The sequence below is a fragment of the Carya illinoinensis genome, chromosome 5 (assembly GCF_018687715.1).
Source record: "Carya illinoinensis cultivar Pawnee chromosome 5, C.illinoinensisPawnee_v1, whole genome shotgun sequence".
NCBI classification, from domain to species: Eukaryota; Viridiplantae; Streptophyta; class Magnoliopsida; order Fagales; family Juglandaceae; genus Carya; species Carya illinoinensis.
In genome coordinates this window covers 46,600,059-46,708,629 of record NC_056756.1, presented here as the reverse complement: position 1 = coordinate 46,708,629, position 108,571 = coordinate 46,600,059, and the positions used below count along the sequence as shown (strand labels likewise).

Below are 108,571 nucleotides of genomic sequence, written 5' to 3'. Positions count from 1 at the left end.
TGTCTTTGATTGATATGCATGTTGTATTTTTTTTTATATTATTATTATTTGCCTTTTTTTCGTTATTAATGTTATAGTTATTACTATTTCTAAAGAAAATATAAGGTTTATACAAGTTAATTACAAAATAAAAATAATGACCATTTTTGTAAGAACAAAAAAATCATAAACTTTATATTTACACTTGTTTGACTAAATATTTTTACGTATAACAATAAATTAAAATTTGTTGTGCAATAGTGGATTAACAATAAATTAAAGTTTTTTTTCCATTATAAAATTTTTCCATGTTAATTCAATGTTATAAGTTTTTTGCGTATTATCGATCACATTTTTATTGAGATTAAATAAAAATAATAGATCATGTTCACTGAGATTAAAGAAACTAATTAATAAGGTGGCTCTTGACATGTTGGAACAAGAGAATCATATAAACAAATAAAATTGATAAAACTAATTATGACTTGAAATTTTATGATTTGTAAATTTGTGTGCATGAGTCGAATATTTAGTCTTATTCTTTTCAAAACTTCTATCAAAATTTTGAAAAAATTTATAAAAAAATCTTGATTAATATAAACATTATAATGGAAAGTAAAAAAAAATTAAAGTCATACTTTTTATATTCTTTATTTTTGTCAATTGTTTTACAATCTTTTATTTATAAAAATGATAAGAAAGTTGTCTGAATTCTTATAATTAACTTTTTGTTTGGAATTAAATAGTAAAACATTATTTTACTTACTAATCACTTCAAAGTTATAGTTATTGAGTTTTTATACATAAATATAGTACTCGGTCTCTTTATCTTTTTTATTTATATTATTTGGCTATATATGCTATGCATATTGCCCTTAACATATGTGATGACCCACTTTTGAGTGTATTTTCGCTGAAATAATTGTTTTTATTTTAATTAATATATCAGTTATTTATTTTAATTTATTTGCGTTTTAAAATTAGTTTTTAATTTAATTTAATTTATTTGAGGTTGTGTTTTATTTCTTTTAGTTGTTTTGTGGTTTTAATCTTTTTCGGCGGTTTGTTTCGTTTTCCCAGAGTGAGGACTGGATCTCATTTCTTTTCACATCTTTTTCCTTTTTCTCTTTTTCCTTTTTTCTTTTTCCCTTCTCTTCTTTTTCATTTCTTTTTCTTTTTCTTCTTTTTCTTTTTTCTTTTCTTTCTTCCTCGCGTCCGAACCCCCCCGAGCTCTCTCTCTCTCCTCCCTCTCCCTCACGCCGGCGTCCCTTCAACAGCCCAGACCGCCGCCATCCGGCCACCGTTTGAACCCCCACCGGTCCCATTCTCTTCCCCTCCCTCCGGTGCACCACCCCTCCAAAGCCCACCCCCAACCAGCCGGCCGTTTGGCCGGAAAAGCTCCAAGAAGGGCGCACGGATTTTGCTCCGATCCGCCGCCGTCGCTCCACCTCCGGCTACCACTTCTTCACCACTTCATCACCGACCCCTTGCCGTCCTAACCCACCCATTTCCGGCCCCCAACGTCCACCGGAACAGCTCCTACGAGCTAGCTTTCCGTTTTGGGTAATCCGGCCATTTCCGGCGATTCCGCCGCCACCCACGGCCAACCACCACTTCCAATAGCTTCACAACCATCCCTAGACCATTCCCTATCAATCTCGTGTCCTAGTTTGTCCCCGTTCAAAAGTGGGTTTTTCAAACCCACGGCCACAGTGAATTTTCACTGTGACGTTGCTTTTCCGGCGCCGTTTGCGACGCCACTTGTTTTCTAAAATTGCCATATAGCGCTGTAAGTATTTTCCAAACCCTATTTTCAGATTTTAATATATATTGCTCATTCAATTATTTACTGTTGTTGGTTGTTGATTCCGGACTGAGTCCGAGGAGTTTCGGGGGTCGGATGGATGGAGGACGGAGTTGCCTGTTTATTTGATTTATGATTGTTGGATTATTTTATTATGCATTGTTATGGCATTGCATGGTGCATGCACGTGTGTTTGTGGATTTATGTGAAAAGCCTGTATATTGGCATAAGTGTATTGCGGGTGCGTGTGTATCACGAGCCCAAGCCGGGATGAGTTATTATCTTGGTGGAGCTCCTCTGGTCACTCGGGAGCGGAATAAACTGAGTGATGTCCCCTGAGTTGTCGAGAGCGATGACGGGAGCGGGGCTAGGGGATGGTTGGCTACGAACGCGCCGGGCGCGGAACCGGGCATCGCCCTACTCACTGACTCCGTGGCCCTCCGCTGGCCAGGGCTAGAGGATGCTTGGCTACGCACGCGCGGGGCACGGAACTGGGCATCGCTTGTTAGGTGTCACATGCGTGGTGGTACTCTACGGTGTGACACTGGAGCCAGGGTGTGCGGATGACCCCTAGGGGAGGTCATGGTGCATACGGTTAAAATTGGATAATGGCTTGAGAGGCCAAATGGGACTTTTGGCGTGGTATTGGGTCAGATGGACTTCTGGCGAGATATTGGGCCGGATGGACTTCTGGCGAGATATTGGGCCAAATGGACTTTTGGCGGCCAAATGTGACTTTTGGCTTGTTTTTCAGAAAGGATATGTTTTTGGGCCAAATGGGTTTTTGGCGTGTGTGGAAAACTGGTGTTTTACGGGCTTTGTGCATTGGACATATTTCATGCATCTTGTTTGAGTTTTATGTGTTTTTATCTGGTAGTGTTTGGGTTTTACTTACCTGCGGTACCATTTGTGGTTCCGTAGCTTTTGGTGCAGAGTTAGAGGACGAAGAGGAGGAGGCTGAGCCCGAGGATGCGGCTCCGCCGGGTTGCTGATGCTATCTTTTATATTTGTTAAAACTGTATTTGTGTTTTGTAATATTTTATCTATGTACGTTTTAAATAGCTTGTATTACGTTAAGAAAAATTCTGGTACTTAGTTATGACTTTCGTTATCCGATGCGTGTTTCTCTGTACACATCTGTTGCCTTGCACACACTCGGCACCCGTCGATGGGATGGTGACCCGGGTTGTCACCATCCGGACGTCTCAATTTCTCCGTGTTCGGGCGTGGGGATTTGGGGGCGTCACAGGTGGTATCAGAGCGGTTTGGCTATGGGTAAAACCACATGTCCCGTAGGTAGTACCAGAATGTTTTTAAAGTTGTGTTTTGAAAATTATGTTAAGTATAGTTGTTTTATTTGTTTTATTTGTTTGGGCTTGTTTGCTTGTTTTTATTTTATTTAGTTATGTTTTGGCATGCTGGTTTCTTTTGTTTCTTGCTGTGTAGTGCTGTTTTTTGTTTTTGTTGGTTTTATGATGGTTTTATTTGTTTTCTTAAAGGAGGGTCAAAAGTGGTGTTGTGACAAGAGTATGGGGAGACCAGGAAAAAATACTCAGGAACCACAGGACAATACCTCCAGGGATGACTCCATAGCCGAAGCAATTCGGCAGATGACGGAGTTTATGCAACAGAGTGCGAGGTCTCAACAGGCAGGGCCTTGGCCACCACAAGGACCTTGGCCACCACAAGGGGGTCCTTGGCCACCATCAGGAGGGTCTTGTCCACCATTAGGAGGGCCTTATCCACCGTCAGGAGAGCCTTGTCCGTAACAAGGAGGGTATTGGCCACAACCAGGAGGTCCCTGGCCATATCAGGGAGGGCCTTGGATGTATCCAGAGGGTCCAGTAGCATGGTGCAAGCCGGATGCACCTATGAGCGCTTCCTAGCGCATCGGACTCCACACTTCACTGGAAATGAGGATCCACTTCAGGCTGGAAAATGGATCAAAGATCTGGAGAAGACTTTTGAGGTGTGTGGGTGCACTGAGGCACAGCAAGTACTTTACGCCAGCTATCTCTTGCAAGGTACCGCTTCTGATTGGTGGGATACCAAGAGGGTGCTGTTGGAATCTGACCTGGGATCTTTCGCTGCGGTGACCTGGCAGCGTTTTAAGAAGGAGTTCAATGACCGCTTCTTTCCCGCATCGGTAAGGAAGCAAAAGGCAAGAGAGTTCTCCAATCTGGTCCAAGGGGGCGCGACAGTGGAGCTGTACGCCCGGAGGTTCATAGAACTTGAGCGGTTTGCTCCTCACCTTGTCGCCACTGAGGAGATGCGAGCAGATCGTTTCCAGGAGGGGCTGCGTCATGACATACGCCGTATGGTGGTCAGCCATCGGATATCCACTTTTCAGGAGTTAGTGGATGTGGCTACCCTTATAGAGCAGGAAAATAATCTGAGTATGGGCTCCCCTCCAGGGCAAAAGAGGCGGAGTTTTTCTGGTGAAGGAAGCAGCTCGGGTTCGCCTCAGAAGTTTGTTCAGCGGACCGGAACTCAACCTCAAGCATCCTCAAGTGTTCGCATGGGAGGACGTATGCCTGTTTGTGGAGCTTGTAATAGAGCTCATGAGGGCGAGTGTCGGGCGAGTAGCGGACCCCAGTGTTATCGGTGCGGCCAAGTGGGACATATTGCTCGGGATTGCCCCGTCAGAGTTCAAGGAAGCCGTGGAGGTAGACACGGTGGAAGAACCAACCCAAGACAAGCAGTGCAAGCCCGGGTTTATGCTGTCACACCCGGAGAGGTGGATGATGAGGCACCAGCGACCCATGATGCTGGAGTAATCACAGGTATGGATTAATTTAATTTTTTAAGTTGGATTTAATTTTTGGTGCATTTGGTTTCTTCGTTGTTTTTTTTTTTTTTTTGATTTCATGGGTTGTGTGTTTGGTTTAGGAAGAGTCCGTTTGTATGAGTTTTATGCTTGTACTTTGTTTGATTCCGGTGCTTCACGATCGTTTGTGTCTTCCACGTTTGCTCGGGTGTGTAACTTGGTCACGGAACCGTTGCCGAAGGCTATGGTAGTGGCTCTACCCGATGGGGAGATGGTGTGGTGTTCCAAGGTTGCTTTGGGGTGCCCGTTAAATTTTGAGGGAAGATTCTTGGATGCTGATTTGGTGGTGTTCAAGCTGTTGGGTTTTGATATCATCCTCGGGATGGATTGGCTATACCGATATTCTGCGAGTATTAATTGCAGAAGTCGGATAATTAGCTTTCAGCTTCCAAATGGTGATTGTCTGGAATTTGTGGGGAGTAGATTAAAGGAGAAACCGATAATTATATCGGCGATTCAGGCAAGACGAGAGATTGCATGGGGAGCGGATGCATTTTTGGTGCAGATGGTGTCCACGCCGTCTGAGAAGAAGTCTTTGGCAGACATTCCAGTTGTGGAAGAGTTCCCCGATGTATTTGTGGATGACTTGCCTGGACTACCCCCTGTTCGGGAGATGGAGTTTGTTATAGACTTGGAACCTGGAGCGGCTCCTGTGCATAAAGCTCCTTATCGCATGGCACCGGCTGAATTGAAAGAGTTGAAGACTCAGTTGCAAGAACTGGTAGAGAAGGGATTTATTCAGCCTAGTACGTCGCCGTGGGGTGCACCAGTTTTATTTGTTAAGAAGAAAGATGGAACCCCCCGTATGTGCATTGACTGTCGGGAATTGAACAAGGTGACCATCAAAAATAAATACCCTCTCCCGCGGATTGATGATTTGTTTGACCAACTTCAAGGAGCAGCCGTGTTCTCTAAGATTGATCTGAGGTCGGGATATTACCAGCTGAGAATCAGAGACCAGGATGTGCCTAAAACTGCTTTCAGGTCGAGGTATGGGCATTATGAATTTAAGGTGATGCCGTTTGGGTTAGCTAATGCCCCTGCAGCGTTCATGGATTTAATGAATAGGGTGTTTCAGCCTTACCTGGATTCCTTTGTGGTAGTATTTATTGATGATATACTGATTTATTCCCGAGATGTTGAAGAGCATGTGTATCATCTTAGTCTGGTACTTGAGAGATTGAGAGAACATCAGCTATATGCCAAGCTCAACAAGTGTGAGTTCTGGTTGGAAGAAGTTAAATTTCTTGGGCATGTAATTTCCCGGGGCGGAGTGGCAGTTGATCCTAGTAAGGTAGAAGCCATTTTGTCATGGCCACGCCCGACTACAGTGCTCGAGATCCGGAGTTTCTTGGGGCTCGCCAGATACTACCGAAGGTTTGTAGAGGGTTTTGCTCGCCTATCCGGACCTCTCACAGTTTTGACTCGGAAGAATACAGAATTTGTTTGGTCAGAGAAGTGTGAGAGAAGCTTCCAGGAATTGAAGAACAGGTTGACAACGGCACCAGTGTTAGCACTCCCAGAACCGCATAAGCCTTTCGTAGTCTTCAGCGATGCGTCTAAGTTTGGCGTGGGTTGTGTCCTTATGCAGGAAGGACGGGTTGTAGCCTATGCATCTCGTCAGCTAAAGGACCATGAAAAGAATTATCCGACGCATGACCTAGAATTGACTGCGATTGTTTTTGCCCTTAAGATCTGGCGGCACTTCTTGTATGGGGAAGCTTGTGAGGTATTTACTGATCATAAGAGCTTGAAGCATTTGTTTTCCCAGAAAAATCTGAATATGAGGCAGAGGCGTTGGCTGGAGCTAATCAGTGACTATCAGTGTGAGATCAAGTACCACCCGGGGAAGGCTAATATAGTTGCTGATGCTTTGAGCCGGAAGTCTCATTTGGAAGATGAAGCCGAGCCGTCAGAATTGGAATCGTTGCTTTGTGGGATGAGAAGGCTTCTTATAGAGAGTTCGCAACAAGTAGAGATTTTGTCTTCAGTTCTTGATATTCGGGTAACTGATTTTGAAGAATTGAAAGCTCTCCAAAGAAAGGATCTGAAGCTGCTGAACATCAGGAAAAGAGTCCGAAAATCTCGAGGGTCGTTGCACTATAGCATGGATAGTGACGGGATACTTCGGTTTCGAGATCGCAGAGTGGTCCCAAAGGACTCAGATTTCAAAGAACGGATCATGGCGGAAGCTCATGCGGCCCCGTATTCAGTTCATCCCGGCAGTACAAAGATGTATCGAGACTTGAAGAAAAATTACTGGTGGGATGGAATGAAGAAGGACGTTGCCTTATATGTGGAGAAATGCCACACGTGCCGTCAGGTAAAGGCCGAGCATCAGAGACCTGCAGGTATGCTCCAACCCCTCCCTATTCCTGAGTGGAAATGGGATGATATCACGATGGACTTCGTGGTGGGTTTGCCGAGAACGCCTAGTGGGAAGAATTCTGTTTGGGTGATTGTGGACCGGTTAACGAAGAGTGCTCATTTTCTGCCTGTTAACAACAACACCGACTCTTTGGGTAAGTTGACCCGTTTGTATGTCAAAGAGATAGTGCGACTACACGGCGTACCAAAGAGTATAGTGTCGGATCGAGACCCGAGGTTTACGTCGCAGTTCTGGAAGAGTTTGCAGGCAGCTTTGGGTACTAAGTTGAAGTTCAGTACTGCTTATCACCCGCAGACAGACGACCAGTCAGAGCGTACCATTCAGACCCTGGAAGACATGTTGCGAGCATGTGTCCTAGAATTCTAAGGGAGTTGGGAAAATCATTTGCCGCTCATTGAGTTTGCCTACAATAACAGCTACCATGCGACCATTCAGATGGCTCCCTATGAAGCCCTTTATGGGAGAAAGTGTAGGTCGCCCTTGTGTTGGGATGAAGTTGGGGAGAGTAGGGTAATTGGACCTAAAATAATTCAAGAAATGCAAAGCCAAGTCCGGATCATTAGAGAAAATGGCGGCAGCTCAGAGTCGCCAGAAAAGCTACGCTGATACCAGGAGGAGAGAATTGTCATTTAAAGTTGGTGATTGGGTTTATCTTAATGTCTCTCCCATGAGAGGTGTTAAGCGTTTTGGTAAGAAAATGAAACTAGATCCGAGGTACGTCGGCCCTTTTCAGATTCTGGAGAGAGTAGGGTCCGTCGCCTATCGAGTTGCTTTGCCAGATTATTTTGGAGATGTTCATGATGTCTTACACGTATCATCCCTGAAGAAGAGCTTTGGACAGCAAGAGCCTCGCTTCGTCGACCCAGCAGGTATTCAGTTGCAACCGGATCTCACTTACGAAGTTGTTCCGTCGCAGATTTTGGATTGGAAGGAGCAACAGTTGAGGTCCAAGACGATACCTTTAGTTAAAGTGGCTTGGGGAGATCCGTTAGCTCAAGACTTCTCTTGGGAGCGAGCAGCGGACATGAGAGAGCAGTACCCGTATTTGTTCGAATGATGAAGGTATGTATTTTAATCTTGATCTCAGTTGGTTTATGAGCGTTTATGTGGCATACTTTAAGTTGGTGGTTGATTTGCAATTTCGAGGACGAAATTGTTTTTAAGGAGGGGAGGATGTGATGACCCGCTTTTGAGTGTATTTTCGCTGAAATAATTGTTTTTATTTTAATTAATATATCAGTTATTTATTTTAATTTATTTGCGTTTTAAAATTGGTTTTTAATTTAATTTAATTTATTTGAGGTTGTGTTTTATTTTTTTTAGTTGTTTTGTGGTTTTAATCTTTTTCGGCGGTTTGTTTCGTTTTCCCGGAGTGAGGACTGGACCTCATTTCTTTTCACATCTTTTTCCTTTTTCTCTTTTTTCTTTTTTCTTTTTCCCTTCTCTTCTTTTTCCTTTCTTTTTCTTTTTCTTCTTTTTCTTTTTTCTTTTCTTTCTTCCTCGCGTCCAAACCCCCCCGAGCTCTCTCTCTCTCTCTCTCTCTCTCTCTCTCTCTCTCTCTCTCTCTCTCTCTCTCTCTCTCTCTCCTCCCTCTCCCTCACGCCGGCGTCCCTTCAACAGCCCAGACCGCCGCCGTCCGGCCACCGTTTGACCCCCCACCGGTCCCATTCTCTTCTCCTCCCTCCGGTGCACCACCCCTCCAAAGCCCACCCCCAACCGGCCGGCCGTTTGGCCGGAAAAGCTCCAAGAAGGGCGCACGGATTTTGCTCCGATCCGCCGCCGTCGCTCCACCTCCGGCCACCACTTCTTCACCACTTCATCACCGACCCCTTGCCGTCCTAACCCACCCATTTCCGGCCCCCAACGTCCACCGGAACAGCTCCTACGAGCTAGCTTTCTGTTTTGGGTAATCCGGCCATTTCCGGCGATTCCGCCGCCACCCACGGCCAACCACCACTTCCAATAGCTTCACAACCATCCCTAGACCATTCCCTATCAATCTCGTGTCCTAGTTTGTCCCCGTTCAAAAGTGGGTTTTTCAAACCCACGGCCACAGTGAATTTTCACTGTGACGTTGCTTTTCCGGCGCCGTTTGCGACGCCGCTTGTTTTCTAAAATTGCCATATAGCACTGTAAGTATTTTCCAAACCCTATTTTCAGATTTTAATATATATTGCTGATTCAATTATTTACTGTTGTTGGTTGTTGATTCCGGACTGAGTCCGAGGAGTTTCGGGGGTCGGATGGATGGAGGACGGAGTTGCCTGTTTATTTGATTTATGATTGTTGGATTATTTTATTATGCATTGTTATGGCATTGCATGGTGCATGCACGTGTGTTTGTGGATTTATGTGAAAAGCCTGTGTATTGGCGTAAGTGTATTGCGGGTGCGTGTGTATCACGAGCCCAAGCCGGGATGGGTTATTATCTCGGTGGAGCTCCTCTGGTCACTCGGGAGCGGAATAAACTGAGTGATGTCCCCTGAGTTGTCGAGAGCAATGACGGGAGCGGGGCTAGGGGATGCTTGGCTACGAACACGCCGGGTGCGGAACCGGGCATCGCCCTACTCACCGACTCCGTGGCCCTTCGCTGGCCAGGGCTAGAGGATGCTTGGCTACGCACGCGCGGGGCGCGGAACTGGGCATCGCTTGTTAGGTGTCACATGCGTGGTGGTACTCTACGGTGTGACATTGGAGCCAGGGTGTGCGGATGACCCCTAGGGGAGGTCATGGTGCATACGGTTAAAATTGGATAATGGCTTGAGAGGCCAAATGGGACTTTTGGCGTGGTATTGGGTCAGATGGACTTCTGGCGAGATATTGGGCCGGATGGACTTCTGGCGAGATATTGGGCCAAATGGACTTTTGGCGGCCAAATGTGACTTTTGGCGTGTTTTTCGGAAAGGATATGTTTTTGGGCCAAATGGGTTTTTGGCGTGTGTGGAAAACTGGTGTTTTACGGGCTTTGTGCATTGGGCATGTTTCATGCATCTTGTTTGAGTTTTATGTGTTTTTATCTGGTAGTGTTTGGGTTTTACTTACCTACGGTACCATTTGTGGTTCCGTAGCTTTTGGTGCAGAGTTAGAGGACGAAGAGGAGGAGGCTGAGCCCGAGGATGCGGCTCCGCCGGGTTGCTGATGCTATCTTTTATATTTGTTAAAACTGTATTTGTGTTTTGTAATATTTTATCTATGTACATTTTAAACAGCTTGTATTACGTTAAGAAAAATTCTGGTACTTAGTTATGACTTTCGTTATCCGCTGCGTGTTTCTCTGTACACATCTGTTGCCTTGCACACACTCGGCACCCGTCGATGGGATGGTGACCCGGGTTGTCACCATCCGGACGTCTCAATTTCCCCGTGTTCGGGCGTGGGGATTTGGGGGCGTCACAACATATATAGATAGATAAATAGAAAATAAATTAAAACCAGGTGAAAAAAATTTAAATTTTTAATTTTATTAAATTAATAATATAAATATTATTATCTTAGCTGGTGTTAGTTGTTGATAATATCTAGACAATTGTAGGTGTGGTTAGCCACTTTTAGTTATAGTTTATCAACTTTTAAATAAGTTTGGATTTTATTTTATCTATATTAATTTTTGCATCAACATTCAAAGAAGAGATTTTTGGATATATTATTTGATTGAAGCTTAATTGCTTGTACAAATAACAATATTATGATTAATTTGCTTGAGGTAATTTGGGTACGTTTTGATCGTTTTGGAGATTGCTGGTCTACTATTTGTATGAATTAGTATAATTCATGAAGTTATTTCTGCTGAAATACATTTGATTCTCAATTTCTAGATTTTCAATACTGACTTCTTAAAAGATTTCATCTATGCTTTTATTTATTTTATCGAAAATATCAGATTTGACATTTATGTTTTTTTGGTCCAACAAAACATCTTAGATTTCTTTTTATTAATATTTATTTTATAAACATAATGTTAAAGGTTATACAATTTTTTATTTTGATCATTTTCTTTTATTAACAACCAAACTTATACTCCAGCATTAGGCAAACGTTCTAATTTTATTTTGTCAAAGCTTATAACAGCATGAAGATTTATTTTGCAGTCTGAATTTTGCCCCGCACTAGGCAAATGTCCAAAGGACGTTGCATTTACTAGTTTGATTATAAAACAGCAATGCAATAATTGTTTTGCTGTTTTATTACTATATTATTTTATAATAAATTTCATGATGAATTATTATTATGTTTATAGTGTTGATTTTCGTGTTCGAGAATGAGAGGTTTGCTGGACTAGTGATGATGTTGTTGCTTGTTGTAATTAAGATAATCTAACTTGATGATGTGGATCTTTTTCATCATCATTATCTGAGACTTGTGACATTACCGGTCAAGATGAATAATATTAACTTATAAATTTAATTTTATAAAAAAATTTCATGATTATAACACTTTTCTTCCATAATTTCATCCCATTATATTATATGTAATATATTTATTTTCATTAAATGATTATTTATTGGATGATTATTTATCATCTAATAATCTTAAAAATGTCATATCTTATATAGTGAGATGAAAATAAAATAGTAATATGGTGTATAGCATTACTATACTTGCAAACAAGTTTTTCTTTTTTCTTTTTAGAATAATCATTGCATTCACAATAATAGTAGGAATATCATTCATTTACATTGAGCAATTATAAAGAAGCAACTAATAGAACTTGAGCATGAAGAAATTCCGAACATTTATTCCACTATAGAACTGTATTATCCACCAAACCAGTATTCCTTGTAAGTAAGTGAGTGGCTTCATTTTCTTTTCTACTCGCATAAAAATTATTATCCATCAAAAAATAAGAGAGTAACTTTTGTATTTCAAAAATCATATTCGTTTGCTTTGAGAAATTTGGGTCTTTAGAGTTGACAGCTTCAATGATAATCAAATAATCCATTTCCAATAACAAGCTAGTATACCCTAGATGCAAAATCATCTGAAGTCCCCTCAAAGAAATCAAAGCCTCAATATCATCAACATCATACAACCCCACTTCTCGCCTACTCATCGCAAATAACACAGACCCCTTTTCGCCCCTTATAATAACTCCAACATCTTCACAAGCTTCAAAATGGAATAAAGCCCCCATCAAAATTAAGTTTAATTGTACCTTGGTTAGGAGGTTTCCAAAATAGAACCTTCTCTTTACATACAATCAACTACTATTTTTTTTTATAGTAATATACATATCAACAAATATTGAACAATTATCCGTAATGTCTATTAACACACAATCAAAATTCTGAAATAACTTTAAATTTCTATACTTCCATACAACCCATGAAAAAGTAAAAAATTTAGAAAGCAAGTCTACATCAACTTTCATCATATTCAACACCACATCAATAAAATAATTACCCAATTGCAACCTTGACCTCCTTTGGGGGGCTTTGGATGGAAGAATTTTGAATTTTGAATTTTGAATTTTAATCACCCAAATGAAGCCATAAAGCTTTTGACTGTTGCTTCCACTTTATCTCATTTCTTTCTAATAGAAAATTTATATCATGTCTAAGTAAAACCAAATCAACCTTTGAAACTAATAATGGATCAGCACCTACTAACTGGTTCAGTTACAGTTGTTTAGATCTCAATTGAGATTGAATAGTTCCAAATTCTCTACCATGCATTTGCTTTAATTGAGAACTACACACTGACATAGCATTTCTCATACAATCATCCAGATCAAAATGTGCCAAAGAAGACCAGAAAGACGATATTATGTCCTCACACCTAGCTGCCCCTACCCACATGGCCTCAAACCAAAATGGTTTACAACCTTTCTACTGAGATTCAAACGCACCCACATTATTGAGAATTAAACAATTATGATTAAAGTATGAAGTAATGACATTTTTTATATGAGAACCTGAATATATAGACAACCAGTCAATATTAGAAAAGAATCTGTCTAGTCTTTCCTGAATATGATATCTCCCACCCCTCATATTAGACCATGTATACGAAGACCCATCAGTTTTCCAAACTCTGAAAGGCACAATAATCAACCATTTTCTTTGAAAAGCATGCAACTACCATTCAGGACGATTACGACCTCCCTATTTTTTTTATTGCACTAAAATCTTGTTAAAATCCCTAAAACAAAACCAAGGGCCCTGAATAAATGCAGAAATTTGCTTCAACAAGTTCCACACTTCATACCTCTTAGTTATTTCAAGATGCCCATAAACTGCAGTGATTCTCCATTTAATCCTAGAAACCGCATCATTCACCCAAGCATCAAAATGATGCTTGGAATATGATACAAGCTCTAAATCAATATCACAGATCCAAAACAGTCCCAATCCCTCACTATGCCCTTCACAATTCACTGACAAACAACTATAAAATCCAAATCCATATTTCAATTGCTCTAATTTATAAGTTAATAATTTAGTTTCCATGACAAAAACTAAATTGGGAACTTCCCTATGTATTAAATCCCTAAGGACTCGAACTCCCCCTGCGTTCGCAAGCCCACGAGAGTTCCAACTGAGGATTCTCATGGTTGTTGGCAGGGCTGAATCTCAGTCTCCATCGATATCACTTCCTCATCAAATAAAAAATCATCATCAATAGATTTTGTTTTTTTCGGTTCCCCCGATGTACAGATACTTGAGGAACCATAATTCTCAAAAAGACGTTTAAAAGGGTGTATAAGAATGCTTACTTGAATTATTATAAACTGAACTACCTACTTGTCTTCTTCGTCGTCTTCGCAAAGGATGGAGGGTCTGACTTGGAGCCCTAGCAAACGTCGTACCATTCTTACCCTTAACAGATTACATATTTTCTTCAATAGATCCTACATTTTGGCCCTTAGAACTCAGCCTAATCTCAGCTGCCTTCTTTCCCTCAGCTGATAGCATATTTCCTTTGAAAAATCCCTCATTGTGGCCCTTAGTACTTAGACCAAGATCAATTGAGCCTCTAGTAGAAAAGTGAACATGGCTTCTCATCACCGAATTTAGTCTAGACCCAAAACCAATTCCTTTTACCAAAACGTCATCGTTTATAGTCCCCAACCACCAACGACTCTTCCACAGGAACCTTAGCCAAAGACACCATAGCCACCAACTTGCAATTCCCTCTTGCAGTAGCAGTCTTACCCACCATGACACTCTCAGAGGCCCGATTTTCATTCATTTCCCCATTAACTGCTCCTTTACAATTAAAGGAACTACTTATTGATACCCTCAGCCAAGCACCGTACGGAAATCCATTCCTTTCATAAAATAGTTCGATTTTCCACCCATAGAATACAATCTCGAACACCTGCCTAATTGATCACAACAATAGCAAAAATTAGGCTATCTTTCATATTTAAATCGAACCCATGCAGCAACGGCATCTTATAAGACAACACGTTTCACCCTTGGTTGCAGTTTACAAACATCCATACAAATATGGATTCTTGAAAACAAACCCCATCCAGGAGAGTTTTTTGGCAAATCTATATCTTCAACAACACCCAATGATTCACCAATCTACTTAACAATGTCTACTGACTTACCCTTCAATGGTAAATCATGAATTCTAACCCAAAAAGATGCAAAATTCATTTCAATATCATAAGGTTTGAAGACCACCATCGTAATTATGAAGAAGTACAAGACTCCCATCAAATGACCATGGACTATTTTGAATAACCTTTTCCAAACAATGCTCGAAATAGGCTTTTGAAATATTCAAACCAGCATCTTGCACCACAACATCAGTAGTCTCAATTTCAGACATCAAAAATATTCTCCTTTAATCAGTGATATGATCCAAGCCAAGTAATAAATAATCCAAAAATCTTGTAAAAATGCAAGAAGTGAGACCCTCAAGTGGCAACCATATCAATAGCAAACTGAGAGAACACAAAACCAGATAGAGTAACCGCTGGGCTTAACTGCTACTTGTAATTGCTGGAATACCACCAAAATTTTGTTGTTGCAAACATGTTAAGGCAACTTGGGTAGAGCCTTTTTAGCCCACGTTGTGGTATAGTGGCCATTAACGATGAAACTTTTTTTTCTAAAACAAAATAGAAAAAAATCTAAAAGATGTAAATCATATATAAAGATATAATCCCAACAACTACTCGGACAACCTAACGAGACTTAAAATGAGAAATGATATTGATGCTGGATAAAAAAGAGATTATTCTGCAAATTAGTTTCAACAGATAATTTATAGGGAATGAAGACAAGAGAATCGTTCCAAACATAAAGAAAATGACTTTGATGTTCAATTCAAAATTATCAAAATCCAATAATGTTGAAATCAACCCATAAGCTAGGTTGTAATAATTGAAAATTAACAATATCAAAATTTTACCAAAAATAGAAAAATTTCAATAATCACACCAAAAGGAAATATGTAATTAAAGAAATAATCAGCCAAAAACCTGGTCCAAATTGGGTTCAAAATCACTTTATAAACGATAAATGAAATATTATCATAGAAAGCAAAAATGAACTAAAAATAAGGATTCAGGAGGGGAAACAGTGGATTTTTGGCTCACAAAAAAAATGCACATCGAGCATAGCTGGGTGACCATGACTTGTGTGCCAAAAAGAGCTTTTCGAATTCGGGTCATATGCATGATTCTGATATTTGTAGTCAAAGTTATGGTTAAAATATTGAAACGTGTCCAAAACTGCCCTAATCAGAATAAGATTACGATTTCCTGCCATCTTTATGTTGATCTGTCACTTTAAGGTATTTCAACGCCATCAACATACAATTTGGCAATTCAACATCGTTTGACTCAGATCTTTTTATATCAAATATTTACAATTTTAAATTTTTTAAATTCTTTTTAAAAAGTGGATAAATTTTGAATCTGCATTAAAAAAAACTGTTGTTTTAATGATAGACTCTATTTTTTTCAAATAAAATGCGCAGAACTTATCCACCCTAAAGCTGTATTTAACATTATTCTATATATTCATTGGAGTGATTCATGTACACAAATTCCATATCTCTAATACTGCCTATATACAAAATAAGAGAGGTCAATTACAACCATGTCCATGAAACAAGCTTTAGAATAGAGATTTACGGTTGAATATCTGAAAGAGACATTGTGCCAAATCACAAAGTAAGAGCATCCACATTGGCTTCATCAAAGCCATCTTCAAAATTTGATGAAAAGTACAAGTTTTTCATAAATTTAAAACCTTCATATCCATAATCTCATATTAGATTAGCCATTGAATTCATCAAAATAATAATATAATATTATTTTTTAATAATAATATAATTGTTTTTTATATTTTGCAATTAAACTAACTATATGCACATTAATAATTTAATTTGATACTTAAATTATTGATTTCCAACTAATTTTTTCCTCAACTTAATTACCAACAAACACATTTTGCCAACCATTCTTCTACCTAACAATCATATATATAATAATTTAAGGAACCAACAAACACATATACAATTTGTTCATTCAACAATTATATTATGTCAATATTTCTTCTAACCAATATTCATATCTACAATTCTTGAAACTAACAAACATTTCCACAAACCACCATTCTTCTCTACCTAAACTTTACATCTACAATTCTATCATCGGTCAAACACATTCATTTCACCATGCACAATACCCAACATTCATATCCATAATTTTTCAAACCAACTTATAGATGTAGCTAACTGTCATTCTTTTGCCAAGATTTTTAAATGTAGTTAATAGTTTTGGATTAAGACTTATAAATATATCCATCCTTTAACTACTTCCCCCTTTATTTTTTCTTTCAATTCTTCGCATTTTTTTTCTCTTAGTTCCCTATGGATCCCTTTCTAAATACTCTTTATATGTTCGATGAAGATTATTTTGATCATGAGGATCTTATGATGGAAGCAATGGCCTACATAGACAATGACATGCAGCCGAGGAAGCATTTTTTTCACGTCGTCCTAATTCTCAACCTCGTATGTTCATCCGACGCAATCCATTGGAAGGTCATGAACGCCTTTGGAATGATTACTTTGCTCAACTGCCAATATATTTGCTAAACGTTTTTAGGAGGCGATTTCAAATGAATCGTGATTTTTTATTTTTACGCATACATTCTGCAGTTGAGACTCATGATGATTATTTTGTCCAAAAGAGAGATTCGAGTGGTAGGCTTGGATTGTCTTCCCTTTAAAAGATGACCGCGGCAATTAGGATGCTTGCATATGGGTAACAGAAGATCTTATGGATGAGTATGTAAGAATTGGAGAAAGCACTGCATGGTTGAATATGAAGAAATTTGTAAAGGCAATCGTGTCAATCTTTGGGAGTGAGTACTTGAGGTCTCCAATCATCAATGATATAGCGAGGTTACTAGAAGTTGGACAAAGGTGTGGGTTTCTAGGAATGTTGGGTAGCATTGATTGTATGCACTGGAAATGGAAGAATTGTTCTAGTGCTTGTAAAGGTATGTACTCTAGTCACGTAAATGAACCAACTATTATTTTGGAAGTTATTTCCTCTTACTATCTTTGGATATGTCATGCTTTTTTTGGTTCGCCTGGATCTCATAATGACATCAACGTACTCGATCGATCTTCTGTTTTTGCTACATTGGCCGAAGGTCATGCTCCTCCGTGCAACTATTGTAACAGCCCGCTAGAAATTCAATTGTGAAAATTCTATTGATTTTAGGAACCTCGTGAAAACTCTATAAGCTTTCACGAATCCATTAATCATATAGGTTTTTGTCTAACTACATAGTTAGTGTTATTATTTACTATGGTATCAGAAGTGTGTTTTTGATTATTGAAAATAGTTAGAAGTGTCAAAATGCATTATGGTTTGTGCCATTAGACTCGGAGGGTTATTTAAGGTCTTATGGCGCAATAACACTTTTTCATAATTTCGGGCGAAACGTCTGTTCAAAACTGTAGATATTATTGGATAAAAATATATTAAGCTAATTTTGTGTATATTATTAGATAAAAATATTTTAAACTAATTTCGTGGATATTATTGGGTAAAAAACATCTTGAGTTGATTTTTGTAGATATTATTAGGTAAGAGAGTCCTACACTCCACTCTCACTCCGGATAAGAGAGTCCTACACTTAACTCTCACTCTAGTCTCATCTCTTCCATATCTCATCTATAAGTATCTCCAGCCACCCATCTCCACGAAATTATCTTCATTTACACTTTTCATTAAAAGAATATCAAACACTCTCTCTCGGACAGCTTTTAGGAGTTCTTTTGCATGCCTATTTCGAAACTTTTGTAAGTGTTTTATCATAAAGTCTCCTTCATATAAGTTGTTTCATTTTGAGTCTAGTTTACGTGGATATCTTATTTGTTCCATTTGAAGATCATTTGGTCAGTCAAATATTATGTAAACTATAAAAATATCATTCTGGGAGATAAATTGGAGAATATGTTATAGTTTGGAGTTTTTGACCAAGCTAATGGATAGATATGGGTCTGAAATTTTTATAGAGTATTTTTAACATGTGTATATGATTATTGGTTGAAGATTTTTGCATGATTAAAGATTTTGATGAAAGATTTTCTTAGATTTAGAAACTTAGAAACTGGAAGAGGAAAAACAGTTTCTGTTTTGAGAAAGTTTAACTCTTTGGTGGTCTAAACCTATTCCAATGACTTTGATAATTTTATTGGAGGATCCTAAGCATCTTATATACATGTTTTATTATTATTTTGAAGATATTTGATGTTAGTTTCAAAGATATGAAATTTTATGCAAATAGATATTCAAATAAGCCAAAGTGTGGATGTTCTTGGCTAAATTTATGTTTTGGTTAATTTTTAACCATGTGATCTTGAATTAGAAGCTTATATATGTTTTAGAACATCTTTTTAAGCCATGTGATGGTTTGGTTTGAAGATCACATATTTATAAGTCATAGATCAAAAGGTTGATCAAAACAAGTTGGAAACAAAAATCAATGGAAATAGCATATGGGGATTTCGGCCCTATGGAGTTTTAATAGTTGTGATTAGTTTTAAATTTTTATAAATTGATATTTGAGTTGAGGATAAAATTTACATGAGGCATGTAAATTTTGGTGACTTTTGGAGTTAGTATGCAAAATCCTTAAGTTATGGGTAAAACGGTCATTTTCCTACATGTAGAGAGTAAAATGGAAATTTTATTCTTTAAGTTAGTTTTTTCCATATTTCAAGTTATTAGTGATTTAGTGCTAACTTTTAGAATCACTAATTACAGTTTCTCGTGATCGCGCTTGAGGTTTTATAAGAAACGCGGAGATCGAGATAAGTTAGCTTTTAACTTACTAGCAGTCTACTGTGTATGTGTGCTGAGTAAAGGAACTACAGTATATGTATATGTGTTATAATATATGTCATGCCATGTCAGGTCATCACGTAATTGTTTGTTATACAGAATTTATTCTGTCATCAATTTTTATCTGTTACATAATATATTATGTCATGTATTGCTGTACATTACAAGTACATCATGCTAAGTATGCCATCTATTACATGTATGTCAAGTCATATAATATTCACTGTTGCAAGTATGTCATGTTAAATATGTTGTCTATTATATGTTATGCCATGTTACGAAATATTTCTATATCAAGTTGGTCATGTATTTTAAGTTATGTTCAAGTCACATTATGTTACGTCAGGGTTTCAGTCCTTTCGTATTCCAGTCACGTTTCATCTTGATTACTTATGTATGGGGTCATAGCAATTGTGACGCATACACTACGTGAGACACAGCAATTGTAACACGTAGAATACATGGGGCCACAACAACTGTGAAGTATGTATTTAAGCAGTTAAAGAATAAGTTTCCGTAGAATACATGGGGCCACAACAATTGTGGAGTATGTATTTACACGTAGAATACATGGGGCCACTGTGGAGTATGTATTTTTCATATTAAGTCAAGTTTGTGTAGAATACATGGGGCCACAACAATTGTGGAGTATATATTTTTCATGTTAAGTCAAGTTTCAGAACAACTTCATGATAAGTCAAGTTTCATATCACGTTCATGTTAAGTCAAGTTTCAGAACAAGTTCATGATAAGTTAAGTTTCATATCATGTTCATGTTAATTCAAGTTTCAGAGCAAGTTCATGCTAAGTCAAGTTTCAGATCAAGTTCATGTTAAGTCAAGTTCAGTTCATGTTTCAATTTAAGTTATCTCAATTATGTTATGTTGTAGAATTTGATTATGCATTTATGCTTTTACTGTCATCCATGCATCATTAGCTTGTGTGAAAGTTTTTATGTTAACTTACTGAGATTTGTAATCAAATCTCACTTTGGTAGTCCCAACTACCATTCCCCCTGAATGGTAGATCTTGTTACTGGACCTGAAGGAGAATCAGGAGCGGATCAACTAGACACAGTTGACTAAGCGACGGTATGACATCAATGTTAATATAGTAATTAACGTAAATTACTACTTGTACGATTGAGTTGCATCTCTAGTACTTTTTGGATCATAACCATTTTGGACTAGTGTTGTGATCTTAGTTATTCAATGGGTTTTTATGTATGAAGTATGTTTTAAGTATTTGGGATATTTCCAATTTGGTGCATAGTATATGGAGTATTGTTAGATGCATGTTAGGAACATTGCATCTTATATGTCATGAACAGGGGCAGGTAACCTTGTGTTGCATGTCTCGACGCTTCAAATGTCCGTCCGATCCCAAACAGAATTTGGGGGCATCACAGGATGGTATCAGAGCAATACGTCTCTGGGCAGTAAATCCATATGTCCTTAAGAAATGCACCAAACATTAGGTTTGAAATTTTAATCGTCAGTAGGCTTGAATTTCTTAAGATATGAAAGGTAGTATGTGGTTTTAATACATATACTCGTGTGTTTCAAGAAGGGACACATGACTCGTGATAGAATACTTCGGAATCCTAAGGGAGATAACAATCAAGAGGATCAGAATTTCCCGATGGATGAAGGATTAGTTGAGGTGGTAAGATTGCTGACCAACGTGTTTAGACATCCACAACTACGGCAAGTGCACATACCCATTAGAGTATATGCTGTCACTCAGAGAGACGTAGATGCTGGCACCCCAGGAACTGCAGGAGCTGGTATCGTCACTGGTATTTTACTAGGACCTATATGTGGTTAAACATAGTTAACGTTGATCTGATTGCAATTGATGATAGTATTGCATTATTGTTATTTTGGAGTAGGTCAAGTCATTGGGGTTGGTAAATTGTACATTGTTTGATTCAAACGAGTCATTGTTTCTATTAATTGTGGTAGTGCTTGAGAATTCAGCTTGGAAGCTGAATTGTTACCCTAGTGGTAAGAGTAACAATTTTCATTAGAAGTATTATTGTTCATACCAATGTAGATATAGAATACCTTTTAGTAATATGAGAAATGATATTTATGATTGATAAATGGTATTCCACATATTTGGAGAATTGTTTTGATTCTAAAAATACGATAGAAATTGTGTTTGGAAGAGTAATTTGATTAGGAGAAGCTTTAGCCTTAGTAAGATTCATTTATGATAATAGTATTACCAAGCCGTCAGTAAATGATTTCTAGCAAAGCACTATCTTTATGGATATATAGATCGATCTTCTTTTGAAGACTATTATATAGGGAGTAAAATTTTGATCTTGAGGATTTATGTGAACATTAGGAACAAATCATTTAGAGTTAGAATAATTGATAACTCATGATAGATAGAAGAGTTATGACAATCATAAGAGAGAAAGTCTCAAGTTTAAGTTATTAACTGGTCAGTTATCGAAGTACCACCTAGGAAGAGGACTGATTGTTGCGATTATAAAGAAGTAAGTTAGTCCTAGACCAGTAGAACTCCTTGAGATTTTTATTAACTTGAAGATTATTGAGAGTTTGGATATGTATGATTAAATGCATATTTATATGAGTCATTGGATCATGTCATATATACGAAAATCCCTAAAAGAAATAAAATGGAGCACATAAAATATCTACCAGAAGATAGAAATACAAATATGAATATTTGTGAAGTATTATTTTATTATCATAAAACAAAATTACAGAAATTTGAGGCTTTTTGCCTCAGTCTTTAAACGCTCTTGCTCTTTAAAAATCTGCATGCCTTTCCTATCTAAAGGAGTAGCCACTCGAAAAGAAGAGTTAAGCAAAGATTTTAAATACACCATACACACACACACTCATTTATATATACATATATATATTTATCTGACATCTTGTGAGCAATGATGCTTGACTTATTTGACATCTACACACACACTCATTTATATATACATATATATATATTTATTTATATTAAGCTCATTGCTCTAGAATTTGATCTCAAATACTTGATTTGTGAATAACCTAGACAAATGCAAGCTCCTGTATGACAATGCAAGGATGTACACATCATAATTAATCCAAGCTCCTGGAAGTTGGAATGGAGAAACAACCAAAATAAATCCAAAAATTTAGCCTTAATAAATCCAGCATCTGGAGTTAATGAATGAATAACAAATCCAGCATCTGGAGTTAATAAATTCAACCTCAAGTCATAAATTCAGTGAATAACAAATCCATAAATTCAGCCTTAATAAATGATACAAAATGTTGCTTCTATTCAGATTTTCCTTTTCACAAACAAATCCAAAATACAAGCAGCATAAATAGCCCACAAACACTTCCAAAATATAAGCTACTTCACAAATTTTCTAACCACAAATACTTCCAAAATACAAGCTACCATTCAGATTTTCCAACCACAAATACTTCCAAAGAGTTCCATTCAATAATAAAAAAAATTTCCATGCTTTATAAAGAAGTCTTGTGGCTAGGCAGCCACTAGAAGCTAGAAATTTGAATTCATTCAGATGTACCATCTGAATTACTTATGGACTCATAAAAAATTTTCCTCTGAACTTTATGGAAGTAGGCTTTCTGCATGACATTCATACAAGAAAGATCATTGCTCATCATTTCAGTCTCAAACTTTCTCTTATCAATTTCCAGTTGTGTACCTTTATCGCGATCTACCTTCATCTGCCATTCTCTTCTCTCTGCCATGAACAATTGTCTATCATCGGTCATTGCTCTTAATGCCATGTTGAATTAAGCATAAGATGATTCTTGGGCCTTCCGCTTCCTCAAGTTTTCATATTCAGCTTTTTTGCCAACACGCTTTTCAACATTCTCCTCCTCAACATCATTCAAAACTTCACTTGACTGCTTATTGGAATGGCGTTTATTGTGTGACTTTCTCCTCGTATTCAGTGTAGTCGTGTGTTGATGTCATTTGGGTTGGTGTCTCGATTCCAAGAATGCTCCAATGTGAAGTTCCCTCGCTCCAACTCTTTGTACAATATTTTTGCATTTTCAATCTGAAAAAAGTTTAAGGAATATTGTCAAAAAATAAATCTTACATAAATCGTCCACATTATTAAAGGAAAATGGTACATACCTTATCTTGTTCGGTCGCACCACTCAGGTGCAATGACTCTACTTGCGCTAGATATGCACAAAACTTATTTGTGCATTTCTGGGTCATGGACCAACGATTGATCAATAACCCTACCAAACGGTTCACAGTATGTGGTTTTTTATATTCGTGATAAAAATCAGAAATCCTCTCCCACATTTGAGTGAATTTCTGATTAGCTCCTTGGATGGCATCAATACTAATATTGAGTTAATCAGAGACAAGTACATTATCCTCCTCTATAGTGAAAGAAGCACATCTTTAAACTTTTTTTGCTGGATGCCTCTTTTCACCGTGAAAGGAGGTTGCTGCGACCACAACAATAGAATGTTGTGTGAATGTTGGATTGGTAATAGGACCTTCTCCTTTACTTTGTAAAAGAGTGGTGAATAATGAGTTTTCCTCCAACATATTGTCCATCCTTTAAGAATTGTAATTAATAAATTGTCAGACAAAGCAGCACATACAACGCAACATAATAAATAAGGCAATACAATTCAACTTTTAACATCAGCAAATATAGCATGTTGTGTATGATTTTATTTATAAACTCAATTCACAAAATTTTTTCATGTAGAAAGAAGAAAGTTGCTGCCACAGATACTTTAAAAAATTCTTCCTACAGTTCTGACTCAACTCAGGATAAATAGATGATTGCAATTGAAAAAAAAAAGAACAAAGACACAAAAATAGTATAAAAAAATAGAACAAAGATACATAAATAGTATAAAAAACGGAACACAAATTGTATGTAAGGCCTATCAACTAAGGATAAATAGATGACTGTAACTGAAAAAAAATAAAAATAAAGACACAAAAACAATATAAAAAAATAGAACACAAATACCTTTAAGGCCTATCATTAAAAGGAAAAAAGGGCCAAAATCCAAGCTACTGCTTACTTGCTTAGGCTGGTGCTTCATTAACTGGACAAAAAACCTTATTAAGGTCGTGTTAAACTTGCTTAGATAAGGCACTATCCATGATGACTTTGCAAGGGAAAAAATGAAATATCATATGTTGTGTTTCTGCTATGTAGGGGCTCCACTAAATTCTTTGGGAGCTATTGCATTGGGTGTACCTGTTGGTACTCAGTATGTGATTAAGGGCCAAGTAGACTTTTTTTTTTTTTTTTTTTATCAGAATGCTTTTGAGAATTTAAGTTACTTTTCCATAAAAGAAATCTTGAAAATAGAAGTTTCATCCTAGGTTGGATGGAATGGTTTCACACACTTCTGTTCCTTTCTGAAACAACACTTTTCTTTCCCAAAATCATCACCATCTGGTAAAATCTACCCTTCTCTTTTTTGGAATATTTTTTTTTTCTATTCCAAACTTCTAATGAAAACACAATGAAAGCCAATTGTATTGGATATTCAGTTGGAATTATTCTGAAATTCAAATACAAGTTGTGACTGTTCAACCCCAACTGTGAGTTACGTTTTCAGTACTTTGAAGATTGAATATATCTAAATGATCTTTCTATCAAACCTATTTCAAATTTGATAATCTATGGACTCTTCTTCTTCAGTTGGTTGTTATTGATATTTAGTTATATTGCATGATATGTGTTGATTTTGTACCACTCTTGTTGGACACAGATATTTTTTAACGACCATTAACTGGTCTCTGATGATGTCAGTGTTCACTGTAAGTATGAAATATGCTTCCCTGCTGTTTAAAGTTCAAAATTGTCCATTATGGACAGGACAGATTCCAGCCATGTTTTGGGCCATCATTTTTTCACATTATAATCATAATATTGGTGTAAACCAGATTTTCATGAGTTTTCTTTCAGTTCCCTATAATCGTGATATGTAGACCCACAAACTCCAAGTCATTGGCACTAACTTGGCACTTGTTAACATGTACCAATGCATGTGAGGGGGCTTGTGCATTTTCTTGTGTAACCCAGTCCATATAGCTCATTTGTGGAACACTCATTTTCTTGTGCATTTCCTATAATCCCACTTTGCTCTAATCTCTTATCAAGTAGTCTTGGATTGGGAGGACAAGTTACGTATCATGCAATGCCAAATTTTTTTTTTTTTTTTTTTTTTTTTTTTTTCCGTAGGAGGAAGAAACTTTTATGTATCATGCTTAAAAGATTTTTTTTTTTTTTTGATAGGTTCATGCTTAAACAATAACAGTTATGTAACCTTATTGTGATATTTTTATGGAAGGATTGCGAGGACAAGTGGTCACTACATTCAATCCTAACACTTCTCCATGAACATAGAGTCACAGACTATGAAAACCAAAAAATGATGATACTAACCAATAGATGCAAAATAGCATGATACCAACCAATAGACAATAGATCACAAACGAATTAAGATGAAACACATATATTCAGAGGAATTCCAACCACAACCATGAACACTGGGATTGCTTGGAACACAAATAGATGCAAAATAGCAATATACCAACCAAAGAAACGAGTCCATATAACAGTCAGCATATAAATTATCTCACATACAGCCATTAAAATTTACAAATATGCCAACAATACATTACGGATTCAAAAAATACAATACCAGAATCAGTATGGTTGCTTGATCCGAAGGCAAGACCGAGTACACCTTATAAAATAAGCAAAAAAATCACAAAATAAATAAAACCAAAGTCAGTCCTATGCAAAACTCATTCCATAAATTTTTCCTAGCCAAAAATCGAGAGCAAAAACCCCAATCGGGGCTGACCATAAATCCAAAACTGAAATGAAACTAGGGTTGCAGGAGAAAAACAAAATCAAACGAACCTGAAATTTGACCCAACACGCGAATCTAATCTGAACCAACCTAGACAAAAGCCAAGAATGATTCTGTGTGAAAAATACGGGGTGCAAAGCTTGAAAACGAGAGAAAGGGAGAAAGGGGGAGAGAAAACATACGAGGTGCCTTTGGAGAAGAAGCTCGCGCGAAAATCTGATTCTAGACACTAGTGTTTTTTAATGAAATGAGTTTTTGCGTGAAGAATCCGAGAGTATTGTTTCGGTGGATTGCGAAAAATGAAAAAGAGAGAAAAGAGGAGAGAAAACGAGGGAAGGAAAAATGAGAGAGGGAAAAGTAAAATTAAAGCCGTTGGCAATTAAAATGTAATAAAGTAACTGGTTGATGAGTGTATGGTAGTCTTTCAAATTTGAAGGAAAACTAAGAAACACTGTAGCTTAAAACTCTCCATTGATACGTTTGACTAATCCAATGTAGCTCTAATTTATGTATATTTATCATTTTATACATTTGGCTTGGTTTTTGATGAAGTCAATGCCAATACTCTAAGTGTATAATCATTTGCCATCAAAACAACCAAATTCATCGCTTGTGTGCTGTTTCTTCAACCATCTTGGGTTGGGTTTATCCATTACTCAAGTAAAAGTTAGATGCCAGAAGTCACCATCCAGTATCCGATACGTACTTTTGGGTTCCCATTAGAGCTTAACTCGCTACTTATGTTTATAACTTGAGTCATCCTAATCTACTTACAGTTTTATTTATATTTTTATTTGTAATGTTTATTTTGTTAATATTTTTTTAAATTCAAATTATAGGATTTAAAATCTCATAATTTTCAGCATATTAATAACTAATATGTGGATAAATAAATTTTTATGAGTTTTTTAAAATACATTTAGTATTTTTTTTTATAACTTCATCATGTACATATGCAAACACTATGGGTGTATTCGGGTTGCTTCAGTGTGGAAGGTTATGGATCTAATATTTCAGTCCATCATTTTTATTGGATTAGATTGTTAGCTATTGGTTCAGTTGATTAATTCGGTCTATAAATATTTTTTTTACATAACAAATTAATATAAAAAATTAATTAAATTAATAAAATTAAAATTAAGTGATAGTATAATTCGGTCGATCTCGATCCTACCCGATTAAAAAAAGAGAAATATTTTTTGCAGTCGGCAGATGCAGTCGGTTGTAAAAAAGTGAATTAATATGTGACTTATATGAAAAAAAATTATTTTTTTAATTTTTTTTATTCATTTCGTATAGCTGACTGTACATCGACTGTATTTATCAATTATATGTAGCAAAGCCCTTAGAAAACAAATACACTTTAAGACCAGCTAATAAGATTATCAGTTCGGTACCAACTGAACCCAATCGGTCCACTCAATTTTTCCAACTCCGACAGATAGTCTCCCTAGTAATGCCACGTACTCCACGTCCAATATCTTCTTGTTATTTTTGCACTTTGCTAACGCATCTACCAGCGTAAAAAGACGGCTTAACAAAACATTCAACTTGAACAAAACTCGTACATTCGTACATGTGTGGCATTTTCCTCCAGCCACTCTCGAACTCAACATCAATGATGTCTTCTATGTTGCCATATAAGTAACATAGTATCTACAATACCTTTTAAGCATTTATGCTGCTCAAGAAATTTACTGGGTGTCATAAATATTTTGAGATCTATTTTACATATATATTTTTCTTTTACGTATAACTAAAATCATTCTACTAATACGGAAAAAAATACAAAAAGATTTACTACTTTTTATATTTTTTACTGTTCACCTTTCATTTCTTAATTTTGGGATCATGCTACAGGGATCGATAATCATTTAAAAAAAAATCTAGTTACAAGCACAACTGCGTACTAATATATATACCAATATAATATAATTAGTCAAAAAGTAAATTTTATTAAAAATAATATTAATTTAAATTTTAAATATGAAAGAATCAGTATTAATATGTAGATTAGGATACGATTTTATTTGTACGAAATAAAATTTGTATCTAAAATACTTTGACTAGATTTTCAATTTCGGGTATTCTCTCCTTTAAAAGTCGTGTTTAAATTTAATAAATATATAAAAGTATAAAATACCGTTGATATTAAAATAAGCATTTGGGTGTACGTGTAAAAGAAGGTAATTTAATTAGTATTGTATATAGTCACCTTATTTAATTAAGAACTTGTCAACTTGCTGTACGTTTCAATCCCTAATACGAAGGGCTTAGACTTTTTGTTGCTTGCAAGATATATATTTGTCACAATTATAATGAACATAAATTATATATATATATATCTATATCTATAAGTTTAGGATAACGATGGCTTGCTCGTACGTTGTCGTGTTATGGACCTACGGTGAAGCATGCGCAGGAATTATGATCAGCTAGCTGGTTTCAGTAACGGAGACTTTGAGAGGACAGTATGGGGGAGTTGGTTTGGTTATAAAAAATTATTTAATTTTATATAATTATTATAATTTTTTGAATTATAATAATTCTCGTGATCAAACTCATGCTATCGTAATGCATGCTCAAACTGCACGTGAATGTTTATATAAAATAAAAGTAAAATAAATTATCTTGCTTCGATCCAACCCAAGAAACGTAGATTTCATGTGATCTTAGCTTCGATATCTTAAACTAATTACTTCAATTTCAAAAAAAAAAAAAAAATACTCAAAACAAAAAAGTATAAAACATTATTAAAAGATAAAATAAAATGAAGTGAATAACCTTTAATATCAACTCTAATTAAATCCTGAGTTTAAGAGTATAAAAAAATTTAATTATAAGCGATTCTATACACCAACACATATAACCCGTCATAGCATTATTTTCACATCATTTAATACTTTGACGCCAAAACATATAACGTTATCATTTATAACGTCCACTAGTGATCTGACTATTGCACAACACGCCTAAAAGCAACAACTTTAGTGTGCAATAATATATTAATAAAATAATGGTAGTATTGCATGGGGCATATTCTTAGCCTATGTTTGTTTTAAATTAAATTTTGAGATTTTTTTCAATGAAAAGACTTTTAGACTCAAGAAAGAATCATTTCTAAAATGTTTTTTAATTAATTACTTTCCAAACATAAATAAATAAAAATCTCATAACTTTTTCAATCCAATCATATTTTATATATCTAAAAAAATATTAATAATTGCATATATATATATATATATAAATATATTTATTTTTTGTTTTAGAAAAAAAGATCTTTGATACGAACAAGGAAGCAAATAAGTGCGTAGGTCCACTTTTCCTGTTTTTTTTTTTATTTAAGGGTGTCTGTAGCTCTGCCACTGAAAGTCAACGGCCTCCCTCGCCCACTACTTTCTGTCTAACATCTGGCTTTTTCCTTAAAAAATTTCTCTTCGCTATCTGATTGACTACGTCACCCTCTCCGTGCGCAATGCTATCATGCGCCCACCTACCCTTTCTATCCTTTCCTTATCACGCTCGCTCTGTCTCTCTCTCTCTCATGTTCGATCATGATTCTATAAAAAGCTCAGGAAATGAAGAAATGGAGAGAGCTCATGATAACAAGCCGAGGACGCTATGAGCCTATCCCTCCTCACCAGCCAATTTAATATTTGATAGGTACTAAATAAACTAAACCCTGGGTGGAACGGTGCGCACGATAACAGTCGCAAAATTCTCGAACCCCACTCCGCCCTCTGAGTCAGCCTTTTTGTCAAATAGTCAGAATCAGCTTCACTATTTCCCCACAACACTACAGGCCCACTTTTTCTTGTTGAATTTCTTCGAGTCATAAGCGTACTCTCTCTCTCTCTCTCTCTCTCTCTCTGTGTGAAAGCTCCAAAGCAAAAATGGAGGGTCTTCCTCCTGGTTACCGTCCCAACGTTGGCATTTGCCTCATCAACTCTGACAACCAAGTAACTTCTGTCCCTTCTTCAGTTTTTCCTTTTTTTGTTAAGGGCGTAGATGGTAAGCTGTTTCTGTAATAAGAAGAGATATTAAAGATCGGTAGTGGATCTTCTTGTAGAAAAAGTAGAATTGAGTGTTGAATATATTTCTCTGAGGTTTTCTCAATTTCCTGGTAATGGTTTTTGTCTTTGTTGGACTTACCCTGTATAATTCTTTTCTTGTGGCTTTCTTGAAATCAGGACTCAAATCAAGTTATGATCTTTTCTTATATATATATATATATTTTTAAAATATAGAATATTTTAGTCTGGACTCATCTGCAAGACTGCAATTAGAAATTCCGGCCAAATTCTGGCGGAATTATTGATGTTGGGTATTTAGGTTGGTTGCGTTTTTTCAGCAGAATTAAACACTACGCTAGAATGATATTTACCTACATGGATTAAATGTTGGAGTGGAACAAGTAAAGCTGCAATAAAAACTCAAGATTCATTTCGGAGGTCTGCCTGCATAAGCAAATGGACAAAACATGTCAACTTTTTGAGATTTTCTTGCAGGTATTTGTGGCTTCAAGATTGAATGTTCCAGGTGCATGGCAGATGCCTCAGGTGATACAGCATAGATGCTGTTTTTCTTTTATGATACCTCTTAAACAAGCTCATGTTTTTATTTATTTAAGCAATTAGATGCACACATCATATAGATTCATAGCCAAATTTTTTTAAGGGCACTGATTTGATTCCTTAGGATTTGACCGCATGACTTACGGTATATAGTAGATGATACTGTGTAGAGTAAATGCATTCCTTATCATTGCGCTCTATTAACAGAATTCTGTTACCTCATGAATTAACTGTGGCCGCTAAGGTAGTGGGGCCAAAGGGTTTGACCTAATTATTCATATCACCACCTCTCCATTTGCTAGTGTCATCCTACGAGACATTTCCACATGGTAAAAGACTCTTTACCAATATTTTCCCTACTGATTTGTTGAATGGACCATCATTACCTGCTGTCTCTAGGCAGAAAAGTTTGTCATGTTGGGTTCTAAGTCTATTTTGGCCTCAGACAAATCTTGGGTTTACTTGGAGTCAGTAACATCCTTCCTCAAGGCCATACTTAAAGTGAAAGGATCCATTTGATGGATTTTGGTTGGTTGTCTCAACCAACCACTATAGTTTGAACTTTCTTTTGTATCGTGTCACAATGTTTTTTTAGATTCCCAATTTTTACCCTAGATTTTTCCATAGTGGCAATGTATTGCCGCTGACTTTAATTGGCTATGGGATCTTTAATCTCAGGGAGGCATCGAAGATGGCGAAGAGCCCAAATCTGCAGCCATCAGAGAACTGCAAGAAGAAACTGGAATAGTATCTGCTGAAATTATTGCCGAGGTTTGTAGGGGAAAAATGAAGCGCGCTTCTACTGTTTCATTTTGCTGTTTGTTTAGTTCTATACCAGTACAATTATGCCCACGAATTCACTGGACCACCAAAATGTCAAAATTTATGTCTCCTCATGTTTCAAAAATAATGCAATAATGACTAAGAAAACATAAGATAGAACATGCCAAACTTTATTTCTGTACCATCACGATTCTTTGAACATTTTTTGGAATCACTTCGATGAAGGTGCTAGAGTTCTATAATTTCACCGCAGGATGAAGCTATCTCAGAATGCTTGAAGCTTATAAGATGTGCTGGTATAATATGTTGCCACTCAAAAGTCTATTTTGTAGGGTGGAGTAAAGTAAGGATAGCTTCTTTGTTAATTATGATTCAGAATATGTGCTAACAGGTTCCAAATTGGTTGACGTATGACTTCCCTCCTGCTGTGAAGGCCAAAGTGAATCGTCTTTGGGGAGGTGAATGGCATGGGCAGGCACAGAAGTGGTGCGTTTTTCTTTCTTCGGACACTCAAATACATCATGAAAGAAAAACCATGTCTGGTTTTTAAATATCCATTTGATTTTTGTCCCTCTTCAATTAGCCTATGTTTTGTTTTGGTATCTAAATACCATATTGTTTTGAACTCTGCAACTAGTAATGAGATGCATCTTGAGCTTGATGAATCAATCTCAAGGCCTGGTTTCTCTGACATTCTTCTAATTCTCATTTTCCACATTATCTTCTGTTACACACAATTCTATTAGTGTTCTTTTTCTTTCATTGGCCTTTGTTTGAATCTCAGAAACAACTGAGGTTAAGGAAAATCAAATTGCTTGAAGTAGCAGCTTCACTTCTTAAGCACTTAAGCAACTTTCTTTCCTCAGTCTTCTTCAGATCCAAACATAGGTTATGCTTTTCCAGGGAAATATATTAATTTTACCAGTTATATATGTGCGACCAGTATGCATTTCTTATATGAGAGGAGAAGTGCCTGTTTGAACATCCAGTTAAAGGAACTGTTTATTTATTTATAGTCATTAAACTATGTTTGGAACCCCTTTTCCAAAAAAACTATAAATGGAAGATAATGCCCCAAGTCTGCAATAGACTATTGGCCTTCTTATATGTCCTAAAAATCTAACAGCTTTGCAATAACAGAGATTATATGTATTAGATATTAAGAGCTTTACAATAACAGATGAAGAAGTTTAAGGTCATGGTTTAAACTTGTTTACCAAAAGCTACCTTCCCCAAGGATGTCTAGAGTGTAAACATCAGCTTCTTGATTAATTTAGTGGAAAGCGCCTCTCAGTTGCTTTAATGATAAATTAAGTCTCATATGGATTTTTTGTTCCTCAATTGGCTAAGATGTTTTCAAGTCTGATATATATGCTTTTTGCATGCACAGAAAACAAGTGACACCATGCATGCAAGACATGGAATACTTTTGTTTGGTTGCAGTGAAAAATACATTTGGGTTTGTCTAATTTACTGGTACTCGTCACCCATCAGGCTCCCATCTTAGTGAATTATGCGCACCCACAAATGAAACATTGAACAAATGTATTTTTTTGTCTTTGCCACTTGTATATGAAACATTGAACCCCTCCATCAATCTCTTACAAGTGTTGTAATGAGCAATTAAGAACACAGGATCATGTACTACCTTTTACGCTTTAGTGGCTTCAAATTAAAAAAAGAAAAAAGAAATTTATTCTATATAACTTTTGGGCAATTAAAATTCTATTCATTTCCCGTCATGCAATTTTATAACTGTACTATGTCCCGATAGATTTATATGGGTATTTTACCCCAATACTTTGTGCTGCCTGATGATGAATTTGGACACATGACAGGTTCCTTATGAGATCAACAAAAGATGACAGTGAGATCAACCTAGCTAATGGTGAGGCAGAACCCGAATTTGCAGAGTGGAAATGGGCAAGCCCGGAAGAAGTTATTGAGCAGGTGTGCTACAGAAACTCTTTTGAGATAATCTTTCTATGTGTTTGGACTTGGTAACATAAGGGATAAAACTGATGGCAGGCGGTGGACTACAAAAGGCCAACGTATGAGGAAGTTATGAACACCTTCAAGCCATACCTTAGTGGAAGTACAATATCCACAAAATGTAAATCGTCTAAATGGTGAATGTTGTGGGCGTGGATCTTGTGGTTTTGTAGTTCTGTCCTTGATCTACACAATTTACCTGTAAAATGTGGATTCGGTAGAACTTTGCTCTTTGTAAATGGAAATGCCAGTTCAGTACTTAAAATTAAATGGGTGTTTTTGTTTTGTGATAATAAAAGCTGTGTCCAATTATTTAGTTCTTCCAGTGGCTCTTCTTCAAAGGGTGCTTTCAAAATGTTTATAAAAAAAACTTGAGGTCATGGCACTTTCAGACTTGGAGCAATCTTCCACGAAACTGGGTAAAAGTTTGTTTTGATCTTTCAGTAAAAGTTTCGAATTTTTCACCTTGGTTTGGGTATTTTTAGGGTGTGCTTGAAAATATAACTCATCTCCGATACTTTCAGCCTAGTTTACTCCTATTCATAAATTATTTATTATTATTTTTATTATTATTTACAAATTATCTGAAGTATTTCTATTATCCAAACGGATTCTTAATATCTATAATACGAGGTATAAGTATAACCATTCTATTTTTCCTCCCTAAGTTGTAAGAATGTTTTTTTAGTGTGTTCTGGCCCTCCTTTTTTAAAAATAAAAAAATGAGAAACGCTTCTTACCGGTCGGGCTGTAAATGAGTTAAAAACAGCCCTCCATTCATGAGTCGCCACGTAGGATAAAGCAATGTAAAGGAAAATGGACTCGGGCACAAAGAAACCTTTCTCCCCTTCGATCTGCCTATGCCTTTCTCCCATTCCAGTAAGGCCTTCTCCTATTCATCAGCAGCACGATGAACTGACCTGGAAGCTAAGCCCGACGGCGACCCAGACCCAGAAATCAAATTGTGAGCACGACGAACTGACCGGCAAGCTTAGCCCGACGGCGACCCAGAAATCTGACTATGAAGCCGAAGCCGACGCCGACGTAGGTCAAAATTGCCCCCTTCTCAGTCTGAAGCCGACGCCGACGTTGCTGCCCCTCTCTTTGGACTCGATTGCACCGCCCTTCGCTGCCGCTGTTCTCACCCCTTCATTTCTCATGGCTGACAGTCAGGTATCATATGTTAGTAGTAATTTTGAACTTCATATTTTAGATGTAATGGAAGTCTGAATATTGGGAAACAGGGGATTTTAGTGGTCGTTTAAATATGGAAATTGACGGATCTGCAGGTAATGGGTTTGGATTTTAGTGTCCTGAGCTGGTTGTTACACAATTTTGAAATGAAACTCGTGTAAACCAATGCCAATGCCGCCTCTTATATTTATGCATTTTTTATAGCTTTATACTTGCTTGATTTATGCCGATTCCTGACCTTCGGATAGTGCAAGTTTGATAATTAATCCAAATGTCAAGCTTAGATAAAATAATCATTGACCACTAGATCCAGACTCATTTTGTTCATCAAAGAAACTATCCAGGCTTCTGACCTTCTAGACTTGTGCAACTAGTCAGCATGTTTGTCCAATATTCACGAATCACAACCAGAGGTAACCCCATCAAACTATAAAAAATTGCCTTAACTTTTGTTTTATATGGCCAAACTAACCCATGTGACTACATAAATTATTGACAACAATTACTACTGTACTATTAAACCTTTTTTTATAAGTGGCAATTATTATAATTCACAAACGGCAGTGACTAATATCATGCCATTTGTTGTATATCTAGGTCTATTTTTATGGTAATATGGTTGAAAGCAATAAACTTTGCCGAGATTGGTGGAAATTTCTCTTATTTTTGTGTCAGTGTTTGTTGGTGGAACAAATTGTTCTCTTCTTACTGCTTCTGATAGTAATTTATGTTCTATTTTTATTGGTTTATGCTTGCTTCTTGGTTTTTATTTGTTCAACTCGTAAGATAAATAAGCAATGCTGTGTAAATATTTGTTTGGTTCAAGTATGGTGTCTCCAATGTTAGATAGATTTATAATTTCGTGGTTTTTTTTTAAAGGAAACAATTTATTGGGTTGATAGTGATGAAGTCGAGGCTGAGAGTGTAGATGGACAATGTGATGTTAATGTTGAAGATTATGTGAATGTCGATGATTGTAGCAATATTGAATATGGGATGAGTGTTGAGGATGGAGTCAATCTTGAAGAACAAGTGCATGTGGACGATTCGAGTAGTGGTCGTTTGGAGCCATTCATTGGCATGATATTTGACGATGCAGAAGATGCATAAGCATTTTACAAGGCATATGCAAGACGGATAGGTTTTGCAATTAGGACAAATCATACTCGGTTGTCGAAAGATGACAAAAAACTTTGTGCAGTAGACTATATTTGCACAAGGGAAGGATTTCGGCGGGTAAGTAGGAAAGGAAAAGAACGAACAGTTCCTGAACTTCCTGAGACAAAGATTGGATGTAAAGCAATTATGGGAATAAAAAAAGATGGTGAAAAGTGGGTGGTCAACAAGTTTGTGGTTGGACATAACCACATTCTACTTACACCGAGGAGTGCTAGTTTACTCCGTGGAAATCGAAAAGTTACTAAAGTCCAAAAAAAACTTATCATGACTTTGAATGAGTCCGGTGTACCGATAAGGAAGATTATGTCAGTGTTGAGTAAAGAATTAGGCGGTGACTTCAATGTTGGCTATATTGGCAAGGATATTGAAAATTATTTGGGAAATAAAAGGAGAAAAGTATTTGAAGAGGGAGATGCACAAAGATTATATTCTTACTTTCTTGAGCGACAACTCACAGAACCTGGGTTTGTGTACTCCATGTAAGTTGATAAGGATGGGTGTATGAGAAGTTGTTTTTGGGCTGATTCGCGATCAAAAGCTGCATATCAGTACTTTGGAGATGTTGTTACATTTGATGCGACATACCTGACCAATATTTATAAGATGTCATTTGTGCCATTTTCTGGAGTTAACCATCATCATCAGACCATAATGTTTGGTTGTGCATTGTTAGTTAATGAAACAGCTGAATCATATACATGGTTATTGAGAACATGGCAAGAGGCAATGCTTGGTAAATCTCCTTCAACGATAATTACTGATGATGACAAGGCAATGGCGAAGGCCATTGCAGAGGTACTCCTGAATACAACTCATAGGTTGTGCTTGTGGCATATTTTACAAAAGTTTCCTGAACACTTGGCCCATGTTTATAACAAATTTCCTGACTTTGGTAAAGATTTTCGTCATTGCATCCATGACACAATTACAATTGATGAGTTCGAGCAAGAATGGGGCGGTATATTAGCCAAATATGAACTAATAGGAAATAATTGGTTGCAAAGTCTTTACACTCGACGGGATAAGTGGGTTCCCGCTTATTTGCGTTCAACATTCTGTGCCGGTATGTCAACAACTCAAATGAGTGAAAGCATGAATAAATTTTTCAAAGATTATGTCCGTTCAAGTACTATGGTTAGTGACTTTGTGTATCAGTATGAAAAAGCTTTAGCTGCCCGTTACTTTAAAGAAAAAGAGAAGGATGTGCGGACAAATTCTTTGCGGGCGATATTGAAGACACCTCTTAAAATTGAAGAAGAGGCAGCATTGGTTTACACAAGAAAGTCGTTCCTGATCTTCCAAGATGAATTGTTCAATAGTTTACGGTACAAAGCAACAAAATTATCCAAAGATGGTGAAAGAAAGACATATGGAGTGGTAGTTTGTGGTAAAGAGAAACCACTTTACCATGTGACATTGGAGAATGGTGACGAATATGCAACATGTACATGCAGAATGTGGGAGTTTATGGGGTTTCTTTGTAGGCATATTTTATGTGTTTTTGGTAAGAAATCCAAGTTAGATAAATTGTCACAACATTGGGTGAAAGAAAGATGGACTATTAATGCTAAGACTCAACTCATAACTGACATACCATTAATTGAAGGGCAAGTGAGGGAAGGACAGGATGATCCTATGATGAGAAAAAGTAAGTTGATGATTAAACTTTATGACATTGTTGAACTGGGGTCGCAGTCAGCTGAAAAACATAATCACCTATGTCTTGCATTGGATAAGGTTCATAAAGAGTTACTTGCAATGGAAGATCATGTAGAATGTTCACAACGAGGAGGGGAGTCAACCAACATTCAAATGGAAAGAAGTCAAGTTGTATCCAATTTTTTACAAACGGTTCAGGATCCTCCACGAGGGCCAACAAAAGGACGATCAAAATCTTTAAGATCGAAAAACCCAAAAGAAACACAAACAACCAAAAAAAAGACGCTGTAGCATTTGCAAGAATGAGGGACACTCAAAAAACAATTGTCTTTCAGTGAGGTATGGTAGTTTTGTACTTACTTGTATTTTATGAACTAATAATTGAAGAAGTTAATTAATCTAAGTGTTTTGTTGTTGCTTATGTAGGGATTTCGTTCAAACAACTGACAACTTATCGATACATGACACAACATAGTCGAATTGGTGGAAATTACTTGTAAGTGATTTCATATGTGTTTTGTTACCGATAATTCAGCTTCTCTTTATATAATAATTTAATCCATCTTTTTCTTACTTGTAACAGGAAATGATGTAGAAAATGGCTTTGCAATGGTCCGTTCATCACAAGTTTGCTCAGATTTCAGGACATAGGTTCTGCTTGGCCCCAAGAAATTTTTATCTCAAACATAAAATTCTCATCTTATCATTACAACTTTTTCAAATCCTCATACAAAATATAATAAACAATTTAACTTTTTCTTAAATTTTTCAAATCCCAATACAATAATAATATTAAAATATAATATTTTAATATTTAATCTTAAAACTCAAAATTCTCATCTGAGAATTCTCAGTGGCTAAGCAGAACCATAATCTTTGTAGCAATAACTATAGTCATAATCATGATATTTTGTTATTTGGAGCATGGACTATAATACTTTCTAAAGCTTTGATATTTTTTTTTTGATTAGTTCAGTTCAATTCCATTTGTGATGTAGCAACTCTTTAATCCATCTTTTTATGTGAATGCTGATTTCATTCGACTGTTAAGATTAGCATCAAGAAAAGTATCAGGTCCTTCACAATGAAATTGGAAATTACTCTGAATAAAATCTCAAAATAAAACAACAAAATTTCATTTCCATTCAACTCATAGGATGTTCTCATTACATATGAGACATTAACTACATTTATTGATCAAAGTGGTCACAAAAGTACAATAAGTTACATGAGTGGTAGCTGTGGCCAAGATACATAATTTGTTGGATACATAAAAATTACACTACAAACCATTATTAAAAAAAACCATGTCAACATTAACGCTTTTAAAACAGCCCTGTACTTCTTTTCCAATACTTTAAATTTGGATTCTTCGATGCGGAGCCGCTCATGAAGTACCTGTTGTGCCTCCGTTCAGCTAACTCCAATGTCATCTTACAGCAATTGTTTTGCTCACATTGAAGATCAATCCACTCAAAAAAGCCACATTGTTTATTCATTTTATAGTTTGGACAATTAAAAAATCTTCTCCCAAAAGAATTTACTTTTCCAGAAATCCGTAGCTTCGCTTGGCAGCCACAATAGCAAAGTGGTCTCTCCAAACTTGTGCAAGAATGCGAAGCAGAACTCATTTGCTATCATGAAATTGAAGTCAAAAGGATATTTCAAGATCAGTAAAGCAATTAGACAACATCTGCACATTTGGTTTTAACAAGGTAAGCAAATTCCAAATACATAAGAACCAACAAGAATCTGCACATTTGGATTCATTAAACGCTACCAACATATGTTAAAAACTACCACAGGCCTAAATTATGATTGAAAAATCAGAATCAGATTTAGGATTGGTCAAGGACTGATTTAATGAACTGAGAATAATATATGTTGAATAAGATAACTCAAAACAATTTTGAATCCATAATTTTAGCGCTAATAAAAAGTATAGATAACATATATTGCAACTCAAAACTTTTAAAATCATATATGAAAGATAATCTGATGAAAGATAACATATATTGCAACCCTTCTTATTGAACATAGGGATGAAAGATAAAATATATTGATGCTATCATATTCTCGTACAAGAAAAGAAAAAAAAGATTTCATTTCTCCAACACAATTCAAAAAATATACAGGTTCCATTAGCTCAAAAAACAGATATGGATAACAGCATTAAATTCTAGAGCACATTTGGATTGAGAAAGTATCAAAGTTTGATATCCCAAGCCACATAACAAATGGAACCAATTCATGAATAAAACGGACCAAATGCGTGTGAGCTGGAAGTTTTTGCAGCGGCTATGTTAGCCTTCACATTCAATCTCTTTTACTCATATACACAAACAGTTGGCAAGCAATTGGACATCAAACAAAAGCTATATATATACAACAGATTACTTTTAGCCTTAATTACAACAATTATCATGGACATCAAACCAACAATTACAACAATCAATAAGTTAGCCAATCGAATTTTACAATTATCACACCAGATTCTCACAAACGGCAATACACAAACAACTCATAAATAAACAGAAACAATAACCTTATCAATCGGAGATGGCGAACGTGAGGGCAGGTTCGGAAATCACAAGGGCTGAGCAAGTTGGAGAAATCGAGAGCGACGACTGGGAAATGGTGAGCGGCGACTGGGAAATCGCGAGCCACGGGTGGGAAATCGAATCGGTCGACGACGACGTTGGTGGAGAAATCGTTGAGCGACGGCTGGGAAATCGCGAGCCACGGGTGGGTAATCGGAGAGGGCGACAACGACGTTGGTGGAGAAATTGTTGACCTTGGTGGAGAAATCGACGACGGCTGGGAAATGAGAAATCGCGAGCAATGGCTGGGACAATGGGAAATCGCTTCGGAAGAAATCGGAGAGCTTGGCGTGAAGTAGTTAGGGCTTGAAGAGAAATAGGAGAGCTCGACGTGAAGTAGTTAGGGCTTGAAGACAACGAAGCTGAAGCTGAGCTTGGGAAGAAATCGCTTCTGAAGTCCTACGTTTGGGAAGAAATCGTTTCACGTGTAGTGCTGGTCCACGGAAGTCTTGGGGGAAGTCCTACGTGTCGGTTCACGATTGGCAGGCTGTTATTTAAGTATAACCAGCCCGACCGGTCCTAAGGAATTCCCTAAAAGAATACATTATAACCACACTATCGTACGTCAGAATCCCAGCCAGCATCATCCTCGGCAGCAGCTAGTGCTTGGTTGAAGCTGAGAAAGGCCTCCCAAACCAAAGCTTACAGTCACTCGTTAGTCGTTGTGTAGGCTTCATTCATTCATTCATTGCCCTCAGATAGCTGACAGAGTGACTAGTGAGTGCTCCTAGCCAGAACAAAGGCGGATGTAGACAAAACATGATTGAATAATGCTATGTATAGTCACTTTTATCTACTTTTTATACTCTATTGATGTGATTAACTATATTAAATTTTTTAATATGTAACTAATCATATCAATATAGTGTATAAAAGAATATGTAAAAATGACTGTACATAGAATTTATATTATATCAATCACATTATTTTGCAAGAATAATGCTATATACAATCACTTTTACGTATTCTCTACTCACTTTACTGATGTGATTGACTATATCAATTTTTTTAATATATAACTAATTATATAAGTAGAGTAGGAAAAAAATACGTAAAAATAATTATATATATATATATATATATATAGAATTTTTGATTTTGTAAATTTAATTGTTTAATTAAAATATTTCTCTTATAATAATACTTTGACGTGTCTATATAGTCTACCACTCGTCAAACTACCATCAAATTAATAATATTTATTAACCATTAGATTGGCTCTTATTTTTAAGTTCTTTAACGTATAATTAATTAGTCTTTTTGCCTTATACTCTTTCGGATTAGTGACAATGGTCATCATTATTTAGGTCATCATCCCATCCGCTTTTCCTTTGTTTTCCTTGACTTTCAGTACATCCAAACATAAAATGACGGGTGTGTTACTTTGTTCCTGTTAAATTACATTGGTCACGTTGTTAGAATTTATTGGGGGGAATAGTTCAACTGAGCATAGAAAGATAGAAACTTACGTAATACATTATGCGAGGAGAACACCGTTTTTCTCTTGTTGGTGCGGGATCTCTGCCTGATTTAACGGAGGGATCTTCGGTTACGCACCGCCATTACCTTTGTCTGCTGACCTGGCACCATCTTATTGGTTGCTTTACGCTATCGGAGAGAAACCATATCCACCGGAGTATTGCCAAACTATTTTCAGACCCGACTCAGAGAGGTGGAGAGAGAGAGAGACACGGAGACATAAGCGACAAAGTGTCGTTGGACTGAGCTGAGGGGAAAGATAGGGTGCGGCGCGTTTCAGATTTAACAATGGAAGGCTTCGTACGATGGTTCCAGAGTCTCTCCACCTCTTCCTCTTGTTCTTCTTCTGCTGTTGTCGACGCCATTGACTGTAACAGCCGTCATGAACGCTCACCAAACGACGCCGTCCAACCTTCACCAATACCATCGTCAACCACCGAACAACACACAGACGAGAAACAAATTCAAAAGGAGCTGACGATCACCGTGGATATCAGTATCTCGGGCTTGAAGCCGATCAAGGTCCCCCAACGGAAAAATCACAGACTTGCCCCTACGGAACCTCGTAAGGTTAGTCAACTGTCAAGCGCACAATCTCTCTCTCTGTCTCTGCTATTCTTGCAATTGTGTCAAACTGATAAGATAAGGCCCGCATTTTGAGACCTGCTGCTGCAATTAGTTCTGTCCTTTTCTAGACTGAATATCTGATCCAAGTTGTGCACTTCGCATCATTTTATTCTCTCTTTATTTTGAAGAAAATAATAACTATATGTAAAAGAATTCGCCTTTCCATCTCATATCCAAATTGAGATCATTTACGGCTACAGTGAAGTTGACGAGGTCAAATTTTATTATTAAGATGCATAAACAAACACACGAGCGTCCATATATATATATATATATAGACACGCATGTGAACGAGGCGGTGGTCGATTGATTCATATCCTGTCTGTGCTGCTTTGGAGAACACCGAGGGCACTGAGCAATTTCGTGTCCTCGGTCGCTTTGTTGACCGAGAAACAACAAGGTTCTTCTGAATTTGTTTTCTTTTGGTTCATCGTGTTTTAGAATTGTTTGTCAATCAATTTCATGCGCCGATCATGGATATGAAATTGTGTTAGCAGCTTTACATATTAGATACGGGTCATTGGTATCTTTCTCTCGAATAATATTGGTGTTGAAAAACTTGTCATTTTCATATGTAATTTTGCGATTCTTGATTATGGAATAAATGAAAAAACATCATTTTGAGGTAGGAAAGAACATCATTTTGTTTTACGTGTTATGTGTCTGTTTCTTCGTGTTTTTCCCTGTACTTGGCCATGAAGGTGGTTTATTTCGTGCTCTTTGGGGTTTTCATTATTCAAAGTAGTCAATCCAAGGTTGAAGTAAAGTAATAATATTTAACACAGATCTCGTTGAGGAAATAGCCATTAGTCCTTGAATTTACTTTCAGGTAAGGTGGTCTGGTCAAATCAATGTTCATGATCACTTCTTACTGGTGTACATACTTTAGAGGATGTTATACTTTGCTGTACTGTTGATAACCTATTGATAGTTAACACTCAGGCAGACAAGCCTGCCATATGAAATTTTTTTTAGTATTGATTTAATTTCTTATCCAGAATGTGAAACTGCCTTGTCTTTGTTCAAGTGCTAAATGATTTAGGGAAACGATGAAAATTTATCCATGTCAAGTTGACAAATCAGGGGGAATGATGTCTGTAGAACGCGATCTGACATCAATTGATAAATTCATGAGATAGTGGCACTAATATATGGATGGATAACAAGGTTGAGTCAATGTGGTCAAGAGTAGTGCAACTCTTCTTTTATGTTCCTTTTTTCTTAGTAATGCAATGTAAATGAATTTTGATACGGATCATGGAATTAATGTGAGTGCATTTTGATGGTGGTACAACAATAGTAAGTAGATTTTCTAAGCACTGAGACAGTTAATCAAGGAAAATTTCCAAAGGTCGCTTTTACTTTTATATATATATATATATATAAATTTTATGTATGACCAGGTTTGATTGCCTAATTGGTATCATATCAGCAAATCATACTTAAGAATGCAATGTTAATGACAATATTCGCCTGCTCAGGTTGTATGGATCGCACAATTATTATCAATAAAAAAGATTAATAGAATCACTATGTAGATAGAGTCTGTATGTGGTTCGGGAATGCTCCATTCCTTTTTCTCAACAGTCCTGTTGTTTGTTTGGAGTTAGCATGGGGGTATGATAGGATATATCCATAATTCCGTAATACAAGTTCTAATGAAAAAAATGTGCGAGGACTTTGAAATATCAAAATATTACATCTTTGTTACTATAGAATAATTTGTTGTCCTTTCATTTTGTTGCGTAGTGTCTGTGAACTAACTACATATGTTCAAATGTGCACTTACAATGACAATCTTTCTTCTTCTTTTTCAAAAATTTCCGGACTTCAATTGTTGTTTCCGCTTGCTTTTGAAATGTTGATGTTTCATGTTTGATTTACTCAGACCATGCTTGAAAAAGAGTTCTTCACCGAATACGGTGAGGCAAGTCAATATGAAATTGAGGAAGTAATTGGCAAAGGAAGCTATGGGGTTGTTGCGTCTGCAATTGATACTCACACGGGAGAGAGGGTGGCTATAAAGAAAATTAATGATGTCTTTGAGCATGTTTCTGATGCGACACGCATTCTAAGAGAGGTGAAGCTCCTAAGGCTGCTACATCACCCAGATATTGTGGAAATAAAACATATTATGCTTCCTCCATGTCGAAGAGAATTTCAAGATATTTATGTCGTGTTTGAGTTGATGGAATCTGATCTTCACCAAGTTATAAAGGCAAACGACGATCTTACACCTGAACATTACCAATTTTTCTTATACCAGCTTCTTCGAGCTTTAAAATATATTCACACAGGTTGAACCTCCTTTTTTCAATATCGTATGATAGAATTTCCTTTGGTTTTTACAAATCAGTGCCTCTGATACGTTTTCTTTTATGTTTTTGTTTTCTTTGCAGCAAATGTTTTCCATCGAGATTTAAAGCCAAAAAATATACTTGCCAATGCAGATTGCAAGCTAAAGATATGTGACTTTGGGCTTGCTCGTGCATCATTTAATGATGCCCCATCGGCTATTTTCTGGACTGTATGTGTTTCCCTCGTTAGAAATTGTTAGGTGTGACTTTTTTCAATGTTTTATTAAGCCTATACATCTGACCAACTGTAATTTTCTAAGGATTATGTGGCAACCCGATGGTACCGTGCTCCTGAACTCTGCGGTTCATTTTTTTCCAAGGTGAGTATTCCAATCCCCTGTGATTTTCAGTTCTAATGATTTCTCATATGGATATTTAAGTTTTCAGAGGTAATCCTTTTGTGATTTCTGCTTGGGCTCGGGGAGACTGTTGCGCTTAAGTCTGTTTAGTGGAAGATACTGTGTCTTTATTGATGAATCAATTGAAATCTGAAGAAGCTATCCTATTTACCATATTATTTTCTAATTTTGTTTCATAAGATCTCGTTTTGAATTTACATGGTTATATTGTCTCTGGATTATGATTGGTATGGCAGGCTGATCATCTGTGGTGATACATTTTTTGCTTTTGTTATCTGATTTCAACTCTGTGTTTTCTGCAGTGGGGGAGTTTATGTTATTTCTCTTTGACTTGCATGCTTTGTGTAGGATTAAAAATAGAGCCAACCCTCCCAGATTTTGGTAATGAATTTTTTAATCGTCTTTTACAGTACACCCCTGCTATCGATATATGGAGCATAGGATGTATATTTGCAGAAATGCTCACAGGGAAACCCTTGTTTCCTGGGAAAAATGTGGCACATGAATTGGATCTCATAACAGATTTGGTTGGCACTCCTGCAGCTGAATCCATTGCTAGGGTTTGTTGTATTTTTTGATCGGTCTCTTTGATATTATGTTTCTCTTAAAACATTTTTAATATTTGTTAAGCGGTCCTTCGAATTCAAATTTACATCTGTTTTGAACGTATGCTTATGAGAGCTCATCAATTGGATTGTTTCTATTACCTGCAGATTCGGAATGAAAAGGCTAGAAGATATTTAAATAGCATGAGGAAAAAGCCACCAACTCCTTTCTTGCAAAAATTCCCCAATGCGGATCCATTGGCTCTTCGTTTACTAGAGCGTTTGCTTGCGTTTGATCCTAAAGATCGACCGTCTGCTGAAGAGATAAGATTTTAGTAAAACTGATTGTTGTCTACTGCAATTTTAAAAATGATCATATGTTGAATCTGGTCGGACATCATATATTTATTTCCTGATATTGTCACTTCTCTCTTTTCCAGGCATTAGCTGATCCATATTTCAACGGATTGGCGAATGTGGACAATGAACCATCTATGCAACCCATTTCAAAACTTGAGTTTGAGTTTGAAAGGAGGAAATTGATAAAAGATGATGTAAGGGAGCTAATCTATAGAGAGGTATGACCATGGAGATTATAGGGGCCTCGGTACTACAATTCTTTATATCTTGATTTGCATTGTTTCTTTCCCTTTCCATCTGATATGGTGTAAATCTCAAACCATGCAGATCTTAGAGTATCATCCACAAATGCTGCAGGAGTACCTACAAGGTGCAGATCAGAGTAGCTTCATGTATCCAAGGTATTAGTGTTATTGTGCTTGTTATTTCTACTTCTACTACTGCTAATACTACCAATCCTAGTTTATTCTGCTAAATTAGCTTTATTTCACGACACAACATCATGTTTCTTCTGGAGAGAACTTCCCTTTTTACTTGGAGAAATTATTTTGTGCAACGTAATTTGATTTAACTCGTGATTAACCATTCATGTTTGATGACTTTTTTATGTCCTTGTTTTTTTTCCTTCTTTCTTAATAAGTTTTATGTAACCCAGTGGAATTGATCGATTCAAGCGACTATTTGCCCATCTTGAGGAACAGTATGGTAAAACTGAAAGAAGCACTGCACTCCAAAGGAAGCATGCCTCCTTGCCTAGGTTAAGTGTTGAACAAAATATGTTTTATCTGATGGCTATGCAGTTTGTTTGATTTTTTCATCTTTTCCACACTGATGGCTGTTACCCTTTCTATCCACCAGGGAAAGGGTTTCTGCACCCCAAGATGAGACTTACCAAAATGGTAATTGTAAAAAGTGTAATGCAGCTTCAGCTTCTCGTGCAACCATCCAGAGCCCTCCAAGGTCCAAAAGGATTGAGACAGTAGAATATACCTACCAAAATGCATTGGCTATGCAGAACGGCTGTAGCAAACCACGTAATAGTCCCCACAACCTGTTGAAGAGTGCCAGTATAAGTGCTTCTAAATGTGTGGCTGTAAAAGGAAATAATTGTGAGGTAAGTATTCTCTGATCAAGTATTAAATGTCCATTTGTTTGCAACTCTCACATCATAGAATGCTGGCGTTCCCCACATTCGCAAACTACTCAAAAACTGTTTCTCCTTATGAAGAGGGCATATAGAATGGGGTACCATCATTTGTGTGTATGCACTATCTTGTTGGCACTTTTTGTCGCGTGTAGTCCATTACCGACTGAGAAAAGTTGCTGGCTACGTGAAATGGAAGATTCCATTGTTTTGGACACAAACATGTAACTCTGCACCTCTGTTGTATCACAGGAAGAAACAATCCTGGAACAAGACGAAGAGGCGGTTGGTTGGTTGTCATAGAAAGTCGGAACAACATTATGCTTGGATTATACTTCTGATATTTGCACGGGATAGCTTTGTTTTACCAGCTAGGCCCTGATACTAATTGTGCCTTTTTTGCTAGTAGAAGGAAAGAAAGATTTTATTATAATTGTTCACAATTGCAAGAATTGGGTAATTGTATATGACATGGCTTTGGCCAAACTATGTGAAGTTATTATTATTATTATTATTTTTTGATACATTTGGGGAGGGGGGGTTTCAAACTCCGGACTTCCGTTTTGGAGACTGGGGTTAATGCCAATCAGGCCACAGGCCTTTGGCCTATGTGAAGCTTCTTGGTATTTCTTTTTCCCTCATCTTACGTCGGAAGGTATTCAAGATCTGTGATTTTGCTGAATTCCTCTCCATAAGTTTGCTGTTTGTGCAATATTATTTAACATATTAATTTCCGAAGTGTTTTCTCTAAAAAAAATAATAATAATTTCCGAAGTGTTAGCTCAGTAATTCGGAGAGCCAATGAGAGTTTGTTCTAGACTTTTAATAACTAACAATGTTTTGGTAGTTTTTGAGGCAGTAACTTCTTAAGGTGGAAAAGTTGTTTGTGTTGTGTGTGTGTGTGTGTTTTTCCATTATCGTCTGGACCATTCTCCAAAACTTTTCCACACCTTCGTAGCAACCAAATGAAACCTTCAATTTCCCCGTTATTTTCCCAGGAAACAAACAGACCAAAAGGCCAAGGAAGGAAATGAAAGATGAAAACCTATTAGGCGAGCATACAAGCCCGGAACCTACTCCCCATAATTTGCTCACGAGTTATTTGGTAACATTCCTTCCCCACGAAAGAAATTTCTTCAACATAGTTTGCTGATAATGATGTCACAAAAGTAGTGTACGTTACGATATGGCAATTCAACTTTTAAAATTACTTCTTAAACACACATATATTATATATGTATGTACGAGAAATAGACTTCATTTATTACCGAAGTTAACTGATAAATACAGGAGAAATTCAGATTACAAGTCAAACTGTTCATATGTTTGGGGCTTCTCCATATACAAATTTTTTTTGTGACGAGCATTGTCTTAACTTCTATAAGCTTTCTAATGACAAAACCTACTGAGATATGAGATTTTATAAAAATAGAGATAACCATTCTTAACTTTTAAAGGAGAAGAGGGAAAATCACCCTACATCCTTCAAAGGAGTAGAAGGTTTTCCTGCTATGAACAATAAATCTAATAGTCTATTTCTTTTTATTTTTAACTAACACAACTAACAGAAAATAAATGTATAGGAAATATAAAAAAAATAGAAATAACAACAAACATAAACTTGAAATACACTGAAAATTGAAAAAACACTGAGCAAAGAGGCTGTAGTGTGTTAGATTGTTGATCCTGAAGTTACCAAAATGACTGACCCTAGAAATACTGCGTGTGGCGGTAGCAGAGCCCTTTTTGTGGTGGTGCGTGAAGGCCATACCACCATGTGTAGATCACACACCACTTCTTTTTGGCGAAACCTTCAACAATTTGAAAGATCAGCGGCTTAGGAACCTCGTGGTGGGGCGTGTGGTGGTCATTGACCACCGGAAAACATCAAACACCACTTCTCCATGCTCTGACTGAAAAAAACAAAAACCAAAACACTAACTGGAAAATTAAACACTTGGTGAAATTGCATCTGAGAGGAGAGAGGAAGAATCCTCTCTGAGGTGGTTTTCGATTTGGATTTTTAGAGAGAAGGCAGAGCTTCTCTCTCTAACAAAAATTAGGGCCAGCTTATTACCAAAGTATTGAATATGAACATTCTTAGTTATTTTATAAGCCAGCATAAAAATCCGACCATGACAATGACGATTGGCATATTCATTTCTCAATTGGTCTTCTTGCAAAAGTGTACTTTTCACCTAGTTTATTTTTACAATTCATCCCATCTATTTATTATAATTTTTTCAAATTTTTATATAAAATAAATAAACAATTCAAAATTTTTAAATTTTAAAACAAAATTAATATTATAAAAATATATTCTAATAATATTTTATTCAATTTTCTATTTTCATTTTAACCTATCTTATCTACAAAAACAAATAAGGTAAGGGCAATTAGTACTTGACTGTTGTCCAACATATCTTAATGACCGTGTTAAACTTACTTACCAATTGAATTATAGAAATGTTTTAAGATGTTTAATACTAAATCCAGCATTCCAGTCAGAAGTAGGGATGAAACAAAAGCAGCAAAATTCTGAAGATCGAATTATAAGCCTGAATAATATCATTGCATAGATTGAACAACATAAACCAAACGTGAAATTGAGGAAAAAAACAACGTATATCCATCAAATCCTTCACGTATTTGACTATGTCGCGCACAAAAGCAGCCTGTTCTACAAATATACATAGCTGAATATAACGGTACAAAATGGCCACTACCACTTGCATGCGATTTCTTTTACGCTTTATCCTTATCCAACTGAAACTTTTGTTTCCTAGATGAGTTCTGTTTTTCTTCAGTTGCAATTTGGTCTCAGTTTTGTGAAGTTGAGTCAGTTTTGGAATTTAATCCGGTTTGAGTCTGTAAGGCTATAGTGTTGTGCCTCCGGCCTGTCCGAAAATCACACAAGACAATTTTAAAGTGGTTCAGCAAATTGCTTACGTCCACTGGAGCTTCTTTTATAGAATTTATACGAGATTTACAAAACACTCTAAAAATTCTATTTCTCTCTCTCACGTTCCTCTTTCTCTCTTCACCCACTGCACTCATTTCATCTGAGCTCTCTCCTATTTATAGAAGAGAGCAGCCCACCTGTTGCAGTTTCTTCTGACTTGGGAGAGGGTGGGTGGCCTAACAATGGTAGGTGGTGGTGGGTGAGCATGAGTTGGTGGCTGCAAACCCTAACTCATTTCACACTCGCACTTGGGTTGATTTCAACAATCACCCCCTCCACCCAAGTGTGCCATACCAGGATAATTACAAACTGATTCATTCTTCAAATGAATGCACCTCTTTCTTTAACATGAGAGACTTCTGCTATCGAATATGTTCCAATGCACCCGAGGGTGCTCAGCAGTGTTCAATACTGATCAAGTCCAAACAGTGTTGGAACTTGATCCCTGTGACGACCTTCGTCAACATATCTGCTGGATTATCTTCAGTGCCAATCTTCTGAAGTTTGATGTCATATTCTTCTAATATTTCACGTACAAAGTGAAATCGGACATCTATATGTTTTGTTCAAGAGTGATATACTTGATTCTTGGCCAAATGAATTGCACTCTGACTGTCACAGTAAACGGTAACCTCTTGCTGCTCAAAGCCCAAATCTGTTACCAATCCCTGTAACCAAATAGCTTCTTTCACGGCTTCTGTTACAGTCATGTATTCAGCCTCAGTTGATGATAGTGCAATTGTTGACTGCAAAGTTGATCGCCAACTAACTGGTCCTCCAGCCATAGTGAACACATAACCAGTTGTCGATCTGCGTTTGTCAAGATCACCTGCATAGTCTGAGTCAACATATCCAGTTACTAGACTATCTTCACTCTTCTCGAATTTCAAACCAACATCTACGGTCCCCGCAATATACCGTAGAATCCACTTAGCCGCATGCAAATGAACCTTTCCAGGATTATGCATATAGCGACTCACCAAGCTAACAGCCTGGGAGATATCAGGTCGTGTACACACCATGGCATACATTAAGCTTCCAACAACACTTGCATATGGGACATTCCTCATGTAGTCCCGCTCTTCATCGGTTTTAGGAGACTGCAATGCACTGAGCTTGAAATATGGGGCCATAGGAGTACTCACCGGCTTCGTCTTTGAGTCGATGTTGAATCGTTGCAATATTCTCTTCAAATACTGTTTCTGAGTAAGGTGAACTGTACCTTTCACCCTATCTCTGCTGATCTCCATCTCCAGTATTCTTCGTGCTTCTCCCAGATCTTTCATTTCAAACTCATTACTTAACTGAGTTTTTAAGCGATCTATCTCCCCCTTGCTTTTACATGCAATTAACATATCATCTACATATAAAAGCAAATAAATGAAAGATCCATTTGCAAGTTTTCTGAAATATACACAATGATCGTATTGACAACGAGTGTATTTCAGATCCAACATAAAGCGGTCGAAACGCTTGTACCATTGCCGAGGTGACTGCTTCAAGCCATAGAGAGACTTCTTCAGACTGCATACCCAATTCTCTTTGCCAGCTTCTTTGAATCCTTCTGGTTGAGACAGATAAATCTCCTCTTCCAGATCACCATGTAAGAAAGCTGTCTTTACATCAAGCTGTGCTAACTCAAGATCATATTGTGCAACCAAAGCTAGCAATATCCGAATGGATGAATGCTTCACAACAGAGAGAGAATACTTCACTGTAGTCAATTCCCTCTGTCTGAGCGTAGCCCTTGGCTACCAACCTAGCTTTGTATCGCACTCCATTTTTAGCAGCTTGATCATCTTTTTGATTGAAGATCCACTTACAGCCAATTGTCTTCTTTCTTTTTGGAAGCGACACAAGCTCCCAAGTCTGGTTCTGGTGAAGAGACTGCATCTCTTCATTCATCGCCTTTGTCCATTCAACTTGTTCACTGGACTGTACGGCTTCTCTGTAAGTGGTTGGGATCTCACCCTCTTCAGCTGGTAATGCATATGTCACATAGTCTGAATAACGTGTTGGTACACGTTTCTCTCGTCTCGGTCTGTTGGTTGCTATTGACTCAGGTTGACTTGGAGGTACTGTGACTGGATTATCAACCTCATCTTGTCCATGCTTTCCCAACTTCTTTGAAATAAACTTCACACTTTGTGAATCATCTGATGTTTCACCATCACTGCTGCCTTCACTAGAATCTTTATGCTTATGTGACTTAAGCATCTTAGATTCGTTGAATGTAACATCTTTACTGATGATTACTTTTTTAGACTCTATATACCAGAGTCTATACCCTTTTACACCCGTACTAAAGCCCAAGAATTTTGCTTTCTTGGCTCTAGGATCAAGCTTACTTTCTTTAGCATGATAGTAAGCAGGACATCCGAAAATGTGTAAAAAGTCATAATCAGTAGCATGTTTACCTCTCCACATTTCAATGGGTGTCTTCCCATTATTGGCAGCTGCTGGTAGTCGGTTGATGAGGTGGCAAGCATAGGTCACAGCTTCAGCCCAAAATTGTTTACTGAATCCAGCATTCAGCAACATACATCGCACTTTCTCTAATACAGTACGATTCATTCGTTCTGCCACACCGTTCTGCTGCGGTGTACCTTGTACCATGAAGTGTCTGACAATTCCCTCTCTCCGACATACTTCCATGAAGGAGTCTGAAGTGTACTCACCTCCATTATCAGATCTGAGCCGCTTGATCTTCCTGCCGGTCTGAGTCTCAACCATTTTCTTCTAATTAAGGAAGATTTTCAGCACTTCATCTTTATTCTTCATCGTATACACCCACACACGACGAGAATAATCATCAACAAAAGTTACAAACCAATGTTTACCTCCCAAAGATGCATTTTGGGTAGGTCCCCAAACATCGGAATGCACATAGTCAAGAATTCCCCGTGTATTGTGTACTGTGGTTCCAAACTTGATCCGCCTCTGCTTTCCCAATACACAGTGCTCACAGAAAGACAGTTTACCTGTCTTGGCACCTTTAAGTAAGCCTTGCTTCACCAGTGTTTGCAAAACTTTTTCTCCTGCGTATCCCATACGTATATGTCAAAGACTGGTGGTGTCGGCATCAGTCTCATCTAGCTTCTCACAGCCTGTGGAAACTCTTCCATCAACAGTACTTCCTTGCAAGAAGTACAAGTTTCCTCGCCTCAAACCCTTCATTGCCACCCGAACTCCCATTAGTACTTTGAGAGTTCCGTCTTCAATGGCGATTCTGAATCCCTTTGAATCCAGAGATCCCAGTGAGATGAGATTCTTCCGCAAGTCTGGAACATATCGAACTTCTGTCAAAGTCTTGACATTGCCATCGTGCAGTTTTAACCGAATGCTACCTATTCCTTGAGTCTTACAGGCACTATCATTGCCCATAAGTACTGCTCCACCATCTATTTTTGTGAAGTCAGTAAACCAGTCCCGATTGGGACATATATGATAGGTACATCCGGAATCCATAATCCATTCATCGGAATGACAAATGAATGATGAACTTGCCAAGGCAAAATCTGACTCGTCATCTCTGTCCATGACATTGGCTATGGTGGGTTGATTCTGCTGTTGTCCCTTCCGGTTTGGACAATCCTTCCTCCAGTGTCCTTTGTTGTGACAAAAGGAACACTCGTCTCTGGCGAGTTTTCTGCCGACTGATGAACCACGTGATGTGGCCTGGGTTTTCGAATGAAAACCTTTCCTCCTTTCAGGATACGTTGACTGTGGTCTCCCCCTTGCTGTTAGCGCTTCACTTGATGTATCTTGGTGTACCTGTTTATCTTTTCTCCGGTACTCATTGCTAATTAAAGAGCTAGATACATCTTCAAAACTAATCTTTTCCTTCCCATACAATAGAATAGTAATTAAATGCTCATATGTATTAGGCAAGGAATTTAACAGTAGTAAAGCCTTATCTTCATCTTCGATTTTAACATCTAAGTTTAACAAATCAGCAAGAATTTGATTATAATTATTCAGATGTTCAGACATTGAAATACCTTCACGAAATTGGAATCTGAAGAGCTTCTTCTTCAAGTACAAACGGCTCTCAATGCTCTTCTTCATGAATTTATCCTCCAATTTCTGCCAAAGTACCCTAGCATCTGTCTCTCTCATGACAAAATACTTTTGTTCTTTGGTAAGGCATAATTGGATTGTACTACAAGCTTGAGTATTAAGCTTCTTCCAATCCTGATCAGTCATATCATCTGGCTTTCCTCCCAACGCAATATCCAACTCTTGTTGGATCAACACATCCATGACTTCACACTGCCACATGCCGAAGTTGCTTGTTCCATCGAACTTTTCAACTTCAAACTTGGCATTTGACACAGTGGACCAACGTCCCGAGCTACTGGCATGTTCAAAGCTCCTGTCTCTTCCAGATCCTTCCATTTGAATTTAGAAAATTTAGACTCAAAATTTCAAAATTCTAACCGTACGGATGAGTCCAGAACGATCCAAATAATAGGAAAGCATTATTTGATTGCTGAAATCAGACTCCGAATGGCTTAGATCAAGCTGAAATTGGATCTGAAAAATGGACGGTTGTGATCTGTCTGGCGCGTGGGATGCACACGCTGCACAGTGCGAGTGGGCGCGAGTTGGCGCATGTATTACACGCGCTTCAGCACTGTGTGCGCGTGGGGAGCACGTGAGGCGCGTGCCTTTCACGCGCTGAACCTCTGTAGGGCGCGTGAGGGCGCGTGAAGAGCGTGTCCGTCACGGGTTCGTCACGTGTCTTCAAACTTTGGCATGCGTGAGGGCGCGTGGGCACGTGTGGAGCACTCGTCTTCAACCTCCGATGCGAGTGGGGCACGTGGGTTACAGCAGAGACACGCGCCGACCTTCTAGGGGCGTGTGTGGGCTCATCGGACCTCCGTTTTTTATTCCGTTTGCGGCAACGGATTCGTCTCAATGCGAGGAACACCTTGGAGTTGTCAAAAATTGATTTTGAGTAACTTGAATTTTCAGACAGCTCAAACCAGAGCTCTGATACCAATTGTTGTGCCTCCGGCCTGTCCGAAAATCACACAAGACAATTTTAAAGTGGTTCAGCAAATTGCTTACGTCCACTGGAGCTTCTTTTATAGAATTTATACGAGATTTACAAAACACTCTAAAAATTCTATTTCTCTCTCTCACGTTCCTCTTTCTCTCTTCACCCACTGCACTCATTTCATCTAAGCTCTCTCCTATTTATAGAAGAGAGCAGCCCACCTGTTGCAGCTTCTTCTGACTTGGGAGAGGGTGGATGGCCTAACAATGGTAGGTGGTGGTGGGTGAGCATGAGTTGGTGGCTGTAAACCCAAACTCATTTCACACTCACACTTGGGTTGATTTCAACATATAGATGGAACTGTATTGATATTAAAAAAATTATCTTTGAAGTTGTTTATGAGAAACTTTGTTTGGGAGGCCAAGGTTCCCCGAAACCTTTATTCACTTGCTCAGATTTTCCCCTGTTTCAAGATAGGGAAATAGAGGAGAGACGACTCCTTTAATCGACGTATCTCAGGCACGATATTTGTGTTTACAGTCACATGTATATCAACCCCCTTCATATGCGTGGTAGCCAATTTTTAATCAGATCTAGTTGTGATCAAAAGGAAATCATTTCACCATTTAAATATTACCAAATGGCAGATCTTCTAGTTCCAAAGGGGAATTTCCAACCCGCTTCCAAAAAGTAAACGTTGATTTTTCTTTTTCCTTTTAAGCAAAGATATACCATGACTTGCGTAAACTTAATTTTTAATGTTATGAACAGATCAAGCCCTATTTTTTAATTCGAGACCATTTTTTACTCGGTCCAAGTCTAATTGGGGTTGTTTGTTTTCAAGCTTCCACGTTTTGGACGGTTTCAATTGATTTTATGCGGATTTTGTTTTTCAAACAATGTTCCTTTTGTTTCTTGTATGACCAGGTTTGATCGATGAAAACCATGTAACTAAGATCAGTACCCTCTCTTAAATGGAGATAAAGTCAAAACATATTGCTAAGGTAAGTGCACGCTCTAATGCAGTCAATGTCCTCCAAGTTCCTCAACTTCCTCCTTCTCTTGGCCTTCTCCCTCTTCTTACTGGCCTTCCTCAACCACCTCATAGCCTCATCGCCACCCACTTCAACCTCTCTCTTTCCCAATGAAGCCCTCCCCACCAAAATTGGCTACCTCTCGGTCAATCCTTCCGACTACAGTTCTGCCATGTTTTATGCCTTCTATGAAGCTCAGAACCCCACTTCACCGGTCTCCCAAACACCACTTATCATATGGCTCCAGGGTGGCCCTAGTTGCTCCTCCATGTTTGGCAACTTCTTCGAGCTCGGCCCCTGGCGCGTGACATCTCGCAAAGGCAGGCCTGAAACCTTTGTACTAGAACCAAATCCGGGCTCTTGGAACCGCATATTCGGCCTTCTTTTCCTGGATAATCCGATTGGAAGTGGGTTTAGTATCGCTTCGGCAACCGAAAAGATCCCAAGAGATCAACTTTCTGTTGCCGAACATCTTTTTGCTGCGATCACTTCATTTATTGAGTTAGAGCCGTCTCGTCCACTTTACTTTACAGGAGAGAGCTATGCCAGAAAGTACGTTCCAGCAATTGGGTACTATATCTTGAAGGCGAATGCTAACTTGCCGGTGTCACAGCGGGTGAACTTGGGTGGTGTTGCTATCGGGAACGGCTTGACAGACCCGATGACTCAGGTTGCTACTCATACTGCGAATGCTTACCATTCTGGTTTGATAAATGAGAGGCAGAAAAGGGAGCTGGAGAAAGCGCAGCGGGAAGCGGTCAAACTGACAAAAATGGGGAAGTGGAAAGAGGCAACAGATGCTAGAACCCAGGTCTTGCTTATGTTGCAGAGAATGACAGGGCTGGCGACTTTGCATGACTTTAGCAAGAAGGTTCCTTATGAAACAGAAATGGTTTTTGCCTTTTTGAAGAAAGAAGAGGTAAAGAAGGCTTTGGGAGTAAAGGAGTCAATGGCTAACGATGTATGCAACGATGATGTGGCGGCTGCTTTGCATGATGATTTCATGAAAAGTGTGAAGTTCATGGATGAATTTCTGCTGAAAGAGAGTAGGGTTTTATTGTATCAAGGTCAATTCGATATGAGGGATAGTGTGGTTTCAATTGAGGCTTGGGTGAAGACGATGGTGTGGGAGGGGCTTAGTCAGTTTTTGATAACAGAGAGGAAGGTTTGGAGAGTAAATAATGGGCTTGCTGGGTATGTGCAAAAATGGGGGAATTTGAGTCATGTTGTGGTTTTAGGAGCCAGACATCTTGTGCCTAGTGACCAGGCATTGAATTCTCAGGCAATGATAGAAGATTGGGTTTGGGAGAGAGGGCTGTTTGGCTATGAAGAGGAAGTATCGTCTGTTTTTTCTCTTTTTGATTAGTCGGATTTGTCGTCAGATTCTGGGGTACCCATTTTGTAGCTATGAAGAAGAGGATTGGTCATCAGATTTCTGTAGTTCAACGTAAAATTCGATGATCAGTCTCTTCTTCTTTTGGTAGAAATGGAGGAATTTCAATTAATGCTTCAAATCATGATCAAAACTGGGATGTTGAGCACGTATCTGTATCGAATAAATTCCAACACTCCGCATACCAATCGATGAAATCGGACTTATCAGCAGAAATGCAATCCCAGCCCATGACTTTGTACATGAAATATCCATTAATGCTAGCACCAAATGAATAACATGACTGTTCTAGATTCTTTTTTTTTTTCCACAATCCACTATATTTCAGTCGATCTAGACTATGAAGAGTACTGATTGATGTTGATAATATATAGAGACTGACAAATGCATTTTAAAAAAAAAAAAACTCTTGACTAGCTAGCACAATCTTAAAAAAAGACTATCTCGTGGGTTTAATTGTTCATCAAAAAATAAAAATTTTGAACTTTTTTAACGTAATTTTCATAGTAGGAATGCACGGTAACTAGCTGTAGTAGTGGAACTCCAAAAAGTCAATGACAATACCTGAGGTTAGTGATGGAGTCAGCAAGTCCCAACTTCCTCAGCAAGCCCCTCTTGGCCATCTTACTCATCTTCTTCCTCCACCACATCAGCGCATTATCACCGTCCACTTCCCCAAGCTCCTCTTTCTTTCCCAGTGAAGCACTGCCCACAAAAATTGGCTACCTCCTGGTCAATACAGCCACCACTTCCGCAATGTTCTACGTCTTCTATGAAGCTCAGAAGCCCATCTCGCCACTCTCGGAGACTCCACTTATCATATGGCTCTAGGGTGGCCCTGGTTGCACCTCCATGGCTGGCAACTTCTTTGAGCTTGGTCCCTGGCTTGTGAAAGAACACAATGCTAGCTCCAACTACTTACACCTTGCGCTTGAACGGAATCGTTTCGTCGCATCAAATCCGTTGTTTTAAGTTTCGTCCAATATATTTTGCAGGTGAGAGCTATGCTGGGAAGTATGTTCCCACAATTGGGTACTGTATTCCGAAGAACAAGGTGAGTTCCTGGTATGATAATTGGCTGGGAGATGGGCCTTTGGCAGAGGTGTTAGGACGTTGTGGTACGGGGCATACAATTACAACTGCAGTAGAAATGAGAGAGAATAAAAGAAATAATAAGGAACTCCAATTGTAGAAGAATTTTACTTATAGCAAAAGGATTACAAGAATTTCTCTCTTGAATAAGGAGAGCACAATTGACAATACACTCTCTTATAAAAGAAGAAAAATACACTCTTTCTTATAAACGGAAAGACTATAGGAGAAACCTCACTATTTTTCTCTCTAAAACTCTCTCTCTTTATCTATGTTTTTCTTTCAAAATGGGATAGGTTTTCAAAAGCAAAAACATGTATTTATAGGAGTTAAAGGAGGTAGAAGATGGCGAAAACAAATGTGAACGCAAGCTTGATATAGGTTGTCAACTAGCCACCATTTTTGACCCATAAAAGTGGCTTTGGCGATGGAAGATGACAGAAACAAATGTGAACGCAAGCTAGATATAGGTTGTCAAGTAGCCACCATTTTTGACCCATAAAAGTGGCTTTACCGCTACATATCTGCCACTTAAATTCACTTTTGTAATCCTTCTATCTTTTCTACACTTTCCATCTCCATGCCGCTTACATATCTGCTAGGCCTAAGGAGGATCGACACCAAATAAACTTGTCATTATTAATTGGCTTTGTTAATATATCTGCGAGGATGTCTTTTGTATGAATTTTTTGTATATCCACACTTCCTTCTTCCACCTTCTCACGAACGAAGTGATATTGAACTCGTATGTGCTTTGTCCTTGAATGAAATGCTGGATTCTTTGTCAAATGCAAAGCGCTTTGACTATCACAAAATAAATCAACCTTCTCTTGTACGTGTCCGAGCTCTTCCAGTAGCATTTGCAACCATATTGCCTTTTTGCTAGCTTGTGTAGCTGCGACATATTCTGCCTCCATTGTAGAAGTAGCCACGATAGACTACAATTTTGAAACTCAGCTTACATCCAGCAAGAGTAAACACATAACCTGAGGTGAACTTGCTCTTGTCAAGATCACCTGCATAATCTGAATCAACATAGCCTCTGACAGTAAAGTCTGATCCTTCATAACATAATGCGACATTTGAGGTACTCTTGACATATCTCAGGATCCTCTTTACAGCACTTCAATGCTCTTTACCAGGATTCGTCATGTATCGACTAACCACTCCCACTGATTGTGCAATGTCTGGTCTTGTACAAACCATAGCGAACATTAAGCTACCCACTGCTGATGCATACGGTACTCGAGACATTTCTATCCTCTCTGCTTCATTGCTAGGACTCATACTTGAGGATAACTTGAAATTAATAGGAAGAGGGGTAGAAATTGGCTTACAATCTTGCATGTTGAAGCGTCGCAAGATTTTCTTCAAATAATTTTTCTGAGAAAGCCATATCTTCCTATTATTTCTGTCTCGGTAAATTTGCATCCCTAGAATCTTGTTTGCTGGTCCCAAGTCCTTCATTTCAAACTCCCTAGCCAACTGTGCCTTTAAGTCTGTAATACGATCTTTGTTGGGGCCTGCTACCAATATGTTGTCAACATACAACAACAGAATAATGAAATTACCATCACCAAATCTCTTGTAGTAAACACAAGAATCTGAACTATGTCTGTTGTATCCAAGACTCATGATAAAGGAATCAAATCTCTTATACCAACATCTCGGCGCCTGTTTGAGACCGTATAGAGATTTGTTCAACCTGCAAACCAAGTTCTCTTTTTCTTTTTCTTCAAAACCTTCTGGTTGGAGCATGTAAATCTCTTCTTCAATTTCTCCATGAAGAAATGCAGTTTTCACGTCCAGTTGTTCTGAGTACAAGTCAAATGTAGCACACATCGCAAGGATTGCTCGAACCGTTGAGAGTCGAACAACAGGAGAGAATATTTCGTTGAAGTCTATGCCTTCTTTCTGAGCGAATCCTTTCACCACCAATCTAGCACGATACCGCTCCACTTGATTATTGCCATTTCGTTTGATCTTGTAAACCCATTTGTTTCCGATGGCCTTCCTTCCTTGTGGTAGTGGTACAAGATCCCATGTTTTGTTTTTATGGAAAGCTTCAATTTCTTCTTGCATTGCAACCATCCATAGAGAAGCTTCTTGACTATTTGTAGCCTCATGAAAATTTGACGGTTCTCCATCTTCTGTTAGTAGACAGTATGCGACATTTCCCTCCATGATGTACTCTGAGTGCCAAGCTGGTTCTCTTCTCTCCCGAGTTGACCATCGAACTTGTGGAATTGCACACTCAGCTTGTTCTTGTTCTTTGTGCTCTGATATTGCTTCAGAAGAATCTAGAACTTCTAATTCTTGTCGTTCTTCAACTTGAACTGTAGTAGTCTCTAGTTTCTCTTTTGAAGCACTATCATTTTCTTTTTCTTGTACCTTATCTTCTACAAATACAACATCCCTGCTGATTAGCACCTTGCGGGCAGTGGGATCCCACAAGCGATACCCCTTGACTCCATCAGCATACCCTAAGAAAATACATTTTCTAGATTTTGGATCTAGCTTTGATGTTTCTTGGGCGTTGTACATAACATAAATAGGACTTCCAAATGTATGTAAGTGAGAATAATCAACTGGCTTATCAGTCCACATCTCCATCGATGTTTTCAGATCAATTGCGGTTGATGGTGACCGATTGATCACATAACAGGCAGTCTTGACTGCTTCTACCCAAAATGACTTGGCCATTCCCGCAGTTCTCAACATCGCTCTTGTTCATTCTAACAAGGTTCTGTTCATCCGCTCTGCTACTCCATTTTGTTGTGGAGTGTATGCCACCGTGAGCTGCCTTTTGATACCTTCTTGTTGACAGAAGCTATCAAATTCACTACCAGTATATTCTCCTCCATTGTCTATCCTTAAACACTTGATCTTCTTTTTAGATTCAAGCTCAACCTGCGCTTTGAATATTTTGAAAACTGGAAATATATCTGCTTTATTTTTTATTGGATACATCCAACATCTCCTGGAGTAATCGTCAATAAATGATACAAAGTATTTTGCTCCTCCTAGGGACAAAACTGGTGCTTGCCAAACATCAGAATGGATTAGTTCTAAGATAGCTTTACTTCTAGCAGAGGAACTACTGAATTTCAATCTGTGCTGCTTACTAGTAACACAATGCTCACAAAAGGGTAATGAAACCTTTTTGAGCCCTGGAAGAAGCTTTTGTTCAGCAAGAATCTTCAAACCTCGTTCCGACATGTGGCCAAACTTACGGTGCCACATCATTGTTAATTCTTCTGCCGAACTTGCCAACGCAGTGGATGCTTCTCTTTCTTGTTGTGTTTCTCCTTTAAGCACATACAAATTTGCAGTTATCTTTTCTGCTTTCATCATTACAAGCGCGCCTTTAACTATTTTCATGATCCCATCTTGAATATGGGTTTTACACCCACTATTATCTAATTGTCTTAAAGACAATAGATTTTTCTTCAGGCCTTTCACATGTCGTACCTCCTGAATGGTGGCGAACTATACCGTCACACATCTTCAATTTGATGGTACCAATACCAGCAATCTCCAAGGCATGATCGTCTCCCATGAACACAGATCCTCCTGAGATAGGTTCATATTGATGGAACCATTCTCTTCGAGGAGTCATATGCCATGTTGCTCCTGAGTCAATAAGCCAGACATCAGCGAATCTTCTTCTACCTTCAGTAACTGTTGTTGCCTCACTGTATAAAATTTCACCATCATCTGAGGTGCTTGCTACACAACCCTGAGCTTTTGACAACTTAGGGCCTTTTCCTTTGGCTTATTCGTTCTTCTTAAGATGCCAACACTCCCTTTTGTAGTACCCTTTCTTGCCACAGTGATGACACTTGACATTCTTCTTACTTCTGGATTTTGATCTACTCTGATTTTGACTCCCACTGGGGCCACGTTCCGTTGATCTCCCTCTCTTCATTACCAAAGTTTCGGCTTGCTGTGAATCTCCTGGTCTATCTTCTTTGCTTTTGCACTGACTTTCTTCTTCAAGAACCGCAGCTGCAATATCATTGAAGACTAGAACTTCAATGTTGTTGGTTAAGTTGATGATGAGTTGATCATACGAATCAGGTAGACTTTGAAGTAGAATTTCAGCACGTTCACCCGTCTCTATGTTATGCCCCATTGCTGTGAGCTGTGAAAATAAAGTGTTGAGAGTGTTGATGTGGTCTGTCACCATAGTTGACTCCATCATCTGAAGGGTGTAGAGTTTTCTTCTCAAGAAAATTTTGTTGTGTAGTGATTTGGCATCGTACAATTTTGTCAAAGTATCCCATATCTCTTTTGCTGTCTTTTTCTCCGCCACACTTGACAATACTCCATCAGCTAGTGCTAGGTGTAGATTAGCAATAGCATTGCCATCCATCTCGTTCCACTTGCCGTCGTCAATGATCTCATCGGGCCTATCTCCAATTGCTGTCAAGCAATTATCTTTTCTCAAAATTGCTTTTATTCTCATTTTCCACAATGAGAAATTACTCCCATTGAACTTCTCTATTTCGTACTTCATCGCCATTATTGAAGATGCCTCCTTTCCACTAACTGGATCTAATTGTAGCACGAAAATCGGCTATAAACCTGGTGCTCTGATACCACTGTTAGGACGTTGTGGTACGGGGCATACAATTACAACTGAAGTAGAAATGAGAAAGAATAAAAGAAATAATAAGGAACTCCAATTGTAGAAGAATTTTACTTATAGCAAAATGATTACAAGAGATTTCTCTCTTGAATAAGGAGAACACAATTGACAATACCCTATCTTATAAAAGAAGAAAAATACACTCTTTCTTATAAAAAGAAAGACTATAAGAGAAACCTCACTAGTTTTCTCTCTAAAACTCTCTCTCTTTATCTATGTTTTTCTTTCAAAATGGGATAGGTTTTCAAAAGCAAAAACATGTATTTATAAGAGTTAAAGGAGGTGGAAGATGGCGGAAACAAATGTGAATGCAAGCTTGATATAGGTTGTCAACTAGCCACCATTTTTGACCCATAAAAGTGGCTTTGGCGGTGGAAAATGGTGGAAACAAATGTGAACGCAAGCTAGATATAGGTTGTGAAGTAGCCACCATTTTTGACCCATAAAAGTGGCTTTGGCGGTGGAAGATGGCGGAAACAAATGTGAACGCAAGCTAGATATAGGTTGTCAAGTAGCCACCATTTTTGACCCATAAAAGTGGCTTTACCGCTACAAGAGGAGCATTCGGTGCTTGGGAATGGGAACTTGAAGGTGCGTGAGGTGATGGATACAAACGGGTGCATTGTGGATGTCTTGAGATCTCTTGTTGCAGCACCGGTGGTTGAGAAAATCTTGCAGGCAGGTTTTCGGTTGAGGGAGGGGGCTGATAAATGCATCTGGTTTCATACCGTTGATGGTAGCTTCACCACAAAATCGGCATGGAATTTGATTCGAAAACAGGGGACTGCGTGCCCATGGAGGAGATGGTTGTGGAAGGATTACGTTCCAGCGAAGATGTCGTTCATGTGTTGGAGAGTGAGACGACAGGCTTTGCCTGTGGATGCAGTGGTTCAACAGCTTGGGATTCCTTTGTGTTCCAAATGTTGCTGCTGTGTTGAACCTAAAGTAGAAACATTAATCATGTTCTCTGGGAAGGGGAGGGGGCGACGGCAACATGAAGGTTTTTTGCAGCAAGTTGTGGAGTGCGGATGCCACAAGTTCGAAGTTGGGAAGGAGTGATGAATTTCTAGTGGAGTCGTGCGAGGGGATCTTCTCAGGTTGGTTGGATTTAAGGAGTTCTATCAATTATTATTTCTTGGATTATTTGGAAATTCAGATGCAAAGCTAAGATAGAAAATACACCTTATGACTGGAGGAGCTTGATCCGGATGGTCAAAGAAACGTTAATGGAGGTTACAAGCAAAGTGCGGCAGTTTAGAAAAATTGAAACATAAGATTTACGTGTGCTGCAGGATTTAAATTGTCCCATTGCACCAGTGCATTCGAGAGTGCCGAAGTTGATAAAGTGGACGGCACCGGATATAGGCATGCTAAAGTTAAATGTGGATGGCGGATCTTGGGGTAATCTGGGAATGTCGAGTGGTGGAGGTGTTGTTCGGGATGCACAGGGTAGAGTCTTGGCCGAATTTGCACATTTTTATGGTCAAGTAACGAACACAATTGCAGAGTGTCATGCTTTACTGGATGGATTACGGTTGTGTCGTGCTTTTGGATTGAGAGATTTCTTGGTTGAGTTTGACTCTAAGGTAGTGGTTGGTTAGTATTGGGTAATTGTAAATATTGGTATTTATGGAAATTTTGGGAAGAATTTAAAGGTGCTTGTAACTTGCTTAGGCCTCGGATCTGACACAATTTCATAGAAGCAAATATGGTCGCGGATTTTCTAGCTAAGGCAGGAGCGAAAGGAAGGATAGAAGATTTTATGGGGGAAACTTATGTTAACGGCAAACTTCGGGGTCTATTTCGATTTGATAAATTGAGAATTCCTTTTATTCGTTTTTGATGTATTTTTTTTACAGTATTCCTCCGCCATAATTGAGAGTTTAATTAATAAATTTGGGATGAGATCACTATTAGATATGTGACTTCATTTTCTTAAAATAAATAAATAAATAAATCAATCAATCTCCACTTGCCAGTGTCACGGCGCTTGAACTTAGCGGGTGTTGCTATAGGAAATGGGCTCTTAGACCCCGTGACTCAGGTTGCTACTCGTGCTGCTCATGCTTACTATTCTGGTTTGATAAATGAGAGGCAGAAAAATGAGTAGGAGAAGGTGCAATGGGAGGCAATTAACTTGACCAAAATGGAGAACTGGAGAGCGGCAACAAATGCCAGAGTTGAGGTCTTGGATATGTTGCAAAGCATGACAGGTTTTGTCACTTTGAATGATTTTACTATGAGAGTTCCTTACAAAACCGAGTTGCTATCAGAATTGTTGCGGATAGAGGAGGTGAAGAAGGCTTTGGGGGTGAAGCAGTCGATGGATGAGATCTGCAGTGATGTTGTGGCAGCTGCATTCATGATGATTTCATGAAGAGTGTGAGGAACATGGTGGAATTGCTGGTGAAGAAGAGCAAGGTATTATTGTATCAAGGGAATTTTGATTTGAGGGATAGTGTGGTTTCAATTGAGGCTTGGGTAAAACAATGAGATGGGATGGACTTTGTGAATTCTCGATGGCGGAGAGGAAGGTTTGGACAGTGAATGGAGGGCTTTCTGGGTACCTGCAGAAATGGGAGAATTTGAGTCAGGTTGTGGTTTTAGGAGCTGGACATCTGGTGCCTAGCGACCAGACATTGAGTTCTTAGGCAATGATAGAAGATTGGATTTTGGAGAGGGAGCTATTTGGCTATGAAGAGGAAGAACCAGCTGAATTTTTCTGTTTGATAAGTAAGATTTGCCGTCAGATTTTGGGCTACCTATATTGTAGCTTTTGTCTTTCCGATTCCTGTTGTGCTAGCATGGTATTGAAGTTCGATACTAATATCATGATTATATAAATTGGTTTCACAAATTCCTGCTCTCAGGATTGTATTGTCATCCTAACACATTTCTTGCTGTCCATTTCAATCTGAAGAAAATAAATCCTCAACCCATTGGACCATCCATCATAGGCAAAGATATTATCTCATTTAATGCCCTGTTAAATTTTCGGCAAAAATCAGATCCCGGCTAGATTGTAGACCCAAGTTCTAAACAATCCAACATCTTCTTGGTGATGGGTGGTATAACGAGTAAGAAATTATTCTTCTACAACTCAATAGCCTGTACTTCTCACGTTAGTCACAGCATACGATCTATTCTTCGTTTTTATTTGATAAGCGAGTTTAAAGTCTACATTTTCTAAGGAGTTATAGCTGCTTTGGTAGATTGAACTTCAAAGTTCGCAAGGAAATTTTAACTGCCCGTATGATCCTGAGGTTGAAATTCATTAAAAAAAGATCATATTTTTCCCTAGAAAAAGAAAACCCAAAAAAATTTTCCAGAAGAAAAACAAAGATCTGGATAAAGGGATTTAATGTAATGGCATTTGGAGGCGGATTTGTGATGTAGAGGGGAAGATGGGAATGGGAAAAGAAGCTCAGGCCAGGTAAACTTGGGGAAGTTATCTGAACACCGAAGATTCAATCCCATAGCCAATCCCCCAAGGCACAAAACCCGTACTATGATGCCATTTTTTATTTGATGTACAGGGCCAGAACGTCAGGGCATCCTGTAGAAAACCTACAGGTTTTTCAGAGCCATATCATCTTTGTGTTGCTCTCCCCTATTTGCCTTGGCCCTTTCTGCTTACTTCTTCTATATAACCTTGTCTGCTCTAGAAAGTAGAAAGAACGAGCTGATTGAACACAGAACCTAAGCCTAGGAAAAACTGCAACTGCGATGACTAGAGGAAGCTGAACGCAGGATTGAACGGCGCTATGTCAAACCTAAACGCGGACTATTTATAGAGCAACCGTATGAAGGTCAGGCAGGCTTTTAGTTGGTGTTAGTGTTTTAAAGGCGACAAGGCTCGTCTCAATAAATCTACGTATCGTTTTTATAGTGGCGACTTCAAGCCGTTCTGAATATGTCATCGTAAACAATTAGATTCTTTCCTCCTTTTTCTTTTATTTTCTTTTTTATATTGGTTTATGTAAATAATTTTATAAAAATACAAATAATACTAGTGCCCATCCTAACGTCTCCCTGGTCTTGAATCTTGATGTTCGTGGAACGTTCGCTTCAGCTAAGCCGTTGGGAAGCTCTCTCACTCTTCGCTCCGCTCTTCTCCAAAACCACTGCGTCTCAGGTCGGTTTACAATTACTCGAGCTTTCATTTTTCTTTTTTATGCTTTTGCGTTAGGAAAAAAGAGAACAAAATGGTCCCCATATTTCAATGAAACATCAGGATTTCCTTTTTTTTTTCGATAGTTCTAATCGTTTCTCATATTTGGTTTCTCGCCTTGGTCGATTAATTGGAAGGAAATGTGGTTTTCAGGTTTGGCGTTGATGTCATTCAGGCATGTCCTGTTCATGCAGTAAGCTTTGTGGCATATGGCACTGACAATCCCAATTGTGCAATCATGTGGCTTGGTATCAGCTTATATCAAACTCTTCAAACTTTTTTTTTTCAGCATAATTTAGCTGGATTTATTAATGTATTTTTGTTCCCCCTCTCCCCTCCATCTCTTCCAGAAAGCTTGATTACTGAGTCTTGAAGAAAAAAATAAACTTGATTTCGGTGAACTTAATAGCCGTATGAATTTTTTCTTGTAAATTTGACATATTTAAACGTGTATAAGTTTTGTTTGCTAGTGCTTCTGTGGGAAACGATTGAGAGCTGCTATTGTTTTCGAAGTTGAGAGAGGATACCGGAATGCTTTGGGTAGAAAAATGAGGTAATGCACTTCATTATTACTGAGCATGGGACGATTGTAGGCATTACTTTCAACAGCATCATCTTATTGCAGGTTCAATAAATCTCTCATTTCAAAAATATCAAAAGTTTGTTCTCGCCCAAAGCATAACTTGTCATGGTTGGAGGAAGTGGCAAGAATCAAAAAATCAAAAATCCTGAAGAAGGTAGATCTTTGCTTGTTCACATTGAGTGCTGTCTATTTTGGTCTATCATAATAACTTAAAGAATGGGACAGTGGTTCATTTGGTGCTCATGTGCATGAATTATTTAGTAACACTGTCATTTTGAATCTATGTAATATATCTAGCAAATTGTTCATTGGGAAGTCCTGATTTTCTGGTACTCCCTGGCTCTATATTATTGTGAGGGAGATCCAAATTATTGAGCATGTCTTAAGACTGTAATTGTGCATGGTTTGGCTGTTAAGGAATTCCCACATCCAAAATTGATTGAACTCAATACTTCCTCAGTGGGGAAATAGTCACAATGAATATTTTACAGGAACCCTTAGCCCAATTGCATGCCTGGGCTTTTTGGAGTTTTGCTAGTCTGTTGAATTTATAGCACAACTGTTATTTTTTTTTCTTATTTAAACAAAAAGAAAGAAGTTGTATGCTTGTTCGTGAAGGGTTGCTTCATACCTTTTGTGAAGCAGTTCAAAACAAGTTTAAGAATTCTCTAAATGCTTTTTTCCATGTAAACTGTTTATATACTTCAACTTGTTTTGTCGTAGGTATGTGCTATGATGGATTATGATGGTCTTCATGATTTCATTGATAATGGAAGAGCTAAAAAGCAATCTGGTATGAACCTGAAAGGTGCAGAGGATGAGTTCAATGACTCCTTGGAATGTAAAAAATTTCCATCCATCATTTTAGGTAGTTCTCCTCAGGTTGAATTGTATGATGAGAATGCATGTTGGTCTGAAATGAGTAAGCTTTTAGCTACCCAAAATGGTGAAGAAATTCTTCCCAGTTCATTTGGTACTGAGCTAGTTCAAGAGAGTTGTAGTGAAGCATGGCCGCCTTTGTCTCCTACCCTTCAAAATGTAACGACTTCCTTACTTAAAGAAGAAGAAGAATCTTATGAGCCTTCTCAGCCGATGGCTTTAGAAACCATAGAAAAATCAGATTATTCAGTCACTGTGAAGGAATCTTCTGTCAAAGTGGGGTCTGAATCCCCACCAAATGCTGCCTCCATTCAATTATTTCTTGACAGATCTATCAATTGCATCCCTGGATTAAGTAAGAGGCACTGTCGTCAGCTGGAAAGTTCTGGTTTCAACACGGTGGGCGCTATATCTATAAAGCGAAGCCCTTTTAGGTTTTATTTTCTTAACTAGAAATAATGGGTTTATGTTTTTCTTTTTCTTTTTTATCCCATGTAGTTGCGGCAATTGCTACGTCATTTTCCTCGAAGCTATGCTGATTTACAGAATGCACAGACTGCAATTGATGACGGGCAATACCTGATTTTTGTTGGGAAAATTTTGTCTTCCAGGTATTCCTCTTTTTTTTCCCCTGAAAGGATTGAATTTTATTTGAAGAAGTTGTTATATTTCTTGCAAGATGTTCTACTGATTAGACCTTTTGCAGCTTGGTCTTTAAGATATTTTAATTACTGTTGTTATAGAGCTTTGAGTGCCTGCCTTGGCACTTGGCAATGGGATGTGTTAACAGAGTGCTTGCATCTAATCCTCTTGAGCTAAACTGAATTAATTTGCTTGCGTCAACTCTAACTCAAAGCAATACCAAGATACTAGCATACAACCCATGCACATGTGTATTCATTATTTCCATGCTTTTGTTTAATTTTAATTATCTTTTTGATGATGTGAAAGTTCACCAAGACAAGGCTTTTTGGACTCACCTTGGGGAGTAAACCCTGAATAAACTACTACGCCCATCATAATAGCGTATTGGTAATCCAGAAAAACTCCTAGTGTGAAATCAAAACCCAAGATTTGAGTCTACGGCTGATCCAGGCCTGCTGTTTGACCAATATGATCGGTCATGCCTATGGCTTTAACAAAAAAATTCTATGAAATCACTTTCAATATAAAATAAATTGGAAATATGTAAAATAAATCGTGAGGTATTTCTTAGTCTTATGATGTAGCATGATATAAATTTTCATCAATTTTTCTGATATAATATTTTTAACCCTCATCAATGTGAGTCATAATTGTTCATTATGAATGGAAACCAACTCCATTGTCATACTCTTTACCACTAAGACCGAGTAGAGAAAGAATAGAGAAGATATACAAATGAGCCTTCAAGTTGAACAGAGGGATTCTGAAGGGTCAGGAAACAGTAGCTATCATCCTCAAGGGGTTGGCCCAAGAGGTAAAGGCCTTGGTCTTGGGTTATCACTCTCTTCAAGGTCCAAGGTTCAACACCTCATGGGTGTAAACAATCATTTGGGGCCACAAGGCTTGGTGAAAAGTCAGCGATTTAACTAGTTCCGTGTAGGGAAACTTCCGAGGGTGTGGTGCATGGGACTGGGGTTTACTTTGCAGAGATGAGTCTAAAGGGCCCTGCCTTGGAAAGGTTCTCCAACATAAAAAAAGAAAAAAGGGAAACAGGAGCTATGATCCCTAAAGAGCACTTTTGGTTCCTTTTTGATAATTTCGAAAGCATTCGTATTTCTCATAGTGCAAAGGGTTTGCATTATATACAATTGTGCTTTTCTCCATGTAGAACAACCTTTTCAAAACCACATCAACTGACATATTTACTTTTGATTTAATATTTTGTATCTTTTTAGATCATTTGATTTTGTCTATTCTTATCGTGTAAGTCAGTAGCTGTTTAGAACATTAGGGAGATGGAGTTTTTTTTATACATAACTTTTATGGTTTTTCTTGCAGGGGAGTCAGAGCTAGTTATTCTTTTTCATTTCTTGAGGTGGTAGTGGGCTGTGAGATTGCAGAAAATCAATCAAATGTTGAGGATACAATCAATGATATTAATGGCAAAGGAAAGAAAACAATTTTTTTGCATCTGAAGAAGTATTTTCGTGGTACTCGTTTTACATTTCAACCTTTTCTGAAAAGTATTGAAGCGAAGCATAAAGAGGGAGAGATTGTTTGCGTAAGTGGTAAGGTGAGTTTCTTGGAGATTCTGTGTCGTTGAGTTACTTGTTTTGTTCTTCGATGTGGTTTGATGGGTCTTGAAGTCAATTTCCAATTTATGGAGTTATATAGCAAGAGTCATACCTTGAGAAAAGGCAAACAAGCTAATAAATCCTGATTATGTGACCTTAATGCTTTGAGTGAGACATTATTGTCAGTATTTTAAAACTGGATATAAGTGAACATATTTTTGGTTTTAAGCATTCTGTTTACTCCTCAACTTGATGAGGTTTTTCCTTTTTCTTCACTCAGTTTTTTGGCAGTAACTTACCAATATTTAAAAAGAAAGGGCATTGTGTTAGTGTACGTTTGTGCTATGAGATTCTTGTATAATCCTGCTGAATTACAAACTATTTATGCCATACTTACATCATTGCTTTAATTAAACCTCTAAGAAAATGGTCTTAATGCTATCATGGGTGATGTTATTGTAGAGATTGTCAAGCACAGGCATGCTGCTGTAGATGGTTTCTTTTGGAACATTTTGTTTTTTGGAATTGGCTGCAAGACTGGAAAAAAAACATAGATAGGATTTTTAAAAGTCACATTCTATTCTTATGAGCTGGTGGGGATTTTTGACAATGCAATCTTGAGGTTGTTTTTCCCAAAGAGGGATTAATGCATGTTCACTTTTAGTTTGAATATTGAAACATTGTCTCTATTGCGCCTACTTAGTTTGGGCATTCTTTGTATTGTACCTGGCTATGCCTATTCTTTGATCAATAAAATTTGTTTACTTATAAAAAAAAAAAAAGAGTCTGTATATTGAAACAGAAAGGCTAAGAACTTCAAGTACGAAACCAGGAATGATGTTGTGGTGTTGGCAGATCTCCAAGATATGGGAAAGTGATTTCTAAACTATTTTTTTTTAATCGTCAAACAAGATTTTATTGAAAATAATAATAGGCTTAGCCAAAGTACATGGGACATTCAGGCTATGCTAGGCATGATTATCTAATAACACAAGAAAGTCACGAATGTTCAAGCCATTAAAATCAATTACAATCGGCGAATGGTATAAAGTGTTAAAAAAGAATTTTCTAAGCTGATCTATTGACAGCTCATAATCTTCAAAATTTATTGCATTCCTGTCCCTCAAGGTGCATACAGTTTGCCGATTTCACTAAATGGAATTTAAACTCGTTTTCTATCCTACCCCAAGAAGTCCTGTTGTAGTTTCTCCATACGATGTGCCACTTTAGTTGGACAAAATACTCCTAGCAATGTGAACATAAATGTTTGCTCATTTTTTTTTTTTTTTTTTATAAGAATAAATGTTTGCTCATTAATAATGTACTTGGTATTATTCCCTTCTGGGACTTTTGTTATACTAGCATATTGTAGTAAAGTTTGTGCATGAGAGACTAGTTACTCTATTCCATTTTACACACACTTTCCAAGATTTACTGCCTATCCTATGGCGGCCTAAGACAACTAAAACATAGCACTAGCTCCTGCTCTAAACATTTTACCCGTGAATTGTTATGTGTTCTTGTAGTGGTTGGTAGAGCCAAAAGAACATCAGCCAGCACATGATTGCATCATGACTTTTTGAATGTAAGATATTTCTAAGATCCATACAACTGGTTAAAGTCTCCCCTAGGAATTACATTACATTGTAGCTCAGATATAATTTTCTTAACTTTTATTATATGTATAAATTGGTTCATCAGTTGGTGTATTTGGACAATGACAACTGAAGGGGCTAGACTTTATCTTGATAAAATTAAGCACAGTTTTTGCGCAGTTTCTGTTCGAGGATGCTATTTCGAATATTATGAATCTCTTCCTTGTTTTGCTAAATGTCAGAATTGTTCTTACCCCCTCCCATCTAGCCCAGCTAAAAAAAAAAGTTAGGACTTTTTCTTAAATATTGCTTTTTGATATAGGTGAGGACTATGCGTACTAAAGATCACTTTGAAATGAGAGAGTACCATATCGATGTGCTGGAAGATGAAAATGATCCATCTTATTGTGCAGAAGGGAGGCCATATCCTATATACGCGTCTAAAGGGGGCTTAAATCCAAGTTTTCTTAGAGACATTATTGCAAGGTTGGTGCCTTATGCCTTTTGCATAGTTTTATTTACCATTACTACACCCTTGAACTTTCCTTTTCTGGTTATTTACATTCTTTTATGAATATTTGTGGGAAGCTATCTTAGTTGAAGAATCATGTTTCTTCTTTGAAAAATGGCTGTTTTTGGTAATGAATAATGAACTTTTAGTGTGATGGCATTCCTCTTTATCTAATTGTTTGAATCGTGAAGGGAGTTTACTATCTTTGAGACATTTTTAATGGAGAGAAGTATACTTCTCTTGGGGATTTTGATAGCGACATTGGGAAATTTTAGTAAATTGGGGAATGCCTCCAGGCCTTTGTAGAGGCAGTAGCCTCCTTCGAGGTGTAATCTAACTGAGTTTGAACAGGGGATATGCACAGTTCAAAGAGACTTCAGTAACTGGATAAATGTCCCAAGTCCTTTTCTGTTCCCAACTTTCTATATATTTGTGTGTGAGATTTTTTTCCAGGGTGTGAAATGCAATCTTATTAATTAGCTTACCCTCTTTTTATTCCATTTTTTTTTTTTTGATTGGCACCTGGTGTCCAGGAATAGCTTTCTGACTAATCCTGAGAGTGCACAGGCCCTTAGCAAGGAGTTCCCTGCAAGTGCACCTCGGGTAATTAAAGGAGAAAATCCCCCCCAGTCCGATCTCCACTAGAGATTGTTTGCACTAAAGGGGATTTGAACCTTAGACCTAGGGGGAGCATACCCCCAAGCCCAAGGCTTTTACCACTTGAGCCAACCCTTCCATTGTTTACATCACAATTTTGGATGCAATCTATTTATTCTAGTGAAAAAGCTGAGTAGGTTCAATTGGATGCTTGACCCCACTTTGGTTATTTGGCTGTCATGACATCAAAAGTGTTATTTAACTGTAATGATGTTCCTTGTTTGTTCAATATAATTTTTTTTTTTCGTATTGTTTTTTATTATTTCCTTAAAGTATAGAATTGGTTGGTTTTCCGTCTGTAAGCATGCTTTTCTACTGATAGCAAAATTATTATTTCAATTTTTCCCAGAACCTTACAAGCTTTGCCTATTAATGTTGACCCTATTCCTGAAGATATAACTCAAGACTTTGGACTGTTAAGCCTTCACGATGTAAGTAGCTTTAATTCTGATTGTTTTTCCAATGCATACTTGATTATTCACAAGTGGCATAGTCATCATTCACTAGTATCATAAAAGGCATTATTGAGGTATGCAGATTGCATATGGGAACCTATAACCCTGCTCCTGTCCTGTAGCGATATTAATGTAGAAATTCACAGCCTATTGGAGTCTGTCAGATATCTATGCTACCTAGTATTATCATGAACCAGCCACTTATCTTCTTTTATCTAAGGAAGATTTTTTATTTTCCATTTGGATAAACAATAAATTATCTTTAAAAATTGAAAGAGGTGCATAACCCAAGTACACAAGAGGAATATAAAGGGCATAAAGGCTCTGGAAAATTGGGAAATTAATAATCAAGTTCTAAATGAAGAGAATCTAAAAAATGAGAAAAGATGTGGAGGTTCCAAAAGAAAAATCGACCTCAAAACTGAACTGTAAGAAAATTCCACTTGATTTTATCAATTGTTTCTCCCGCCCTAAACTGTTCTCCCTACTCTTCTGCTACCAAATGCACTGCATGACGCATGAGAGGGTTGTTCTACCACTAACTAATCTACTAGTTCCTCCCAAATTCCATTAAATGGTCTCGCTGGGAACTTTCTTTTATACACTGCGTCATTTAGCTATTCAAGTGCTGACCTAGTTGCTTATTTCTGAATCATTCTTTGATTGTTCATACTTCAGCAATTTTAATTAAACAATGAAATATGGATGTACATGCTGTGTTAGTGTTCACTTTGTTCTCAGTGTGCAGATTTTCAGTGGAGAGCTAAATGATATTGTTTTAAAATGATGTAGGCATACATTGGGATTCACAAGCCAAAGAATATAAATGAGGCTGATTTGGCACGCAAAAGGCTTATATTTGATGAGTTCTTTTATTTGCAGGTGAAACTTTATTTGCAGTACATTGCTAATTAAGATTTTTCCTCCTACTGTTGAGGTGGTAATTAAATAGCTACATTTTGTTCATTGGCTCCTTGCTGCTATTATGAAGCCATACTTTTATCTTTTTTTAATTTTTCATCTGATGCCCTTTCAATAGCAGCTATTTAAGGATTTTCTCATAATTTCCCTCATTGTTCTCAATGTAAAGTCTCCCCATTATATTGTGACGCACCCAAAACTTCTGTTCTATGTGTTGTTTGCACACATCACAACCATCATTAAGCAATTCATGTGCTTCTATATGCATTGGACTCTTGAGTTTGTTTATGGACTTCAGGAAATTTTTTTGCAGCTGTACTTCTGTCGCAAACATTATTCCATTCAAAAAACACTTTTATGTTTTCTAATAAAGACTTTTAATTTGATATGAGAATGCTCCCCTGGGACAAGTAGGGACTTTGTCCTGGACACCTGGTGCCAATCGAAAAAAAAATTGATATGAGAATGCTGTTTTGGTATTATGGATCTGATTCTTATTAACTGTTTGCTTCTCTTTTTCACATCACTAGTTACTTGATGGTTTTATAGTGAAGTATGTTCCTAATTGCTTCATACCTGAAGTCCCTTCTGGAATTATTAATGCTGGTAGTATTTATGCTTTGCTGTTATGCCCTTGTAACACGTTGACTCAAACTAATCAAAGCATTGTTCTCTGTCAGTTAGGACGCTTATACCAAATGCTTGAAGGCCTTGGTACAAAAATAGAGAAAGATGGCTTGCTGGATAGGTATAGAAAACCTGAATTAAGTGCGACTTATGTGGAAGAATGGTCCAGTCTCACCAAGAATTTATTGAAGGCTCTTCCGTATTCCCTTACTTCTAGTCAGCTAAGAGCTGTTTCAGAAATTATTTGGGATCTAAAGCGGCCAATACCTATGAATCGGCTGTTACAGGTTTTACATTTTACATCATTATTGCTGCTCTCATGCCCAATTATTTGCAGCCCATTTTTAGTTATTTTCAGGCTTATATCCTATAAACGTATATGAATCTTGTTCCTACCTATGGTTGTAATGTCTAGATCTTGAACTAAATTGTCTCAACTTAATGACATTCTCCCTCTTGTTGTTGGGGTTGAGTGGCATAATTTGGAAAAATATGAAGCTGGAATTCTTGTCTCTCATCTCCTGTTTTATATAAAGCTATAGAAAAGAGATATCCTTCAATATGTTGATTTATATTGGAAATACTGAGCTTCCCTTTATGTTATTTTTACTTGGGTTATGTTCTTTCATCTACTAAACTTCCCTTTGTTACATCCCTCGAATCAGTGCCTGCCAGACATACCCAACTTTGTTTTTGACAATTGTCATACATACCCAGCTTAAAGTTGCCTTTTATTAATGAGGACAACTTCTTGTCTGGTTGTTTTGGTTTCCTTTGATCATCCACTGCTGATTTCTGAGTAGGCTTGTAAGCATTTGCAAGCTAGTTCTACATCTTACTTCCTTTACCAGGGGAAAAAAAAGGAACTCTCTACTCCAGTTTTCTATTAACAGAGATTATTCCAAATATTGAGTTGCAGTATTTTCAGTGACGTCTGTGCACATGAAACCAAGAGTATAAAAAATGAAAAGGTTTTCCATCTAGATCATATTTAGCGACACTTCCTTTCAGGGTGATGTTGGATGCGGGAAAACTGTGGTAGCATTTTTGGCATGCATGGAGGTTCTTGGCTCCGGATATCAGGTAGTAACTGTAAAGATTTTATTCTGTTATTACTCACAAAAAAGATTGCTTTTTTACGTCTAAAAAAATATTTTAGTTCATTGTTAATTTATTTTCACAAATGCAAGCTACATGTCTGTTTCACAAATTTCAGCTTCTGTGACATGTAGCTTGCATTTGTTTCATGGATTTAATTTGATGTTTCTTAATTGATTTGAACGGATTTAGTCCAGTAAATATATTTTGTAATATATAACCATTCTTCCAAATGCTATGTCTAATGTGTAGGCAGCATTCATGGTTCCGACTGAGTTGCTTGCTTTTCAGCATTATGAGCAGTTGCTTAATTTGCTACAGAATATAGAGGAGGTTGAGTGCAAACCTTCAGTTGCTTTACTAACTGGTTCTACCCCATCAAAACAATCACGGATGATTCGTGAGGCATGGCATTATCATCTTTTCCTTTGCTCTTTTTCTTTGACCATTTTGAGATACCTATCATTAAGATTGTGGGTTTGCAGGGTCTCCATACTGGAAATATCTCAATGGTCATTGGGACCCACAGTCTAATAGCTGAGAATGTGGAGTTCTCTGCTTTACGCATTGCAGTGGTGGATGAACAACATCGCTTTGGTGTGATTCAGAGAGGAAGGTTTAACAGCAAGGTGGTTATTTTCATTGACTTGAGATGATATGTTTTCTGGTGATGTACTGAATGTAAAAAGGCGTTGGTAGGGGAGCATCCTGCCTTAGGGGGAAGCATCTGCGCGAGCAGTTTCACATTTCCCAGAAAACTAGGCAGTTCCAAATTTTTTATTTTAATCTTAAAGTTCTAATTGTGGGTTAGTACTTTGAAGATAAACTATCATTAAGCAAAAATGAGTAACGTCTTCACAACTTCACACAATGAACTCCTGTTCCTGACAATGTTGATCCTAGTGTCTGGAGCATGAGTTCTTTCATTCATCCTATGGACGTCTGAGTTTTATGTACTTAGAATAAAACATTGTTGGTAGAAATATCAACATTCAAGATTCTGATCTAAAATATCACCTGTCAGATTATTTCTGAAACCATGTTCTTGGCCATGGAAAAGCTGTCATTCTCTTTATTTTCCTAGAATCTAGGTCGGCTAGGCCTTTTCATTTTGCCTCATCAACAATATGTGAAATTTCTAATTAATGCTTAAGTTGTTTTATGTTCTGCAATTCATTATCTAAGTTGAGGTGATTGAGACAGCTACTTCCTGCAGTTATATTATACCTCTTTGAGTTCAAGAATGGAGGCGGGCAATTTAGAGGTGTCCTCAAAAGGTGATGTGCATATGGCACCTCATGTTCTGGCCATGTCAGCCACTCCTATCCCAAGGACACTGGCTCTGGCATTATATGGGGATATGTCACTTACACAGGTATGTAAACAATTTGCATTTTCCATGATCTGGTGCCGCATTGAAATGGAGTTCTTGAGTCTGTTAATGTGCAATTTGAAGCAATCTGCAAATGCTTCTTTGTTAGTAACTTCCTTTATGTTTTTTAAGTTATAGAATGTATGTTGAGACCTACCCAAAAAAAAAAAAAAAAAAAACCACCCATAAAAAAAAATGTATGTTGAGGATAAGGCTGTAGAACTTGTGCAATTGATGATTTGAAATGCAATTGGTGTTTTGTCCAGGTCATAAGTAGGATGTTTAATACCTGCCTTGTAGATCAATAATATTTGTATGTTATCAAGATGTGGTTTTGTAGATTGGAAAGTTTTGTGCTATTCTTTATATGTATATTACACACGCACAAAAATTAAAATTGACTTCATTATCAAATATTTGGATCCCTCGTGTTCTTACAATTTGTTATTTAGCTTTTGTTTCCTCGTAAATGTATTTTTTTGGTTTGTCTATTACAGATTACTGACTTACCTCCTGGAAGAATACCAGTTGAAACATTCATTATCGAAGGAAATGATGACGGCTTTGAGAAGGTCTACAAGGTAATTGTATTTCTTGTTGTAAACAACATGCTATTCTCTGTAATATCATTTCTCTGACCTTTTGTAGTTCTCTGGTTTAAGAGTGATTGTTTATTTTGAAACATGAGAAAGCCATCAGTGCAAACAAGAAGGTATTTGTATTGGACTTAAATTGTAGTCGTTGAGGGAATAATAGCAAAATATCTGCTTTTTGTCTTAAAAAAAAAAAAAAAAAAAAAAGGTTCCCCTTTTAGAAACAAAGGGCTCCCTAGTATTGTATATTTTTTTTTTTTTTTTTTGATAGGTAAAAGTAAGTTTTATTAATGAAAAAGGCATAGCCTTAGTACACTAGAGGTATACAAAGATCATGCCAGGTTACAACTAAGAACTAGTGAGAGTTACAAGCAAAGTATGGAGATCATCTGTGTTACAAATAATGGCCGAAGCCCAGGAAAGCAGGGTACAGTAGAAAAAACGTTTCAGTTCAGCCATAGAGTGTTCCATATCTTCAAAGCACCTCTTGTTCCTCTCCAACCAAACACACCACATAATGCAGTGAGGTATCATTTTCCACACAGCAGCGATTTGAACATTTCCCCAGATACCTTTCCAACAGCACATAAGATCCCGGACACTTCTAGGCATGACCCATGCCATCCCTACCCTCCTAAAAACTTCATCCCATAGGCATTGGGCCACTTTACAGTGTAATAGGAGATGATCAACTGATTCCCCATCACACTTACACATAAAACACCAATCTGAAATATAGAACCCACATTTTCTCAAATTATCCGAGGTAAGAATCCGCCCAATAGATGTTGTCCACACAAAGAAGGCAATTTTGGAAGGTACCTTGCACTTCCAAATAGCTTTCCAAGGATAGCTATGACCATGGTGTAGGCCCACAAGAGCCGAATAGAAGGACCGCACCGAGAATTTTTTATTTCCACTTGGATTCCACAACATCCTGTCCCTCTCCTCATTTCCAAGAGATATAGCATATACAGAATCAAAAAAACCAGACAACATGTCCAATTCCCAATCTTGAGCCGCTCTTGAAAAATTCACATTCCAATGAACAGCACCATTAGAGCGTATCAATAATTCAGCCACAACAGCCTCTTTATCACATGCAATTTGGTAAAGCATAGGAAAAGCCTGCTTAAGAGCCATGTCCCCGCACCAAACATCATGCCAAAATAAAACATTGTTGCCGCTGCCAATTGTAACTCTGAAAAAATGAGAAAATCTGTCCCAACCAGCTCTTATATTTTTCCACAATCCCACTCCATGTGCACCCCTGACTTCGTTAGAACACCAACCCCCCCGAAGACTCCCATACTTAGACTCTATCACTTCTCTCCACAAGCCCTCTCCTTCACTATGATACCTCCCCAACCATTTTCCCAATAAAGCTTTGTTGAAAACCCTTACATTACGCACCCCCAAACCTCCCCATTGAATTGGAGAACAAACTTTATCCCAACCCACAAGATGGATTTTAGCTTCATCCCCCATTCCTCCCCAAAGAAAATTGCGAAAAGTTTTCTCGATGCAGGAGGCCACACTTGCGGGTATCGGAAATAAGGAAAGAAAATACGTAGGGAGGTTAGATAGTGTACTCTTAATGAGAGTCCATTTACCACCCTTGGACAAATATAACCGTTTCCATCCAGCCAATCTTCTTTCAATTTTTTCTACCACTCCATCCCAAATAGATTTGGTCTTGAACGCTGCCCCCAATGGAAGACCAAGATATTGCAAAAGCAATGAGGAAATCTGACAGCCCAAAATAGATGCCAAGCCTTGAATATTGTTCACACTACCTACAGGGACCATTTCAGACTTTGAAAGGTTTACCTTCAAACCTGAAACCGCTTCAAAACAAAGCAAAACAGCTCTCAAATACTGCAAATGAACACTGTCCGGCTCACAAAACAACAGTGTATCATCGGCAAATAAAAGATGAGATATAGTCATCCCTCCCACCGAGAAGCCAGCAATGAAGCCTCTACTAACAGCTGCACTCAACATGCGACTCAAGGCATCCATAACAAATACAAACAATAGAGGGGATAGGGGATCCCCTTGTCTTAACCCCCTGGAACTGGTAAAGAAACCCTCCGGTGTTCCATTCACCAAAACCGAATAGCGTACCGTAGTTATACAATGTCGAATCCAAGATAACCATTTCTCCCCAAAACCACATCTCGCAAGTAAATAACACAAAAAATCCCAATTTACATGGTCATAGGCCTTCTCCATGTCCAGCTTACACAAGAGGCCTGGTTTACCCTCCTTGAGTCTACAATCCAAACATTCATTGGCAATTAGCACTGAATCCAGAATTTGTCTCCCCTTTACAAACGCATTTTGAGGTTTTGTTATAATACTGTTCAGAACCTTGCTCATACGATTGGCCAACACCTTCGCAATAATCTTGTATATCCCATTAATGAGGCTAATCGGTCTAAAGTCTTTCATCTCCATTGCCCCAACTTTCTTAGGGATTAGAGCAATAAAGGATGCGTTGAGACTTTTTCAAACTTACCAAAAGTGTATAACTCCTGAAAGACCTTCATAACATCCTCCCCTAGCACATCCCAACATTCATAATAGAAAGCCATTGAGAACCCATCCGGCCCCGGTGCTTTGTCTTTAGCCATACCACGAAGCACCCGAAGAATCTCATCAGCTTCAAAAGGTCTTTCCAACCATTCCGAGCTAGCATGATCAATATTCTCAAAATGCATACCATCCAATTTGGGTCGCCACATGAATTTTTCCGTGAGTAGTGCTTCATAAAAGTTGACAATGTGGTACTTAATGTCTGCATGATTGGAGAGAACTTGGCCCTCAACCTGAATCACATCGATAGTATTATTCCTACGGTGTGAATTAGCCACCCGATGGAAAAATTTCGTACAACGGTCTCCTTCCTTCAGCCAAAGGGCTCTCGACTTTTGTCTCCATGATATTTCCTCCATTAGTAACACCCTTTCCAATTCCGAAGAGGTGGCTAATTTCTTGCGAGAGTCTTCTTCAGAAAGAGGCTCACTCACCTCCCTTTCCTCCAAAACCTTTAACTCCTCCATAAGAGACCTTTTTTGATCAGTAATAAGCCCAAAAACTTCTGCATTCCACCTTTTCAAATCTCCCTTCAAGGCTTTCAATTTTCCAGCCAATATGAAGCTTGGTGAGCCCTCGAACGAGTAAGAAGTCCACCACGACCTCACTTTATCCACAAAACCCTCAACTTTCAGCCACATATTTTCAAACTTAAAGTATCGTTTACCCACCTGAATACCACCACAATCTAGAACAATGGGAAAATGATCTGAACAAATTCTGTCCATTCTTTTCTGCAGCATTGTAGGGTAACGTATCTCCCAAGAGGGGGACACCAAAAATCTGTCTAAACGAGACCACGACCGATTATTAGACCAGGTATATTCACCACCAACAAGTGGTAAGTCTACCAAGTCCATATCAAAAATAAAGTCAGAAAAATCCTGCATTGCTTGGTTAAGCCTTACATCTCCCGATCGTTCACTAGGAAACCTAGTGGCATTAAAATCACCTCCAATGCACCATGGTAAGTTCCACCAACTGCCCAAACCGGCTAACTCCTCCCAGAGAACCTTCCTATGAGTGTCCATGTTCGGCCCATACACGCCAACAAAAGCCCAACGAAAACCATCCTCCATATTTCTAAACGAACACGCAGCCATAAAGCTTCCAACACACTCCTCAATAGACTCAACCACCCTTGAGTCCCACATAATAAGAATACCCCCGGAGGCCCCCCTTGAAGCAAGGAAGACCCATCTCACAAAAGGACATCCCCAAATGCTAATGATAAAGTTACGATCTATGAATTCCATTTTTGTTTCCTGCAAACAGACAATATCCAGCTTCCAATGGCGTAAAAGATTCTTCACTCTCAACCTCTTATTGGGATCATTGAGACCCCTAACATTCCAAGATAGGATTCTAGGCTTCATGGGGAACAATCTTGCCCTTGAATCTTCCCTTGCTAGTGCTCCCCTCTCTTTTGTCATAATTAATAGAGCAAGAAAGGCGTTTCAGTTCCCTTTTTTTCTTAGCAGTATGTTTAGGGGTTTGGACCCGCCCCTCCTGAATAGCAATAATTAAATCCCTGAACTGCTCCTCATAACCAACACAAGAGATCCCCATACACTCCTGAAGATCCTTCACTTTCTGAACCATCCAATTCGAATGAGAGCCTCCCATAGCAATCAGGGGAGATAATGTGCGTATAGGCTCCACCTCATGCTCCACCTCATCCTCCTCCCTACCGTCAGTGTATTTCACAAGCTGGAAATCCCCATCCCCAATCTCCCTGCTAATCTTCGAACTGTTATGTTCAAAAATCACCAATGAAGAGTTGCTCCCGAGCACTGGGGGAGATGTGATGCACTCGCCGGCGTTATCTGTGCCTTGGAGGACCTTCGCCGGTGATGGAACCATCTCGCCGGCGTGTTCTGTGTCTTGGGGGACCTTCACCGGTGATGAAAACAACTCGCCGGCGTTATCCGTGCCGTGGAGGACCCTCGCCGGTGATGGGACCATCTCGCCGACGCTGTCTGTTTCTATCGCTGGCATCGCCACTACTGCTGAGATAGATCCATCATTTTCCACCCCCACCTGAGGCGAGTCCGGTGATGAAAACAACTCGCCGGCATTATCTGTGCCGTGGGAGACCTTCGCCGGTGATGAAACCATCTCGCCGGCGTGTTCTATGTCTTGGGGGACCTTCGCCGGTGATGAAAACAACTCGCCAGCGTTATCTGTGCCGTGGAGGACCTTCGCCGGTGATGGAACCATCTCGCCGACGCTGTCTATCTCTATCGCTGGCATCTCCACTACTGCCGAGATAGATCCATCATTTTCCACCCCCACCTGAGGCGAGTCCGTCTGAGTTGGCGCCGTCGCCGTGCACTGGTTCTCGCGGGACGAGGGCCCAGACAAACCACCAGGCCGTAGCTTCCATACACAATTTTTTCCCTGGGTTGGGCCCGTGGGCTTAAGCCCACCATGGCGTGTGTAGGTTTTAAACCCACCACGGGCTGCAGGCAGAGGCCATTTGTTTCGGCCCCCCCCCCCCCCTTGGGCCTAAAAACCCATCCCCTTCAGACTGTGTCCCTTCAACTCCCAAACGGATTGAGCCCAAACCCAAGCCCATTTCAGCTTCTTTTTTCCCCTTTACGCCCCGTATTAAACACTCCAATTTCTCCTGCAATTCTGCAATCTGTTTTCTCATATCCAGCATCGAATTCAACACTTCTTGGTCAGACACGCCATCAACCCATCTGTCAGAAGTAAACTGCAATATTAGAGAAGAAGAATAAGCGAAAAATATGATAAAATAAAACAGATGAGATGCTCATATTGGACTTCTCTCTCTCACTGTCACTTCTTTTCGTATCATTTAAAGACTTGGAAGAAACTCACTTTACCTTACCGTAGAAGAGATGACACCATTCATAGGATGCTCACATCACAAAGTGCTCACCTCCTATCTCCAAATTACTATATTTTTTTTTGTCATTAGATTGCTTCTACACCAATCATAGATTACATATTAAGGACTTTAAGGATTGTAAAACAATGAGATAAAGAATACCTCAGCAAGGAGAGTCATAGAAGCATTGGCATTGGGCCTTTAAATAATTCTTCATATACTAACCATATGGAACAATATACTCCATGAATCTGTAAACAATGTGAACGTTTAAATTATGTGGCATTGATTTTGGACATGGACATGAATGTTGCTTTTTACCTTGGTATGAGGGGTTGATCACATCTCTAGAAAGCCTAGCCATTGGTTGCACCAAAAATATATGCTTCATATATATGTTTTTGTGTTTTTTGTTCAAGTATTTCTATATATACGTGTCTCAGGTTTTATAGGTATATTATTCTGGAATGAAGGTTGGTTTTTAATGGATTCTAATTGAACGTGTGCAGCAGTGTTATATTTATGTTAATTACTTTTGCTTTTACAGATGATGCTGGATGAGTTAGAAGTAGGGGGCAAAGTGTATCTTGTGTATCCAGTGATTGAACAGTCTGAACAGCTGCCCCAGCTTCATGCTGCTTCTGCAGATCTTGAAGTTATATCTAGTAGGTTTCAGGGATACAGCTGCGGGTTGTTACATGGAAAAATGAAGAGTGACCAGAAAGAAGAAGCATTGAAGCAGTTTAGATCTGGAGAAACGCGTATATTACTTTCTACACAAGTAATTGAAATTGGCGTGGATGTTCCAGATGCATCTATGATGGTTGTTATGAATGCCGAGAGGTTTGGAATAGCTCAGCTTCACCAACTTAGAGGACGAGTTGGACGTGGAGAGAGAAAATCTAAGTGTATATTGTTAGCATCTACCGCCAGTAGCCTAAACCGGTTAAAGGTGCTAGAGAAATCATCAGATGGTTTTTACTTGGCAAATGCAGACCTCCTTTTGCGTGGACCTGGCGACTTGCTTGGTAAAAAACAGTCAGGCCATCTTCCAGAGTTTCCTATTGCCCGGTTGGAGATAGATGGGAATATTTTACAAGAGGCACATCTTGCTGCACTGGTAAACATTATTTCTCTTTCTCTAATCCCTTTTTGTGTTTTTGTTTTTTGGATTTAAATATACCGGTATCTTATTCAATACTTGATGGCCTTGATAATCTCTTTTGTTTTGTTTTGAAATATTTTTTCCTCCAAAAGTATAAAGCGAGCAATGTTGGTTTGTTCAATGCACAGAGAATTTTAGGTGATTCTCATGATTTGGAGCGATTCCTAGCACTCAAAGCAGAACTTAGTATGAGACAGCCTCTTTGTCTTCTAGGCGATTGAGTTGTAAACATATCGAACTTCAACTATTCTATGCTCAAGATGTTTCATGGTACTTTGGCCACAAAATTATTACTGCTTTTGCAGCTGTATACATCTTATTGTTCTGTGCTTAATACTTTCAATCTAAAACATTACTGGTGGTTCTAATTTATTCTGTCATAATGCTTCAATACTCCATCTGTGTGCGTAGACTCTCCTTCAATGAGTGTGTCTAATACATAAAATATTTAATTAAATGGAATAGAGTGTAGAGTCAGGATTCGAGACTTTTGTTTTAATATCATGTAAAATCATCTCTAATTTCAAAAGCTTATAAAGTTGATGGAAAGAGAAAGATTTAATCAATTATATCTTAATAGGTTATAAATGAAGTTGCATTCCAAACTTCTTGATGGGTTACGAGAGAAATGAAGTTAGTCAATTTGGGTTGGTTGACAGTTCCAATATGGTTAAAGATTTTTCAACTATGAAACTGGCCCGACAATGTGAAGAGATTAACTGAAAATCAATTCTTATAGTTTTAGCTCACTTTGGGATTGAATTAATGGTCTATAAACAGTAGAAATTTTTACAAGCATTTGTAGACTTGCACAAGTGTTTAATGTTGTCCATCTCTCTTAGCTGAATCATCCAATATGAGTCCCTAATTACTAGTTTATTGAAACTCAAAATTACTTCTTTACAGTGAAACTGCTACCTCCAGTTTATAAGTGGGTCAGTCACAAAATAAATATAATTGTGTTATGACAGATCAGCTTGTACTCTTATCTTGTGCATGTAGTCTTTTGTTTTTCTACTTTCGGAAGAGTGGCATCATGTCAATTGCCTATGGGTCACATTGCATTTTCATCATCAAGTGTGGAGTGGTGGGGGAAATTGAAGATACAATTCCCTTATCGTAAATAAAATTAAAAGAAAGTAAAGAGCATCAAAGGTCTTGACCAATTGACATTATGGTTTTTGTTTTTTCAATTATTATCATGTCTCCTTCCTACTATCTGTAAAGTTTTATTAATGTCTTTTAGGCTTTACCGAATCATTATTCAGTTTCTCAAACATTTGCTATGATTCAGGCTCTATTTTCCCATTTCGTGAAAGTGAACATTTATGGTAGCTAGCAACTAAAATGACAGTCCATCATGGTGATTCTCTCCCTGTTCATACTCCAAGAATGTGCGCATAAACTGTGAAAATTTGTTCGATACTGAAGATTCGATTTACATCTGAGTCCATACTAATTTTAAAAATACAAATCAATATTAGTATAATTGAAGTTTTTTAGAACCATTACAAAAAAATTGTACTTCTAAGCATAATAGGATTCCATTCAAACCTTCGTATATGCATTCCGGTTATTAAATTAACATTTATATTCAAATTCTCTTAAGCAACATCAGATTTCATTCAATGATATAACTGACTTATGTTCAATATCGGATTATCTACAAGTGTATTGAGTTATGTATAATCAGAAGGAATTCTATAATCCAACTTTGATTTATGCATCTGATCTACATATGTTATTCAATGGACGTAATCATATGCTGCTTACTAGTCTGCCCTCCACTTATAGTTTTCCCCAAAGACCCTAAACAGAGAAGAATTGGTTATAGCATTTTTCACGACTTTTTCTTAGTCTTCCCCTTTGTTTGCCGACAGAGAAAAGAACAGAAAACAAGAATCCCACTTTGGAATTGTAAAAGGAGAAGTCAAGGATGTGGTTAATGAGGACCCCACATGTAATCCACTGGGATTACAAGACAGGGTATGCTCATGGGCTGCCCAATCAGCAATGCAAGGGGAGGTTTGAGAGGACAAGCAGACAAGTGGTTCCCAATATGGTTCCCTACCCAATCATCAAGAGTAGGGTCCACCTCTCCCATGTTGCATGTGTTGTCCCTAAACCTAATCATCGAGCTTGGCCCCACATATCCCCCACGCTTTTGCCATGAATTCCCCCCCCTATGTATGGTTTGCTCCGCCCGTGTGGAAAGTAGACGAACCCGTGTGCGTGCGCATGACCTGACGACTTGACCCTTTCACCAGCATCTGCTTCCTTTCTTTACACGCCAAAATTCAGTCCCATTCAAATCTAATAAATCTTTTTTTTTTTGGGTTATTTTAAACATATTAGTTGATATGATACCGAATCTTTATTTAAATAATTGATATAAAAATCCACTTAAAACACTTTTTCCATGTACATTTTGCATTGGACTAGGATTAAAGTAAACTTTACGACTGTTAAATTCATGTATTTTGATGATGAGCACAAAGCATGCACAAGTCATGTGCCTGTACTGCATGTGAGAGAGCTAGCGCTCATTATTTGAGATTGGTTCGATTATATTATATGCAGAAGACGTGAAATATTAAAGCTGGTCAACTCGTGCTAGAGAACTTTAAACCATTAGTACGAAATCATTCGCTCGTGGTCTTCTTTTCTTTCTTCTTTTAGCTGCATGGATATTATATATTCAAGGGCCGGCGAAGCTAGGCAGTTAATTCCTCTCTGCATGTATTCATGTATCATGTATGTATGCATGTATTCCTCTCTACATGATTATTTTGTACATGAAATAATTACCAATATGCAAAGATAGATAGCTAGAAATTAAGTCTTGTTAAAAAAATGAGAAAGGTTGGTACTGATGAATGCAGCACATCTCATGTAATTCATAAGGGTAGGTCCATTTTCTTAGTCAACTAGAACTTTTGGCCGTGGTGAACTAAATGAGGGGTAGTTGGCAAGTGGGGAAGCAGAGTTAATTAATTACGTACGTACGAGAAAGAAGCACATTGAATACAGCTTGCAGCTTAGCATTTGGATCATATTTGTAGACGTTCTCTGCAGGCAGCTTTTCTCTTCAAATCTGGTCTAAACTTGAATATATTGTAGATCATGTTCAAAGTTGTTTACTGATATTATTGGGGCAACAAAATTCTCAAAATTCCAATTTTGTGGGCTCTTTTTTTTTTTCCTGGTTTCTTGGTCAGAAATTTTGTTAATTTGCTCATAAATATTCACTTTGAACAGACGGAGCATGTTTACAATTGTGTTGATATTCATTAAAGAATCTGATATATTCTATGACCAGCTGTGTGAATGAGCAGACTACAGTTGATTGTAATTGTTTTGAGTCTCGTCAAGTTAATTTGACCCATTCTTGGATCTATGTGTAGGGATATATGGAGCCCTGCGAAGGGTGCATGCAGACCTAATTAAGTATATATTAAAACATTAATATTGTAGCTACGTTAATATCCCTACATACATGATATATATATATATATATATATATATATATGAATTACTACAAGAAAACGCTCAGTTATTACTAGTTATTTCTTATGAAAATAACTATTTTCTGTTAAAACATATTCATTTTAGCATGAAATAGTCATTTTCACAAAAAAATAATTATTCACATAAGAAATAACTTACAATAACTGAACAATTTTATTGTAATAAATCAAATTAATTTATATCATTCTTTCTCTTTGCTAATCAATTACAACCTCACCAACAAGTTGATTGACACCCTATTGTGTTACAAAGTGTTGGCGTTTGATTTTCCAATCCCAACAGCTAGAGACAATAACTTCTGTCACTAAAATGGCAACACCAGCATTATGTAAAAAAAAAAAAAAAAGTTCAGCTGCAAATTAAGGGAGTAACAGAAGTGTCTCTGCACACAAGCATGCCCATCCCAACATAAATGACTCTAGTCCAAACTTCAGGTTCCAAAGTTATGTTTCTCTTTTGCATCAATGCAAAGAGGCGTTACAATTCTTTTGTACCTGCTAGTAGATCATGAAATATTAGCATTAAATTCCTCCTTACCTAAACAGTAACTACATATATTTTGCATTTATGTTATGCCAACCTCACTCACCTCCCACGAAAATCACCTCCTCTTGATCTCATTCTCAACTACCCAGATAAAATCACACATGCACAGAAATTGCCTCGCATGCTGAGAATGACATGCTGGCATGGGACACTTATCGTTTTGGGCCATTAAAATTTGAATTCTTTTTTATATTTTCTTTTGAGGGCATAAAAAATGTCATAGGTGCAGAGTTAGAGCTCAAAGCCCTAGTCTAAGCTCCCAATCATTTCACCAGCTGACCGTAGAACCGACAACCAGACTCAGGTTCCCTCTAATATCGCTTAAACAGGAAAACCTGCCGGTTATTCTCCTACACTAGGTCTTTGTCATCAGTGTGACACGTGTCAAACATCAGACGGGTCAGACCTTTTGACTTGACGACCACAGTCAAAAACCCTAAACCGACTCCACACCAAAACCGAAACCAAAACGCACATCCTGATGATCAGTATCTGTCTTTTTCCCTGCTCTATTTATTTGACCTTTGTATCTTAACCTTTTCCTCTCCATTTCATCATCTACCTCTGTTTTCATCTCTTTCTTCTTTTGAGTTTTTTACTTTACCTTTTTCTCTTTGCCAGAAATCTTCTTCTTCTTCTTGTTATTTTGTTCTTCAAGTTCCATGGCGGTTTTGCCTTCAAGCCCGTCTAGCTTGGAATTGACCATATCTATGCCCGGCTTTGCTTCATCCCAATCTATTCCTTCATCTGGTAAGTAAGAAAGTTATTGCTTTATTCATTTCTACTTCTTCCATATCTCCCCCCCTTCTCTCTCTCTGTAGATCTCTCTCATCTTCTTTGATCGGCAAGTTTCTTTTTCTTCTTACCTTGAATTAACACAATCGTATCGGTTTCTCATCACATATATCAGTTTCCCCTTCAATAATTCATTTTTTATATGTTTTTAATGAATGATCTTCTTCCTCTTGCATGACTAATCAAATGGGTTTTCTCTCTTCCATAGCTGTCTTCTCTCATGCCCCTTAACAGATATTTTACAACACGTATTTATATGTATGCAGTCGATTTCATAGTGTTTAAAAAAATTGTTGGAATAATATCAGGGTTTAAAAGTGAAGTGATTTGTGCAGTGAGGAACTTGGACATAAACCAAGTGCCATCAGGAGGTGTAGAAGAAGAGTGGATAACGATGAATATGGAAGATGAAGAAGAAAGCAGCAACGGAGGCCCTCCCCGCAAGAAACTCCGTCTCACCAAAGAACAGTCCCGTCTTCTCGAAGAAAGTTTCAGACAAAACCATACCTTAAACCCGGTAATCCTCTCATGACTTCTTCCTGTATGTACAATCTGATCTATCTCCCCCGCACCCATTTATTCTTTGACAAATAGAAACCAAATGAAAGGGTGCAACGCTTTCCTTTTCTTCCCTTTATTAAATATTTTGATAATGTTTATTAATCTTTTTGGATTTTTCTTTCTTTTTTTTTTCTCTGCAGAAGCAAAAAGAGAATTTGGCTATGCAGTTGAAGCTGAAGCCGAGGCAAGTTGAGGTGTGGTTCCAGAACCGTAGGGCCAGGTACTACTGTACCCTAAACATGCTGAGATGAATTTCAATGTTGTTATTCTTTTGGTGGTGGTTGGGTTCAGATATTTAAGGTTGACAGAATAATAATAACAATATTGCAGAGTATATAATCTGAATCCGATTCTAACCCGTATCAATCGTACGTACACTCTATAAAAAGTGGAAAGCGATCCCTTTTGTTGATAAGATTTTCTTGAAACAAGATCTGCAACATATATAATATATAGCACCATGTTGATTCTCATGGCCGGGTTGCTTTGGTCATTTTAATAAGAAAAACTTCTGGTTCTTAAATTTCAGATAAGAGAGAAAAAAAAATCAGCAAAAACCTTGGAGAATTATATATATATATATATTTAAATTTATCAATGGCCTAATGGGAAAATGCTACTTTTTCTAACTCTTTAAGATCAGGGAGGGAGGAGCTGGTAGGTTTGGGTTCAGTACTCGACCAAACACATGCATGTAGAACAAATACATGAGTTTAGCAGTATATATTTAGATGGATGCATGTCTGTGCAGTGTCTGTCAAGGAAGAAAGACATGATGATGAGTGATTTGTATCCTGTAATTAAGCATATATACGTATTTTGCATAAAGTTTATAGAATCAATGATATATTAACTAATTAATAATACATCATGTAATATCTGCAATGCACCACAAATTGCAATTAATTAATACTGGGTAATTATGAAAATCTAAGAAAAAGCTTATTAATTTGTGCAGAATAATTATATCATATCAAGCATGAAATAGTAACGTACGACATATATATATTTTAGATATAGTGGTTGAATGTAAAAGAAATTAATATATGATAACACAGTCATGCATATTCATGTTATGGGCGACTCGGCATCGCTACTGATAGAAAATATTAATGGAGTTGGTGGGTTTGAAGTCTCACCGTAGAACACCAATAATAATAATAATTATTATTATTAATAAATATACATGCAGTTTCCATAGAAAGCTGAAAGTACATGAGAATTAGCTGAGAAAAATTGTATATGAGCAATGAATGATGTGGTTGTCGACTGATGATCATCATGATGAGCTCGATCAGCTGTAGAGCTAATTTTTGCATGAACATAATGAGTAGTACGGTTGTCCAAAGTATAACAACAATGATAGCATGCAGCTGCCTGCTTGCACATTTATTGTGAGGGATCTGTACATGACTACTCCTAATTAATGATAAGGTCCATGCATGCGTTGTTCTTCGATTGGCCTCGTGTGCTCCTACTCCTCACATCATAACAGCAACTTTGACTCAGTCATTAATTTATACTTTGGACTTGCCCATCCATCCATGCATGCATTTAATTATTTATTTATAATCATATCCATGCATGTATAAATATATAAATATATATATATATATATATATATATATATATATATAAATTATATATCCTGAAATGTGTGTACGTTTAATTAATTAAGAAACTTACCAAAAATGTAAGTCATGAACTTGGCCAGCTTAATTTGATCATCAGCATATATATATAAGCTTTGAGTTTAAAAAATGAAAGTAAAACTGCATATATATATAATTATGGTTACTGCAATAATAATTAATTAACACATGCAGGAGCAAGCTGAAGCAAACAGAGATGGAATGTGAGTTCTTGAAGAGACGGTTTGGGTCACTAACCGAACAGAACCGGAGGCTTCAAAGGGAGGTAGAAGAGCTGAGAGCCATGAAAGTTGGCCCGCCCACCGTGATATCGCCCAATAGTTGCGAGCCCCTCCCAGCATCCACTCTTTCTATGTGCCCTCGTTGCGAGCGTGTGACCTCCAACGCCGCCCTCAAGGGCCCTACTAAGACCGCCACCACCACGCTGTCCACTAAAGTGGCAGTGCCTCCTCTTTAGTCATGTCTATCTTCATTGACTACAGCTTGTTAGGGCGCAACTATTAATTATCAGGTGTAATTAATTAATGACCTATATATGGAAGAGAAAAAAAACAAAAAAAAAATAAAACTAATAGATTCAATTAACAATGTTCATAGAAAAATAAATATGTACCTACCTCTATATCTCGATTCTGCTAATTAATTAGGATCAAGTCTATATGGATAATTCTATTTAAAATTGCTTTAGTTTCGACTAATATTCTTGTTGTATTGGTCAAGCTTGCCTTTGTTTACCGAGGAATTATTAAAGGAGATTTAAAAAAGAAAAAACCAAAATTTTATATCATGTGAGAGAACAAACGTCGAGTCAACCAAAGACCATATACATGATAGAATAAAGTTTATAGTATTTTATGTTGTCCACGACCGACAGGCCTTGGACAAGGAAAGGGGAAAAAAAATGTTGTGACCGACATAAAGCAGATGATCAACTGGGGAGAGCTAGAGCTCAGAAAACATGGGGATCATGCAATTAGGTGGATGGAAGCTGGTGGATGTTGATTTTTTGCTGTCCTGAGAAATTATTGTTTAGAAATTAATTTGTAACAAGTACATGTACATATTATATGCACCACTAATCTTGTCGATCTGTCGTCCTTTGAAGGATCGGATTTTTCTTAGAAATGCAATTTACAAGTCTAAAGTAAAGACACTTTCTCCTTATTAGAAAGGTAGAAATTGGGAGATTAGATACAATTAGCACGAGATGCCGGTGGTGGGGTCTTTTATAATGTTTGTGTGTGTACGTTGAGGAGTTTGGCCTTGAAATTGACTTGTGATTTTGAAAGTCTGATGAGACCAAACTCACAAGCTAGGGCCTGGTCTTATTTTTTTTCCTTCTTTTTTTTCGGCCATATTTTAAAAGGACATATATGACATATGTAAGGAAATAGATAAACACAACCTAGCCTTTATTCATATTGCAGCCGTGTGGTGCTTCCCACGCGACCGCCATGTACTGCGAAATTTCAGGATTTAGCATTCATTATTGAAATTTTCAACGTACCCCTATAACACCATGAAATTATTTATCAATTTCCTTAAACAAATTAGTTAAATTTTAATATTATGATTATTACACAAATCAAATACTTAAAGAAAATAAATAAACTTGCATAACAGAACGATTGGTTATGAAGGAAAACTCTTTAAGGAACTTTATAAATGTAAAACCCTACGGGGCAGCCAAACTCAAGAAAGCTAATCTTATTGTTTGAAAATCAATTACAAGCAATTCTCAATTACAACTTTTGTAACTTGACTCTCTTATTTTTCCAGACAAATGACCCATTTATCTTCTACTGCAGTAGCAGCCAGAACTTCTGGCGATCTTTAAACTATTGACTTCCTTTCTAGAACTCCAGTGGTTGAAATCCAATCAACGATCCTTCACACTTTAAATTTGATTATACTCAATGAGAGATAAACATATGAAAATTCTCCAAAGAATTTTCTCACCAAAATATGCAATATAAAGTGCTTTAGAAAAATATGTAAATCTAAATCTCTACCGATCTCTACCGATCCTAACCAACAAGATCTCTTAAATAAATAATTTGGAATGAATTCCAGTTGGAGTAAGATTCTGTTGACAGATAGAATCTGTCATGACGACATCTTCTGACAGATTGATGACATTTTGCGATAACTCTTCACTGTAGTGACTAATTTCTGTTCAGCTTCTATTCTGGATAAATGCAGATCTTTATGGACTCGAATTTTACTTAAATGACTCATTTAAACAACTTTTTAAGACTTCTAGATAAACTCAATATTGTTTCAAGATAAAGTTGATAATTATTTTACATTCATCCAAAAATTACAAATATAATGATAAAATAAACCTTATCATTTAGTCATCTAATCATAGCTAACTTTTACATTTACAATTATATATGTTGAATACAAAATGAAATAAGCACATTGGAAACTCATTACTGATAATAAAAGGAAGGATGAGACAAGAAAGAGAAAGTTAAATAGAGTTGACTAACATACAAAAAGATAAACCCGATAATGGGTTTGACCCGCTGAAGATTTTAGGCAGGTGGGGCCATGTCGGGCCTTTCGGGTTGATCTGGCCAAGCTCTTTTATGCAAAGGCCTAGTACCAACTATTTAGCATCTAGTGTGTAACAGCCCGCTAGAAATTCAATTGTGAAATTTCTATTAACTTTAGGAATCTCGTGAAAAACCCATAAGTTTTCACGAATCCATTAATCGTATAGGTTTTTGTCTAACTACATAGTTAGTGTTATTATTTACTATGGTATCAGAAGTGTATTTTTGATTATTGGAGATAGTTAGAAGTGTCAAAATGTATTATGATTTGTGCCATTAGACTCGGAGGGTTATTTAAAGTCTTATGGCGCAATAACTTTTTTTCACATTTTCGGACAAAACGTCTGTTCAAAACTGTAGATATTATTGGATAAAAAAAGAAATATCTTGAGGTAATTTTCGTGAATATTATTGGGTAAAAATATTTTGAGTTGATTTTTATAGATATTATTAGATAATAATATCTTAAGTTGATTTTTGTAGATATTATTGGATAGAATATTATGAGATAATCTTTTATAGATATTTTGGGTAGGAGAAAACCACACTCAACTCTCAACTCCAGCCTTATCACCTCCCTTATCTCGTCCATAAATGTGTCTAGCCAGCACCCATGAACTTATCTTCAATTACTCCTTCTAATAAAAGATTATCAAACACTCTCTCTCGGACAGATTTTAGGAGATCTTTTGCACGCCTATTTCGAAGCTGTTGTAAGTGTTTTATCATAAAGTCTCCTTCATATAAGTTGTTCCTTTTTTAGTCTAGTTTACATGGATATCTTATTTGCCCCATTTGAAGATCATTTGGTCAGTCAAATATTGTGTAAACTATAGAAAGGTCATTCTGGGAGATAAACTGGAGAATATGTTATAGTTTGGAGTTTTTGACCAAGCTAATGGATAGATATTGATCCGAAATTTTTATGGAGTATTGTTAATATGTATATGTGACTATTGGTTGAGGATTTTTGCATGATTAAAGGTTTTGATGAAAGATGTTCTTAGATTTAGAAACTTAGAAACTGGAAGAGGAAAAACAGTTTCTGTTTTGAGAAAGTTTAACTCTTTGGTGGTCTAAACCTATTCTAATGACTTTGATAATTTTATTGGAGGATCCTAAACATCTTATATACATGTTATATTATTATTTTGAAGATATTTGATGTTAGTTTCAAAGATATGAAATTTTATGCAAAGAGATATTCAGATAAGCCAAAGTGTGGATATTCTTGGCTAAATTTATGTTTTGGTTAATTTCTAACCATGTGATCTTGAATTAGAAGCTTGTATATGTTTTAGGACATCTTTTTAAACCATGTAATGGTTTGGTTTGAAGATCATATATTTATAAGTTATAGATCAAGAGATTTATCAAAACTAGTTGAGGAAAAAGCTCCTGTTTTTGGACTAAGTGTAAAACCAAAAAACTCCAAATGTTATTTTGTGATTTTGGTGACTTTAGTTTGATGATTTAAAGCATGGTTGATGTTAGGATGATATTATGAATATGTTAGAAGTAAGATTTGATTTTTTGAAATTCTTGGAGATGTTTTGATTTAAGGTCAAAACTTGTGATTCAAATGCTTGGATCTTTTTACAAAAAAGTTTGGTGTTGATTATTAGATTTTTCTAAATGGATGTTTTAAGTATGGTTTTGAACTTAGGATTGGAAGATGTTTGTTGCAAAATTTTGGTTTAAGCATGAGTTTTGAAGTTGGAAGGAATTGCAACAAAAATAAAGGGAAATGGCCTATGGATGTTTCGACCATAGTGTGTTCTTCATGGTTGTGTTTTGTTTTAAATTTTTATGAGTTGACATTTAAGTTTAGGACAAAATTTACATGAGGAATGTAAATTTTGGAAACTTTTGAAGTTAGTATGCAAAATCCTTAAGTTATGGGTAAAACGGTCAATTTACCACATGTAGAGAGTAAAATGAAAATTTTACTCTTTAAGTTAATATTTTCCATGTTTCAAATTATTAGTGATTTAGTTCTAATTTTTAGAATCACTAATTACAGTTCCTCGTGATCGCACTTGAAGTTTTATAAGAAACGCGGAGATCGAGGTAAGTTAGCTTTTAACTTACTAGCAGTCTACTGTGTATGTGTGCTAAGTAAAAGAATTACAGTGTATGTATGTATGTTATCATATATGTCATACCATGCCAAGTTATCATGTAATTGTCTATTATACAGAATTTATTCTGTCATCAATTTTTTATCTGTTACACAATATATTCTGTCATGTATTACTATACATTACAAATATGTCATGTTAAATATGTTGTCTGTTATATGTTATGCCATGTTACGAAATGTTACTATCTCAAGTTGGTTATGTATTTAACTACAATTGTGATGCGTAAAATACATGGGGCCACAACAACTGTGGAGTATGTATTTTTCATGTTAAGTCAAGTTTATGTAGAATACATGGGGCCACAACAACTGTGGAGTATGTATTTAACTGCATAGTGATGTATAGAATACATGGGGCCACAACAACTGTGGAGTATGTATTTACATATAGAATACATGGGGCCACAACAACTGTGGAGTATGTATTTTTAATGTTAAGTCAAGTTTGTGTAGAATACATGGGGCCACAACAACTGTGAAGTATGTATTTACACGTAGAATACATGGGGCCACAACAACTGTGGAGTATGTATTTTTCATGTTAAATTCAAGTTTCAGAGCAAGTTCATGCTAAGTCAAGTTTCAGATCAAGTTCATGTCAAGTCAAGTTCAGTTCATGATTCAATTTAAGTTATGTCAATTATGCTATGTTGTACGCTAAGTTATGCTTTAATTACTTATGAATTTGATTATGCATTTATGCTTTTACTGTCATACATGCATCATTAGTCTGTATGGAAGTTTTTTGTTAACTTGCTGAGATTTGTAATCAAATCTCACTGTGGTAGTCCCAACTACCATTCCCCCCGAATGGTAGATCTTGTTACAGGACCTGAAGGAGGATCAGGAGCTGACCAACTAGACACAGTCGACTGAACGACGGTGCGTCGTTAATGTTAATATAGTAGTTAAATTACTACTTGTACGATGGAGTTGCATCTCCAGTACTTTTGGATCAAAACTATTTTGGAATAGTGCTGTGATCTTAGTTATTCAATGGATCTTTATGTATGAAGTATGTTTTAAGTATTGGGATATTTTCAGTTTGGTGCATAGTATTGCTAAAAAAAAAAATTATCCGCTGCGAATATTGCATAATGTTAGATGCATGTTAGGATTATTGCATCTTATATGTCATGAACGGGGGCAGGTAACCTTGTGTTACATGTCTCGACGCTTCAAATGTCCGTCCGATCCCAAACGGAATTTGGGGGCGTCACATAGTGCACCCACTTTGGAAACAAAGTGATTTTCTGGTATCTTTCTAGTGTGCACACTCGAGACTTAGAGAATAAATAAGGAGAATATTCACATTCTATTTATGCTTGGTTAGCTACCGGGGTTTGCACAATCCTACCATGGGGGTTGAACATGGCCTATGATGTAATATGATGTACTGGTATAATGATGGTCAGTTATGCTACACCAAAAGAATTTTGAATAAGAATATTTTTGAACTTTCACTCTGATATTTTTGATAACATGTTCTAATTCTGCATTTTAACCATATAAATATATTTTTTCTACATTCTAAACTTTGTAAATGCTCATGTTTAGATATTGGTATATGTTCTCTACTTACTGAATTGTTGATAATTCACCTCTTATCTCCATAATATTTTTAAGATAATTTTAATGGTTTAGCTGGAGAGCAAGAACAGGTAGTGTTAGAGAGTTTGATGATTGTAGAGGAATAAGTGTCCAGGGGTATAAGTACTTATTTGAGAGTTATAGTTAGTAAATTTTTTATTTTTGGTTATTTTGATATGTTGAGTTTGTTAGACAGGATAAACAATGCGTAAAAAGAATCTAATTCTAGAAATCAACTTCAATCAGTTCCTAAAGCTATGCAGAGAATCTAGGAATTACAGTTTGTATTTTATCCAGCTGTTGTAATCTTTAATTTTGTATTTCAAATATTTTATCTTATCTCTGTATTCAAAGCTGTAAAGATCATTATAAATACATCAATGCATATCAAGCTGGGGTCACTTGAACTAGCCTTCTCAATTCTTCTACCTTGGTATCAGAGCATTTTGGCTCACCCCATCCGATCCTATATGGCCTCTTCAAGTCCTTCCTCCACTACATTTATTCTTCCTAATATTACCCCATTAGTTTCTGTCAAACTCGATGGATCCAACTACCTAAATTAGACCACTCAATTTATTCCTGTACTGCGTACTCATGATTTCTTGAGCATTGTTGATGGCTCAGAACCCTGTCCTTCCCAGTTTATTATTGATGATACCGGGAAGCCCACATCTACCTCAACCTTGCCTATCTGTTATGGCAGAAAAATGATCAGTTTATTTTGACATGGTCGAATGCCACTTTATCTGAGAAGGCTCTGTCCATAGTTTATGGACTTAACACATCTCGCCAAGTCTAGACTACTTTGGCCAATCCATTTACTCCACACTCTCGATCTCGAATCTCTCATCTCAAGAGGTAGCTTCAAACTTTGCACCAAGGATCGCGAAGCTACTCTGACTACTTATTAACAGCTAAGAGTTGGTCTGACCAACTTGCTGCTGTTGGTAAACCAATAGATGAAGATGAAGATGATTTGATTTCTTAAATAGTGGGAGGTCTCAATCATACTTATCATCCATTTATTACTTCATTGAATTTTGCAACTCGATCGTGATACTTCTATCAGCTTTTATGCTTTTCAAGCTAAATTGCTTAATTATGAGCAACTCATTGTATCACAAACCAAGCATGTTGCAACAGACAACAACATTGCTTTCTTCACACAGAAGCCAAAGTAGCATCAGTTCAATAAGAAGGTTTTTCCGCAGCAGAATTACTCTCACCCACAAGTCAAGCCTTCTAACAACTCTTCAATACCAACCAATTAGCAAGGTTCCAAGTCGTCTACCAATCAAAGACTATTTTTTACAAATCGACAACCTTGTCAGACATGTGGAAAATCAAGTCACCAAGCATTAGATTGTTATCACTGTATGAATTTCTCATACCAAGGCCGCCATCCTCCATCTTGCAGCACTAGCAGCCCAGTTCAATGTTTCTCAAGAGGTTGAACAACCATGGTATTTGGATAGTGGTGCAACAAACCACATAATAGCTGATCTTAACAACTTAACAATACAACAGCAGCCATATCAGGGTGCAGACAAAGTAAAAGTTGGCAATGGAGGAGGTTTGCATATCACACAAACTGGTTCTTCCTTCTTTTCCTCTTCCAAGTCCAAATTTCTACTCCAGAATATTTTAAGATGTCCCCATGCTTCTTCTAACTTATTATCCATTCAGAATTTCTGTCAAGATAACAATTGTTATTTTGTACTTACTACCTCTTCCTTTATTGTTAAGGACTTGCAGACCTAGGAGACACTCCTCCAAGGACTGAGTGAAGCTGGCTTATACCCCATTTATTTGCAACATTTTTAGTTCAATAAAACCTCCACAAGGCCTGTCTCTCCTCCCTCTTTCACTGCATTGCTAGGAGTCAAAGCACCAATCCAAGTTTGGCACTCAAGATTGAGCCATCCCTCTGCACCTGTTCTTCATCAATTAGTTAATAGTTCTATGTTATCTCTCTCAGGTTCCTCTAGGTTTACTAAACTTTGTGAATCTTGTCAAGTGGCCAAGAGTCACAAACTTCCATTTAGTGAGTCAACTAGTAGGTCTACATCTCCTTTGGAATTAATCCATTCGGATTTGTGGACCTCCCCTATTTCTTCTGTAAGTGGGTGCAAATTCTATGTAATTTTTATTGATGACTTCTCTCACTTTGCATGGCTCTTTCCTTTGCATCACAAATCACATGTTACTATGCATTTGATGAAATTCAAGTGTTTGGTTGAAAACTTATTCTCTTGCAAAATAAAAAAGTTCCAAACTAACAATGGAGGAGAATATACTTCAACCTCATTCAAAACATTCCTTGAAACACATGGTATCCTCCATCGTCTAACTTGTCCATATACATATGAACAAAATGGGATCTCTGAAAGAAAGCACGGGCATATCACTGAGACTAGTTTGTCTCTTCTTGCATAATCCAAACTCTCATCCAAGTATTGGGTTGATGCTTTCTTAACTGCCACCTATCTCATCAATCGGCTTCCTACTCCAGTTCTTGCCAATACATCTCCATATTGCAAGTTGTTCAATACACAACCAAATTACTCAGATTTTAAAACTTTTGGTTGCACTTGCTACCCCTTTCTTCACCCATATAACACTCATAAACTACATCACCGTTGTAAAAAGTGTATTTTCCTAGGATATAGTGCTAATCAAAAGGGCTATTGTTGATTAGACCCTCATTCTGGTCGTGTCTATATCTCAAGACATGTGGTGTTTGATGAACTCGATTTTGCTGCACAAGACATGCTCACTCGGACTACAGAGGGTGCTACTCATGGTTCCACACTTTCCACTACTCCAGGTTTGTCTCTTCCCACCTTTAGTTCTTCTATTGATCTTTCTATCCCTTCCAATGCTGTTACTCATGCTCCTTACAATCAATGTACTACAGTGGTCACAACAGAATCTGACTCTCATTTTGAGTCCTCATTAGATCATTCACCTGATTCTTTGACCTCATCTAATTCTCCTACTAATTCCACTACATCTATAGCACCTGCTTCTCTACTTCTATCTATAGAATCTACCGTCTCCTTACCTTATCGCATGGTTACTAGGTCACAAACAAACTCCTTAAAACCCAAACAGTTTCCTGATTGCAAACTCTTTTACTCCACTAAACACCCTCTTCAAGCTTTGTCAACCATTACTCTTCATCTAGAACAAAAAATTTACTCCCAAGTAGTGAAGGATAAGAATTGGTGTGATGCTATGCAGGCTGAATTCAAAGCTCTTTTAATCAATAACACATGGACTTTATGTCCGCACCCTGCAGCTAAGAAAGTAGTGAGGAACAAATGGGTTTTTAAACTTAAACAAAAATCTGATGGCTTCATTGATAGGTACAAAGCAAGGCTTGTGGCAAAATGATTTGATCAAGAAAATGGCATTAATTTCAATGAGACCTTCAGTCCTATCATTAAACCAGCAACTATTAGACTGGTTCTAGCTCTTGTTGTACACTACAACTGGACCATTCGACAATTGGACATCTCTAATGCCTTCCTACATGGATTTCTTGAAGAGGAGGTTTTTATAGAATAACCTAAAGGGTTTGAAGATCCTCAACATCCAGAATATGTCTGCAAACTTCAGAAATCTTTATATGGGCTAAAACAAGCCCCTAGGGCCTGTTTATGCGTCTCTCACAAGCATTATTGGAACTTGGATTTATTGGTTCCAGTGTTGACACTTCTTTGTTCACTTTTCATCAGCATAATATATGCATTCATGTCCTTATTTACGTGGATGATATAATAGTTACAAGTAACTCTTCTGCTACCGTTTCTCTACTTATTTTTACTTTGAGTCATGAATTTGCAGTCAAAGATCTTGGTGCACTCTCCTTTTTCTTGGGCATTCAAGTCACACACACCACTGATGGTCTTCATCAGGGCAAATATGTGATAGATCTACTTCATCAAACCAAGATGGCCGGTGCCAAACCTGCAGCAACTCCTTGTTGTATAGGTAGTAAACTCTCCAAGTTTTCTAGTGAACCTTTGCCTGACCCTATAGAATATCGAACCATGGTTGGTGCTTTACAATACCTTACATTGATTCGACCAGATATCACTTATAGTGTCAACCAACTTTGCCAATTTTTGTATTGTCCAACCACAATTCATCTCACTGCTGCTAAACGGGTCTTAAGGTATCTTAAGGGGACACTTCAGTTTGGTCTTCATTTCACAAAGGGTTCTCTGCAACTCCATGGTTTTTGTGATTCTGATTAGGCTGGTAGTCCCAATGATCGTATATCAGTAACAGGCTATGCTATATATCTTGGTCCATGCTTGATTTCGTGGGCTACAAAGAAAAAACCTGTCGTAGCTAGATCTAGTACTGAAGCTGAGTACAGATCCATGGCTATCACAGTAGCTAAGTTATATTGGCTACAAATGCTATTCCGCGAGCTACAAATTCCATTAACTTATATTCCATGCCTATGGGTTGACAACATTGGAGCTCTCGCTCTATCTTCTAACCCTGTGTTTCTTGCTAGGATGAAACACATTGAAGTAGATTACCACTTCATCCGTGAGAAGATTTTAAACAAAGATTTACAAGCTCATTATATCTCTACTTATGATCAACCATCGGACATATTCACCAAGGGCCTCTCATCTTCATGTTTCTTACTACTTCGAGACAAGTTGATACTATGCTCTCTCCTCATCAACTTGAGGGGGGGATGTTATATAGGATAAACAATGCATAACAGAATCTAATTCTAGAGATCAACTTCAATTAGTTCCGAAAGCTATGCAGAGAATCTAGGAATTACAGTTTGTATTTTATCCAGTTATTGTAATCTTTAATTTTGTATTTCAAATATTTTATCTTATCTCTATATTCAAATTTGTAAAGATCATTATAAATACATCAATGCATATCAAGCTGGGATCACTTGAACCAGGCTTCTCAGTTCTTCTAGTTGAGTTAAGAAAATTTTCGAGTCTTTGGAGAGTTTTTTTTTTTTTTCTTTCTTTTTTTTTTTTTTGAGAAATTTTTTATTGTTCCTATGAAGGAATATGAATAAAAGCTAACTTTCCGGACATCTGGGATTGAGGCGTTACAAATCTCACATACCCACTTTTTCAGCTCTATTTAGTTTTGAAAATGGAGATGTATTCCCACCATCATCCAATATTCCTGAAGAATCAGAATCTCATTTTGGTGAAATTTCATCAAACATAACAGAGGACTTGGCATTTCAGATTGCAAAGATTCCATTCACGTGGAAAGGAAATGGAGCAAACTACCCTTTTTTTGCTGATTAAACGGCATGTAATATGCAGCTTTCAAATGGAAAAGAACCCAATATTCTCTGTTTACAATTGAGAAACTAAAAGGGGAGAGGAGAATTGGGAGGGGCCTTGGGAAAAGAAGAGAGAGAAAAAATGAAGAGGAGAAAGAGAAAAAATGAAGAGGAAAAAGAGAGGGGAGATGGTAAAGGGGAAAGCACAGAGAAAGGATCTGATTCAATAAATTAGGACCCATTGTAAGACAAATAAATATCATATATATTAAGATTCTATTGGCCTGTGTAAATTGAGAATTGTAACCTGGATTTTTTCTGGTTAAAATCATAATGAATAGTAATTCTCAATTAGAAAACCAGCCCATGTCTCCCACGTTTAAGAAAAATGCCTTCTTTTCGTTCCTCCAGGAAGTGGCAGGCAGGACTATGTAAAACGAAACCTCTACATGAACAACATGTCCAATAAGTAAATGAAAAGATGAAGAATGTGTGTAACCCAACATATATAGGATCAACTCTTTCACGAAAGGCCTAAAGTCGGGGGGCCCAAATTTAGCCGAAGATTGGTCGCTTCAACTTGAGAAACAACCAGCAGTCTCTTGAACTGATGAGAGCTGAATTTGAAGGCGAGCCCAACACACATAAGAACAGCTAAAGATATGTTGGAGATATTCTGATTTTTCGTAAGCCCCAAGGGAAACAATCTTTGATCCTGTCTGAGACAAGGACCAAACCTTCACATATTTCGGATTTAATGTATGTCGGACGTCATATATATGCTCAGGTCAAGTTGCATTAGATGATCAGTACTTCTTTCATTGGCTGTGCCGGGGTCAAATAATTCCTTCATTAGGCAGGCATGGTTGTCCTAGAACAGATCAGACACAGCCCTCTTAACTTTTTCTACTACACATTGATATGCATGGAGCTTTGTAGTACAATACATGAAATTTCAAGTAGTGAAACTAGATTGTGGAGGCCAATATTGGACATTAAAATAATTTAGAGGTTTGTTTGGATGTTGTCTGACACACGATGTCAGAAATGGATCGAAATCGAGAAATTTCTGCCGGAGCGGGCGGTGCTATCCAAGAACAATAAGCCGGAGTACGTTTATACCATTATATATATATATAGTTTATAGCATGCACGTTACTAGAATTAGTCCGTCATTAGTGATGTCAGGTATGTACCTCTATTAAATGGGTATGGAAAGGGAGGGTAAAGTACACAAAACATATAAATTAGAAAACCATCAATGCTTGTTTCTTTTTGAAGTTTAGCTCATGATGATCAATATGGAATAATATTGTGCGTGAATGAATGATTAAACTAGTTCAATAATTGCATATCAATGACTAATTGCGCCAGAGTGAGTGCTTATGATCTTGATCATTAATACCAACCAAACATATATATGTGATATGTCCACCAAGAGACAGCCTTCCAACAATTCTCAATATGATAATTAGATAATATTCTTTAAAAAAGTAAGGTATAAAGTGGTGAATTTCTGCTCTATACTATGATATTAATTAACTCGTTAAATTAGCAGCACTTTGTTCATACCAACAGTCAATTCATAGTCAGATGATTAGCCTCAATTTCACAATACTCACCAAAAACCAACTTAAAAACAGAAAAAGAAATATATATATATATATATATATATATATGTGTGTGTGTGTGTGTATGTGTGTTTGTGGTTGATCAAACCCTAAAGAAGAAAAGAAAAAGAAAACAAAATCCTTGCCTCTAAAATTTTCTTGGACAAAATTATATATGAGGTTGAATGATCATCGTAAACTACATTGCGAGCTAGCGTGACCTTTTATGTGATAAAGGAAAAAGTGCAAAAAATAGCAAACAGAAATAAATCACCTCAGTCATTTCAGTACAACTTCCAATGCAACAACACAAAGATGACTTTGTTGCGCACTTAATTCAAACTCTCCTCTCAGCCGAACATGTAGAATAAATTCACTGAGCACCAAACAACTTCAGTCCTACGGGGTTCGCACCAACTAGAGACCTTTATTCGAAATGAATGGTTTTGTTTTGTCGGCACATCTTTGATGACAAAGCTTCAGAAAATTTGTCACGAAGCTAGTGTCCTTTCTGACTTAAAATGTGTCAAAACATGAACTCAACATGTCTCCAAGCGCCATTAAATATGCTGCTCTTTTGTTTTTCTCTTTCTTGCAGTTTTTCTCCTTAAGATAACATGCAGTTCTTAGCTGTATTTTGGAACTTGCTCCTCTAGATAGAAAGATATATGAGAATGGTATGGGCCGAGGAAAGAGAATAAGTGACACCATCTCAAAAGAATGTTCTTTCACATGGTTAGCTTTGGAATTGTAAGTTATGACCCATATATTAGGGTACACACTACCCTACAATCACGAAACCTCTAATTCCTATAAAACGATGTTGGTGCTAATGGCATTGATTACTGTTAATTATATTAATCAATTATCAAACTTAACACTATCTTATTATGATAACCTTATCTTTAAGGGGTCACGGCCCGAGATAAACTAAGTCAACCTTATCTTCATGTGTTTAATAAACTATCATTTGTTGGTGGTTTAACTGTCCACTTAACGATTCATGTGAAACTGCAGCAGGGGGTCTCATTCCACAACAGGCTGCATGCTTAACCTTGCGTATTAGTTAATTGCTAGTTTGTCATTCTTTCTAGGCTAACTTCTGTGTGTAGCTAGTCAGGGAAAAGAAAATTAGATTGAAAAATAAAGGTCTTTGGTAGTTAGAAGAGTGATAGCATTATAATCAATGTTGAGCTTTTAACAAATGAAGATAGGGCCAGCCAAATCAGGAGTCAAATCCGACTGTCGAGAAGATTATTGCTCGATTTAACTAGTGTCAGCAGAAGCAGAGATCGAAGCAGAGATCTTGCATTCACATGCATATGAGTTTTTATTTAGTTATTATACAACTTTAGAGCTGAAAAGAACCCAACGACATGATTTTTACACTCATGACATGCATGCGTAGCTACAAGCTAAGTTGGATTTTATACTTTTTATAGTTTATATTTTTTATGGTCAGGCATTTTGATTTGTAAACCTACTAATTAACTAACTACATGCATGCCCACATTCTTTTGTAGGCCTACTTATACAGAAACTTCTCCCTTCCACTGACCAGCATCAACCCCACTCCTTTATTCTCGATCATTAAGGTTTTTCCCATAGAACTTTTAGTACTAAGAAAGTGGATCTCTCTCTCTGATCTCTCTCAACCTCCCCCACTCCCTTTTTTTTTTTTTAATTTCTTCTTCCAGGCCTAAGGAAGTGGAGCTCAAATAAGCAATTATCATTCCTCAAAAGAACTAAAAAAAAGGGGTCGAGAAAGTGCGAAAAAAAAAAAAAAAAAGGTTGTGAATGGTGCGGGCTGTGATTATTGTTCAATTGACCTGTCTTAGTCGATACATTAATTACATAAAAAAATAGTTTCGAAGGAGGCATGCCAGATTAAAGAGAGGTGTCTATTATATGTGTGTGCGTAAAGGAAGAGAACTTTGAAATTTGCAACAGATGCCAGAGTAGTTTATGGTGGCATTGGGAAAGGGAATTAATATTGGGTGGGGGAGGGGGTGGTCTCCAGCAGCATGGTGAGCATGGGAGAGCGGTGGTGAGGATTGGGGCCGGAGAGGCTCAAATGGGCCGACAGGCTCAACCCTTTTGACTCGCACATGATCATCTTGATCATAATCAGCCCTTCAAATGTAACAATTGCAATAAAGAGAGCCACTTCAAACCACTCAATTTGGACCCTGATATGACTTTTTTTCCCTTTATTCTCTCATCTCAATCACTTCTTTGTACGTTTGGTCTAGCAGTAATCTTAATTACTTCTCAATTACTCTATTGTGAGCTTTTTTTTATCACCACGAACTATGCAACAACTTGAAGAAGTACTTCATAGTGAGATTGGTAATTGAATGATAATTTTTATCAATTTTCCATCTAAAAAGACAAAATAAAACCTAAATGTCCCAGTATATATTGGATCATGACGTGTGTGGATGCAAAATTACAGAAAAAAGAATTACAAATATAATTATATGAATGGCTTAATTAGTCAATCTATGTTTCTGTATTCACATGGTTATTTCTTGTGTATTCGGTGCATGGTGGGAGATGGGGCAAGAAGTGGGCACCGAATGGTTAAAAGGAACTGCAGCAAAAGGAGGAGTTGTGGTTCCAAAAGAGAGAAAATTATAGGAAGATCATGAACCCATGGATCGGAAGTAGGGTTGGTTCTGCTGTCTTTTGGTTAGGTGCAGATCCGCACTCGTGTATATACGTAGCTAGAGATATGCACGTGTGTGGTGACCCCTTTAAGGCATGAATAATACCCATGTGCATTGCCAAGTTATTAGGGTTTGGGATCCTTTATGCTTTTCCC

At 37.4% G+C, this 108,571-nt stretch overlaps 6 protein-coding genes, 1 long non-coding RNA gene and 1 pseudogene across 10 annotated transcripts; 7 read left to right on the top strand and 1 right to left on the bottom strand.

The window, feature by feature from the left end:
• Positions 1-29,834: 29,834 nt before the first annotated feature.
• Positions 29,835-33,803, top strand: LOC122311995 (nudix hydrolase 25). Its single transcript, XM_043126804.1, has 6 exons — positions 29,835-30,143; positions 30,693-30,743; positions 31,437-31,529; positions 31,933-32,027; positions 33,380-33,491; positions 33,570-33,803. Exons 1-6 carry the CDS (start codon positions 30,078-30,080, stop codon positions 33,672-33,674), a joined length of 522 nt encoding a protein of 173 aa, XP_042982738.1. The 5' UTR covers positions 29,835-30,077; the 3' UTR covers positions 33,675-33,803.
• Positions 33,804-36,407: 2,604 nt separating this feature from the next.
• On the top strand, positions 36,408-37,856 carry LOC122310410 (protein FAR1-RELATED SEQUENCE 5-like). Its single transcript, XM_043124301.1, has one exon. It carries the CDS (start codon positions 36,408-36,410, stop codon positions 37,854-37,856), a length of 1,449 nt encoding a protein of 482 aa, XP_042980235.1.
• Positions 37,857-38,674: 818 nt separating this feature from the next.
• Positions 38,675-41,773, bottom strand: LOC122310801. Its single transcript, XR_006242683.1, has 2 exons — positions 41,635-41,773; positions 38,675-39,199 (listed from the first exon to the last, which is right to left on the bottom strand). It is a non-coding gene; the product is annotated as an uncharacterized LOC122310801 (long non-coding RNA).
• Positions 41,687-47,718, top strand: LOC122310800 (mitogen-activated protein kinase 9). 2 transcript variants are annotated; one of them, XM_043124945.1, is made up of 11 exons: positions 41,687-42,214; positions 44,160-44,568; positions 44,671-44,798; positions 44,889-44,948; positions 45,398-45,547; positions 45,701-45,856; positions 45,973-46,110; positions 46,220-46,293; positions 46,548-46,649; positions 46,751-47,006; positions 47,289-47,718. In XM_043124945.1, the coding sequence occupies exons 1-11, from the start codon at positions 41,933-41,935 to the stop codon at positions 47,337-47,339; spliced, it is 1,806 nt and encodes a 601-aa protein (XP_042980879.1). In that variant the 5' UTR covers positions 41,687-41,932; the 3' UTR covers positions 47,340-47,718. The 2 variants fall into 2 exon arrangements, with proteins under 2 accessions (XP_042980879.1, XP_042980880.1); XM_043124946.1 differs by lacking the exon at positions 41,687-42,214 and adding an exon at positions 42,491-42,671.
• Positions 47,719-56,020: 8,302 nt separating this feature from the next.
• LOC122310408 (serine carboxypeptidase-like 50) lies at positions 56,021-57,400 on the top strand. The gene has a single exon (XM_043124300.1). The coding sequence runs from the start codon at positions 56,021-56,023 to the stop codon at positions 57,398-57,400; it is 1,380 nt and encodes a 459-aa protein (XP_042980234.1).
• Positions 57,401-58,003: 603 nt separating this feature from the next.
• On the top strand, positions 58,004-67,538 carry LOC122310407 (annotated as a pseudogene).
• On the top strand, positions 67,144-85,843 carry LOC122310491 (ATP-dependent DNA helicase homolog RECG, chloroplastic). Of its 2 annotated transcripts, none has more exons than XM_043124379.1 (18): positions 67,144-67,305; positions 67,495-67,589; positions 67,812-67,894; positions 67,967-68,078; positions 68,648-69,202; positions 69,302-69,414; positions 70,787-71,021; positions 72,940-73,103; positions 74,135-74,216; positions 75,033-75,122; positions 75,842-76,075; positions 76,800-76,871; positions 77,139-77,291; positions 77,372-77,515; positions 78,103-78,261; positions 78,756-78,839; positions 84,854-85,426; positions 85,600-85,843. In XM_043124379.1, the coding sequence occupies exons 2-18, from the start codon at positions 67,551-67,553 to the stop codon at positions 85,690-85,692; spliced, it is 2,985 nt and encodes a 994-aa protein (XP_042980313.1). In that variant the 5' UTR covers positions 67,144-67,305; positions 67,495-67,550; the 3' UTR covers positions 85,693-85,843. The 2 variants fall into 2 exon arrangements, with proteins under 2 accessions (XP_042980313.1, XP_042980312.1); XM_043124378.1 differs by having other exon boundaries at positions 67,157-67,305; positions 85,564-85,843.
• Positions 85,844-90,049: 4,206 nt separating this feature from the next.
• LOC122309245 (homeobox-leucine zipper protein HOX3) lies at positions 90,050-93,628 on the top strand. 2 transcript variants are annotated; one of them, XM_043122641.1, is made up of 4 exons: positions 90,050-90,295; positions 90,649-90,857; positions 91,042-91,121; positions 92,728-93,628. In XM_043122641.1, the coding sequence occupies exons 1-4, from the start codon at positions 90,208-90,210 to the stop codon at positions 93,008-93,010; spliced, it is 660 nt and encodes a 219-aa protein (XP_042978575.1). In that variant the 5' UTR covers positions 90,050-90,207; the 3' UTR covers positions 93,011-93,628. The 2 variants fall into 2 exon arrangements, with proteins under 2 accessions (XP_042978575.1, XP_042978576.1); XM_043122642.1 differs by having other exon boundaries at positions 90,065-90,295; positions 90,676-90,857.
• The last annotated feature ends 14,943 nt before the right edge of the window (positions 93,629-108,571 follow it).

Excerpts from the sequence above, each read along its gene's own strand:
- LOC122311995 (XM_043126804.1), top strand. The coding sequence starts at position 30,078 with ATGGAGGGTCTTCCTCCTGGTTACCGTCCCAACGTTGGCATTTGCCTC. Across the intron at positions 32,028-33,379 it reads CATGGGCAGGCACAGAAGTG|GTTCCTTATGAGATCAACAA; the intron begins GTGCGTTTTTCT and ends GACACATGACAG. Across the intron at positions 33,492-33,569 it reads CGGAAGAAGTTATTGAGCAG|GCGGTGGACTACAAAAGGCC; the intron begins GTGTGCTACAGA and ends AACTGATGGCAG.
- LOC122310410 (XM_043124301.1), top strand. The coding sequence starts at position 36,408 with ATGAGAAGTTGTTTTTGGGCTGATTCGCGATCAAAAGCTGCATATCAG.
- LOC122310800 (XM_043124945.1), top strand. The coding sequence starts at position 41,933 with ATGGAAGGCTTCGTACGATGGTTCCAGAGTCTCTCCACCTCTTCCTCT. Across the intron at positions 44,799-44,888 it reads CATCGGCTATTTTCTGGACT|GATTATGTGGCAACCCGATG; the intron begins GTATGTGTTTCC and ends TAATTTTCTAAG. Across the intron at positions 46,650-46,750 it reads AAGCATGCCTCCTTGCCTAG|GGAAAGGGTTTCTGCACCCC; the intron begins GTTAAGTGTTGA and ends TCTATCCACCAG.
- LOC122310408 (XM_043124300.1), top strand. The coding sequence starts at position 56,021 with ATGCAGTCAATGTCCTCCAAGTTCCTCAACTTCCTCCTTCTCTTGGCC.
- LOC122310491 (XM_043124378.1), top strand. The coding sequence starts at position 67,551 with ATGGCACTGACAATCCCAATTGTGCAATCATGTGGCTTG. Across the intron at positions 69,203-69,301 it reads AAAGTTCTGGTTTCAACACG|TTGCGGCAATTGCTACGTCA; the intron begins GTGGGCGCTATA and ends TATCCCATGTAG. Across the intron at positions 85,427-85,563 it reads AGGCACATCTTGCTGCACTG|TATAAAGCGAGCAATGTTGG; the intron begins GTAAACATTATT and ends TTCCTCCAAAAG.
- LOC122309245 (XM_043122641.1), top strand. The coding sequence starts at position 90,208 with ATGGCGGTTTTGCCTTCAAGCCCGTCTAGCTTGGAATTGACCATATCT. Across the intron at positions 90,296-90,648 it reads CCAATCTATTCCTTCATCTG|GGTTTAAAAGTGAAGTGATT; the intron begins GTAAGTAAGAAA and ends GAATAATATCAG. Across the intron at positions 90,858-91,041 it reads AAAACCATACCTTAAACCCG|AAGCAAAAAGAGAATTTGGC; the intron begins GTAATCCTCTCA and ends TTTTCTCTGCAG.